Source organism: Tetrao urogallus (genome assembly GCF_951394365.1).
Source record: "Tetrao urogallus genome assembly, chromosome: 2".
NCBI lineage: Eukaryota > Metazoa > Chordata > Aves > Galliformes > Phasianidae > Tetrao > Tetrao urogallus.
The window spans coordinates 48,252,888-48,378,750 of NC_136814.1; the positions used below are offsets into that span (position 1 = coordinate 48,252,888).

Here is a 125,863-nt window from a genome sequence, read left to right on the forward strand (position 1 = left end):
GCTTGGATTAGAAGGGACTGCAAGGATCATCAGGCTCCATCCTCCCTGCCCACTGGCAGGGCCACCAACCTCCATATCTAATACTGGACCAGGCTGCCCAGGGCCCCATCCAACCTGTCCTTGAACACCTCCAGGGATAGGGCTTCCACAGCCTCTCTGGGCAGCCTGTTCCAGCACCTCGCCACTCTCATAGTAAAGAACTTTCCCCTGACATCCAACCTAAATCTTCCCTCAACTTAAAAACATTTCCCCTTTTCCTGCTATTATCTACCCTTGTAAAGAGTTGGCTCCCCTCCTGTTTATAGGCTCCCTTTTAAAGACTGGAAGGCTGCAATAACTTGTGCAAATACACTTTGAGTGTACTTTCATGGTACAGCTAAATTAATATAAGGGCTGTCTGCTTCTGGAAAAGGTGATCTCCCTTTCCCCACTCTGGCTATGTACTCCTGCAGCTTCCTCTGTGCTGGCTCAAGAGCTGTACCAGCGTGATACTCACCTTTCAGAAAACAACTAAAAGGTTTTTGCAGACATCTGTTGTCAAGCTATCAGACTGGAAAGAGACTTTTGTCAGCGGTTTCCCACTAAATCACTTGAATGTATTACAAAACTATCCTTTTTAAAGCTGTGACTAGCAAGCCAGACTGCCTTTCAGGCTGTCTTTCAGGAATTTGTATTCACTGAATACTGAACAGAGATGTGTTTCCTTTGTGCCTTGCAGATGTTCCCTGACTGCTTTGGGTCAGAAGTGCTCTGCTGGTGCTTGCTGAAATCACACACAAGCTGCTGAGAGTGAGGCATGCCCAGGCTTATAACCGTCTGCATTGCTCTTGAACTTTGGCACCTAACAAACAGGTTGCAAATCAGTATTTGTAAATCACTTAAAAGCCAGATGCTCTAGTTATAAACACAAATCAAGTTCACCCAAGTTCATTACAAGATAGACCAGTTGTACTAGAGTATCTTGCAAGATAATATATTCCACAAAGCTGTGGATAGATGCAAACTAAATAATGGGAACTGTCCCTGTAATTTTCTAATGCCTCAACCATGTTCAGGGATCTATTGGAATATTCAGAGTCTACTGCAATAGGTAAAGTATGACTGCATTCCAGTGCCATCTCCAGGTATACCGCATTTTCACTACTCGGAGAAGCCTGGAGCTTTATCCACTTCTAGTTCACAAAACAAGCACTTCCCTGTGGAAAATGCTTTCAGTATCTTCACTGATATTCTGTTTTTTCCAGCCATCACTGATGAGGGTGGCTGACACTGGCCTCTGAATACTACCCGCCTTGTAGGAAATGCAGTCTTTGAGGTGTCACATATCTCAATGTTAGATATGGATTCTAATGTGTCACCAGTCCATACAATTCCAATGATGTCAGAACTATTTGTACTCTGCAATGGAAAATCAACAGTAAAGATTCTACGCTACCAAACATGTTTGTTTCCTGTGAAGTTTTCTAAGCATACCTATCCTACTCAAAAAGTGTGGTAGGACGAACTGTTCGATATTTCCACTTGAATTGGTTCCAATTGGTTACTGTTATCCTCTACGGTGATAGTAACTTTGTTTACAAAGCAATATAACTATATTAGCATTGCAGCATCTATGAGAAATGGGTTTAATCATCTGGAGCAGGACATCGTTCTGGCAGCAGTCTTTCTTCACATTCTGGACCATGTAAAGATGGACTGGGAGTCTGTGCATGAGCTGTCTTTGCATAGTACTGATCTGCCCTTTTTCTCCGTTATGTTTTGTGAATGATTCATTAATGAGATATTGATTAGGGCAAGATTTAATTTAGGAAATACTATGAATAACCCTAAAATTTAGACACTAAGTAAGGACTGCGATTTCTTGATATTTCCCTCAGGCAAACAAACAAACAAACAAACAAACAAACAAACAAACCCAACAAAAACAAATGAAAAAAAAAACACAACAAAGTAATTTTAAATTAATTTACTTCAACTGTAAGAAGCCTTTGATAGCAGTGTGTGAAGCTTTTAAAGGTTTCTTGGCTGTCATCACTTTCATGGCAATGAGCTGCCAGTTAACACTAGCCCTGGATTTTCTGTAGTTTCAGATCAAATAAGAGTATTCTTGGATTTATCTAATGCCAATGGTTCCTTTTGATTCTGTCAGTTTTTTCTAATTCCTTGCTAATGAATAGTTGCTTCTTCTGTGGCTTTTAGGCTGTTGTACTGTTGGATTTTGTATTTCACAGACTCTTAGGAAAGGAAAACCTATTGCTTTGATGGGTTTCTGAACTTACAAGAGAGACTGTATTGCAAAAAGAAACATTGCATGAAATTATTGACTACTCTGTTTCAGGAAAACCTCCATCTTGTTGCACAAAACAATGAAAATGGTAGAAGAACAAACAAAGATAGGGGAATGCTGAAATAATAAATAACTTTGACCTTTTTTTTTTTCTTTTTTTTTTCTTTTTCCTCTTGCTGACATCCAGTTGTGTCCTTTGATCTTTCCTGCCTTAAACAAGCTAATATCTGCCAAGAGAGTGCAACTGTTACTGAATCACCAAGGTCCTATTTGTTCCGCTTGACAGATGACAATGCATTTTTGTATTTCCAAAGAAGCATAGAAGTAACTTTGAAAGCTTTCATTAACCAGAAGCCTAGTTCTTTCTCATAGATAATTTTTGAATTTTTTTTTTTGGATGAGTTTTATTTCTCATCTCCTTGAGCATACTGCAGATAACTGTGATGTCATTTTCTGCTTGATGCTGGTTAGAAAGCACTGAAGTTGTATGATTTTGTTGTTGCTCATTATCTATACTGCTTTGTCAGGAACTGAAGTCTTCATCAACAGTAACATATTTATGATTCAGTTATATGATTAAGGCTGTTAGGGACCTCTGGAGGTCATCAGGTCCAACACCCCGCTCAATCAGGAAAACCTGGAGCAGATTGCTGATCCTTTGAACAAATCTCTGTTAATGCTAATTCCTTAGTTCTATATAGATTTCTTGTGCTTAAAGTTGAATTGCTTGAATCTCAATCAAAAGATTTTATATGTTGAGTTTAAACTCAACATATAAAAAGCAGATTTCAGTTGTATTAAATAAATACAACCTTATAATGGGAGCAGGAGATAACAGATGTATTTGAATTCTCTGAAGAAATAGTGAACTCTTCTTTAAGGGTGCTACTTCCAGTCACTAGGATAAAGCTGGATGTTTAAATCAATGCTATTAAGTAACCATTCTTAGTTCCAAATGTACACAGTACTTAACAAGAACCTTCTGGCTGTGATCATAGGTTCTCCCAAGAATTACTGTAGAACTTTTGCGTTGCTTTCAGGTTCAGATTGCATTGACTATGCTTGTAGAGTTGTTAAGTCAGTTTTAAAATTGGACTAATTGGACTTTTTTTATTTTTATTTTTTTATTTTTATTTTTTATTTTATTATTTTTTTTTTTTTTCAGTAAGAAGTATACCTTATATCACAGAAACAGAAGTTTGGAAAGCTTGCAACTTATTCCCAAAGAATGACATACAGCTTCTACGGCTGTTAATTTTGGACTTCCCTGATGGTTGGAGATGATGTGTGTGAGGATCAGAGACTTAGGCCATGATCCAGCAAAGCACTTAAACTCATTTTTAACTTAGCTCATCATGATCAGTTCTACTGAAGATAGTGACTGATTCATAATAACATGGAAAATATATTGCAACCTTATTTGAGATTACATATTTAATACATTCTCTATCACATTTATTTATTTTTACTTTAAAATCTTAAAGTATCGGAAAATATCTTATAAGGACTTATTTCAAAATCTTCTTGAGCCTGCATGTCTTTAGTGTAACTGTTTTGGAAGAAGCTGTTATTTAGTTTCAAAACTAGATCTTTTTACATTGATGATATATTTCTGCTATTTAAAGGGAATCATATCAGCTGAGGGAGCATGTTACTGAGTCTTGTAATCAAGATGGGTTGATTTTTTTGTAAGAATTAAGAAATTCGGATTGATCATTTTTAAAAGTAAAAGAAAATAGAAAATACAGCTCCTGTTTACGAAGAACTGATGAATTGTTAACTCATGGCACATATACAATACTTTTTCTGTTTAGTATATTGAATTCGCTGTTTTATTTAGGATCTGCACAGAATGACTGCAGTCAGTACCTTCCCTGATGGACATGACTGTCTTTAATGAACAGTTTGCTTTTCTAGAGCATATAGATGAATGACCTGGAACATCAGTGAGTTACTCGGATATGTTGCTGAACAATAACAAGCCAGTTGACATCAGGGAGAAAATACAAAATATTTTCTAACAACGCTGATTAGATCAATGACTGGTAACTTTGTAGGCTTTTCCTTCTTGACTTAAGATTAATGAGAGTAGGCCCAGAGAAGAAATGAGACACCATCCTTATGTCATATTGGCAATAATTCAATAGTTCTGTGATAATGTGTAGTTGCATAGAGGGAAGATAAGCGGACTTAATTAATGTGCTGGTTGCAGATTATTCACAAATATGGGCAGCCTTGCTTGCAATACCGGAGAAGAAAGACTAATAATGATTATCCAAAGACAATCATTTCTCTGAAGATACCAGGCTAATGATAGCTGACCTTGAGTATTCCTGTAGTTGAGAATAGGACACTGAAGCAACAAGACTTTACGAGGTTATCTCATCAAAACTTATCTTGGCCTCACAGTCCCAGTAGGTATAATTTTTTGAGATGTTAGGACTAGCTTCACCACAAGGACTTCTGCTGGAAGGTTAGCTTCTAGCAAGCAAATGTGAATGTGTGAGATATTAATACACAGTATCATTCAGTACTGTTACTAGAAAAAAAGAGTGAAGAAACTAAGCCATAGCCATGTAGATTGATTCTACACAATCTTCTGGCTTGAAGTTAGGCTTTATCTTTTAAATACTTGGGTGCTCTGGTCACATTTACTGTATGAAACCCTTTTATAAATGGAAAATCATTGACAGAGGGAACTGCAGAAGTTGTGTCAGATTGACTTTTTTGATGTAGAAACTTACCTCCATCGAAATAGGCAGCTGGCTTTATTTTATCCAAACCACAAGAGCTGGTTAAGAGTTTACCACCTCAGTCTTGGTACATGCTTCATGTTCATATATATATGCAATTTACTTCTGGGAATAGGCAGGTCTATTAATATGAAATGATGTCACAAAGGTAGTTTGTGTCTAGACTGGAGCATTTTACTGAGATGATGAGAAGGTACTGATAGGACAATAATTATCTTTTATGTCTTAGTTCTTCTTATTAGATGGTCTCAGTTCCCTCTAATTCTTAAGACATTGATCATGCTAGTAAATAGATAAACTGAGGGGAAGAGTGTATTTGCCCATGGAACTTTCTTAGTTCTTACCTAATTTGTGAAGAATAGCAAGCCAGTTGATAAAGACAGACATCTTGAAAATCCATAAAATGGGATCTTGATATCAAGCATCTGTGGAGAACAAGAAGCGAAGTAGACTATGAAGAAAGTGATTAATATTTTCTGTTCAAAGGTTTTGTGGTGAGTCTGTTTGTTAGATTCACAGAATAATTTAAATTGGAAGGGAAGCCAAGATGTCATCTCATCCAAACTGCTCAAAGGAAGTCCATTTAGATCACTTTACTCAGGGAACTTTTCAGCTGAGTCTCAGACTCACGGGATATGAATTCCATAGCCTTTCTGAGCAACATCTTTTATTGGACCACTTTCCTGGTAAAAAAGCCTTTATTCTTAATATGTAATTGGAATTTAAAATGGTATGCCATGTCTCCTGTTGTGTCTTAGCCTGTCACTGTGCACACTGAAGAAGAATCTGGCTTTGTCTTCTCTGTATTCTCTGGTCAGATAGTTGTAAGTAGCAATAAGTTCTCCCCTCAGATTTATTTTTTTTTTCCTGCAATTTGAGCAAGCCTTACAACGTGAAGCTGTCCTCATATACCAGGTGCCCAAATGCTTGGGTTCCTTGGAATTCATTCTTGTACTGACAGACTGAAAATGGAGTAAGGTAACAGGAAGTCTAATAGTCTGAGGCTTATTGAAGTGCAGAGATAACAAAATGGTGAAGCAGATTTTTTTTGTTTTCCAATTCTGTTAGCTAACATCTTTTGAACATCTTTTGAAATAATAGAATTGGACCTGTTTTAGGTATCTATTACACTGTAACTCAAAGCCACAGCAAGACATATTAAAAAAAAAAAGTAGTCTTCAGGTGGTGATTACAGTGTAGTATTTAAGATAATAGGCCTGAGATAGTTTACATGAGAAGAAAATCATCATGTGTATTTTGCATGCCCATGGGTACAGTTCCACAGGAATATTTGCATACACGTGTTTAAACCTGAAATCTGAGAGGCTGTTGTTGATGCCTAGTATATTGTCACAAATTTGGCAGGAAAAGGAGTATTGAGAAATAATACTGTGAAGCCAATTAATTATGAAATATGACTGATTAGCAAATGGAGCTCATATGCATTAAGAAAACCTGCTGAAACAGTGGAACTGTTTTGGGGGAAAGTAAGGGGAAAAGGAGTCCGGGGGAGAAGAGTGCTTAGTTGTGGAGTTGTGGTCTACAATCTGTTCTTTCATGTCAGAAAAGGTTTTTTTTTTTTTTTTTTTTTAATTTTAGCTAAAAATTGTATAGAATTCATAGAATAGGTTGGGTTGGAATGGACCATAAAAGTCATCCAGTTCTAACTCTTCTGCAGTGGGCAGGGTTGCAAATCACTAAGTAAGGCACTAGATCAGACTTCCCCCTATCCAACATGGATTTCAACACCTCCAGAGATGTGTCATCCACAGTTTCTCTGGACAACCTGTGCCAGTACCTCATCACCTTTGGACTGAAAAATTTCTAATATCTAATTTAAATTTTCCCTCTTTTACTTTAAAACCACTCCCCCTTGTCTTATCACTATCAGACAAAGTAAAAAGTTGGTCTCTCTCCTGTTTATTAGCTCTGTTCAAGTACTGGAAACCACAATATGGTTTTCCTGGTGTATTCTCCTCTTCAAGCCAAGCTAGACCAGCTCCCTCAGCCAGTCTTCAAAGGGGAGGTGCTTCAGCTCTCTGATCGTCTTCGTGGCTTCTTCTGGACCTGTTCCAACAGTTCTACATCTTCCTTGTCCAGGCCTGAGGTCTGCAGTACATAGTTTACCTAGATGTTTTTTACTGCATTATTGCAGATTGCTCTGTATAGTTTTCTGACCTGTTTTCAACTCATTACATTTAGGCGATCAGAACAGTACTTGGTTGATATATTTTATACTAACAGTACTGTAAAAAGTAAAGGTAGTGAAAGTAAAAGTAACAAAGTAAAGTAATAGTAAAAGTATATACTAATAGTACTTTTTTAAAGAGTTATACTTCTATAGAGTGGTGTAGGGGTGTACAGTGGCATGTGCCGGTTAGCCTGAAATCACCCCAGGGTACTTGGAGGTTAAACTAAATTAAGAATTTGCAAACATGGAAGACAGATATTACAGTTACATATTTATAATGGTATCTTCTTTATGCTGTCCTCTAGTTAAGACACATACTTAACTCATACTAAAACGGTCATTTCTTGTCTGAAATCCATAGTGTCAGACTGGGGAAGCTGGCTTGCTTGTGTAACTGGTCTTTTTTTACTTATTTAAAAATCTCTCTTTCCAACTACATCATACCTACATCTCTTCTCCAAGACATCTTACTCCTAGTTTTAAGGAGTTTGTGTCCTCAAACTCTGCTCTGGCAACTATAAATAAATTATGTATAGTTGTCTTCCTCACCTAGCTGAGCAGTGCTGCAATTTTGTGCTCCATTGCGTACTTTGCATCTCATAAACAAAATTTTCAGTCACACTTTATATCACCACATAAATGAGACTAACCTTTCATGACTGTTTTTGGGAGTGCAGACATGATAATATTTGGTCATTTTGAAGGTGTCTCACTCAGTATTGTAAGCTGTCTTCTTTCTGAAGAATTACAAAGTCTTTTTTCAATCTCTTTTCAGAATGCTAGTTCATGGTAATTGATCACTCATTATCAATTTGTCTTTGAAATAAACACAATAAATTAGTATGAATATGGTATACTCTGTTCCACATTTTCTTTTCAGAGCTAATTCTTCCTTTTTTTTTTTTTTTTTTTTTTTTTTAAATGAAGGCTAGATCCATGAGGAATGACCTGTTATAGTGCTGCGTTTGTGATTAAGCAAAGTATAGTTCTTAATGTCAAATCATAGTACTGTATTATTGCTTGCCTACCAGTGAGCACCTTTGCTCACAAGTGGTTAACGTTTTCCTTCAGAAAGCAGAGATGTCTTTTTTCTTCTTTTTTCTTTTTTGTCTGCATGGAAACATCTGCTAACCCTCTGAAACCTCAGTATTTGCTAATATCTTTTGAGTTTGTCCAGAGTACTCAGGTATTTTGGCCCATTTTATATATGTAGTAAGTCATTTATCCTGTATGAGTTGGGCATAATTGTTTAGTGCTATCCTCTCCTATCTTTGTTAGGTACGAAAACACAGGAGAAATACAAAAGCAAGTTATATTACAGCATGTCTTCTCTGACTTTAAGAAAGGGCATTTCTACACATTGTTTTCTAATGCTGAATTGGAAAGGAAGATGGTGTCCCGTTCAATTTGTAGGTCTGGGGACTGAAGTTCAGCATTATAACTGGCAAAATAATCTGCACTGAAGTCCAGACTCTTACTCTTCTCCAGGTGGGTAATGAAGGGGGAAAACTTTCAGTCTGTATACTTACCTGGCTGGTAGCGTATCAGCCATTCTTATGTGAAGAATGCCCAGTCTTGTCATTACTAGCATCTGAGAGAGAAAAGAGAAGGCTCAGTCAGGAGAGCTTTAATAAATCTTAACTTTGAAAAAGCAGCAATTTTTTCAAAGGTTTAAAAATTATCCAAATGTGGATTGTGTTCTTTCCAGTTGGCTCAAATTCTTTCAAGTCATTCTCTTTGAGCTCGTCACTGACTTGTAAGATTTCCACCTGAGTCGTGAAAATCTGATTACATCATAAATACCTGTAAGCAAAGTCTTAAAATGTTATGCGTTAGAATGCTATACCAGCAACTATGATGACATCCCAACCTGGTGTTTCTTTTGACTGCACAGATAATTTCACGTGAAATATATAAGATCCTTTCACACAGAGTACTGGCAAAACTAAATATATATCTATATGTATAGTATATAGTATATCTAAATGACATAAAGTAATGAATGTGCATATGGAACAATTGTATTTCACAGCTTCCTGTTTGGAATAATAAGTATTTAGAGCAAATGCTTTCAAATTCTCTAATTACATTTGGCATGTGTGAAAACAGAAACTCCTCTTCTAACTGTAAAGTCAACCTGAAATGTTAATGTTGAATTCAGAACTTTGGGTTCACTATTTTTTGTGCCATGACTGGATTTGGTAAATTATTAGAGGGGGAGGTAGAGGGGAAAGGTATACATTCTCATACTGATTTATAACAATTTTAAATGTTATAAACTGACAGTAACAGATTGAAAAGCTTGTCTCTGCAAAGAGCCTAAAGAACTTTAAAACATACCTCATACTATGCCTAGTGGTATCAAGAGCTTTATTCTTCTTCTATGGAGATTTATAAAGCAGTAGGGTAGATGGTGCTGTTCCCCAGCTGTCTATCTTGAGGAGTTTCCTCACTGGACTAAACACAACATAATTTCTCTGTAATGCTACAGTGGAATCTTGGAAAAACATAATGTTCCTCCTGTTATGTGCAAAAGATTCTTCTTTAATTGCAGCATCTAAAAAAAGCTTCTATCTTTTTAGTTGTGGAATCGAAGCAATGAAGTTTATGGTCTCTCACTGTCAGCAGATTTATGGAAAATTTATAGTATATCTTCTCAGTTACCACTTTCTGTTGGAACACTTACTAAAGCTAGCACTGAAAAAAGCCACCAACAACCAAGGCAGGATTAGGAGTTTTGCTAACTTTAAAGATTCTCATTATTTGAATAGTTTAATTATACAGTTTTTACTTTCATCTCCTTTTCCCTCGAACAGCTGTTTTATCTTTCCAAGAATCAAGAATTTGTTCAATTTTCTGTTGTTCAGAAACAGTTGGGGCTGTTTCTTCCTCAAATTCTTTCGCTTTTTTGTTCTCCTTATAAATTGGACTTGTTCTGTTACCATAACCTGATTGACTTTCTGGACTTTTAGTTGGTACAAAATTGATGACAGCAGTGGGAATCCTCAGGCCTTCTTTTAGTTACTTAGATAAGTTAATGTAATATTTTCTATATGTTTTTTCATGCTTGCTTTTTCTGTTAATGAGTTCATTTTGCTAGTGCACCTTTCTTTGTAATCTGTGGAAGAAGGCTGCTTCACTTTTAAACTACGTTCCAAATTTGAAGTGAAAATACGTGCATGTTTTCTGCTATGTTAAGAATCCTGAATATGATTTAAGATCCTCCTGTTTCTAGCTGGCAAGGGTATTGGTCTGGTGGTCCAGTTGAGCCAAACTCTGCTAGTTTAATCTGATCAGTATAGTTGGTTGTCTGCAAAAAAGCACAGAAATGCAAAAAGTAGAAGAAAACTGTGGTCATCAATGAATTGAAATGAGCAGAATTTGCCTTCAGAAATGTATCAAAGTGTTATTCAGCTCTAAATTATGTAATTTTAACCACAGAAGTGCAATTTCCGTTTAATGTTTCTAGGTATAACATTTTATTACTGCAATTTAGAATGAAATCCTCACTACAGAATCTGAGTTGAGCACTGGAACTCTGATTTACCAGGGAAAGAAAAATGGACTGAGATGTTAAAAAGGAAAGCATAGAGTTTAGTAAGCCAGTTTCACGCAATTAGTTCATTTCTCATTTCTATGGCAAAGAGTGTTTAAATCTTCACCGATTCATAAGCATCTTTTTATTCAATCTCACTAAAAATCACTGGGTGGAAGAAGTAACTTTTGTTTTGACCTTCCAGGCCAACATCAGTAGTGCTCCTCAGTTATAGGGACTCTCCTGTTTTTCAGTATTCTATAATTGCCAATCTGTATTTCCTTCCTGCATACCTATCATCAAGACCCTGGAGTGTGTCCAGAGAGTGGCAGCAAAGGTGGTGAGGGGTTCAGAGCAGGAATCTTGTGAGGAATGGCTGGAAGAACTGGAATTGTTTAGTCTGGAGAAGAGGAGGCTCAGGGTAGACTTTGTTGCTCTTTACAGCTATCTGAAAAGTTGTTGTGAGATGGAGGTTGGCCTCTTCTCCCTCGTGATTACTGATAGGACTAGAGGGAGTGGCCTCAAGTTGTGCCAGGGGAGATTCAGTTTGGATGTCAGGAAAAATTTCTTATCAGAAAGAGTGGTGAAGTATTGGAACAGGCCAGGGAGGTGGTGGAGTCATCATCCTTGGAGGTGTTCAAGAAATGTTTATATTTCTTGTTGTAATAAGGGACATGGCTTAGCAGGAAAATGTTGATGGTAGGTGGGCAGTTGGACTGGATGATCTTGGAGGTCTTTTCCAAGCTTAGTGATTATATGACTGTATGATTCATGTACAAATAATTAAATCATTATTTCTTCAGTCATATCTGAAAAACACAACAAAAAAAACCCCAACAATCCTATATCTGGCGCAAACCTACAATGTTTTCAGAGTCTGCAGGACCAGTTTCCCTCAATATTTTATGGAGGTATGTGAAAGACTGGGATAGATGACTTTCTCCTGTGGAATGTTCTCCACAACCCCCCCCAAAATATAAGACCTTCATTTAGGTGACAGAAACATATGTGGGAGCTTTATTGCACCTGAAAACACAGTAGTGGAGAAATGCCTAAATCTATAAGATATAAGGTGGATTTCCCACTAACATGGTATTTTTTGAACACTTCTGTCTAGCACTGAAAATGAAGATATTGTAGCTTGTTCTTATTTTCATTTACTCTACAGTTACTACCTGTGATTTTAAAAAAAAAAAAAACTGTATGAGAAAAGCCCATCTCTTCGAAGTCATATATAAATCCCATGTGAAGTGGGATTTAGTGTAACCAAGTTTTTGAATAGACTGTTGGTATCCACTGGTGAAAAATACAAAATCTTATTGCTGTATCTGGTACATATTTCCATATTGTATTAAAAATGTATAAAATGTGACATGCAATAGATTAGTGAGATTGAACTGAGTGGTGGACTAAGTCCTGGTTTTAAGGCACAAAGAACAGGATTTAGAAACTAAAGTCTCTTTCCTGGCCAAGCCCACAAGCCAACACATTCAATGTCATCTATAAAGCAGGATGAAGCTCTATGTTACTTTGGAGCAAGTAGGGTAGTAATCACCATACAGGACAAGGAAGATGAACACTTTTGATAATATGTTTCATTTTACAGGCTTTTTTTTTTCTTTTTAAAATGTCTGTTTTTCTAATATGCAGGTTAAAAAAAAAATACTTTTATGCAATATGCACAAATAAAAAATTCACCTTCTTCCTAGAATTTTGCTTGATTAACCAGCTCCACATCCCTCCCCCAGTCCTTATTCTTTCTTTTACCCTTGATCTTATTCTACCCAAAAACAAACTAAAAAGAAAATAATAATAATATTTGAGGCAAACATTACAGGGTGCTATCCCAGAAATTTCTAGCTTGCTCGTGAGATTTGGTGATACTGAGATGTGTGCCAGGCTATATGTTGCATGGATACTGCAGTTATTTATTTCTGAGCCCTTGTAGGGGCAGTACTGCAACTTTTCACACTGGTCTATTGAAAATTGTTCATAGGGTCTTTGGTTAAATGCTGTGGTGCAGACATGATGCTGCTTTACTTAACACTACAGTGTGTTTCAGTGTTGTTTTTGTATGGTAGAAATTTTAAATAATTGTCTCTGTGATAATACAGAATCCTCCCAAAATAATTCATGACATTTAAAAAAAATAGCATATAAAGAGCACTGAGGTTGCACAGGAAACACTCAGAAATCAGCTCTGTGTGCACACGCTTCTATCTCCCCTCTTATGCACAGCTATTATGTTTTAATGTTTTATTACGTGTCAATGTAGTATTTCTGAAATAGCATGCACATCAGATAATGCTTAACATAAAAATTTAAAGTCTGTTTTGTAGTATACATAAGAAGTGGGCACTTCATATGGCAGACAGGTTCGCATTAATTCTCAGATTATGCAGCATAATATGAGACAACGCTTCTTCTGTGTATTACTGAAGCACGAAATGAATCTATAAGAGTGACCGACCTTAAACTCATAACTGCCATTCATTTCAGACTGTGTAGCCCAGCAGACAGGCTGTTGAGAGCTATACTTGCTTGCTGTTTTGTGAGTCTCTGCAGATGCACATTCACTCACTTTATGCAAACAGGCACACACTCTTTTTTTTTCCTCTCACACTCTCTGGCATATTTTCAGAATAACTCTTCGACGACTTTCTGAACTTCTGGGTATGATTGTCTCATTATTATTAATTTTTTTTTTTTTTAACTGGGAACATGTTTAGTTCAGTGTTATTTAAACAGGCTTATCTCTTTGATCAAAGTCTACAATCTGAAATTTGAACAGGGTAGGGAGGGTGGTGGGGAGGGTGAGGAAATCTATCAAGTACATATTTATATGGTACTGCTGTCTTAGCTGCATGTCTGTGGAGGTAGAAACATATATATTACTTCAGTGTAATCTTGAAAATATAAGTGACTGCTTTTTTAATAGAAGTTCTAAAACACCATATTATTACTACGATAAAAAAGATTATAGTAAACTTATCTAGAAGCTATTAGTGACCTGTACATTATATTCTTGCATTTTTTTGAAGGTTGAATTGAATAACTGTGGAGCTGTTTAAATATACCATAGGCTTTGCTCGTATTCAAATCATGCCAACTGGAGTCCATATATTAATGTGTTTAGGGTCAACATTAACTTATTTAACTGAGTGAACCGCAGACCACAGCAATAATGCTAGAGAACTTGGGACAGTTTTTGAAGGTTTTCATTTAGCTGGTTCAGGAGAACTGGTTTGTGAAAAGTTAAAATTATATGGCATGAGATTGCAAGATGAGGCATGCATGCCACACCTTTTCATTATGTCCTTTCTCTTTTCTTTTTTTTCCCTAAAGATAACTTTGAGAGTTAGTTCAGTTTATTTTAAAACTGATACCATTCAAGTACTTTATTTTCCAGTTGATTGAAAATCTAAGCTTGCTGAGCTTTGTTTTTGTGGGAATAGAAAAATAATAATCCTGTATTTGTTTTTTAAGCACTGAAATCATTCTTCCCAGTTTCTAAGATCTTACTGTGGCAAAGTCTGAAGGATGCTTTGCTTCATCATTTTACAAGCTAAAACAGAAACGGACAAAAATTTATGGGCTAATTAAGTCTTTTCCTCACTTTTTAATGTAAATTTTCACTTCAGCTAGTTCAGGTTGCTATTGCTGATAAAGCTTGTAATAAACCTTTTCTCCTACACAGATCTTTTATATTCTTTAATTTCTGTTAGCTAGTTTTTTGAAGGAGGCTGGTTGCACACACACAGACGCATGCGCTTGCACACGCGTTTTGCTTTGCCATATCTCAGTTACAGCAGAGTCCTACCCAGGGTCATTACAATGTACACATTACATATTTCTAGCAAACATGAAAATGAATCAAGCACGGAGAGATAAGAACAGATAGATTGGAGCCTGCTGAGGAAATAAAAGGCAATAATCTGGCTGACCACTGGGCTAGTCTTCCTGGTCTGATTTCAGCGTCCTTTCCCGTTAGCTGCTGTGGAGCGCTGGCTGCCCTGCAGTGAAAAATGACTAGCAAGAATAAAGTAACATTTAGTGGGACAATTGTTTGGTGTAACTCCAAAACTAATTGTTTCTGAAGTGATGTTTAAATCAGCGTCGGCACAAGGCAAGAGCCCCTGGCTCACAGCCAGCACCTTGTAATGCATATTAGCGCAGATGAGGAGTTCTCAAAAGTTAGAGGGAGAGGGAGAGGGAGAATGTGCCTTTCCAGTGCTCACCCTGCATTTGTTTGTATACTCCTCCTTGCCGAGATCAGAGGAATACCTGTGTAGTGCTGCTTTATTTATTATGATTTCTGCTGAGCCTCAGAATAGGTTCTGGTGTTTTTTTTAGGTGGACTGCCAGCTGCCGATCTCGCTGTTGACAGGAAAAGCAGATATGTTCCTTGCTCACTGCCATTAGCAATGACCATGACCCTTCACACCAAAGCCTCTGGAGTTACCCTGCTGCACCAGATTCAAGGCACTGAACTGGAGACTCTGAGCAGACCTCAGCTGAAGATTCCCCTGGAACGATCGCTCAGCGACATGTATGTGGAAAGCAACAAAACAGGAGTTTTTAACTACCCAGAAGGGGCCACCTACGATTTCGGTACAACCGCTCCAGTGTACGGCTCTACTACGCTCAGTTATGCCCCTACTTCTGAATCTTTTGGGTCCAGCAGCCTGGCAGGATTTCACTCTCTGAACAATGTCCCACCAAGCCCAGTGGTGTTCTTGCAAACAGCACCCCAGCTCTCACCCTTCATCCATCACCACAGCCAGCAGGTACCCTACTACCTTGAAAATGAACAGGGCAGCTTTGGGATGAGGGAAGCTGCTCCTCCAGCCTTCTATAGGTAAGTGCTACAGAGAATTTCTCTTTCTTTAAGTAGCTATGCTGAGAAATGAGAACGTTGAAATATGTCTGCCCCACACTTTCATTTTTGTGTAAAGGACTGTGTAATCTCGGGAAATCATCCATGATATGCAGACCATAAAAATAGCAGAGGATAAAACAGAACTGTAACTCACAGCTTACTGTGCCTGTGAGCTGTAAATTTTGAAAACTGTAAGTAAATGGGAAACAAATTAGATAATGAGTGTAAATGTTTCCTGGGAAAAGATGAAATCATAATTGATTAAGGAGTGGCAAACAATCTCTCTGTTGCAATATATTAAAATTACTGTCTAGAAGTATAGCGAAAATGTGCAAGTGGCTGTTTGTTCAGCTCTTAGCTGCTAGTAAGAGTATTTCCTACCTCTGGTTTCCTTTACAGGATAAGTGACTTATATAGGAAGTAGTTCAGAGGCACAGTATCCTTCCTAATCAAACTGTTAGAACTGAGTAAGTGACAGTATTTCAGTCAGCAACCACTTTAATGAGCTGCCTTAAGATCTATGTGCCTGGCATTTTTTTAAATCAAACTTTGATATATATTAAGCATAAATCAAGCATGCTGCATTTCAAAATGAATGTAGATAAATTTAAATGTAAGTTATTATTTTATTTATTTTATATTTATTCCTCAATAGAAGTGTTTTAATATGTATTGACAATTGTGAAAGCATATACTTAATTTCTGAAATATGTGGGAGAAACTGATAGAACTGTACCTTCCAAGAAAATGTAATCAAACATACCAGTACCCACACTGTTAATCTTTGTGCACTGTTAATAGCATAATTTTGTACAGACATATTATAACGGACTTCAGCAAATTAAAGTGAAGAGTTATCTATATATTGTTTTTCCTAAATGCTTTCCATATTGGTTTGTTTGGAAGGTACAGGTGAGTTTGATACAAATGGAGTGACCCTCCAAAAATAAAAGCAGGTTATTCTTTCCCTGCTAAGGCCAGACTTCTTTGTACAAAATAATATGTTGCTGAGAATAGCAATGTAGGTTATTAAATACAGCGTAACTCAACTGGAGAGAATCTTGTAGGAGAATCTAGTCCAAAAAACCAGATGGTGGTTGCACTTTTTGTAAATGATAATCAGTTTTGGGGATCAGGTGGAATAATGACAAGTGAAAAAATAACGGTTAGGCCAGGCAGTCCAACAAATATGTCTCTTAGCTGAACTGATTCAAACAAAACGCATTTTAGAGCAATTAAAGGCAATACCTCTAAGAGGAATTAACATTAAGTATCTGGATTGTTTAAGAGCGATGTGGGTGTAAAAAATGTATTTTGCACTAGATTTTAAGTTGTTTTTTATTTTTATTTTTCATTGTTTTTTAATATGAATATCCAGTGCAAATCCCTGTTAGAAAGCGTATAAGAGACATGAGGTGTGTAAACAGTGGAATAGTGAGCTGTGGAACGGTAGAATTTATGAAGCTGAAATGCACATGCAGGAAATGGGCTAAAGGGAGGGCTTTTTACTTAAGGAGGGAGAAAAAACAAGGATCAATTGGAAATGGAATCTGAACTGTGGAAATGGCATTATTTTATTTTCTAATAGTGAATGGTAGTGAGATACTTTCAAATAAAAATAGCAGACATTGTAGTAGTAACATTCAGCTACTGCAGCAAGCATTAAAGGGCAGAACTGTATTCCTTATTTCCCAATATTTCCAGGCAAGGATGGGTGTGTCCTTTCAAGATGCATTTTAGATCTGTACACAATTTATGGGGTTTAAAGCAGAGGAAATTAGGTGAATGCATGCAGGTGGTTTATCTGTATACAGAGTTGTATGACTGATTTAATGGCCTCTTCTGGCCTTGATTCTGTAAAGAACATTTGACATGGTAATATGAAATGTGCACCAAAGTCCTCCCTATGATTATCTTGTTTCCAGACATAATACTGTTAGAATTAAATTGATAAAGCTTTGCTTTTTTAAATTTCACAAAGACCATGTTTAGAAAGTTATCATCTTGACAGAATTAAATTTTAGGTCTTTATTCTTGTACTGCAATCATAAATAGTGTGCTATAAATATTCTAAATAGGTGTTCAGTGTCTGGGAGATATCTCAGTATCTAATCATACGCTACAAGAGCAAGTTCTTTCAAAAATGTTAGTGCAATACTTTCCAATTTACTTTATTCATTTGTATGTCCCAACCCAATCTGAATTCAATCTGTCAATTGGATTCTGGGACAGAAGAGAACATGAGGCATTGTAATCTGGCAATAAATACATAGATGCTGGAGATTTGAAGATGTCTAACAAAATGATGAATTTCTGATGTAACATGCTAGTAGGAGTGGTAAAGGCAGAAAACCTATAACCAAAACCATAGCAAAATTTAAAATCTGTCATGATCTGTTTATGATAGTTTGCTTGCTGTGATAATAAGTAATGTAGCCAAAGATTCAAAAAGCCCCCTTGAGAATTCTTATTTGCCCTTTTGGTGCCTACAACAATTATGCTGTTTAGATTGCAGCACTGGAAAGTTTGCATTGCATACTCCTGTTATACACTGGATTTGAGATGCAAAGTAGTGCATTCTCTGATACAAGTGACTAGGACAATAAATTATATTTTGTATATACTCGGATTAAATGCTCAAAGTATTCAGTCACAAAACTAAAAGTATTTCACATGTAATAAGGAAAATTTTTAATGTCATTTCATTATGTTAATAAGCATTGAAAATCATGCTATTAACATGTATTTATTTACACATGCGTATTAATACTGAAGTTACATTTTATTTCTTTCAAGTTGTGTTTTAATTACAAAAGACTTTATTTCTTAGTGCAAGATAATGACGGACTTCTGTGTCCAGCTGTAGAACATAACAGTACATAGAGAAAAGAACAAATGTTGTAAATAACAATAATTAAAAAGCACCAATCTCTTTCTTACTATGCTTTCTAAATCATGGGTCATCCGAAGCTGAGATAAGAGAATGGGTTTTTGTTAATTCATACTGTGCTGTCTTTCACCTGATTTTTTTTAATATCTGACCTTGTGGCTGGTTTTATAGGGAGTCAAATACCTTTCCCTTATCTCACAGTGTCTGTATCTTCCAGTCAGGGGCAGAAGGCATAGCACTAGTAATGTTTTTAACTTTCTTCAGATCTTACATATATTTTATTTTCTCCAACACCTTTTTTTAATAGTGGTTTTTATTAAAGGCAGATTACTAGTTGATTATTATTACAGGAAATACTGCACTCGTGGGTACTATAGTAAACTAATTGAAAGATTTCTTTTGTTCTTAACTATTATGTTTGTGTTCTGGTCAAATTATTTCCTTGTCCTTTTGGTTAGGCCTTTTTTCATTCATGGAAATACCATGAAGCCATTCAGTAGCTAATTTACCTCCATAAATTCCTATAAACAATATCAAAGATGGATCTTTTTTGTTCTTTCGGTGTGCGATGTTCAAGTATTATCCCACTCAGTCTGCACTTCTCAAATAAAATTTGAGCCTCTGTAGCCTTTGTTTGGTGCTGCTTCCAAATCTGACTGAAACATGCATGAAAAGAGATGGCTCTTACCAGCTACCTGATGAGGGAGTCTTTTGTTTGTAGTGAGTGACACAGCCAGGGAAAGTCAGCGTACAAGCAGAAATATTAGATGAAAAATCATCAGTTACTTCCTGTAGTACCTCAAGCTCTGGAATTAAATTAAGATAATAATTTATTTAGCTTTACTCCTCATTATCATATTGAAATTGACACTGGGCTGCTAGAAACCAATTGTTCCAAACAGTTTGATCACAAGTTTTACATCTAATGTTTTCCAAAATGAAGAAAGGTTACAAATGTAGATTATCTTTTCTGCATTTCATAAACCTGTTTGAAGAACAATGTTATTCAACCTGTTTTTTTTTACCTTACCTGATTCATTATAAGTTCTTATAGCTGCTCACACTGAATTCTAAATAATGAGGATTTTTTCAAATTTTAAAAGAATGTTAGAATGAATCAAAAAATGAAAGGCTTAGGTTTTTTGTTGTTGTTGTTGTTGTTGTTGTTTTTAATTCATAATGAAGTGTGAGTTATTCCAGAACATGAAGGAATACTATGTACTAAAAAGTTGCTTTTTGCTAAGGTATCAATCTGTTCTCAGGTCCTCTTCAAGTAGCAGTGAGGTGTGACATTTGACCAGAGTTTTCCCAACATTCAGTGTTTCTGTTTTCAGACATTGTCCTGGTATACATTTTAATTTTACAGCAATAGGTGCCTGTAAAGAAAGAAATAGGGTAACTGCATGTTTTTCTATCTCATGGAAGAGCACATTCCAATCATGAGGGATTTGTACAAACCAACTTTTTTGTACTTTCAGCTTTCCTTGAGGAATGTATTAATGCAGTTTGAGAGGCTGTAAGATCAGATAGGGCTGGTAGATATTACACAGAATCTAATGTGCACCTATAACTTCCTGGAGCAGCAGCTAGCTGTCAGTGAGGATAGTCACCTAGGATACCTCAAACAGCATAAGATGCGGACAGCAGCATCAAACCTTCACACAGACTCTTTTCTTACATGATTCTACAAGACCAGGTGTACCTGGGTCTAGAAATGTGAGTTTCTCTTTCTGTATCATAAAGATAGCCAAACAGACTCATTCAAGTATAGATACCTATTTAATGCAGATGGAGGTAGATATGTGTTGATATTCAAAATTATGTGAAATTAATTCCACCACATATCCTAGTTCTAAAGAATCAAAACAGACAACATCTGGTAATCTCCCTTCAGATAGACACTGCACTACATCCCTTGAGTGGAAGAGAGAGTATTGACTCTGTGTCATTGGCCTTGATCACTCTTGCTCTGAGACTATTGAAACAACAAACACTGCTCACCTTATCTGCTCTGATAGGGAAAGCATTAATTGCTGGCACCAGCTCCTTCAGCAACTGCAAAGTGAACATCACATTCCAGGAAACAAAAAAGGCTAATCAGAGCTAAGACATCACTCCCAACAGTGCAAAGGAGAAGAGTCCTGCAAGTGAAACTACTTCTAGAAAATTGATACAAAGTAAATTTGGTTGTTGTTTACAACTACATACTAAAACTAATCATGACCTCCCTGCTTTGTCTTTAGGGAGCTTTATGCTATTTATTCATGCAAAAGAGCTGAGATTAGGGCAGAGATGCTGTCCTTAAGCACTCTCACTGAAAGCAACGCTTTCATTGTGCGTTCTGCTTGGAAAATTTACTAGAAGTCAGACCTGAGTTTCTACATTATTCCTATTTATTTGGATTGAGCTTCAAGTGGACATTGTTTACCACAGGTTATTGGGAATTGATCAACGTGATGCTGGTCAAAGCAAGGCATTTCAGCTTTTCTGCTAAGTTCAGATTCCAGTTGCTGGAGGAGTTCTTCTCTCATCTGAATCAAGATCTTCTGGCGCAAGATTATCAGCTTGTTACAGAGATACTACTTGCCATATTTCACCCATTACATACTTACAGTGACACCTCTTTGAGACAGGAAGACCATAAAATTCAATTTGCAAGTTAGTCTTCTTCTTTGACAAGCTACAACAATATTGGAATTGGGAATGATCAGAACAATTAATGTTAATCTTTCAATAGAACAAGGAAATGTAGTCCTTAAAAAACACAGGACTCAAGTATGTATGTCTTATACATAAATTCTGTTTGATAGATGTTCAAAACAACACCAGTGATCTTCAAGCCATTACAGTGACTATCATAACTAGTGATACCACTACTAGCATATACATAAATAAGAAAAGATGCCTCTCTTTTTTTTTTTTTTTTTTTTTTTTTCTATTTCCTTTTTTTTTCCTTTTTACTATGGAAGCCATTAGTAAAAGAAAGTAACAGTAATGGTTGAAAATCAGAAGTAACTAAGAATAGATCTTAAGCAAGCTGTTAGTGGCTAAGAATGCATCTTAAGCAAGCTGTAAGTGGCTAACAGTGAAAAGACTTGTGTGTAACCACTTCAAATCCAGTGAGTAAAAAATCATTTTACAGCTTCAAGAGTATAGTCTGTCATGCAATGAGTGGAATATACTGCATTCTGTTTCCATGTGCTGCCTTCTCACAGCAGTTCCAGTTCTCAAAACTTACCTCTCCAGGACTTGAGCAGCAGTATCTGTGTAGGGTAGTTATTAAGAGCCTTCACCTTCCCTTGACAATTACACATCCATGATCAGCTAGGCAGCGCTCAGCTGAATTTGATATCCACACATTTCACTCTCCAATCATAAATTAAATGAGTATGGAGTACATTATTTTCATCCTAACCATCATATACAGATAGAGAGACTACTTTTAACTGATTTCCTAGTGAAAACTTCTGTTTATCCTTTGAATATTTTTCTATGTATCATTGATCTCTAGTGAAAATCTTGTCCAATTCAATCACAAATCAAATACCTTCAGTCCTCTCTATTTTTTTATTATTTGCTATCATGCAAACCTGTGAAACACTGCTTTGTTTAGTACAGTTTGCTTTAGGATTGGTTTGTGCTGCTATGATATAACTACAGAACACTTCCTAGGATGATGCAAAGGCAGTATCTAAGCTAGGAAGAAAGGGAAAAGGAAATTTACTCCAGCACAGGAAAAGTCTCAGCTCACAGTAAATAAAAATAGTTGGGAAGATAGGGTGCAGAAAGCAGAAGCAGCATAAGATTTAGGCCCCAAATCTTAAATAACAATACTGAGAAACTCATAATATGCTTTCCAGATAGCCTCTGCTTCTGATTTTACATATTATACAGTTTAAATTGAAACATACAACACCTGCAGCATTCTTTCTACTTCCCTTTTCTGTTATTTTTTGAACCTTAAGTGAAGGTTTATGAGATAAGATTTGCTCATTTGTAAATCTATGAAAAATGTTCTAGTTTTTAAAAGTTTACATTTTTTATCCTCTTCAGTTGGTCTGTAAACAGACAAACTTTAGAAGGTGCTAACTTTAAAAATCATTTCTAATTTTTCCCTTGAAGTACTATAAAGTATGTTCTTTGGCAGAACTAAAATATCATGTAATACCTTGTCATCTGTATTTTATTAGCTTATAAAGCTGGTAAACATTCTTAAAGCATTTGTGGTACTGAGCTATCTTGATCAAGCAATATTTCTAATTATTACTCAGTAACTTCTATCAACTAGTGTGGAAAGAAAATTAATTCAAGTGAGTGTTCCCTACTTTGCTTATTAGTTACACCTTGAACTTGAGATGGGATCCCTGCTTCAAATTACTTATCACAGAATCCTTGTACTCAGAAAACTGTAGCAGTGACAAATAATACTGAGGCTAAGAGCATATGCCGGATTTAGATATCTTTGGGGAGCTAATATGTCAAAGAACAGCTTTGTCTGTTTGCTTCCATTCTGGAGTAAAATGACACTCCTCCTTTAGCAAAACTGATGAACACAAGCAAGGAAAAATGAGAATGTTGCCAAAATATCAGCCACTGTAATACTGTTCTTACTTTGCAATAATTTTACATTATTTGAATTATTTAGAGCATATGGGTCAAAAAATATTTATAGCTTTGTCTTGCTGTGTAGTGAGAAATATCATCCTAGTTTTCATTGACAAATTTATCAATTAGAGAGAAAAGCATTCAAAACCTGGATGTGGTGCTTCTGCAAGTTCTTAATAATCTAAAAGCTGGCCAATTAGATTCATACAGAAAGATGGAGCGATTGAAACTTCTATAAAATAACTGAAAGTTTTAATGGCAACAACATAAGAAACAGTATAATTGTAAGAAGTATTAAGTGTACCTTCAAGGCACATTGGAGCTTAAGAATATCAACAATACTAAAGTAGGTTGCACTTTGGTAAGCTACTATTACTTCTTCTGGATTCAAGCAATCAAAATTGTTAACAGAAGAAAACTAATCTGATTCTGCAAAGAATATTTTAAACACTTAAGAGCAAAATTCCACTTTACTTTCAGACAGATTTAGTAATGTTCTTCTTATCAGATCCACCAAAGCTACTTTCTTTATTGATTACATATGCTGTCCAGCTTTGACTTATACTTTCAGTGTTAAATGATAGTCCCAGGGAGGAGTTTTTTTCCAGCATTTTGCCAGAAAAAAAAAAAGCCTCAGCTTCTTAAGTATCAGGTGGGAGAGAGAAAACTTTGCTATTAAAAAAAAGTCAATTATTTTTATTGTCTAGCCTAGCCACCTTTGTAGTATGGAGCTTTAATATTTGATATTGTCAAGTCTGGAATTTTTTTTTTTTTTTTTTTGGCCAGAAAATCTGCTCAAATTTAAGCTACATTCTCTTGAAGCATCATACTTTTCACAGTGGGAAATAGTTTGCATTTGTTAGCTAAATTACATGACATTTCATCTTTATTATGCATTCTTGATGCTTTCTCAACTATTATATAATGACTTGATTGCAAAAGCATCCTTCTTTGACAAAATGGATCAGGTTGCTTCTCCATAAGACTGTATGGCTTTTGAACAGCACTATCTCTGGGCTGAGGCAAGTTACTGTGAGATGCGAATCAAAGATTAATATAAGTTTGGAAGGTCTCTGGAGAATATCTGGTCAACATCCTGCTCAATATAGGGCTAACCTGAAAGGTTGATCAGTTTGTTCAGGCCTTTATTCAGTTGAGTCATGTATATACCCAGTAATGGAGATTCCACACTCATATAGGACAACCTTTTGTACCACTGAATCACTATTACTGTGAAATACAGTGTCCTAATGTGCAGTCATGATTTTCCTTACTAAAACTTGTGCTAGTTTTCTCTTTTACTTTTGTTGTGCTTCTTCCAGAAGTCTGTCTCTATCTCCATTGCACTCTTCCCTTACATAGCTGAGGATAGGAACAAAATCTTGCCTTAGACTACTGTTCTAAGTACTACCTCATCTTGGTAGTCATCTTACTGCAATTTGTCACGGACTGTCTTGAACTCAGAAGCCCAAAACTGGAAGCAGATTCACAGGTGCCAGAGAATAATCTCTCAGCCTCCTGCCTATGCTTCTGATAGTATTACTCAGGATGTATAAGGCCTTCTTGCTAGGGCATACTGCAAAATCCTGTTCAACTTGTCAACTTTTCTGCTAGGACTTCTGGGTAGCACCCTGTGGAGCTGCTTTCCAGCCTGTTCAGTACTTCCACAGGGAGTTCTGTCCCAGGTGCATGGCTCTACATTTGCCAGTGTTGAAATTCCTTTGGGACCATTTCTCCAGCCTGGTGAGGTCCTTCTGGTTGGCAGCCTTGCTTTACAGCATGAATACCATTTTGCACACCCTTCTTGCCAATATGGTATGGTTCATTAGTTTGCTAAGGATGTAATTTTTCCCTTTCTCTCTGTTGTTAATAAAATTTCTGTCTCACTATTGATTATACATGCTACTAATGGCTGGCCAACAATTGGACTTTGTACTGCTGATAACAACCTGTTGAGACTAGCAGTCCAGTCATTTTCCATCCACATTACAGTTCATCTCTCCAGTCCACATCTTGCTAATTTGGCTTCAGCACTGGACATGAGAAAAAATGATTTCTCTTCTGTTTTTAATGTCTTGTTGCTTCATGTTAGTTCTAAAGAATTTGGCAGAAGTCACATCAGTAATATGCAGTCAGAAAACTAAGCTTTTAAGATTGAAACAGGAGTAAGTAAAGGAGATCTTGCTACAGAGCAGAATGGAGACAGAAAATTAATCTGGAGGGGCTGGTAAGGTACAAACTTTAGATCCCTGTAAGGATGCTGTTGTTAACTGGCAGACAAAACATGGGCAAAGAAAAGGAAGGAATGGTCTAATAGGAGTAAGCAGGTATGAGTTTGAGAAAATCCAGGAAAGTGAACTAGGAGAAAATCCAAAAGAAAACTGAACTGGAGAAAAAGTGGAATTCAGAGGTACTCATGAACTGAAACTTGGAGTAGAGACAGTGGCTGTAAGCAAACTTGAAACAGAGTGTATGTTGCAGAGCATGGGGTGAATAAATTTGAGAGGGAGAAACGGATTGTGGTCTCAGTCTGTGTAGAACAACATCCATCCTAACAGATGCATGAAACTCTTGCATTTCATTCATTCCTGTTCACCTTGAAGATAATGGCTTAGCCTAGCTGATTGTTATTCCAGTAGCCCAAGTGGTAGAGGTCAGTGCTGTTGACTGAGCTTCCATCACTCCTGAAACACTGACTACCATTGAGGGACTTAATGAAATTTGGGTTTGGGTGTTGATGATTCATTTTCTTTAAAGCCTTGGCATTTTGCATCTTCGCAGAGAAAATATAATAATGTAACATCAGACTTGAATAAGAAGCTTGACATGAGCCTACAGCTGAGCAAGGATAAAAACATGAAGAAGATGCGTAGGTGCTCAGTCAGTGAACATAATTTTGGAAGCTAACAATGATATTACTAAACTGTTTGAAATAGAAGAACAAATGTTCCATTAGATTGTTAAGCATGCATACTTAGTGTTTTTCTTGGGAAAAAACAAAGAACAAAAACCAAAGTCAAAAATTCACCATAAATATATCTTAGTTTCCATCCTGGTTTGGAATTGTATGTTCAGTTACTTTGCATTTATTTAGAAGGGAAATAAGGGATGATTGTGCAGAAACAAGGAGTTAATGCACTAGTGTTTCATGTTCTTTAATTTGCTTCTGACATGTACTGTTTGTTATGTGACCCTCAGTTTCTTTTATCCCTTACTTAAGATGAAGGATTTTTATGGTTTCATTTCAACAAAGCACCAAGGATCTCACTCTTCATAGGAAGAAATGTGTATCAGTACAAAAGCCAGTCCAGAAAAATAATAATTTCTCTATGTCCCTTTTTTGAAAGCACTTAACAAAATTACCAAGGCCAAGACTGTTTTCACTGAACAGTTAGCATCAGCTTCTTTATTATTCACTAAATAGCAGCATTAGGTATTAATAGCTTCAAGCTGTTTTCATGTATGACCTATTTTCTGACTCATACATGGCTTGTTTTCTCTTTATCTAACTCGCTTTACTGTTAACAAATGTTGAGCTGTCTGGAAATGGCAAGTAACCCAAAAGCCTAATAGGCTGACTCTCTGTCTCTGCTCTTCCTCCAAGTTGTTCCAGAATTAAAACCTGTAAGAGTGGAGCAAAATGAATTATCTTGCTTATCGCAGGGCAGATATAGTGAAAAATAAATGGAAACAGGTCTTTAACAGCCCAGGTTCATGTCTTCTGCCAAGTGCTTTAAGTCACATAACAACTTAAAATGAGGAGTCTGGATGTGGTTGTTGTAGGGCAGAGGTGTCTCCAGATTATCTGAGGAAATTCTACTTGTCCCAGAGAAATTACTCAGATCTGTCTCTGTCTTTTATGAATACATCAGTGAGAAAATTTAGGATACAGTTTGAGTTATATGGACAATTCTGAAACCCAGACTGAGAATCAGACTTTTCTTTTAACTGTCCGAGCATGAGAGATACTCAAGACTGCTTTTGTGAGAAGTGAGTCTCCTTAAAAGGTGTAGTGCTAGAAATACATTTGTCCCATCTATTCCAAATAGAAAAAGAAAAAAAAAAAAGAAGAAATACTGATCCAATGAAAAGAAGGTCAGATATTTCATTCATTTATCAAAGTAAACAAAATCACTTTTACTCTACCCCTCTGTCATCTCAATGTAGTTGAGGTATGGAGGCTTTCTATAGTGTATATTGTGAATCATTACATGGAAATCACTAGATAAATGTTTCCAGCAGGTATTTCTACAAGAGGGAAATGTACGGAGCATGATGTCCAGACTTTTGTCTGTTCTAGGCTCTACACTAAAATTGTCATGGGGAACAGTTCAATGAAGAGCTACTTTTATTTGTTATGTTTCCCTTTTGGTACAATCAGAACTCTCAATTGCTTTTACAGAATGGATTTTTACAGATTCAGTGGTCTGCAGGAAATCGGGGTGGAATGATCTTCATCTCTCTTTCCCTATGATTCTTTCTCACTTCCTAACTCATTAGCTTGTGCAGCAGCAAGTCTTCAAGTAAGCACTCTGGTGCAGAACTACACCTCTTCTTCTGCCTGCTGCTGTATGTACAACTGCACTGTTTAACTGCTGTGGTATATGAGCTCTAGCACATGGAGTTGGAGAGGAGATGAGCTCCTGTGCAGGGATGTAAATGTGTTTCCACATATCAATAGCAAGTGAAAACAAGAATCAAGAATATGGCTTGTGGAAGTTCTCACTAAGGTTTGCAAAGCAGTGCTGGGGCTGGAAAATGAAAACATGAGCAAGATCACTTCAGTGTGAAACTCTGCACTGTTGGCTTGTCTTTCCATTTTATGCATTAAGCTTTCCAATATCACCCTATTGAAACTGGTTTGGAATTCTGGACTTGTTATCGAACAGTTATTGATTAGAATTATTTAACTTTACGATCTATAAATCTATATAGATATGTATGTGAAATGAAGTGACTCTGGTTTCAAACTTGGCTATCTAATGGTATATACTTGAATTCAGGTAATTTTTTAGAATAGTGATGTTTGGAATCTTGAATACTTTTGGGATCACTTAGGTGGCAGGCTGTTTTGAAGGCACGTGAATTGTAGTCCTTGGTTACTGCTCAGTCCCAACCCCAGAAGTGAATATGTGTCTGTGATCAGATCTAACTGCCTTACCTGAGCAGAGATGAGGAAGGGAGTGGTGCAGTCATCCTTCCCACTTAGATTCACTGTGATCTGCGGTTTTCCTGATAAGACTTATGTAGGACCATCATGGTTTGCCATGCCAGTCTTAGTGCAATGTTCACTTCCAGTATTCAGCTGTATGCAACATCTGGGTGAATATTTTGATTAGAAATGAGTAAACAGATTATGTATTTATTTATTTATTCATAGACAGCCATATGAGAATATTGTATAAGAAATAGAAGTTGAAATCTGTTTGTTATTCTTTTTCCTTTTTCATTAATAAGAAGCATGCATGTATAGGTAAAAAAAATAAGAATCAGTCAGAATTCTCTAAATCCTTCTATAATAGAATCCTTCTATTATGAGTGTCCTATATGAGCAGCTAATAATATGTATATAAATGTCACAACAAATGTGTGTTGCTGTGTCTACAATACAGAGCATTTGTAGACATTTTCCTTCCTTTGTAATTTATAGCGCAGGGAACAATTACTGTTGACCAGCAACAAAGAGTGGGAAGATTGTGGCACCTCAGAAGCATTTGAGCTTAGTATCTGCCTCTATAAGGAATAAGAAATGAATAAGAAGTACATGACATATTTACTGAAACAAAATGTAGCTTCTTAATGTCTTGCAAAGAAATGATCAGCAACATAAAAGACAAAATTATGGATTACATGCTGCTGCATAAGTTACCCAAAATATGTCAACTATCAGTTTTGTAAACAAATACTGTGTACGGTTGGCTAGATGAAGATCTATTCTACATTTCATGAACCATATGCTCTTTGCTTACAATTAATTGCTTATGCAAATTTATCTCTGGATATAATCTGAATGAATGAATTACCTATTTTGGGATAATGTAGGTAATGTAGAATTGTAAAAACTACTATGTATTATTCAGTTAGCACTAATGATTAAGACATCTGTATGTAAAGAAACGAAGATCAGTCTACAAGCTGGAAAGAGGAGGAAAGAATAAAAGAGCACACCCCAGTTTTTCAATCTGCTATTTTAGTATTTCATACTGCTGTAATGTAACTATTAGTCCAATCTAGCTGGGAGCTGCCTCTGGAAAGGACTTAACGCTGTCACATTTCCGGTCATAATTTCAGTACCTGAGTTTACAAGCCAGTATGACCACACAGTTGAGCCCTTTGTCTCTCCATCTTTCATTTTTTTGGCCTCCTCCCTCAGCTCAAGACTTACAACTCTGTGTTGAATAGAACTGATTTTCTCCTCTGGGCTGAAGTGCCTGTGGCCAGAAGTAAAGGGAAACCAAGACTGTCTAGAGTTTGCAGTTGCTGTTTCTTCAACACAGAATGACAACCTTTGAAGCCCCTTAACACCAAATTTTTCTAAAGTGAAGTTTAGGGGTTAGAGGAATACTAACGTAGACAAATACTAACAACTCTTTTGAAGGGAAGATAATAAAATTTTAAACCAGTTTGGAAAACAGTTTAATGGGGGTGTCTCAAATTGTGTCCTTTGTGAGACAATCTACCCAAATTCTATTTCTTACTAATTTTATTTTGTTTCTTACACTTTCAACTATATTTTTAGCATATGTAATTTTCTAGAAATCCTCTATGACAAATCTAGTGATAGAACAAGGGGGAATGGTTTTAAACTAAGATGGGAGATTTAGGTTAGGTATTAGGAGGAAGTTTTTCACTCACAGGGTGGTGACACACTGGAGCAGGTTGCCCAAGGAGGTTGTGGATGCCCCATTTAAGGCCAGGCTGGATGTGTCTCTCGGCATAGCATAGGGATTGAAACTAGATGGTCTTTGAGGTCCTTTTCAACCCAGGCCATCCTATGATTTATGATAGTTATGTTTTATTTCATAATGCGAATACAGGGCTTAGCCATAAGTTCCTCTTGTACACGTGTAATGACTACACCCTGTTAGCACACACAGAACAAGTAGGCTGCCAGATTTCATTTCATTACATCCCAGAGAACAAGTATGAGTCAAGTACCTCAGCAAGAGCAATGTTTCCTCACAAACTACACAGATTATGAGGCATCAACATCTCCCCTGAATCACAGAATCACAGAATCACAGAATCACCCGGGTTGGAAGGGACCTCAAGGATCATGTAGTTCCAACCCCCCTGCCTAGCAGGGCCACCAAACATACACATTTAGATCAGGTTGCCCAGGACCCCGTCCAACCTGGCCTTGAACACGTCCAAGGACGGGACATCCACAACCTCCCTGGGCAGCCCGTTCCAGGGCCTAACCACTCTCCTCGTAAAGAACTTCCCCCTAACATCCAACCTAAATCTTCCCTCCTTCAACTTGGATCCATTTCCCCTAGTCCTGCTATTGTCAGCCCTTTTGAAGAGTTTACTCCCCTCCTGGGTGTAGGTTCCCTTCAGGTACTGATAGGCTGCAATGAGGTCACCCCGCAGCCTTCTCTTCTCCAGGCTGAACAAGCCCAACTCCCTCAGCCTGTCCCCATAGAGGAGGTGCTCCAGCCCCCTGATGAAATGGGATGAAATGGCATGAAATGAAAGAACAAACTAAAATATGCTCCGTTGAGACTTGCTTATTTGCCTACTAAGGTTCAGAATCTCTTGACAAAATTTGTCACTCCTTTTCTTAACTGAGGAAGAAAGGTATACAAGTAGCTACAAAGCATGAATATTCTGTTGTTTTGACAGAAGCTCAGCTCTTTTGGTGAGTTTCTGGAACATGTATTCCTTGTGTGAGAGAATCAACTAGGACTGGTGCCTCTGCCTTTATGGCTATCCATCCAGTGTTGCCCCATGACATGCAGCGTGTTCTAGTCTTGCACTGACTTTTATCTGCTGGCGTGTTGCAGGCCAGTCATAGCCTGCAAGTTGCTTAATTTGTTCATATGACTAGGCCTGTGCAGGTCCCATATACTAATAATTGTTTTTGATTAACCTGTCTGAAGTGCAGTTAAGTCTGTACAATTAAAAACTTGTCTTTCACTGGGCCCCTCAATTGTGCACCATTAGCCCAAGTTGTGCAGAGACTGTGTTTATTGTGTTACGCATGAGATGTGGGTAAACCACATCATATGATTTTTACATGTAGGTGTCAACTGTGCCTTTTGCATAGATTTTCCCAAAAGGAACAGCTCCTTTCCAGCTGTCCATATGATGTCATCAAGCATCTCACCTCAGTCTTTCTCCTATACTCTTGAAGTTGGCATAGGGTGTTGTAGATGGCCTGATTGGTAAGCTTATTGGAAAAAGACTTTTGTCTCTTCCTCTATTCCTTAATTCATTCAGGAGGCCCACATGCACTTCAGTGTATTTAAAAGTATGACTTCAGAAAGTCCTTTATTTTGTCAAGGTTTTTTTTCCTGTGGCCCAGAGACCACTGATTTCATTGTGGGCCTGCATGTGGCTGTACCAGTGTTTTTATTTCAAAAATTCATTTTAAAATGGAGGGTACCATTTAAAGTTACTCTGTGAGTTCAAAATGTTATTTTAAGAAAAATAGCCATTTGAAATAATTTATCAGTTTAGTTTGGATTTTTTGGAACAGTGTCTTCTGAATTGTAATATGTTATACAATCTGCATTCTTATTTTATGTATCATGGTGTGAGAGAGCCAACATTTATGTCCTTCAATCATTTTGCTCTAAAAACGTAGCATTTAGTGCTCATCGTTGAAAGATTACTATGGGAATTCAAAGAAGCTCTGGGTAATTGGCTAAACTGCAGTCTAATCATGTGCATCTGAAATATTTGGACAGAGGGCTTGCCTAAGAGTAAAAGGAACACTTGAACCCATGAAAACCCCATAAGGGCAATGTGAAGGAAGATTTATGACTAATTTTTCTGTTTTTACTGGCATTTACCTTTGAAATAGTCTGGAGGTAAGTGTAGTAATCTGACAGCATTTCCTGAAACACTCTTTTCAAGTCTACTGAGTCTACTGAGCATTTAACCTTCTCCCTTCGGATGGTAAGACTGTGCTAGTTTATTTGGAAATTGAAAAGAAAATGAGAAATAAGTGTAGTTACTGAGTAATTCTGAAGAAAGCTCACAAGGAGCAGTGAAACTCAGTGAAAAAAATTGTTCTCGATGTTGTACTACATTCTTATATGAAAGACTGAACTTCAGCTTTTTCATAAATGCCATATTTTAATTCTAAGAATGATGTAAGAAATGCAGTAGTACAAGTTTTCAGCTTAGTCTTTAATAGAGATAAGGGTAACCAGATATTTCTGTAAGAATGAAGGCTGCAGAGGGTATACACCAGACATACTCAGCTGGAGCTGGCTTTTTTTTTTTTTCATGCTTCCAGCTTTTCAAACATATTTCATTCTTCAGATTGTTTACACTACAGTGATTTGTCCTTTTCCTCTCAGACCTTTTGCCCATCTGGCTCTCATCTTTGACATACTTCTGGTCATAGCTGATTTCCACATTCAGTCTCCTGTCCCTTCTGTCCCCAGAGCTACTCTGCCACACACCAGCTCAGTATTGCTTCCAGAAAATCAGATCTATGCAGTGCCCACAGGCACTCTGTCTGTCAGCAGCTTCTCTGTCAAGTTTGGCATACTTTTAGGCACTGAATAAAGATGTTTTCTCAGACTATATGGCTCCTCATACACCAGAGTCTGTGAGGTTGCCTGACTGAATGTGAGACAGTGTCAGAGACAGCTCCCAGACCAACTGCCAGGAGGTATGAATGGGCAAAGAAACCCTGAGCAAGTTGGCTGGTTATTAATTTGGATCCTGGGGAAGTGGGTCAAAATGGTCATTTCACAGGTACTTCTTATTTCTCCTAAGAAAGCAGAAGGACATCCAGTGATCACAAATTAAAAACGTACAGCAAAATAGTACTGTTAATTTTTAAATAAGCAAATGGTATCTGAGAATGCTAGAAGTAGCAGAAATCTGTAAATGGACCACTTGAAATTTAAGTATGTAAGAAAGAGAACCCTTCTAGAGCCGTTTGCTGGAATAGAAGTTGAAACATTAAACACTTCTGAAATCATTCAGGGTCAGTGCAGTCCCCAGCCTTTTTAGGAAGGAGAAATCTGTTGTAAAAATGTAACAACTGAGGAATTACTGATTAGGGAAAAGGATTCTGAGAAAAAATCTAAAGGGTAGAGAGAATCATAAACTAAATCCAATGGAGTAGTAACATACAGGAAAGGCAAATTTTATTCTTTGAAGACTGAAACAGGTGAAGAGATAAGTACGCTGTTTTAGGAGAAGCTAGCAAAGCCTCATTCAAAGTTTCATTCCCTGAATGAGAGCAATGAGAAGATGGGAGAACTAGGAGAATTTGTGGTGAGCAGACTGTAGGTTGAGATGTGGAAGGGAAGGGAAGATTTGTACTGAGGGGACTGTGACTGTGTTGCTCTCCAGAATAAGTGGAAATAGCTGAGGATCTCAGAGCAGAGAATGATGTAGGCTGGATATTAGGTGGTAAAAGCACCAAACAGACATGGAAACAGCCTTCTTCATCAGAAGTGTAGTCAGGGAAAGTTAAAATGAGGAGACCTGTGAGGCAGGTCTATATATAGTCTGTTAAGGGATATTCTGTCCCCTGTTCACTAAAGCTGAACTTTGTATTTTAGCATACAAGTATACAGCAATTGCAAGATATGCAATTTCTGTAGATCTATTTATGTTGTTTTCACATCGAGACCACAGTGTAATTTGACTAGTGGTAGAGTTTGTAGTAACTTTGGCATGTGGTTAAAGTAGAAGTATCTCTCTGAACACATCTGTAGAGGTTTTTTTCATTTGTTTGTTTGGCTGTTTTTGCATATTATCTATGTGCTTATTTGTGAATGTGTATTTCATAAGAAAGAATGCTTTGATATTTAAATATTTTTTCATCAAAACTTTGAAAAAATTATACGTTATGATGATTATCACATACTGTGGCTATTATGACATCTCTCTTGGTTGTTCAGAGGTATGGTTCTAGTACTCATTTTACCCCATGGGCAGTGTTCTGGTGCCCAGACCCTTAGGTCTCCAGTGGCATGCAGACTTGCACTGTAACAGATGCAGCCTCAGTCCAGAGAAGAAAATATGGAAGTGCAAGTCACACAACACAAGGCTCTTTATGTAAGTGAAATTTCTTAGTTTTAAAGCTATCATAGAGATTTAAAAATAAATAAATAAATAAAATAAAACTTCAAATGTTTAAATTCTGTTTGGACTGATGAAACATTTTAGTTTTACTTGTAGGTAGTTCCTAGCATTTGTAACGAACAGCTCATTATGCAATTTCAGAACTTTTAAGTTCAGCTTTGGTGAAAATTCATATAATTTTGTTTCCTTTATGATTAATGAGATATGTATGTGATTATAATGATTCTAAGGTCCCTCAATCCTTTTTAAATTGCAAATCTCAGCTTGTGCTTGTGGAACATGAGAAGTGGACCAAAGGGAAATAGGACTGAATGTTAAGATTAATAGGAACTAAGTAGCCACGGCAGATTGGGTTGAGAGGATAGATGCAGAAGAATAGAACCTTCTAGTCTGAGACAGAAAGAAAATAAGCAGGAGGAAAGAGAGCTTTTCATGAGGAGTCTTTGGGGAGAGGAGAAGTAGCTTTGAAGTGTCACTCCAGGCACCAGAATTTGTTTTTTCTGGACAAGGAAGTTGAGACTGGAAGGAAAAGGTGAAGTTAAATGTAAGAATGGGAAAGAGGGGCTGAGTAGATCAAGTGAGAATATTTGAAAAAGAACAACTGCAGGAGGGCAAGGCAGGCATGGCCATTGGCAATATTTACTATGCTTTATTTCTTCTATTCTGGAGTAGTGACTTGGAGTGTCACTATTTACAGTTGTTAACAAGTATCACCAATATTCTTCTTCCACAATGCTCGGGTAGGGACTAAGAGTCCTCTCTTGCTGTTGCCTCCTGCATTAAGGGAATTGCACCAGTATGTTCTGGGCCTGCTCTCCGTGACTATATTTATAGCCTCATTTATATGAGGCTAAAGGATAAAAATTTTGTTTAGCTAAGCATTCTTTTCAGAAGGTAAGAAGCTGCACACAGGCAAAACAGTTTGCAACATGTGTTCTGCATAAGCCTAAAATTTGGTGACCTGTGCAAAACATTTTGCTTCCACTTTTGGATGTAGTTATTATTATAATGATAATTATTTAACTTATGGGATCATCATAGGACAACGTCCGCCTCAATATATGAAAAGGAACAAATCTGAATGTGTTTTATTCATATAGTGAAATATAACACTATAAATTCTCTACAACCATAAATTCTTACAACTATTGGTAAATAAATGGAATGAGGCAAATTCAAAGAAATATTACATGAAGGCAGTTGATTGCTGAACTTAAGAACTGAGTTCTCTGTCTAACTGTCACAAATACTTCTGTGCAGTTCAGAAATCTTTTAAATCAAAGTCTTTACAATTAGTCTTGTGTTGTACTGTAATTTTCTTTGTGCTGAATGGAAGTCCTGCAGTCTGACTTACCTAAGTGTTGAACATTTACCCTTGCAATTGCAGACAAGAGAAGTAGCACTCTGAACATATAAAATGCTATTTAATGGTAGGTACTTAAAAACTCACGTTTGAACATGACTCTGTATATACTTTTGACCTTAATCTCTCAGCCTCATTTTTCATCCTTTTGACTCAATTAGAAAAAAATACATTCATTAGCTACTCAAATGTTATAGTCACATGGCAATACTGAAATAAAATTAATTCTGATGATAAAGTTGTATTTGGCTAGTGTGTTGTGAGCAATGATCCAGATGCTGAGCAGTTAGGGACAAAAAGCAATGCAAAACAAAGGCAGAATAACTGCTCATTTAATAAATTTTCTGTCTTCTGTGCACTGATGAGCTGTTGCCTTGTGGAAAGTATTTTCCTACAATTAAAGTTAATATGCATGTGTACAGGAGGAAACAACAGAACTTTAGGTTGTGTTTGCAAGGTGCAGTTCAACCATATAATATATTTAAAATCATAATCTTCCTTTAATATATGTTGGCATATATATATATATATATGTTGAAAGGACATTGAGGTGCTGGAGCAGGTCCAAAGAAGGGCAATGAGGCTTGTGAAGGGCTTGGAGAATATGCCCTACGAGGAGCCACTGAAGGAACTGGGGCTATTTAGTCTGGGGAAAAGGAGGCTGAGGGGAGACCTTATTGCTTTCTTCAAATTCCTGAAAGGTGATCGCAGCGAGAGCAGGGCTGGTCTCTTCTCACTGGTGACAGATGACAGGACGAGGGGAAATGGCATCAAGTTGTGCCAGGGTAAGTTTAGGTTGGATATCAGGAAACACTTCTTTACAGAAAGGATTGTTAAGCACTGGAATAGGCTCCCCAGGGAGGTGATCACATCATCATACCTGGATGTGTTTAAAAACTGTTTGGATGTGGTGTTTAGGGGCATGATTTAGCAGAGGGTTGTTAGAGTTAGGGGAGTATGGTTAGACTTGGTTAGAGGTTGGACTTGATGATCTTTAAGGTTTTTTTTCAACCTTTTTCTACATAAGTAAAAGACTAATGAAAATTACTCTGTTATAATTATTCTGACCAAACTGAGAAATAGAGTAAACAGAATAAATTTCTCTGAATTCAGTAGATCAAGTTCCATTTTGTCTTATTCCAAAAGGGTGAGTATTTATTTATTTATTTATTTATTTCAGGAATTTAAATTACAGGTCTGCTGAACCATTATCCATGTTGAATGTTTTACCTTTTAAAGAACCACCTTACTACCACCCCAACAGAATATTCAGTATTTTCCAGAAATTTGGTTTGTCAAATCCAAACACACTACTTCGATCACTCATTTTAAAACTAACCTGACTAAAAGATGAAGAAAAAGGATTAAACCAACGCCAAAGGAAAAGTTTAATTTCTTTGAAATTTTTTTGAAATCAAGAAATTTTGATGATCTATGAAGATATGCTTTTGTTTTCATGTTGACAGAACCCTTCCTCATGTTGACCCTTCCTCAATGCTATCATTGGCTGGTCAACATTGGGCTATTTTTCTGAAGTCATTTTACTTTAGTTATCAAATCAAATTGTGTTTTATTCTAGTTCCAAAGAAAACGTGCCAGTGTCTTCAGACTGTAAAACACATTTTCTGATACACAGTGCTGTAAATATTTTAAGAATACTTTATTATTTAGCTTTCAGATAATTTCATTTCATTGCATTTTTCCTTAATTTCTCAGCTTTCAATTGTATTTCATTTTTTAAAATTATTTTCTTCCCCTGTGCTGACTTTTGTCCTATTTTCAATTGGTTTCATTGCCATTTTTTTTTTTTAATTTATTGGCTTTAGCCTATAACTTCTATTATTTTTAATACTCTTCCCATTTTCTTTCCTCATTGTTTGTGTCAATTATTTCTTTAAGTCAATCATTCACTACACTAGCTCAGGAATATCTGCTCCTGTAGTACTGTTTAGGTTTCCCTGCATTCACCTTTTGAAGAAGAGATGAGCAAGTTTTCTGAAATAAGTCAAATTGTCCAAATAAGTAAGATTAAAGGAATTAACATTACATTTAGTGGAGTAGACAGTAAACTGTAAGGGAATAAGGGAAACAGCTGAGGATAATGGAGAAAAAAAAGCTTGCACCTATATTAGTTGATTAAACTAGGCCAAGGCACAGACACGAGCATCAGCACAGTGGCTCTCACTGCTTAATAAGTTGACATCCCCAGGCGGGGTTTTGCCTGTCTGAGTAACCTTCTCCCAGTCTGGGGTTCAGGCCAGAGGTATGCAAAGATCATTCCCCCTTGGCTGCATAGATGAAATCTTGCTCTTCTGGGGAGGCTGTAGTCCTGGAATCAGTCCCTTTGATGAGCACCAGCTAAACTTAATCAACAGTGGAGGTTCAGCCAAAGATTGCTGCTGTTTCCTGTTTCTATTGCTAGAACCCATCTTCACTGTAGTAACCCATTTAATGGCAACTGTTGTCTAATTTAGGACCACCTCCTGGGATCCTGTCTAACCTAAAATGTAGTGTCAATTTAGCTGCTTGGTATACAACTACATGTAACACTGCTCTCTCTCTATCAGGTTACATCAATACATCAAGTTGTATTTAGCTAAATTACAATCATCGACATTTAGGGGTATTTGTTTTAATTTTTCATTTGAGTAGCATATGATCTTTTTTTCCACATTCATTCGATCTACTGTCTGAGAGCACAGTTTTGAGGCACTTAATGTGCTTAGCATTTTTCTGTTTGTACACTTGGTTGTTCCTACTGCACTACTTCTTGTGATATCTTTTAAGTATTTTCAATTAACTCTGGATAAATAATATTTTATAAATATTTTACACCATGTGGTGTAAAATAAACAGCAAATTAATTAGTTTCATATTGAATAGTATAATAGCTCATAGACTAAGTCTATTGCATGGAAAGCTTTATCCTTGCTAGACCTTGGTTTCACTTGAAAAGAACATTGTTTCTGAGGATCTTTACACTGAAAAGTTCCAACCAATCTGGTAAGAAAAATATTTGTCTGCACAATCCTGTATTAAAATGAATACATAGTCTTTCTCAAGGTGTCTCCTTTAACTGCTCAAAAATGTTTCCCCTCAACCTTTCCTTCCTATGAAATCTATTTTAGATAAAATGAGTTATGAATAAATTGGGCCTTACCTCACTTTTGGCCCGATTGTGCACTGTGGGTTCATTAAATTCATCCTTCCCGCCAATCAGTTATGACATAAAAATATAGTTTACATTACAAAACTGTAATTCCCTCATATATAGATTACTTTTGTCTTATAGTCAACATGAGGTTAAAGATCTCTGGTCTGCTTTAGAGTTTCAGATGACCTGTGAATGTCTAAAATGTTTGGGGATCTTCAACTGGAGAAAGAAAGGCTCAGAGGAGTCCTTATAGTGGCCTTCCAGAACCTGAAGGGGCCCTACAGGAAAGATGGGGAGGGACTATTTATAAGGGCATGCTGTGACAGGACAAGGGGAAATGATTTTAAACTGGAAGAGGATAGATTTAGACTAGATATTAGGAACAAATTCTGTACTGTGAGGGTGGTGAGACACTGCAACAGGTTGCCCAGAGAGGTTGTGAATGCCCCCTCCTGGAAACATCTAAGGCCATGCTGGATGGGGCTCTGAGCAACCTGGTCTTATGGGAGGTGTCCCTGCCTATAGCAAGAGGACTGGAACTAGATGGTCTTAAAGGCTGCTTCTGACCCAAACCATTCTATTCTATAATTCTATGAAAACAGAGGTGTTTTGTTTGCTAACAAATTTACTGAAGAACAGATTCAGTGTGGCATAAGTGGTAAACGTGAAAGTGAATATAAAAAACTGCTTGTCCTGCTTTTTAAGCTCCAAAGCATTTCAATTTTATATGTCTGCTGTATTGTTATATTTGGAAAAAAAACAGTAAATCATGTGTTCCCTGAGGTTTTTTGCTCTCTAATCTATTCTATTTCACTGGGGGACTTGTAGGAAGGTCTTTATCTGGGGTTTTCTTTTTTTTTTAATATGTGTTTCTCTTTGGTAAAAATAGTTGACAAGAACTTTTGGTCTTTCTTTTGTTATTGTTTGCGTAGATTACAAAGGAAAGTGTTGAAAAGTTTGCTGTTGTATTTTGGGTAGGATAGTCTTGCCAACATTATTAAAATTGGTTTAGGTTGTTGCATGATGTTCTCCGGAAGGCTAACAGTTGAAACCTAACTGAAAACTGGATGAAGAGCAGAATGTTATTTTGTGTCAGAAACAGCATCAGTGGTCTGTGATGTGCATAAGCTAGTAGATGATTTATGGATGAAATATGAGATGTTACTTTGATTTTGCAAACTCTGCATTAGTGAGATGCTCTTTTTCCAAAGAGGATCTTCCTCGTATCTTCTAAAAAGTACTTTGGTTGTGATAATGGAAAGTTTATTTATTACTCGATTTCATTGCCATGGTATAAATGGAAAGGGTTTGCAGACTGTTAGTCCATTTGAGGATCGGACTGGAGACTTTCTATTTTTTCATCCCACTGTGGTTCACAAGGCCTTAATGTGATGGTTCTGTAAGGCCAATGTTCAAAACTTTGCCTGAAGTGGTGCTTAAGTGACTGATTTTACTGTGTGTTGGGAGTGGAAGCTGGCAAGGTCCTTTGGACTCATTTTGTTTGGTGAAGGTCTGTACAAAAGATTTATGGTGGACTTTCAATATAATTTTGTTAGCAGAAAGACAAATGTTAGCTAAGTAAAATATAAAATGCAGATGCATTATTGGCAGGCATGAGTAATTGTGTTAGTCTCTTGCCTTACTGTGATCCCTTTCACCACTGATCCTCTGTGTATTTGTAGGAAGCAAAACTTTCAGATTTTGCTTTTTGTGTGTGTGTGTGTGTTTGTGTGTGAAATCTCTTAACTATTCTAGATAGGAGAAGCTTTTCTCTCTATTTGTTTCAGGCAATTTTTCAGTTATTTCTTATTTTCTTATTTTGAGTAAAAATATACATGTGAGTCTAATCTTGATCTAAGTGGAAATAAATATTGTGAAAAGGTGAAAAATTGATTAAATGATCTAGCTGCAAGCTAGAAGGAACAGGGTAGGGAAGATAAGAAACCGTAACTGATCAGTTCTCAGATAAAAATGAAGTTAATTAAATGAGACACTGAGACAAAGCAAAATCAAAGAAAAATTCAAGACTAGAGGAAGAATAGGAAAATTATCTGGTTTGGCAGATTTGGATAGGTACTTATAAGTATCATGCATGTATTGCATAGAGATTCATAAAATATTCTGGTTTTGCTTTTTCATGCTCTGACATCTGAAATAGGAAATGATTTCTTTTTCTTCCTACTTTTGCAAATTCATATTTTCAGAATTCTGACACATTCTGTTTTTCACACATTGCTTAAAAAACAGTTGTGCCATGTCAGAGCTTCACCATTTGCAGTTTTTTCTGTCTTGCACAGATCCTAGGGAAAATAAAAGGACATTACAAATAAGTTTTTGAAATTAGCTGGTATATAAGGCTTGGTAAAGAATTCTGAGTTTAAAAAATGCAGCTTTCCTGAATGATGCCAGTAACAGTTGTAAGGTCTCACAGGGCAAGTCAGTCTGTTTCTCCAGTAACTGTTATTCATTCAATGTTCTTCAATGAAAATATGTAATATTTTGGAACAGAAAGTATATACACAGTGGGACAGAAAGCATATATTTGGGGGATGGTTGGCAGCACATGTAAGAGTGTATGGGTGATTTTGGCTGATATAAAGCTTTTGGGAGTACAGGTTGGACTGCAGCAGGAGGTGTTGGGTAGTTTTGCCTAGATGAAAGAGAACAGTTGAGAATAATGTTCATCAGAAAGCCACAGAAGAGTAATGATTTGGAGCAGGAGGGACTGTTGGTGCCAGATGTCTCAATTCATCAAAATCCGGGATATTTTTTTGCCCTGAAGAAGGAAATGTGACAAATTTGGGTATATAAGAAGAAATCTGAATAAGACCCCCAGGTTTCCTAGGATACTTTGAAAAAAGGTTAGGACTCAGGAGTCAAGAGCCACCTGTTAACTAAACAGTAATTAAAACATGAATGGTAAGTGTGTAGTTACTGTAAACAGTAGCATACTTCATGCTTTAACTTGTATGATGTTGACACACCAAATTGGACTTTTCTTCCAAGCGATTTGTAGTTCAGATTCTTACTGCAAAGTGTGTGACTGCTTACCTTCTAAGGAGCAAACTCAGAGATTACTGCTGTTCCACTTGTTATTTTCACATCCTCTCATCTCTGAATCTTGTTTATCGAGCCTATGGCAATGAGCTGTAATAACCTCTTACAAAATGTGAATTAATTGCCATTTATGCTATAGATTTGTTCTGTTTTCATTTTCAAACTATTTATTGATACTTCAGTCATGCTGTACCCTTTGGACAGGAGAAGGTACACTAAAAATTGCTTTTTTTTTTTATTAAAATTTTTCAAGGTACAGTGCTTAGTAACATCAGATTAATAGATTAATTTGTGAAAAATTTCTCAGTATTTAATGATTTCTACACTGCTCCAATTAGAACCAATTAGAAAGCAAGATACAAAGTCAATTTTTTTTTCCCTATCTGTTCAAAATCTAGATCTTCAAAAACAGATTTGCTCTTCTTTCTTAGTCCTTAGGAGTGGATGAGACTTAACAATGCTGAAACATTTGTTTTTCTTTTGTTTTTCTACTGCTAACAGGCCAAGCTCTGATAACAGGCGCCACAGCATTCGAGAGAGGATGTCTAGTACCAATGAGAAAGGGAGTCTGTCCATGGAGTCCACCAAGGAGACCCGGTACTGTGCTGTGTGCAACGACTATGCTTCAGGCTACCATTATGGGGTCTGGTCTTGTGAGGGCTGCAAAGCTTTTTTCAAAAGAAGTATTCAAGGTAATAAGCTGCTAAAGTGAATCGCCATAACTTTTTACTCCCAAGGAAGCTACTTGAAATTCCAGCCTGAGCCCAGGACAATAACATTTATTGAGATTTTGCTAGCAGTAACTGCTTTCTCCTATGTATGCTTAGCTCTGTATTTGGTGAATGCTTCTCACAGATATGTAATGTATTGCTATTTAGACCAAGATTAATGATGAAAAAGAAAAACTTCTCAACATTCTTCTTGGTTTCTGTATGTCTGATTATGGAGGCAGTAAGAAATTTAATTCAAAAATCAATATTGGATCAGAATGACCACTTTTTCAGGTTATGCATTCTCTTTTTTGTGATTAAGTTCCTATCCAATATTTATTTTTGCAAATTCACTGTCAGATGAAGATTAATTCATATTTATTGATTCCTTAATCTTAATTCAGTGCTCACTTAGCAGAATGGTTCAATCCAAATCTCAGCTACTTGAAGATGTGAGCTTTTTTGAGAGCCAATGTTTGACAGGAATGTTTCCTTGATGAAATAATATTTATATTTGCCTGCAAAACAGGGCTTTGAACTGTATGGAATGGTATATTTCCCAGCTGTCTCATGACTAGAAGTATACTGAAGTATACTGTGCAAAATGTCTGTTAGACTAGAGGGCATCTAATAGAAACAATGTAATTACTATGACCAATATAATTTTTTATTAAAATGCCTGTCATTCGGTGGGATGACTAAATTTTTTCCTCTGTTTAGCACAGAAAAGTAGTGTAGGGACTAACTATGGTTCTACCAAAAATTCTATTAGGTATCTCTGGAAATAAAAATGAAACATATAGAAAGAGAAAACTAGCAAAATGCCCTGATTTAGGTAGGTTTCTATAGTTTTTTATCATCTCCGGGTGATATACGCATACAGAAATTCCTGTTGCTCTTTTTATGAAGTAAACACAGCAAGAAACAGTTTTTCTCATATCGATCACTAGGTCTGAATATTGCCTGTTTTGTCACGAGACTGCCACTGAGTTAAGTAAGAAATCTTGCATTCTTCTCAAGAACTTTTCCCAGCTTAAAGATGAAAGTGAAAGACTGGCTTTGGAGTAAACACTGATAAATTGTTTGAATGCCAGTGATTAGTTAACAGTTACTAGTATTTCTGCTTTTGAAACTTCTCTAAATGATTTGTAGAAAAGAGAATGGTTACAACGGAGTTTGATAATAAACAAGACTGAGTGGAGAAAGAGTGAAATGCTTTTCTCTTAACATCAGAAAGACATATTTAAATTGTAAGGTAAGAAGAACAGCTCCTTAATTTGGATCTTTTTCATTATGTGTTCCCTGACTGAATTAGAATTATGTGGAATTTTGAAATTCTGTCCCATCTTACCCATAACATTATTTTTAAATGTCTGCCTTGTTTCTTATTTTATTATTATCATTTGTATCAATACTAAATAGGCAGCATAAATTGTTGCATCTCTTACCTGTGTTACTTGGTCTTCGGTGATCCAGCAACAAAATGAAAATTGAAAGATTATTGTGTAAAAGTGAGGGTTAGTTGTGAAGTAAACATTCAGAACAGATATTCAGCTTTTGGGCATTATGGATAAAGAAATTAATCTGAGTCTTTCATTGAGTTGCATTTTTCTATATCAACACTTGGGTGATTCTACCCCAGTCTCTTTGTCTTAAAGTGCTCAACAACAGATCTATTTTTTGTTTGTGCAATAATACACTCTTTTTAGTAAATTTAGATCTTCTTTACATACACTTGATATAATTTTTAAGTAGACAGTCTTTAAGAATGTAAAGCTTAAGTTTTCGGTGTCCCATGAAATAGTTCTCTTAATCATTAACTCCTGTTTGCTCTAATTTAAGCCCACTCCTTGCCTTATCCCTTGTTGGTATGAAGCAGAATTATTGCAATGACCTTTTACACAGTTGAACTGTTATCATATCTTTCCTCAGTCTTCTATTTCTATAGACTAAACAAAGTCATTTCTTTCAGTAGAACATGTCTTCTAGATGTCTGATCCTATTTGTTACACTCCTCTATACTTCCTTCAGTTGATCCACACCTTCTTGGATGACAGTTAATAAATGACATCCACTAATATCAAGAAAATACTTTATTTTCTGTTTATAATGTGTCTTTAAAAGCAAGAGGAACACAGTACTTCTGTACTTTACTATCCTGTATTTCCCAGTACGTATATTGATGTAGACATAACTGGTCATTTTTATGATTTTCATCAGAGATTTCATAGCAGAATTGCTATAGCGAGGATTGATGTTTTTAATGCAATATAGTAAAAATATTCCATATAGTTCTTAATAGCACCACAGGAAAAAATTACTGAGTACAGGCAGAAAGCACTGTATGGGGTAATCTGTATTCCTCACTATGTAATATTATCCTCAGTGGTATCTATCTTTAGATTATTTGTTTGTGTAAGTTAACCTCCAGAATTTTGAGAAAACTCACATATACATTGGACTACATTGGACTTTAGATGGGTAGCTTCATTTTTATCCAGATAGTTTGGAATGGCTCTACAGATATTTTGTGAAATTTATTTACTAAATTACCTTTCTTTTCTGGCAAACAGTTAATGCTTAAAAGCTAGCCTGAATTAGTAATGTCTTTCAATACCTGTAACTGCTCAATTATGTTTCAACAGCAGAGGGTTGGTGAAAATCTCAGTTTCCTCTTGAAATTGCCAATGCCATTTTGCTTCTTTATGTCATAAAATAGGCCTGGGGACTTTGTTTTCAGAAAGCACTGCGCAAACTGCTGTTAACGTATGAACTCTAATGGGAGGAAAAAAATCATACTGCATCAAGATCGCTGTGTTGCTTGGTGATGGATGTAAGGATACTTTATTCTTTGAACAGCACAGGTTTCTGTTGGATATGTAGATGGTCAACTGACTTGAATCCAGAGGTATAACAAGCCATCACATCATAGCCCACTGTACTCCTCTATTAAAATATTTATTAATTTTCAGATCACAGTAGATCATTAAGTCTCAATATAAACTTTATATGCTATTTGTTTACGGGGCCTAGTAGCTTAATAGAAGTAAATTGTTTATAACATTCCTAGCTTTGATCTGTGGACTCAAGAGCTTTCTTACAATGATTGCTAGTTCTAGTGAATTGTCTTCCCATCTGCTAAAAAATTCTTTCTAATTTATATTATTTTGGCTTTTACGGCACATCCACAAATCAGTCCAAAAGTACCTAGTATCTCTTCCCAGCAGGAAATTCTTATAACTTAGGTTGTTACAATCAAATAATCATGATATCATAAGTGAGATTCAGTTCTTGAGTTGCTCACTTTCTTTCTGTTTGCTTAGTTGTAACTTCCTTTGTCCTTTGGCCTTTTCTGATTCCCCCATAATAACTTCTTCAAAATCAAGAAAGCAGAATTGGATGAATTATTTCAGTGTTAGCCTTACAAATGCCATTTACAAATGAAAAATCCCCTGGTGACTCACACATTCTTTTCCCCTCCTTCTAACTCTCTTGTTATTTATATACCCACCAAAGGGTATGGAACAGGAAGGAATTACTCTTAGTATCTCTGAACAGAGTCCAACAAATGCCTGTGTTTATTGGTCTGAGGACCTGCAGAGGGAGAACAAGTGATTCAGAAACTTGAGAGGTAACTCATTAAATTGAAGGGTATCTTGATCTCAGAACTGTCAAAGTACTTCAGAAATCCTAATTTCCATTTCCCTGTCTCTTTCACAAGCCTTTCTAATTGTATTCAGTGCACCTTCTCTGCATTTCAGGTGCGCCTCTTTACAGCTGTATGCTCAGACAAAACTCTGGGAAATTTCACAAATATTCAGTTAAGAATTACTTTGTAATGCAAGGCAGTACCAGCTCAGCAAGTGCAGGTTGGCATATCAGGATGAATAACCGAGATGAGAGGTTCCAGAGTATTGTCTTGAATCACAGACTTGAATCACAGAGATAGAGTGGTCTTTGAAGTATAGAATTCTTGAAGCTAGGAAATATTTTAGTTGTGTGGCTTATGGTTTGATTGCAGTTAACAATTTTGTCTTCTGAACATAAAGGCGGAGTTTTGGCAGTGAACATGGAGTGTTATCAACTGTTTTAATTTCACAGTGATAGCTTGACAGAGCTGTACACTTTTGAAAGTATGCAGTTCAAATTTTAGTGCTAGGAGTGGTGGCAAGACACATATTTTCTTCTGGGATGGCTAGACTTGCATTGGTAAAACATGCTTAATAAGTGGACAGTTAGGTAATGCTGCAGTGCAGCATTTGAAAGACTGCCTGTTTGAAAGGTTTCTGAAATATTCCTTTTAATTTTCTGGTATTTCTTTGTGGTTTTTTTTTGGTTTTTTTTTTTTTTAAATGGTATTTTTGTAATCTATTTGATAACAGCTACAAATACTGTACTGTATGCCAAGAAGACAGAAGCCCCCCAATAAAACTGCTTGCATGTTGATTCTATGAGCTGCCAAGTAGAAAGAGCAAAACTGCAGTACATGAGTCTAAGTGAGACTTGCAGAGACAGATACAGTAAATAAACAGAGGATTGCACACTAGTATCTAATCTCAGGGTGGAAAACAGTTCCAGCTTGAGAGGTAGGTGACGGTTAGAAGTCTAGAAAATGTGTGCTTGAAAAGAGCAGAAGGATTGACAGTTCTAATAACCTCTGATCAGCCAGCTTTATCTGAAACTTCTTTTGCTTTATTTTTGTGTCTGTAGTCTCAAGTTAAATACATGCTCTGATTGTTGCTCTCTAATGTGTATTTTGAATATCAGAATTCTAATTTATGTTGATTCTTTGTTTCAGGAATGTGTATGTTGAAAGTCAAGTGTCAATACTTCTTTTTTCCTAGTCAATCTATTTTGAAGTGGTACTGTTTCAGTGAATTCCAAATTCATTGCATTCCTGCAGTTAGCATGGATATGGCAGTGATTTAAGATGGTTGCATCCAAGATATTTCCTTATTTTATATGGTCTAAGCAAACCATTGTGCTGCAGTGGACCTTGAACCCTAGTCCGTTTTTCTGTCTTGCGGTAGGATTAGCTGATGCTGATTATTTAAATGTTTATTTAGCTGCTTCTTTAAAACCTGTACACTGATCCAGTATCTATCTCTCCTTATCTTTGAAGGCTACTATGAAATCCGAATCTTCCTTCCCGCAGGTTAAGTTCATCTCTTATTTTTATGGCTATCAAGCCACAGGAAAAAAAGTTGTATTTTCCTCTGCAACAGCCTATAAAACACCAAAGACTGTTACTACACTTCTAAAAAACACGTAATTATCATAGAATCTTAGAATGGCCTGGGTTGAAAGGGGCCACAATGATCATCTAGTTTCAACCCCCTCGCTATATGCAGGGTTGCCAACCACTATAACAGGCTGCCCACAGCCACATCACGCCTGGCCTTGAATGCCTCCAGGGCTTCCACAACCTCTTTGGGCAACCTTTCCAGTGCTTCGCCACCCTCTGGGTGAAAAACTTCCTCCTAATATCTAACCTAAATCTCCCATCTTAGTTTAAAACCATTCCCCCTTGTCCTATCACAATCCACCCTCATAAACAGCTATTCCCCCTCCAGTTTATATGTTCCTTTCAAGTAGTGGAAGGCCACAATGTGGTCTCCCTTGAGCCTTCTCTTCTCCAAGCTAAACAAACCCAGTTCCCTCAACTCTTTCCTCATAAGAGAGGTGCTACAGCCCTCTAATCATCTTAGTGGCCCTCCTGTGGATCCGCTCCAAGAGCTCCACATGCTTCTTGTACTAGGGGATCCAGGTCTGGACGCAGTAGTCCAGTTGGGGCCTCACAAGAGCCAAGTAGAGGGGGACAATCACCTCCCTCTCCCTGCTGGCCACCCCATTTTTATTGCAGCCAAGAGAATAGTTGGCCTTCTGGACTGCAAGTTCAAACTGTTGGCTCATGTCCAGCTTCTCATACCCCAGACCCACAAGTCCTTCTCCGCAGGGCTGCTCTCAAGGAGATCTTTCCCCAGTTTGTATAAATACCTGAGATTGCCCTGACCAAGTGCAGCAGCCTGCACTTGGCCCTATTGAACTTCCTAACTCAAAGAAACTCAGTTTATTCAACCTTTTTTACAAGTTTCATTTTCTAGCATTGTAATCTCACTGCTGTACTGCCCAGTTCTAGGCTCCTCAGTACAAGAGAGACATGAGCATATTGTTGATAGTTCAACAAAAGGCATGAAGATGGAAGGACATGCAGCATCTTTCCTATTAGAAAAGGCTGAGAGAGCTGGGACTTTGTAGCCTAGAGAAGAGGGGAGTTCTCAGGGGAGGATCTCATCAATATACAGAAATATCTGAAGGGATAGTGCAAAGAGGTTAGAGCTATTCTTTATTCACTGGTGCCCAGTGCCAGGAAAAAGGGCAGTGGGCACAAACTGAAGCACAGGAACTTCCCTCTGAAAATCAGGAAAAGAAAAAATGTGTGAAGGAAAATGTAGTTGCTTTTATTAGCCCAATATGAACAAATGTTGAATGTAAAATAAGAAGGTATAACAATTTTAAATTAAAGTGCCCCAATAAAAATGAACAATAATTTTTAGATCTCACTCTTTCCTAATGGATTTCAGAAAAGAACAGAAGGTTGTTCCTAATTCCTTTCTTAAGCATAGACACTCACATTCACAGCTTAATTATCCTTGGACATGGCCTTTGGATTTAGAGCTTGGGTTCTCTTAGAAACTACCCAGACCTGCTGAGAAGATGAATGATTTTCTGTTTTTAAACTAGCTTGGCAATTCTATATATGACAATAAGGAAAAGGGTCCGGATTGTAAAACATATTTCCTTTGTGGCCTGTAGGGAGATCCTTCCTCTACACACACCTCTGAAGGAAAGATCATAGAGCCACTGAGGAATCAGAAAAGAGGAAAGGTCAAAATCTGTATATTCTGTATTAAGTCATGTAGTTCCCACACAGTATTCATTTTCTAGTGAAATCTTCACATATGTACAGAATTGTAAACATGAGTAGTTAATTCAAGCCAAATTATCATGATACTGATCTTTCCTTTACTCTTTCCATACACTATTCAGCTAACAGGAAAAATGAAAAAAAAAAAAAAAGGAATGAGAACAGACATTGCTTCAGGATTCCAAACCAGCTGCCATCTAACCAATTCAGTAACTCATGGACGTATACATTGTAAAATATAAAAAGTAAAGCACTAATCTTACTTTATATAAATGTAAAATTATATTTTCTACTCCAGCAGATGAAAATGAAACTGGAGTTTCCACTATGTCAGCATTATCACCCTAAATGCAAAATATAATTCTACCTCAAATACATTATTATTATTATTTTTTTAATTTTAGAGAAGATAATAAAATAGGACACATGTTTTTTCCTCATGACATAAGAAAAATACACCAATCTAGATTCCAATCTCTAAAACGTCTGTTAAGGAATGTGACATCTAGTTTCTGTTTCCTTATCTGAAAAATCACAATTGTCTTAAATCCTTGGCACATGATTAAACCAACTGCTATGTTAAAGGAAAATTACTCACAGCCTCAGGGTATTATTACTCACAGCCTTTTCAATAGGATCTCTTCAGAGACAGAATACATTTTCTGAGAGAGTCATAGACAAGCAATGGCTATCTTATTCCCGTAGTTTTTTAATGATATCTCTTGTATTTTTAGCATCAGCTTATTTGAGCTAAAATGGGAAGAGAAGAAATTTCTCTAGAGAAAACTCCCACAGACAATATGGAGAGGCCAAGAAATAAAAACAACTGTGAATTACTCTTGTGCACTTAAAATCTAACAGTTGTTGGCCACAAGAAAATTAACATATCTCTGTTTTTATTCCAGGCATAACTTCAGATTATGTTTTCTCATGGGCCTACTGAAGAAGTTTAGGTAGTCTTACTTTATATTTGGTCCTTGATAATTAAATATACAGTCTGCAAGGAGATATAGTATACTTGCAGTACCACCTGTAAATGAAAATATTCATTTTATTAAAATATTATAACAGTCTTTAACATCAGTGCTCTGAGAAAATCTCTTCACTGACTTTAAACCAATTTCTCCTGCAAAATCAAACCTATTTATGGTTCTCTTTCATTCAGTGATACATGAAGACAGCTCTGAAAGTAATGCCTCCTATTTTATTATATTAGCCTACAATGTAAAGACAAATGTTGATGGCATAGCACTAGAGGTTGAACCTTCCTGCCAGTATTCCATTACATTTTGTTACCTTATGACAGATGACAGCAGAAGGGCAATCTGACAAAATGGTGTCTGATATGGAAGTGTGTATGAACCAAAGGTGTGTCAGTGAATTCCCCTACATGGAAAAATGGCACCCATTGGCATCATTGACACTTGCTGAATGTTTATGGAGTCCGAACAGTGGATGTGGGCACAGTGAAGTGGTAGGTAGTGTGTTTCAGCAGTGGTGGCAGTGACAGTGGGTACCTCCACAGGTGTAGATATTTACAAGCATGGCATGCAGCCTCTTGCTTATTGCTGGCAAAAATGCATAGATAATGGTGCTGAATATGTTGAAGAGTAGTGTGTTTTAGTTGAGAATTTCCTGCACCAAATAGTGTTATAGTGCTCTTTGTATCTGTTATAGTTTCCGTGGAAAAAATAGGAAGCATTACTTTCAGAGCTTTACCCAACACACTTTGCTGGAACTACTAGATACAAGTACACTGATACTTAAATGTTCTGCTGAATGTAGTAACATTTAACTTTAAAGAAATATGAAATGTTTTGTTGACTGAAACCCTCACAGATAAATCATCTTCCCACTCTGATTCAAGCATGCTTGTCTGTTGCATACACTGCGTGTATCATGAGAACGCTTAGACTGATAGTGATGTGAGTCTCTGAATATAAATATTACATGTTTGACTCATAGTGACAAGAAAGACTCAGACTGCATATCCAACAAGAAACAGCCATGATTATGACAGGCCAAGTGAGGATAAGCTGAAATTTCCTAATTTCAACCATTATTTTCTCGTTAACATTTTACTTCCTCAACCTTGCTCCCTATTATATTGGTTGTTATCATATGGACCTAGATCTTTTGACCTGTTCAGAAAGACCTTAGCATATAATAAATGCTGTAAAAATACTTAATTTTGCTATTATTTTAGAATGTGGAATATGCAAAATTTAAAAAAAAAAACAATACCTCCAACCAGAAAAAAGCTCAATTCCTCCAACCTCTCCCTTAAAGTCTTCCTTTGTGACTGATGACAGTGCAAGTCATACAAATGTGGGGATTAAGATGAGTAATATATGTAACTGAATGTAATTGAATTGCATAAGTTATGTTATTCAATATGTAAGACAATAAACTCACTGTCTTTAATCTTGTGCAGGGTATCTGATAATGTATTTTCAGAAAAGCAGCAAACCAATAAGAGCAGGGGTCCAAGTGCTTCCCTTTATAAGAATCAGTGATCACTAAAGACATTTCTTCATTTCAGTATTCCTATGATACCAATGATTTTAATGGTCTAATTAGTATCTCCCGTAGCGTGCATTATTCTTTTAGTACTGTTAAAAGAAAGTGTAGGGCAGCTGGACACCTGTTGTGTCTCACTGTCCTAATAATGACTCCAATCAGCAAGGAATCAGTTCTAATAAGCTGAATTGTTCAGAATCTGCATTGCAAAGAGATGAGCTTTAAGGATAAAGGAGAAAATAGAAAAACTATAAAGACAGTACGCCTCAGATTTATTACATTACTTTACTTAGAACTATAAGTAATCTTTGGGTTTTGCCTGTTCCACAGTTACATTCTTCTATCTTTTCCCATTCATGCCATCCCATGTTGCACCATCCCAGTCTTGTCTGTTCCTTGCAGAGGAAACTTTCTTCTCTGATTCCAATGACTGAGCACTTGAAATCAGATGGTAACGCAAGGAAGCTGGAATTGTTCCTCCCTTCCTCCCTGCCTGCCTTCCTTATCTTCCTCTTCTTCCCTGATCCATTTGATGATCATTTTTACTGTATGCTCTACTTATCTAATATTTCTTTCAAGTTGCTTTTTGTTTTCCTCCCACATTGTTCAAACTAATGAAAGACCCATTGGTTAAATGAAATTTAAAAATGTGAAACAGTATTAAATACAGTATCGTCTTCCTTGATGTACAGTTAGACGTCTAAGCAATGACATTAGCTATGGTATTGTACTGATTTCAATAAGGACTGTAGCTTGATTACAGTTAGGATTGCTTTAGGTGCTATTCTACAAACAAAATACCATTTTTGAAAATTTGAAGTTGGAAAAAGGAAATGTAGGTTCAAATCAAATTAGAACATTATCACCTGCATAAGAACTGTGAAAAAGGATGAGTTGAACCTTACAAAGATCAGCTGGTCCAGCAGAAATGTTACAGAACATTTTTGTTTTGACCGAAGTGGGAACATATATCTACTTTTCTTATAGAGGGTTGTAAGATGATTTCAGTGCCTGGAGATATTCCATTTCTGAATTTACATTTTAGCTTTACTAGAAAGCAAATCAGATGACCAGTCAAAGCTTTTATTTCTTTGTAAAACATTAATTAATGATTTCAGCCTTTCTCTCACCTTGTTTAGAGCTCAGCTTATAAAACCAGGCAATTGGTTGAGGACAGGTACCACAGCTTTTTTTGCTGCTGTTAAGTGTGACCTAATAAGCATGCATTTCCAAAAAAGACTTTTTTTTTTCCTCCTTTTTCCCCTGTATATATTGTATTTTTATGTGGTTGAGACTTTTCCTTCTTTATTGATTTTTTTTTTTTCCTTCTTGTGAAATGTCTTGTAGTAGACATAGAACAGCCTGTATCATACTCAAGGAAATGAAAATTAAATGCTCTTTCATGCTGAGATTGAGTTGCATTTCTGTTCTCCCTCTTTACCTCAGTCCAGGAGAATATATATAAATATATACAGTTACTAAATAATAATTTTGTCTATTTGAGACAGTATATAGTCAGCTGTCTATAATAACAAGTTCACCTTCAGCTGCTTATTTTGATTGGATCCTATTTTTGTAGCATTAGAGAACAGATGTTCCTGGTGTAATCTGATAGTCATTTTTACCCTATTTTCTAATTTGTAGTCAAGGATAGATGATTTGATGAGACCAAGGCTGCTGTCAAACCTCTACCATACTCTACCTCAAGCAAATCGCTTGACCTGAAAGAAAGAACAAACAGTTCTGCAGTAAAATTGTTTCGTTTTGTGCTGTACCTTAGTTGCATTTAGATGAACACCAAGCACCAGTCTCCTTATCCTTGCTGAACTTTGCCTATGGCTGGAAAATAATTTGATGGCAGGCTTGAGAATATACTTGATACTTATTTTTAAAGGAAAAATGAAGGGAAGAGTTGGCATTAACAAATTATGATAAGCTAAAAACTTGTGTAGAAAGAATTGAGCCACAGAGCATAATAAAGGAGGAAATGGAGCTCTGAAAGACAAAGTGCTGGTGTCAAACTTAGTTGCACCAGATTGGTAATAGAAGAATTTGTCATGAAAAAAATGTGTTTTTTTTGCATGTATTAATTAGGGATTGGAGTTAGGGATTGATTTATCCCTGATGTACAATTACATTAATATTTTTTGCTTCTATTTTATTTGGTTTTTCTTTTCTAAACTGTCCCAACTTGTGGTAAATGTCTGAAAAAGCTCTGCGGAGAGGTCCTTTTCATTCTATAAACCTATAACCATTTGATGCTTCAGCAGCACAACGAACACACAGATCACATGAATTTCTCTTACTAAGAACAAGAAATTCAAGTTACTTATTCATGTCTGTTCCCTTTTGTGGCTGTTTTGATTGTTAATTTTTAAAAATTATTCTATGGATGTTTTCATTTTTATGATAATATTCTTAATATTTTGAAATACCTGTATAAATGTGTGCTGTGAATTTTTAGCGTTATTAACATCTTTTTATAGGTAATGACAGCATTGTTCCTGTGATGTTAGGTGCTGTATTAAATGCTCAGTGAAACATATGATAAAATATTATAGGCAATTTGTAATGCCTGTTGTTTAAGATCATGTGTAACTTTGTCCTTATTTTCCCTCTGGTTTTACAGGGCACAATGACTATATGTGTCCTGCCACTAACCAGTGTACTATTGACAAGAACAGAAGAAAGAGTTGCCAGGCCTGCCGACTAAGAAAATGCTATGAAGTGGGAATGATGAAAGGTGGTATGTACACTGCAGTCAACAAATCCTCAGCATTGGTGTCTGTCTTCCTGTCTTTTAACTTCATTGGACAGATGATACAGTTCCTAAGCAGGAATATTTTTTTTTCCTGAGCTGAAGTATATTAAATCAAAGAACATTTAAATAAAAAATAAAAGCAGCTCAAATCCTATGTTTTTATTCTCAGCCAAATTTACATCAAAATTTGGACTTTGATGGACCTATTATTCTTCTCTTAATATTTTTAATGCATGATTTTTTGGGTCTCTGTTTGTAGAAGCCAGATTGTGATGAAAGAAACTTAACTCAAGATTTTGTAGCATTTTGCAGTTCAATGTGAGAAGCACTGGTAATCTCAGATCAGTCCATATTTGTTAAAAAATAGCAGCAATAACAAAGCAGAAACCTGTGAATATCCAATACTTATTCATTTAGTTCTTGAAAGGAAAGTTAGTTCCTTTATTCCAGTACTGTCCACATACTGTTGATGTGAACTAATTTTAACAAAACTGAAAAGCTTGCTTATTTAATGTAAACTGGACTAGGTGCCAATTCATTGGAAGATAGGTAAGTAGGAAATGATGTCAGAGAAGAAGAATTAGTCACTGAATGCCTCAGCTGAAGTGGCATACCAGTGAATTATTTTATACATATACTCAGTCATAAAGTTTTGGAGGCAAAATTAGAAATAACTAACAGTGCAGAATAATTGCCGTAGTGTGTTCCTAGATGGAAGAGTTCTTTTTGTAACATATTTTTGGATCCATCGTGATACCTGCTTTTCTCCTCTATGTTACAGTATTGCGTATTTCATAGAATCATTAAGGTTGGAAAAGACCTCTGAGATCATCTAGTTCAACTGTCCACCTACTTCCAATATTGCTTACCGTGTCCCCAAGTATTACATCTACCCTTTCCTCAAATACCTCCAGGGATGGTGACTCCACCACCTACCTGAGCAGCCTTTTCCATTGCCTCACCACTCTTTTGGAGATAGTCCTAATATCCAATCTGAATCTCCCCTGGTGCAACTTGAGGCTGCTCCCTCTTGTTCTATCATTAATTATCTGGGAGAAGAGGCTGACCCCCAACTTCCCACAGTTTCCCTTGAGGAAGTTGTACAGGACAATAAGGTCTCCATTGAACCTCATTTTCCCCAGCCTAAACAATCCCAGTTCCTTCAGCTGCAATATTTGACAATTTGACAACTGACAATATTTGTCAAAAGCAGAGAGAAGTCAAGTCTTAAGAATCTATATTTCAGATGAATAGAAAATCATGGAAAACATTTGCTCCGAATCAGAAGAAAACTTTATAATAGACCACTAAAAATTCAGATTGCTTTTATTAATGAGGAATTCACTGGCTTTATTGAAACCTATTTTAATGCAAAAAGTTTGCAAAGCAGTAAGCATTCAGAAGAGAAAGGAATAGAACACATTTTACGCGAGGAAGAAACTAATTGTTAAATTAGAGATTAGAGATTGATCCTTCTATTTTTTTTTCTGGCATACCTAACGTTTACTTATTCCATGATGAGCAGACCATATGGGAACAAGAGAAAGGAGTACCTCTTCACATCTATAGTTCACAGATCACATAGCAGTTTCTAAATCCAGCGGTGCAGTTGGCTAAGACAGGTTTGGGAATCCTGGGAGAAAGATTAAAGGGGAAAAGGTAAAGGTGCTGCTGTCCTTTGATGTTGTATATGCATTTTTCTCAAATCAAGAATTAGAAGGGAGCTGAGACTGATTTTATTACTCTCTGTGTTGTGATGTAGGCATTTGGAAGATGTTTAATCCTTTTTTAAATTTTAATCCTTGATTGTAGCAATTTTTTTCCATAAAGTTGTGTATCTCTAGCTTTTTGTTTCTTTCTTAATATCTTGCTGATTACTTTTAATAATCAAATTTATGCAATCAGTATGACAGCTACAGTTTGGAGAAATTAAGATTTCGGACGAGGCAAACTAATATAAGAAAATGTAATGTATAAATTTACCACATAGCCTATTCCAGATAAATCATTAAAGTATGTTAAGATACATCATTGTTTTATGATGATTCTATTATGTCTTTCATTTGGCATGTCTCCATCCATTTATGCTTGTATGTATTTAATTAATGACCCACTCTACCAGTCTAATGTTTTTCCTGTCCTGTGAGATACGGATTGTAACATTTTTGACTGTTCTGTATATATTTGTTTTCAATCTCATAAAAAAGATTGCTGTTTTTTCAGAGTTTTCTTTCTGAAATAGCTGTTCTGAAGTTTATGTTTTTTACAGTGGTCAATTTAGTGAGGTATTATAGACTTCATTCTTTCCTTTTACAGTAATATTTCTTATCCAACAACAACAACAACAAAAAAAACAACAAAACAAGCAAAGAGGTGAGATAAACATAAAAGTGAACAACTAAACTTGCATGTTGCAAACAAGGAGAGTAGATATATAATTTTTTTCTGCTCCTGTAGGACCACTGATAATTCACTGAAGTTCACCACTGGTTCATAAGTGAGAGTTTAAGAATATGCATCTTACAAAGCCTGCAAAAAAAAATTCTTGAAATCCTTGTTGCAGGTTACAAATTTGGCATACCTGCAGATGAAATATTCAAGACAGGTAAAGTTTTGCAGGATAAAGTAAAGCATTCAGAATTCTGCTGCAGGAGACAGAAATTCTTACCTCCAGATAGTTCTTGGTAATTGTCATATTCCTCTCACATGAAGATAAAAGTTAAGTGCTTATTTTTGGTATGCCATCTGGTTAACTTCTAAACTGTTAACTTTTAAATGTTTTTGTTGTTGTTTTGATTTGTTTTCCCAGGGGAGTTGTCTCAAGCTTTTATGTTGTGAAATATCTCTTGCAATTCTTTCTTTAAACATTTCTGAATTACAGAGTATTCCTTAAAAAAAAATTAGTTATCTTGATAGAATTTTTAAATTGAAATAATCTTGTTTTGATTGTATGAAAGAATTTGTCGTGTTGGAAAGAATCAGTTGGATCATGCATTTGAAAAAAAGAAATTGTAATATCTCAATTTATATTTTCATCTACCATTGTTAGTTACATGATTTTTGCTATGGTTTACAGCTTTTAGACACAGTTGAATACTTCTGTAGCTTTTTTTTTTCTTTGAATGAATCTCAGTTTTCCTTCTCAGATTTCTTCTTAGCTGAGATTTCTTAGTAGGTTGTGTGTTCATCTATTGTTTAACTTCTGAGCAATAGCCAATATTATTGAATAACAATAACTACAAGGAGAACTAGGCAAATTATTGTTTATTTTTTCCTGGTTAAATGTAAGTTATTTAACTGTGGTTTCTGAGTTATTACTTCAAGAAAGTTACTTAATTAAATACAGTATTTAAGAAGTTAATGTATTCTCTTTTTATCAGACTAGACACCATTGAAATATCTTTAGGCATTCTTTCAAAAAGTGGAGGCTTCAAGTGGCTCTTGAAGTCAACTGTAGGAACATTTATTTATGAGTTTGTGTGGAAAAATAATTTTTTCACCCGGCTTTTCTTTAGTCTTTCAAAAACTTCTTCCAGTACTGCAGAGCTTTTTTCCTTTCTATCCTCTATGTTTGTTTCTTTATGCATCAATTACTGTGTTGTTTGGAGACACAATTAGACTGATAGATTCTCTGTTGCAGTTAGCATCTGAGACAGGGATTATAGCTGCTAGATTTTATCCAAGCTTTTTCTGAACAAGGCTTTAAAATCACATGCTACGACTTAGACCATGCATTTTCATGTTTGTATGTGAGGATAAAGTGTTCTCACAGAATTATCTCCTTATCATGTGCTTCTTCTGGTTGACAGCAAGAAGGAATAACGTTGTTTTTTTCTTATGATATTTATGAAGACTGCTTTTGTTCTGTTTTGTAGAGCTGTATGCTAGCTTAATATTTCACAGTGTGTGGGGTCCTGCAACATACTCCCAGACTCCAAATGGAGTTCTTACAGTTGTTGCAGTCCTGAAGCTTCAACTGTGTATATGGTCCAGGTGATCTCTGCTCCAATATACATCTCCACTTCTCTGTTTAATAACTTGTCTTCAAATAGTTCCATTCTTGGAAATCAAAACCACTTTATTTTAATTTCTTTTTATTTTTATTTTTTAATAAAATAAGAAAAAATATTTCAATTAATCAATTAAATATTTTGTATACATTTTGATAAATGGATCTGAATTTCTGGCTATAAGAATGCTACGTTGTTCTGTTCATATTATATATGACCACAGACTTAACATCAAGTATCCTGTTGAATCAGAGCAACTTGGTGCTAATGAAATCAAAATTAACCACCACTTTAAATACTGTATCCACAATGACAAATCAGTTATTTCCTTGGTAAGATATTCTTAGCCACTCTGAGACCCACATAATTTATCAGTTGTCTGATGTCTTTCCAATCTTGAGTCATATGAAATGTGGTGATTGAGGATTTTAGAGCTCATGTGCTAGATCCATCCGGTGATCATATGATCTGGGGTGTTTATTATCTTTGAATAGCCTGAATCCAATGTTGTAGAGAGAAGATTCTGAGTTTGGGAGTGTCATTTCTGAGAACTATGAAATTACTGTGTAGTTGAAACCTATGTACTGTACTACTCCTCCCAGACGTTATCTAGGAAGCTTTCAGAGATTGGTGTAGTGCAGCAGAGGGAAGAAAAGTTGGTTTGATGTACCAGTCTGCCATAACTACAAGCCAGATACTTGTAAAAAACATTTACTTCTAGTCTCTGGAAAGAATAAACACATTCCTATTTTCAAGTTTTCTCTTACGTTCTCTTGAACTTGTTACCTACCTGTAATGATATGGGAATTCTGTAACCTGTAATGATATGAGAAATTCAGAGTCACAGTAGTACGTAAGATCAAAACAAATTTTTACAGAGAAATTAAAAAGCACTCAGCAAATTTACCTTCTGCTCAGAGAAGAACCTTACTCTTTTTTTTTTGTCTTTAAATGGAGAAAGCTAAGCTTTCTTACTGAATACTATATTTGCTCATGTTAAAAGCCTTCCTCTCCCCCCAGTAGATAAATAAAACATATAGAAAAAGCTAGAAAGTTAATAAAATCATTCTCAAGAGCAGAGGTAATCTATGTCTGATGCAACAACTGGAACGTTTCCAGGCTTTCTGGTTTTCTGTATAATTATCTTCTAATGAAATATTGTATCAAAAATAGAAATTAGTGAATGAAGGCAAATGGCTTAACAATGTGAAACTATTTTCGTTTGTCCAAAGAGAACCTTTTTGATTTTATTGGACATGCTGTTCTGTACTCAACCAAATAACTGCGTAGGTGGGGTCTGATAAATATATGAGAAAATGTACATTTTTAATATATAGTTGATGGACTGCAAGCATGTACTCAAGCAGCATTTGAGGAAAAGTTTTGTGAGTTTAGAATGGTCTCTTGGAAAAAAAGATGAAGTTAAAACCTGGCTTTTTAGTGAAACATGAACACTTTTGCAAATATGCTTTATCTTCTCATTCCAAGCTAGAAGGAATACCAGGAGGGATCTTTGTCTGCTCAAAGCTGGCTAAACACTGCATTCAGACTAAATTGATTAAGATTTTTTCCAGCTAGGCCATGAAAATCTCCAAAGGCTGAGATTTTATGGCCCCATCTGACAACCTGTTTCATGCTTGTTTATACTCCATAGCTATCCACCAGCTACCCATTCACCAGTACCTGAGGTATTTTTCAGCCGAGCTGCGCTTAATCCTTTTGTCCTCCAGCTTATATTGGTAATGGGGATTGCTTTAACCCGTGTACCAGATCTTGCATTTGGATTTGTTGAACCTCATGATATTCACCTGGGCTCACTGCTCAAGCCTGTCAAGATCCCTCTGAATGGCATCCTGTCCCTCTGGTGTGCTGACCTCACCCCACAGCTTGGTGTCATCAGCAAACTTGCTGAGGGTGCACTCGACCCCATTGTCTGTGTCACTGATGAAGATATTAAACAGTTTTGGACCTGATATTGACCCTTTGGGGGTGCTACTCATCAACCATGACTAATGTCTGGTTCTTCTAAAGGATTCACTGTGAACCCTGGAATGCTTATAGATTCACTATAAAGACTACATAGCAATGAGGTTGCAGCCATTCTTATTCTAGCCAAAACTTACTATGATTTGTGCAGGAATGTCAGCACTGGAGGTGATTCAGTTGAATGATGGATTAGTTGAACTTCTGTTGCTTCTCTTGTGCATCTCCTCTAGCACTCTTTAAAATGTGCTATGAAGAAAAAATGCCAAAATACATGTTAGGAAGTAGCATGTCTTGCACCTTTGTCTCTAATTAGCAGATCATTAGATCTCAAGCTGTGAATTATGAATAGTCATTAGAGATCATAAATTACATTTATTTGATTGCTATCAGCATTTCTGGTCACCAGGTCTCCAAAAGCTTTACATGAAGACCAGTTTTATGATCTTATGATTGTATGACCACTTCTATGATTATAGCTGATGGGACACTGGGGCAATGTGACCCTTAAAGTGACTTGATCACTGAGCAAGGTCAAGCTGGAACAGTCTCTGAGCAACCTGATCTAGCTATAGATGTCTCTGTTCAATGAAGGGGAGTTGGACCTTTAAGGGTTCCTGAACTGAAATGATTCTGTGAGCAAACTGGTGGAGCACTGGGCTCTGTTACTCCCCACTGCTGCCTCTCTGTCCCTATCTCTCTATTTTAACAGTGGCAGAATTGATTGTAGAGAAAAAGTTATTTTCTGTAAATGATTGAGAACCATTTTTGAAACAAACAAACAAAAAACCAAACAAACAAACAAAAAAACAAAATTCTGTGATAGAATCATAAAATATCCTGAGTTGGAAGGTACCCATAAGGATCACCAAGTCCCTTGATTTTTATTTTTGATTATCTAACCTAAGCCATTAAAGCTTGATTTGATATTTTGGTAACCAGTCATTATGCCTGTTTTCTTTTTTTTTTTTTTTTTTCATGTACTAGATGATGTGCTATCATCTGATATTACCCTTGTCCAACAGAATTTAATGACAAAACAGAGGAGCTACATTCAGGTCCAATACTTTGTGAAGTAATCAAACAAGGAAGTGTCCTGAATTGGTGAAGGCCCTTTAAAATCTTGGTGTCAGTGAACTGTCATGACAGTAGGAGGAAAAACAAATATTGAGGTACACCAGATTCTGCTTAGCTCACAAAAATTAAAGAGCCTGTCCAAGCCTATTCTCAGAGCAATATTTGCCTACCAATGTAGATTGGCAAAAAACTATTGCTTTGGAAGAATACAATGTTCAGTGACTAGGTCCAATTACAGCTTGATGATGGAGTTGCAATAGTTCAGTTTCTTTAAATGAATGAAATCATCACACTCAAAAACTATATATTAAACAAATAAATGAATGGCTTAATTATAAACATGATATCCAAAATAATTTGTATTGTTTCCAGTGTTAGCAACTGGAAAGACATGTCATTTGCCAATTTTCTGCTAATTTAATCAGACACTGCCATTCTCCTCCTCTTACTATTTTTGTGTCTGTCAGCCTGTTGATCAGGCCCTGTAAAAATTTGCCTGATGAGAAATATTAATACTCCATGGCATTTATCAACAATGATTTTAACTTCCATACCACCATCTTGTGGTACTTTACAGAAAAATTTTGCATAATCTAAATTCTAATTGAATTTAGGATCAGTTATATTCAGTAACACTTTAGAGATATCTCAGATTCTGCAATAAAACCTGTGCAGTTTTATGGAAAAAAATTCCATGTCAATGCTTTCAGTTATTAAATAGCAAGCATATAACCAATTATCAATAATGTCAGTAGAGTTTTTAACTGTTTTGCTTCTGGCCCCTTCCCTCACTGTACTGGAAAAGCCAAGGATATATGCCTGCCAAAGCTGACAGGCTCAGGAGATAGGATGGATGACACAGGGACAAAAACTAGGGGCAAAACTACTACTGCAGAACCTTAAAGTCTGCTATAGTTTATACAAACACGTATATGTTGAATTGCTACAATATGATAGCACTAAAGTATCACCACTAGGCATTTTCTTGTGGATATTATTCTCTTACGGATATGGTAATATCTAATTAGAGGCTTTTAGGAAATTATCAAAGTCCTCAGCACATACACCACTGCCACTGTTGTAAATGGTACATGGAGTACAGTGATTAGAGACCAAGAGCTTCAGAGTTCCTAAAAAGATCTGATGGCATTTTACTAAAGGCAGACTATTAAATGTTGGTTTGTTTCAGTTAAGAAAAAAAAAGAAAAAAAAATTCTTAAGGATCAAAAAGAAAAATAAAAAAAATACATTAGTTCTTCTCTTACCATATTTTGTTATTGTAAGAGGCAGAGGCAGTTCTACCAGGGGAGCATGTACTTAAGAATCTTCAGCAAAGTTAAATAATCTTTCAAAATATGTAGTTCTTGTCTCATGTCAAATTTGCAGAATTTGAAAATGCTATCAGGGCTTGTGGTTACAAATTTCACACAGGGAACTATAGTTCATACCACATTGGAACTGTTCAAAGCACTTGATGGATGGACTACTTACTGAGTGGATAAGGAATTGACTCAATGGTCTCATTTGAAGAGTTGTGGTCAACAATCTGCATCCACCAGTGACAAGTCGTGACACTTTGTTAATAGCAGTACCAGCACTATTTATCATCTTTATTCTCAACATGAACAGTGGGGTGCTGGACACGCTCAGCAAGTTTGTAAATGACAAATCTTGGGAAGTCCAGGAAGGTCAAGCCTGTTTTTGTGCTTAGGACTGCCCTGACTGATGTACTGCACATCACATCATCATGCTGTACACATCATGTACAGCAAAAACACATCATCAGTAGGGTAAAACTAACCTGTCTCACGACGGTCTAGCACATCAGTCAGGGCAGTCCTAAGCACAAAAACAGGCTGAGCAATGAGTAAATAGAGCAGTCCTGGGGAGAAAGACTTGGGGGTGTTGATGAATGAAAAACTAAACATGAGCTGTCAGTGTGCACTTGCAGCCCAGAAAGCCAACTCTGACCTTGGCTGCATTAAAGAAGTGTGGCCAGTGAGTCAAAGAAAGTAATTCTCTTTAACTCCGCTCTTGTGAGATCCCACCTAGGTTCCTGCATTTGGCTCTGAGGCCCCCAGTGTAAGAACATGGATCTGTTGAAGTGAATCTAGAGAATGAGGAAGATGATCAGAGGGCTGGGGCACCTCTTTTATGAAGGAAGGTTAGAGAGCTGGGGTTGTTCAGCGTGGAGAGGGTTCTGAAAGAACTCATGAGAGGCTTTGCATTATCTAGCGGGGGCCTTCAAGAAGGCTGTAGAATGACTCTTTATTGGGGAGTATAGCCATAGAACAAAGTGTACTGGTTTTAAACTAAAAGAGAGTAGATTTAGATTAGACATAACTATGAAAGTCTTCACTGTGAGCATAAAAAGGCACAAGAGCAGATTACTCAGAGAAGGTATGAATGTCCCATTGCCAGAAGTGTTCAAGGCCAGGCTTTAGGGGGCTTTCAGCTGTGCGATCTAGCAGGAGATGTTTCTGCTCATTGCAGCCGTGGTCAGAACTAGGTGATCTTTAAGGTCCCTTCTAAATTAAACCATTCTATGATTGTATGAATTCTGTGATTTGAAGCAATTGCAAACCCACCTGTATTTTCAGCACAATTTACATTTCTGTTTGATATCCTAAAATAAATGGTTAGGAAATAAGCAATAGGATAATTATACAAATCAAATTCAAAAGAAGAAATTTTTCAAACCTGTAAAATTTGAATTTGGAAAATGATGTTACTTTCCTGTGACTAAACAATGTTTCTGCCAAGAGAACCAAGTGGAAAAACAAAACAAAAGTAAACCCCCTAAATATCAAAGCTTTAAAAAATCTCTTTGGAAAGACCGTAATTCTGAGATATGTTACATCATTAGGACCTAGACTGCAATCATAGCTAAAGCAAGTCTCCATCCTTTATAAATGTATCGAGACTGTAACTATATTCCTGACATCTGCTTATGTACAGCAGCTTTAGAGGAGCTTCTTTAAGGTTTAGAAACATTAAAAAAATAATGACTTCATCATATGTAATGAGGTCTGTCTAAAAAGAAAAATAACTGTAAGAGGTCCTGAGGAGACAGCTACCTTGCATGCATGCACCTAAGACAATTTTTAGATGACTGTAAAGCCAGTCACACTCTGGTGATACTCAGGTTTGCATTCATAAAGGCACTTCTGGCTTGTTCACACTGTTATTCTTTGCCAGACTGTTACTTTTGTGCCTTTCTATCAATGACAACAATGATATTAGTGTAAGCCTGGGCACAGTTCCAGAGCTGCTCTGCAGCATTTTAGAAAATAAGTCCTGTATGAAGATACCTGAGACTGGACTTTTGATTTCTAGTCTCTTCAACTGTCAGTTTCAGTTTCAGATCCCCCCATTCTCCATATAAACCCTTTCTGGCATAGAAAAATCTAGAATTTCTTCCTTTGTGAATACTGATGTGATCATGTAGCTTCTCTGCTTTGGCTGCGCTTTTCTGCATGTTCCTTGAATGCTCTACTCATCAACTGGACACGGACCCTGTATCAGTTTTAGACTGAGATTGTATCAAAGACACTTCTACATACCACCCTGAGATGTCTAAGGATTACCAATTATGGTCTAAGTGTTACTTTTAATTTCCTCACTTACTCAAAGTATGATTTTAAATCTTTTTACTCTGTTTTTAGTCAGTAAAATTCTTCTTTTATAAGAGGGAAAACAGAAACTCCTGTTCCTCATAGACTTAATATAGAGGTTTATAGGATAAAATACTGTCTCATCCACTGTGTGGACCTGGAACTCTGGAGAAAAATCTGCTATCTCCTCCTACTGATCAGAGTATGTTTTACTTTTGCACAATTATGAGAGAGTGTTAAGAAAAGAAATTGCTTTGGAAGTGAATGTATTTTTATGGCCAGACTAGACAGTGATAATGCAGTAGAAAGAAGGCGGTGACTTAAAAATTTTAGTTTTTAAGTTTTTTTCATTACATGTTGTGTGTTCTAAGATGTTTATGGTTAGTTTATGACTAACCGAGCTTTACTGAATGGGGAAAAAAAGAAAAAAGAAAGAGGAAAAAAAAGCCTGAGAAAAATGCTGCAGATGGAACATTGTTGTGACATCACAAGACAGGATACGTTGTTAACTGGTTAGATTCAAAATTTCTGTAACTACGTTTTGCCCTCTTTAATTTTTCTATAAAATAAAATAGTTATATCCTGCTCCAAATTAGAACATTAAAACGTCCCCAGGTGATGTGTCATGCAATGAGAACTGCAATGAAATAGATAGAAAATAATTTTCTGTGAATGATGCATATGGTCATGATGTAGATGAATAAAATGTACTAATAGATAGTTAAAATTGCAAAGTGAAATTCTCAAATGTTAGAAAATAGAGCAACTATATATTCTATGATTCTATGATTCTATGGCACAAAAATATCTTGGCTTAGTTTTATCAAGTGAGCTGGTTTTTCAGTCTTAGTGTCAAAAAAAGGTTTACTGAGTTTTATGAAATCCCTTCCCATTTATCGCAAATAATCAAGTCTTTAATTATTTATTAATTTATTTTAAATTTATTCCTGAAATAAAAGCATAAAAATAAATTTGGGCAGAGCATATCTTCCAAATTCAGAATGTTATGCTCAGCTTCACTCAGTGCATCACTCTTTGCAGGGTGACAAGAAGCCAGTGCAGATGAATTAAAACTATTGCTGTCCTTTAGATTCTGATTTATTTGTAAGCATCTAAGCATGCTTACATTTGTTAAATGTCCTCTATTAGGTTAAACATTCATCATATCCTTGTTTTACATAACAAGGCAGGTCTGGAATAACTTTAATGTGAAAAACAAACAAACCAAAAATAATCCTAGAGAGAGATTCTATGGCATAGACAATTAAAGCCAAAGGTGCTATATTTGTTTATATTGACCTTTGATGGATTCTTCTCTCCCACATGTTTGATCTGTACTTCTCAAAGACATACCAATGTCTAATGTATTCACAAGTTCAGCTTTGTTTCAGCATGACGTTAAAAAGAACTTCTTGTTGACTGTCCTGAACCTTCTGCGGGGTGTTTTCTTTTGATACTGTCTTGAATTAAAGAAGAGTGAGCGTTGGTTTTTTATTCATCTTGCTATTCCCAATCTGTAAATCTGTAATCTTGTACCTGACTTGCAAGACAAGCAGACCTAGTCAATTTAGCAGTTTCTCACACCAAGTTTATTTCACTGTTCAGATCATCTTACACGTCTCTCACTTATTAGATCTTTTTCATTGTTTTATATTTTAGAGAATTTTCAAAATGGGAAGAACAGAACTGCATGTAGCATTCATTACGGTGTGCCTCGTGGTTTAATATAATCTGATTTATTAAGATGCTTTGTTCTCTCTTCCTCTCTTGGTAACTTCTAGCATTCTGTTTACTTTCTAAACTAACTTATCTGATGTTTTTATAGTATTATTATAACCCCAAGATAATATTTTTGAATTATGTCTACTCTAAGACCATCTAATTTTTTTTACATTGCACAGTAGAGGATCCAACTTTTAACTCTTCAAAGGAAAACTGCTGCATGAGCAGCTGTAGAATTTGGAATGTGGGAAAGTTAGCAAATGTTTAGTGTATATGAACCATGTGGTTTTCATTGCATGATTATTTATTTGTGTTTTGAAGTGTAATTTTAATTCAATAACATTACAGTGAAATAAAGCATACTACCAAATATATTTGTTGCAGAAAGTATGCATATTACTGAGTAGTCCATGCATACTGACAGAGTAGTCTGATGAAGCAAGCTATCAATGAGACTAACTCCAGGATGGCATTGTTCCAAAATAAGTCATTTTTTTCTTAATAGCAAGAATCTCCCCCTCATCTTCTAAACAGAAATAGTTTAGTGGTAGTAGGTATTACTGAATGAAAAATGGGAACAGCGGTGCACTTCAGACTTTTGGCTTACAACTAGTTTAACTAATGGGAAAACGTAGAGAGGTTAAGTAGTAAGGGTGATGAAAGATCTATGGAACTTGCTGTATATGGAAAGATTTCTAGAATAGAATCAGGAGGCCTGCTAGGTATTAAAAGAATTAGACTTAGAGAGATTAATCTTCAAGTACAAATTCATTGAACATATTACTGTTTTCAAAGAAAGAGGCATACTGATCTATAGATGCTCTCTTTATCATTGAGAGAGCACACCTGCTGATAGGATCTAAAAGCCATTTATCTGAGGAAGAAATTAAATAAAGAAATACTGGATTTGAGAAAAAAAAACAACAATAACAACAACAAAAACTGGAAACCTAATTGATTATATTTTTTGTGGTGTGAAAAAAAGGTGATCAAAGGTTGTCCTTTCTCTCCCCCACCCACCAGGAAGATCTGTATTCATTATTTTAAGGGCCAACAGATTTCAAAGTTTTTGTTTGTTTGTTTGTTTGTTTTGTTTGTTTGTTTAATTTTTCCTTCCCCTCAGTTTCTTGAATAGTTTGCCCCATCCTTCTTATTCTTTTTGTTTTAAAGTGGGCCTAGAGCTGCATATTGTGCAGGAACTCCAGAATAACCCTTGTGGCTATCCAGCATTAGTAAATTAGAAATTGAAGTTAGGGGACTGCTACCTCCAAGGCTCTTTCTAGTCCTCCTGCCATTCTGAGAGACATTTGGAGAGGCTTAGTAGCTGAAGTTCTTTTTTCCATATGGAAGAAGCTGATACTGCAGATTATTTATTTTTCTTTCAATTTCAGAGATGTAAGTTGGTTTTTTTGGAGGGAAATACTGTGGCAAGTGTCTAATCTGGTGGGCCAGCTTCTTCACTTCTTTTCTCTACAAGAAAGTGAAGGAGAGAAAGTAAGGGTGTTCTACCTTCTATGCTTATAAAGTATGATTTTGTCTTCTACTGACCTTCTGCTAGGACTAATGAACTGTGGAAATGGTGGGAGCAGAGTGGTCCCTATATGGACTACCCACACAAATGGTCTGGTAGGCTCTATCCACCCAACAGCCATGAAATCCTTGTTGTGATTGCAAGCTTGGTATGCACATCATTGTCTGCCTCTTCTTCATGGCTCAGTTCCTTGTGTGCCTTCATTTTATACTCATCTTGCTTTTAACCAATTTTAAGTATTTAACTCAGCCTCAAAATGCCTGTTCCTCCTCCACTCAAAGCCAGCATTTACTCTTTCTTTATGATTGGAGTACACATGGGCTTTATTTGCTTGTAACCTTTCCACAAAAGAGATTCTACTCTACTGTAAAGGCTTAGGTGGTGTTGTTCTAATTAGTATGGCTGAAAGAAAGTAATGACAAATACAATTTCTGTTCCAGTTGTTACTGACTTTTGACAGTAGGTCTCCCACACTAGATTTGAGGTGGAAATTATCTTCCCTTTTCTTTTTTTCTTTTTATCTGGTTGTGCAGCAATCTTTATTGCTGTATAAGGCCATCTTATGATGGTAACTTTTCTGGGTGTTTCTTACCTAACTAGGAAGATCACGTGCTCCACAGTAATAGGTTGGTGTTTAGTTAGAATTGGTAAACTTGAGGAAAGCTTTCTTTTGAGAGCTATTTCTATGATACGTGTAGGCCAGCTCAGGTCATGAAGTTGCTATTAATGAATTGTTGAACAGTTACATACTAGAGGTTAGGACATGACATTAAGGTTTGTGCTGTAAAAAATATTTACTTATTTCCAGTTACTGCCTATTTCTGATACTATACTTTTTAAAATACTTTTTCTCTCCAGCTACTCATGTCAGATTCCACATATAGGAAGAAGCCTTGACAAAGTAAACCAGGAGTTAATACTCCACTGGCCTATCAACAGCAGCTCCTAATTGGCTGAGGTCAAATTTATGTAATGCCTGTGTTCAAAGAAAGGAGTTCATTATATTCTTGTGTGTCTCTAGGAATCCGGAAAGACCGCAGAGGTGGTGGGCGAATGATGAAACAGAAACGTCAAAGAGAGGAACAGGATTCCAGGAACGGGGAGGCTTCTTCTACAGAGCTGCGAGCTCCCACCCTTTGGACAAGTCCACTAGTGGTTAAACATAACAAGAAGAACAGTCCAGCCCTGTCTCTGACAGCAGAACAGATGGTCAGTGCCTTGCTGGAAGCTGAGCCACCCATAGTTTATTCTGAATATGACCCCAATAGACCATTCAACGAAGCATCTATGATGACCCTGTTGACCAACCTTGCAGACAGAGAATTAGTGCACATGATCAACTGGGCAAAGAGAGTTCCAGGTAAGGAAAGAAAGCCCCAATGAACTATAAAAAGCTCAATGTGAAAAAAAAAAAAAAAAAAAAAAAAAAAAAAGAGTTCAACATATACAACAAGTACATTAACTCTATTTTCCCTGCACTATTAAGTATTGTACAGTTTTGGGAATATTTTCCAATTTAAAAAAAAAGCAACACAAAACAAACAGAAAAACTTAAAGCTGAAGTAGAATAATAAAAGTAGAATCTAGTCTATTTGATCTAATTATTATCTAGTCTCCTTTTGATATTAAGGTTGCTCAGCTTTTTGAAATATCTGCCATTAAATCAGCATTTCCAACAAGAGCAGTAATATTAGTATTATTTATTTGTAAATTTACCTTTTTGTCTGTAAGTTAGAGACCTTCCCTAAATTTTTTGTCTGAAAAATCATACAGAAACACAATTTTTTTTTTCCTGAATACTTTTTTTTTTTTCCATTTGAACTGAAAGTTTTTATCACTTTGTCACATCTTGGTTGCTTAGCTTTTACCTCTCAGTTCTAGAAGAGAATTTTAGAATTGTGAGACCATTTTGGTTGAATATACATTGCACATTCCATCGTATGGTTTAATTAATTATGAATGAAATGACAGTTTTGTAATTAAGGTACATCATCTTTTAAAATGTCAGTCTACAAGGTTTAAGTTCAGAAATTAATGCTTTAATGCTTATTAAAAATGTATTGCACATATTATAATTTTACTTTACATAAGCAGCATACACAGTAATATATACTTTAAAGTTCACTGGAATTTTGATCTCTTAAATTTTTACTGTAGCTGTTTATCTCATTAAAACTGTGTAGCTGCCTTACAAAGGAATATTAGGGAACACTTCTGCATCTCTCACTCACTATTACGGAGTGCATTACCTCAACAGCATTGCTTGAGTTATGCCATTTTTCTAGTTTTCTTCATTTAAACTTGGCAAGACTCTTTCTGGCAAATCATTAACCCATAAAATCCGAGTCTTTTCCAGTCCTCATGGGTTCCTTCTTAGCACTTTTCACATGTCACTCTGTGGACTCCAGCCATGATCAACAAGAACCTGTGAGTTTTCCATTTCTCATCATACATTATAAGAAATCACCTGAGAATTTCTTTTTTTTTTTTTTTTTCTTTTTTTATAAAGCTGCAGTGGTTAAGGCCTGAATCACAGCCTGTTCAATTCAAGAACAAGTTATCCTGTTAATTTGGTGTGCTTTGGATCATGTCTTAATAGTTTTGAAAGATAAACATATGTCCTTAGTGTTAAAGCTATACAATACAAAACCAGATAAATTCAAATGACATTTCTCCTGATTTTAGAGACATAATTAATCTAACTCTGTTACAAACTATCAATTTAAATGGAACGTGAATATGCTACATTCTAAATTCATTATGTTTTCCATCTGGAAACAATTATCTTCTATGATATTTTATTTGGATAGTTAATGTAATTAATCAAATTATAGCAACAGTGTTAGGAACTTCGATATATTTTTTGTCCAGAGATCTTCATAAAACTAGTCGTCACAAAACAATTACATTCACTAAAGATAAAAAATCAGCTTACTTTATCAAATACGTTTGTTTCCTAAGAAAACTTCGGAATGTATCAACTATTTATGTACATCCAAAGTATTTTATTTGCCTGTTAAGTGCTAGAATAGCTCCTACAGAGGAACTAATACTGTGTATATATACAAGAATAAGCACTCTAACAGGTAAATTTTGATATAAAATAGGAGAACTCAATTAAAAAAGAGTAAAAAAAGAAATAAAGGTATTAGTTACAGATAATAGATCACAGAAGTAACAATCACCTTTCAAAGATAGGACTCTTGCTTGGACTATTTGCTGAAGTTTCCTTCTGCTGTAATGTGCTTGTATTAACTTTCAGAGAAACATTGCTGCCAATGTAAGTTATATTTTCATCTCTGCAGCATGTTGCTTTTGAATACTATTTTATTACTAGAAAATATATAATACTGCTTAGAGAGGATTTTCATATACATTATACGTAAACAGAAATGAAGTAACTATTTTTTCTGTTAAGTATTTTATACAACTGCATTGTGGGATTCTGCTCAGTTATTTCCTCAGCTGATTTACTAAGGCTCCAAGCTTCAGAAGCCAGGGTAAAAGCATCTTTTTTTTCTGAAGAGCAAATGTTTTTTACCAGCAGCAAGAAGTGGTTGCAGGAAACATCTCCTATGTACACCTCTCAAGCCTTGGAAACATTATACAAGTTCATTTACTTAAATGCAGGCTCTTAGTTGATAGAAAAGCAGGAGCAAAGGAGTTTGAGGTTTGAGAGCATATTTGTTGAGAACAGAAGAAACTGATATTAAAAGTGCAGAAATTCAGTGAAGATGCAGCATAAAAATAAGTGTAAAGACTTTTGGGATCATGTTTAGAGTTTATATTTCCATGCAGTCTTTAAGAAGAGCAAGTGTGTCAAGGCAACTAGTGAAGTCCTTATTTTGGTCAGGCAGTCTTTCTGGTAGTACAGAAGAAGAAACAGCTCTTCAAAAAAAATTGACTGGGTAGAAGTACATCTATTCTACAAAAAGTAATAATGAAGATGAAATTGTAATGGGCTGCCTAGTATAACACAGGCAAAGATCTGTTGCAGATCCATGCTGAGGAGAGTCTCCAAAACAAAGAGAGTATCTTAGCAGACATGTCCTGATTTGGAAGATGACAACTGATACAAATTTTTACTTTATCTATCTTGTTCACTATTAGTTCAAACTTTTGACTTACTGTTGACATATTGACTTAAATTGACTCTGCAATCTTGATGAAGTTAACAAATTGCTGTGGAAAAGAGAACTTGTAGCAGGTTGTCGTACATAAACTTACAGAACAGTCTTCAGTATTGAAGTATAAAACAATTGTTAATTGAAGTCATAACAAATTTCTCCCATGACAATGCACTTCATAATATGCCAAGCTGTTTTAATTTTCCTTTGAAACCTTGGCCACTGATACGAATCAGTTTGCCAGATGACATGCAAAAAACTTGTACAGTGTCCTATGACATACACAGAAAATTCAAATGCCTCGCAGGACTTTTCTTTACATGGCCTAATGGGTATTTTGGCTTAAATCCTCCCAGATGGACTCTTTAAGACAGTAGTGGTGCCTTCTGATTAACCCAGCCAGATGGAATAATGAGCAGCTGCACACCGGGCAGGTGCAAACAGATTGCAATAGGTTAGACTTTCTATACATACGTAAATTGAGCCTGTTACCAGTTAATAGGGACAAATTGCTAAAAATCACATGTAAACAGGAATCAGAGTAGTTAAGTAACCATGTTGCTTATTTTGCAATACTTTATCATGTATTGCCTGTAAACATGATTTTCTATTTTCTTCTTGGCTTGCATAATATCTTGGGATATGCTACCACCTTCAATTTTATAGATGGAGGGTTTTTTCTTTTTTAGCTTAGCAAATTTTTCTTGCAGTTTCCTATGCAATGAGCAAGCCCATTGATTTCCTTTTCTATGGAAATGCTGATATGCAAAAGGAATTTACTCGCTATGTTTCATTATTCACTTACTGTGTATACTGTAATATCTCTATCTGCCGTTCTGTATTCTCGAAAGGTAGCTGGTATTGTCGGTGTAATGGTCAAGAGTTTTACCGTGGAGAGGCTCTTGAGGTGATAAAAGACAGTGAGTTCACACAGTGAGCTTATGGTAAAGAGTGTAGCTTTAAGGAGATTTTACTGTAAGGGTGAAATCTTTGGCACTGCTGCTACAGTCTTGTATAACTATTTACTACAAGTACAGTAACTGTACAACATAATAGGCCGAAAATGGTACACTGGGCGTACAAGCTTTGAAGTTCTGAGGTGATTCACAGTGCTGTACTTATTTTATGGCTTCATGAACCGAGGAGATAAACATTTTGGCACTGATTTTTTTTTCATTTCAAAGCCACAGAAGTTGCTATTTTCTTAAGATATTGTTTTCTTATTTGACCTTCTAAACTGCTCTGTTTGTTAAGTTAGGAACAGTGTGTAAAAAGGCCAACAATAGCCACAATTTTACAGTGTACTTCAGTGACACCAAACCTTGTGGGGAAAAAAAAAAGTGAGCTCATAGTGGAAAGAAAGCAGTCTTTAACAGGAATGATGTGTCTTAATAACTCTAGATGTGTTTAGGTGTGGGGCAGTTTTCAGAGTTTATAAGTTTAGTGGTCCTCCTGGTAGTGATTTACACTTGGCTTAAAAAAGGAACTGCTTGATATAGCTGTAATATTGTTTTAAAATAAACCTCCCATAGTATCTGCCTTATAGTGTATTCTTCTTTGACTAGTGGGTTTACTGTCAAGATTTGTAACAACATTATCAGAAATAAAACCTTCTGCTTATCAGCTACTTTAATCTGTTGAAGTGATAGTCTGGCTGCTCCCCTGACTTTATAGGGTGAAAATAAAGGAGGCAAATACACCTGTAAGTGAAAGAGAAATGATAGTCCAGCGCCTGGATCTTACTTTATGGATGCTTCTTGTTAAATTAATTTCTGTGAAGTTTCAATTAACTGCCATGAGTGTAAGAGATAAGAATCAATCCTTATAATGAAACAAAGTAGTCACTTATTGTTTGAATTCAATTCATGATCGTCTTAGACAGCAGAGTAAGTTAAAACTATTGAATATAAAATGAAAACTTTCTATCTCTATTTTCTCAATCTGGGAGGAATCGTTAGTCTTTCATGTTTATACTTTGTTAAAAAACAAACAAGCTCCCTTTCTGTCCACTTCCTCCAGCTTCTGGCTGCTGTATGAGGCACTTTAGCTTTTACTGTGACTATTTATAGATTTGTCTTTTTCTGTTAGTGCTTTTGAAATGCAGGAAGGTGTATTTTGTCTTGCAGAGAAATTGAAGTAGAGACTGTGTGGTGCAGTGGTTTGTTGTCAGAAGCCCAAGGAGAAGACACTGATACTAAAAGACAGGGAGAATTGGAGGGAGTTATATGCATTGAGAGCTTGTGTCATACTGCAAAAAGCCAAAGTGGAGAAGAAACAGTTCAGCAGAAATGTTCTGAAAAGTACTTAGGCTTTGGCTGCAGGGATATGTGGGATCAAAAATATAAACAGACAGTACTTTCAATAGCTGATATAATAAGATAGAAGACAGTAATTGCAAGAGAAAAATGGGCCAGAGTTTGAGTAACAACTGTGATATTAGAAATATAAGAGGTATCCTAATGCAATGATTTTCAAACTCTGGGGAGTCCCTAGGAGTGTAGAGAAGTGCATCAGGGCTAAGGTTAGCAATCTGACCATCATCAAAGATTCTCCAGCAGAGAGAAAAAGTAGACAGTAAATGGAACAGGATCAGAGGAAAAAGATAGGTTCATCTGTCTGGTTCTCAGCTATATTAACTTCCCGGGACTCTTATTCATTCTTGGGCTCCTGATGGAGGACAGAAATTTGCTCAGCTGCACTTTGAAGATGAACTGTTTGGTTGTTTCCTTTCCCCCCCCCGCTACTAGAAGAGCCTTGAGATATTGTCTACTTGCTATCCCAGTCCAAGTCTTCTAAGCTATGGTCGTCAAGCTTCATGCCACACTCTTCCCCCAGGAGCTTCATGGCAGTGTGGAGTAGAAGTATGAGAATATGTTCAAGCTGGGTAACTCACTTTCCAAACATGGGAAACAGAGTGAGGAGGGAAAAAGTAATTAATTAGAAATCCACTGCCCCAGGTTGACTTTTCATCATGAAGGTTTCTATATTTAGATTAAGTCTTTTAGGAGTATGAATAGTTGGCTGTTAATAACATTAAATATCTGTTCTTTCTATCACATTTTTTCATCCCTAAATTTTTAACATGAAGTTACATCTTGACTGAATTTCTGAAATGACATTTAAAATTAAAATTTTCTGATGTTACTCTTCAGGGTTAGAGTGGTATACTGTGTGCACTACTAATCACTACCCAGCCTGGACCTGAGCACTTCTGAGGTGCAGCCCAAGACTTATCTGTGTGACTTGTGAGAGGCTTTTGAGATAAGAGAGATGTGTGTTGGTATGGGAGAAGTTTTGGTAGGGATATTTTGCTGAAAGCAATATGCCTAAGAAATGTAGAGAAAGATGAACTGAGGCAGTTAACTAGATCACAGGCATCAATACAAGAGGATGAGTCAAAAGTGAAATATTTTTATGTACACAAATTAATGAAAATTACTATTTGTTTCCTTCCTCTGTCTGAGGCATAGGTAGTGTTCTTCAAGCCCATCAACATCCTCAGCTTGCCATATGGATGACTATAAGGAACATGGTACAGAGATAAATACATATAGATAGAAATGCTGTATTGCTTTGGCATGATTAGAGGTAAATCACTGGTCTTCTTTGACCAGGTAGTGACTGATTCTCCAGTGTCCTTGTTGCACAAAGACCTTTATCTAAATGCTTCCCTTGCTATGTCTGAAGATGTATTCCGCTTGTTGGTTTACATGGTAGGAATATTTATAGATTTCATTAGGTGATGCTCCTAATCAGAAATAAATGAAGTCTTTGAATAAGCTTAGAAGTATATCCTGGAGGGTTTTCTAATGCATAGCTTGCAACATTTAATAATTTTTTAGTTTTTAGTAAATTTTCTCATAAAGTCCTAAAGATAATTGTGCAGCTTTCCAGATTACATTTCTTTGTCCAGAAGAATGAGATTCTAAAATATAAGTCATGAATTGATGCTGTTATGAGTGCATTTACTTGTATTCATTTTTAGCAAAGTTCTGTGACTAGTTAAGATCTCTACTTCTTGTAGAGAAGGGAGGTTATATTTTTTTCAATAGCATTATAAATGCCAGTTATTCATTCTTGCATTGTAACTCCTAGAAAGTGTTATATTGTCCTTTCTTTCACAGAGGTGACTGCATAGAGAGGTGACTGTCAAAAACTGTTAAATGAAGCATGTTATACAGCCTTCTAGGCATCTCAGATTTACAAAAGCTATAATAAGATAAAAATGTATAAATTGATAAAAATCACAGAAACTGTCTTTTTCTTGTTCTTCACAGCTGTAGTTATAACTGTCTGTGCATAAAATGAAAAAATGGCTGTGGTTCTTCTAATTAAATTTGTTTTTGTTAAGATGGAGGTGAATACATGTGTTTCAGATGTATGTGTTTCTGATATTTAGAAAAATGGAAACTAGATAACAACATTTTTTCATGATATTTATGCAATAAATCAGTAAAAGTAGAAAAAAATACCAGTATGTCATTTTAAATGCTATAATGTTTGATCTCCCAGAGAAGTTTTACTTCCCTTTGTTTCTGGAAGCAAATAGTTTGAAAAACAATTAGTAAAGGCTTCCAAAGTCACCCACTTATTAGTTCAGCACAATAAGTGTCTTCTATTTTTGGTAATTTTTCAATTTTAAATAGCCTCATTTAGAGCTCAAATATATATTTTCATCTAAATATCTCTGAAATGTATATATATTTAAATAGAAATTTAAATCTGAATATGAACTTATCTGTAAATCTCTGTTTCTACAAGTATGCATGTATCTAAATACATTTCATAAGATTATATGAAGTTCTTTTTGTACATAGTGGTTTGGATACCAGTACCCAAAATGCTATTACAAGGCTGACTCTGCCCAGCCCTTTTGTATTTGATTTCCAAGGTATAATATACGTTTAAGTAATCTTATTTACCTTTTTTGTCATATAGTGATAGATAGAAAACAACACCCAACAGGTAAGAAAGATCTAACATTCTTTTAACAAAAAAAATCCTTGCATAATGGAGTTAATTGTACACTCAGTAACATGTATGCTCATTTCATAATAAAAATTAGAAGCTGGAATTCTATTGATTTTTGGCAAGACACAAATGTAAACATCTGCAGCAATATTTTTGATATTTTTAGCCAAAACTTAACAACATGAAATGCTTAAATTGTAATATTTTATTTCTAAATCTAGTGAACCTTTTATAAAAACATTTTCTGGTATGTTCCATTACTTGATAAGTACTTTACACTCTTGGATGAATGTATCTGTCTTTGAGGTTTCAGCTATGCTGAGCCCTGGTGCTTTCCAAGAAACAATCATTAATTTCCACTCTAAGTAAACAGTAAGTAATAATCCTTCCTGATTTATTTATTTCTTAACATAATTTACAAAAAGAATATGCAATTGTTGGAAAGCACTGATGCGATATGTATGCGCATGCACACATACTCATTGTTCCCTGTTCACATAATTCACATAAATTGCCCCTTTTTACTTGATACTTAATAACTTCAGTCTAATTCTTTTAATTGCTCTCTAGTATTACATCTCTGAACATAATCAGCTGTAATTCCATCTTAGAGGTTATATGTATATTATCTGTATTAGTTTTCTGTTCAAGTGAGTCATTCACTAAGTACTCATATTGGATATATAAGGGTTTTTTAAGAAATAATTAGGAAAGATTTATTGTAGGCTTTTTCTGGATAGGCTCTTGCCCTGCCTGTATCATTACAGTGGTGAATTATATGACACATCTGTTACACAGTTCATTTATTTTCTCTGAACATCTCCCCAGGAAATGAACTATGTGTGTAAAGAGTGTGTTGTTTTGTCTGTCTGTTAGTTTTGAACTGCTGAGAATTCAAGCTAGTGAAAGCATATCCCACAGTGAAATGGTGAATGAGAAATCTCCAGAATTTTCCTCTTGTCTGAGTGGCTGTAAGAAAATGTCTTCTTTCTTCCTTATGGAAAGTGCTGTTCCTCCTAATAAACGTAGCTTGTCCACCACAGTCCTCAGCAAGGAGATGGAAAATAATCATTTATTACTATAACTAGAGCTTGGTTCTAGACCTGTAGATTTGTAAGCTTCTTGAAGAGTTTTACAACCAGGAGCGAGGAATGAAGATCTTGAATGTGACTTGTTCTCTTTCCCCACTTTAGCACTGCTGGGTATGTTGGTGATACTCTGCAGTTCTTTTGGTTACCTAGTTAATCCAGTAGGATGCTATTAGGTGCAGAAATAAAACTAATATAATAAGGTTATAGTTCAAAATCTCACTTTGACTCTAGGCAAACTGATGCATTCCCCGCAGATTATATTCTGAAGCATTTGAGATGATTAAAAAAATTAATATTAAAGATATCTTAATTTTCTTGATTAATAAAATAGGGAATGTGTCATCCTAGGCTAATTAGAACTTTCCAAAGAATATTATATCTCACCAATATTTTATCAATTATGTTAAGTATTAAGATAAGGACACTAGAAAGGGAAGTGCTCACAGTGTTATCCATACTGTCAATGGTGAATTATAGTTCAAACTCAAGTCTTTTTCTAGTTTAATGTCTATTTCAACTTCAATAGATAAATAGATCTTTTCCAGTCTTGCCCATACAAATGGCAAAAATGTAGTTACTGACAGTATTTGCAGTCTTTACGCTGCATCATCAAGTAGCTGTATAATTTTCTACTTTATTTTTGCTCAATCTAAACATTCTGAAATATGTTCTGAAATAGAATGTCAGAACTGTGAGGGGCTGGAAAATCAAAACGAGGAGGAAGTATGGAAATTTCCCATTACTCCTTGATATGAAAGGATAAAGAAGACCACAAATGGATTTATCAGGATGTATTATAGTTCATAAAAGATCGGAGTTCTTAGGATTACTTCTAACCCTGGGGTACAGGAGACTCCCCAAGTAGTAAATACTGACCACTCATTTAACTTCGCTATTCTGACAGTAGTAGAAATTTCTGCCTTTGCTTTCTGTTGGTTTACTCTGTGGTTGTCTATTCTCATGCATATATTTGAGAAGTTGTTCCTCTGTACTTGTATTCCAGGAAGGCACCAAAACCTTATGGAAGTTCTTTGGGCTGAGCTTGGACTACATGGGTAGCAAATAGTGACCTGAAGTGACAAAGGCATGTAGAAAACTTTTTGGAAAGGGCAAATAAGTTTTAATTTTCTGCTGGCCAGAATCTTGCAAGCAGAAAAGGAAGTCTCTTATATTTCAATAAATGACAGTGCAATAAACCACCAGTATTAATTGGGTAACATATTTCATGTTTTAAAAGCTCTTTAGATGAGCAGGTTTTCAGCTGATGTAAAAGAAGCGCCAGTGAAACCTAACATAATTATGGATGCCTCTTTTGGCTCCATTTTGGTACCCCCTTGGTATTCATATAAACACAAAGGCACAGAAACATTGCCTGATAGGAATACCAAACGCGCATTTATTTATTTTTTTCCAAGCACACATGCACAGTTGTGTTATTTTACTCTGGGCCTTTTGGAAAGAATGTTGCCTTGCTGCTGGGATCACTACTATTGTTCCTGGCTTAGCCAAAGCTTCTCTGTGTATAACAGTTGTGTATAATTCCCTTGTAATGTGCCACAGTGTATTGATGCCTAAACTGTGATTAGAGGATTTTGTCTGCTGCATGGGAATGCTATGAAGCATGCTAAATTTCCCCACTGGCATACAAAAAACAGGAGATTCTTAGCCTACAGGTATAAATAGGAATTAAATCTGCTATGTTCTTAGTACAGTGCTCCACGTTTTCCTGCTTTGTGCCTCATCAGTATGCCTCTCTTTGCCACACTGCCTCTTACATCACACAGGAGTTTTACTTCCTGCTTTATCCAAGTGTTATGCAAAGCTATCTTGAGAATTGATTTTTGATATCATTAAGTATCTCTAAGAAAAAATGAATTACAGATAAGTCTGAAATACTGTAGTATATTAAAATATGTAACTCAATTGAAATCTGCTATGTTTCTCAGCCTTGTTTCCACGCTATACATTTTTATTGTTGATTTTGAAGGGACCACTTGTACTCAAGTGTTCGAGAAAGATCCTGATGTTAGAATGAGACATTGCCAGGCAACATAAGTACATTTCCCTACTATCTCCCTCCAGCAGACGGTTCAGTCAAAGTGGTCTTTTTTTTTTTTTTTTTTAAACTCAGCTGAAGCTTTTGTACCTTGTTTACCAGTGGTAGGTCTTTGGAGAGATTTTGGTAAAACTCTGTTTTCACTGTCTGATGAACTGAGATCTGCTTTTCTTCAGCTGACAGTGAGTAATTTTTACCAGCTTTCCTAGGAGATATTTCATTTACGAGTAATGTTGTGGAGTGTTTTTAAATGTTGATGCTAAATAGGTGGGAGACAGTAGTATTAGCTGGTCAGTAAGTCTGACAACTCTGAAATCACTCAGTACTGGGATGTCAGAATTATTGTGCTTTGCTCAATATTTCAGTATAATTCTGATGAGATTTTTATTTTATTACTTCTATGACACTGTGTCCCTCAGCTTCAGATTAAGAGTAATTGATGTTTATAGGAATAGAAGAACATTTAAGCATGAATGTTTACAACATCACGTAGGTAACAGTCAGATTACATTTGCTGCTTCATTGCTCCTACACCAACTACAGTTTTTTCTACCTCTGAGGACAGGAGTCTTTAGCCTGCAAAGATCTATGTTGCATTCAAAGTCTGTTTCCAGGGTTTAATATGGTAATACTTGTCATAAAACAATCTCCAAGACTGTATCCAAAATGTGGCTCCATTTCTTCACCCTAGCTTAAGGTTTTATTCTCATCTGTCAAATTCCCATTCCATATCAGGTGAAAGCAAAAATAAAACTGAAGGAAATATTTTCTCTGTAAATGAGATATAAGGTACCATTTTTTAATAGCTGGAAAAAAACATAAAATTATAATTTCAGAAGAAACTTGCTGAATTGCACATTTTTCTTCTAATCTTTAATTTCTACAATTGTAGTTATTAGAAGATAATAGTGCGATATTTTTAAGTAGTGAAATTCCATGCAACTTTCCAGTCCTGACAAAGGATGACAGACAGGGTTTACAGGTTCAGTAAGCTTGGATGATCTCAAACACTTCCAAAACTTTTCCAGATGTCTCTATCAGAGTCGTGTAAATAGTTAATAACTTTGTTTCATGACAATTTCTAACAATAAAAAAGAACCATTTCCATTCAACACAAAAGGGCATTTAAAAAATCTTTTTGCTAAATAAGAACTGCTTTAGGTAAAATGAAGTATTTCAGGTAAAAGGAATACATTTAATTGAAATTTTGAATATTTTTGTTTCTGACTTAAAATGAAAAGAAGAGAATATGGAAAAAAAGGTCCTAGTTTTCATTGAAGTTTAGGTAACTTTCACAATGTTGAGGAGGAGTAGGTGGAGTGATAAAAACTAAGATAGCTAAGAGAGATGCATATTTCCTGCTGGAATTCAACCTGTATTTATTTGTTTATTTTTATTTAATGAAATTTGACAAGTTCTCCAGAGCCCTTTAGGCTTGTCCACCTGCTGCTTACTAATATAAATATTCTACCAGATTGCTTCCAAACAGGTCCAATTTCACTGCAATGTCTCAGCAAGAGTATAGGAACTTCAGGATGATGTGGCTGTTCTGAGAGCAGTGCACATGTTTTGTGTTCAGATACAAGTCTGGTCTGTTCAGCAAGTTTATTTTGGTTGCCTGAGGCTTAGCAGGCACTGAAAGATTCCTTGCATTTGTTATCTGTTGAAGAAGAGTGTGCAAAAAAGGAGCTTTAAGTGAATGATGTGTTTTCTGGGAACATGCTGCTTGCTAACTTATTAGGTTTCCCTGGACAAGAAAATGAATATAAATGGCCAGCTGCATTCCAGTGTCTTGATTTCCTTGTAATGTATTCCTTTGCTCTGTCATATGGTGACACTCCCACACAGCTGCTAAAATGCTTTTGTTGTTGTAGTGGTTAAAGGAAATTGCTGCAATTAATTTTGCTGTCTTTCTTCTCTTTGATGTGTCATTACAATTTCTTGGATAATTTTTTTCAGAGATTGGGTTCTGTTCAAAACCAGTCATGGAGGGACAAAAAAGTATAGGAGGGGAAAACTTTTGAGCCCTATTTAGGTATGCTTATGTTTCTGTTTTGGTGTAGGTATAACAGCACAAGGAATGCAAAGCGATACATATACATATGTTGTTTCTGTTACATACAAGTGCAATAGGCAAAAAAATCGACTTCTCTAAAACTGGACAATCTGAAGAAATAAAATGGACGCAGGTGCCTCAGTTGAGCTAGTTTTATTTCTTAATGACTATAAAGAATGACCAGACCATGAACTCTGAGGCTATGCTTCATTTCTTGGGTACAGCACATTATGTTCTGAGCAGTTTCTATTTGTAGCCTTGAAGCAGTTCTAATCTTCAAGTTCTGTATAGACTTGACAGGTTTTCCTTCTTTTCCTTGGGTTGCCAAATAATCCATTTTTCTGCTAGTCCCAGATGTTTCTGAAATGAATGTAATCGGTTCAGTAGTAAGTACTGTATGTAGATTCTGGGATGAAATAGACTGTGGAGCAGAAAATCTGGTGGAGTTTTTTGTTAATGAAGGAGAGCAGAAGGGAGGCCTCCCAATTTAATCACCTGAAAATTGTAGTCGAAATAGATGTTAAGTGCACAACTGGTATTTATCAAACTTCCAGCTATGGAATAAAGATTGAAATTGAAACAGTGAAAATTTAATTTGCAAAGAGTTTTAAAAAAAAGTAAATTGAATATAGCTTAGAAGATAGAAACAAAATTCTGGACGTATTCAGAATCAAACAATCAACAAAGTTAACAGCCATTACTTTCTGCTTCTAGTTGCTTCAAAAATAAATAATACTAGTATAGAAGAATAGCTGATGGTGGTCACCGTGTTACCTTGAAAGGATAATTTTACCTCTATCCAAAATGCTCTATGAAGAGTAATAACAGCCTTCAGGTCCTTCATGTGGATCTTCTAATCAGTGGAACAGAAAGAATCAAAAACAGAACAAAGGACATATTTTTATTCCCTAGTATTTGAGGAGAAACTGAGGTGCAGAGAATTTAAAGCAAGCTGCCTTATTTAAACTGAGTCTCTAGACTCACTTTAACCAAGTCTTGTTCACTTAGCACTCCTACCCTGACACCCATCAGCCACCAGCACCTGTAGCATACCTGCACTGCCTTTGTCTGCCCTGAGGGTTTTCATAAACTTTTTCATGAGCCAGGGCCACAGCAAATCCCATTAGCAAACTAGGAAGTCTTACCATCTGATCTTTGTTTTTAAATACCTCTTCTGATAACTGTGTATTGAAGCATGCTAAGGTCATTTAGAGTGCTGAGAAAGAATCTACTCGTCTGCTTCATTTGGTCCCCCCCCCCAGAGATTATATGTTTTCTTAAAAACTTGATGAGTAATTGCTTAAGGAGAGCTTTTGTCCAAATGATTGTTCTTTATAGACACAAAACCACTTCTTATTTACAATTGATTGCGGTTGGACCACAGATGTACTTTAGTAAGGAGGTCTCCTGGATGCAGCTGGGCATGCAAAAAAATCTGAGTCATTCTGGACATGACCTCAAATCTTGGAGCAGGTTTACACCAAGTGTTCATCCAAGGTAGCTGGTGTTCCTTGGCTGCCTGTTGCTTGCCTTCCATTGCTTCTCCTTGCTGGGTTATTTCATCCATTGGATGAGAACAGTTAAACCAATAGCATACACCAGGAGAGTGGCAGCCTAGTGGGGAGAGATAGGGAGCAGAATGAGGTGAAGAGGACAGCTTGTATTTATGAGTGTGTCTTTTGTGTTCATAAAAGTCAGGCAGGAATGCATAGCCAGCCTCAAGGATTATTTTAGCTGGATCTGTTTTTGATGGGAAACATTTTGCATAGTAGTGACCTCTCAAAAAGCATTATAAATTAAAACAACAACAACAACAACAACAACAAAACAACAAAAAAAAAACCCACAAAAAGTCATCAAAACTTCTTGTGATTGGTTTGTGTATTGACAAAAATTTAGGATAATGAAATTAACTGTTGCAGAGGGAAAAAAAAAAAGATATATTATTTAATTCTGCATAATTTAGTCAGCAACTAATAAATTTTGTGTAGCATCTTCTCTCACTTTTGTGGGGAAAGATTCAGAGGACATGATGCAAGCCTTCCCATGTAGCTGATGGTCTATCCTTGCACTTAATATCACTGGGACCAGGTTTCATTCTCCTATTTTCAGTATGCAATGTCCTCTAGTTTTTAATCTGCAAGCTTGGACTTCCTGAGAGAAAGCACAGCTCTCAGTGATAAAGGAACCCATCTTACTGTTAAAGTGTAGCCTGAGTCTTAGACATTCAGGTTACAGTCCAGGCATGAATGATAGTTAACATGCTTTAAATAATGAGTTTTGTAGAGCTATAAGAAAGTGTTGTGTATTAATGAACATATTTGTTGCTCTTTTGAAGTGCTGTTTTTGGTATAGAAAATATATGCACATACCTCTCCTTGCTTTATAAAGACAGCATAATAAACTTTTGGTAGTAAAGTGGCAGGCAGCCTTCACTAATAATAATCTTGTATTGCTATTACTGTTGTTGTTATTATTATTATTAATAATAATAACTTTACAACTGATGTATAAATGGGGAAGGATTCTTAGGTCTAGGTGGTTCAAATACAGGCGGTTACCCTTCCTAGACTACAGAGCATTTTAAAACCAAGAAAGTTTTCGTGCTTTCATGCATTTCACTGCAGACAGGTTTTCTACTCATAACCTAAACAATTTTCCCTTAACTCTGATTTGGTATCACTATTTCCTGTACCTCTTTGAGGAAAGTTCAGTTGTTTCTGATTTTCTGCTTTTTGCTGTTGTGCAAGAAATAGATCTTGCACTTGAGTTCAAGGAGACTTCTCCATCACAAGGATTTTGTGGCTGAAAAGATTAGAGTGTGCACTAAGAGCCTGCCACCCCTCCATCCTAATCCTGCTGCCTCCTGGATGAGGCACTTAACCTCTTTGTGTTCTGTCTATAAAATACATTTAATAATGCTTAATGGCTTTACTGTCCTTTGAAAATGCAAAGTGCTATGTGAGTGCTGATTACTTTTATTGTGTTCCCTGATGGAAGGCCTCAAAATATTTGTGTTAACTGGTGGTGCTAATGCGTTTTCTGGAATAATCTTAGTTAACAGAGTGAAACAGTTGCAAAATAAAAGCACACAAAGAAAGTTGGGACGTTAAAACAATTAGCATTGCTGGCTACAGCGGTGCTCCCTTTCAGCCATGGCTGGAGGTACATTTTCAACCCAGGCTCTCTCCAGGCTGTGTCCATGCAAGGGAGAGCCCAGAGAGGGAAGAACATCAAGTTTTAGAGACATGGCCTGACCACCAGCTTGGGGCAGGTTTTCCAAGGCAATCAAACCCTACACATTCCCACAAAATGTTTGAAATTGTTCTCATTCATCTGAGAAACGCATTTTTGAATTGTCATAGTGCGGCATTTAAGTGGAAGCAAATTGACCAGATTGACAAGCTTCTAGGAATGGGATCCTAAATAATTACAAATGTAATGCCTGTAACTCAGGCTTTGTTTATGGTTGTAAATTGTGATTGTTATTGTGTGGGAATTAGTTAGAGCTATTCAAGTTTTAAGAGGGAAATGTATATTTATATAAAAGTATATTTTTAAAAGGAACTGCAGTAATTAACAGCAGATGTTCTTTTCTCTGATCTCTTCATTTCTGACAGATTTTTTGGGTTTGGAAGAGACAACTTACAAATTTGTATTGATATTTTGATATATTATAATCACACAGGCAACGGAAATAGAGAATTATGAAAGAGACAACAAAGTGTGCCGCTTGCTTGGTGTTTGCCTTTCAGACTTTTCTCTCAGGAACACAGCAAAATTTAATTATTTTTTTGTCTGTCTCTATCAACAGAAACAAAAGTAATTTTCTTTCAGAAAAATGAATACATGAGACTATTTTTTAACAGAATATTTGAATCCATAATGTTGAATTTTAGAGCTTTTTGATCTTCAGACATCAAAATCCATCTTGATTTAAAATATTTCAGTAATATAAAGCGTTAAGGCAGTATGCCCATTCCATTCTTTAAGTACTCTGAGGAAGGAGAACTTAACAAAAGTTCATTATAATTTTGGCCTTAACATCTATGGAATAAAGTAGGAATAAGCTGCATTACAAAAATGGCCTTGTGAATGCTGGATTGGTGGAAAATAGTGTTTACGATTCTCTGTCTCGCTTCTTCTTGAGCTATTATTTGCCCTGCTGTTGTTGTGTATGGGCAAGGCTGTTGTATATGGTCACAGTGCAAATTTCAGCCACATTTCAACCACAGTAAGTGGTTTCATGGTGTGGTCTTAAGAGTTGAGGATTCTAAGCAGCCCATGAAAGTTCAGACCAAAATGTCATATGCTGGATAAATGCATGGACATGGGCTCACTTCTCTTGTTGGAGAGACTGAGGACTGGCACGGTGGCACTACAGCAAGCACAGATTTCTCATTTTGATTGAAGAGTGATGGCTGAGCTATTGATTTTTCAATGTCTTTTAGGTTGAGAGAAATAGATGCTGTTTTGCCATTTTCTGGGAGTTTCTTGAGAACTTGCTGTAGGAATTATTTTTGTTTGTCTGTTTCATCTGTGCAGATATTTTTGCCAGTATAAGCCTGTCCTATTCTGATTGTTTTATTGAATGGTTGCTAGCTCTCTGGTAGCAGTGCTTGTCACTACTTTGCCAACCTAATTAGAGCTTTGTTTCAAATGTGCCCTATTATACGATCATTGCGTAGCTGGAATTCTGTACTGAGCTGTGTATAACAGCCTTTTTCTGTAGCTACTACTTTTCAAAGCACTGCAATAAGATAAAGGTTCATGTATGCAAGAATAAGATGTGCTGTAAGAATGTTCTGCGTTTTCAGGATGTTTTTGTAAAATATACTTTGCTATATTTATTTTATTATAGAAGAGACTACAAAAAATCCTGTTGCTACCAAGTCAAAAACTATCCAGGCAAGCAAACTGGAGGTTTAGAAAAGAAACATGACCTTATGTTTGTCCTGCTGTTTGTTCTGCCATAAGCATCTGGTATCAATTGCTGTTGAAAATTGGATACTTTGCTAGATGGACCTTTGATATTGCTTTAAAAGGTTTTTACTGCTTTTGATTTACTTTCTCTCAAAGCACTTGGAGTCAGAGTCATTCCTTATAGAAAAATGTTGTTTATTGTCTTGCAAAAATTGCTTGAAATTTATATTTCGGGTACTCATGGTAATTAAGACATATGGTATAAACTCATAGGTAGAATCACATGAATAAAATAAAATTATTGTTGTGGAAATAGAAATAGTCTAGACACTGTATAATTATGTCTTAAGAGTCTTTGCAGCCAGAAGCTGCAAAGTACTGATAACTAAAAGATCTCCATATGTTAGTAGATACCCAGTGGAGGATTTATTGTTGTAGGGTTAAATGTGCAGTCATCAAGTCTTAGAGAATATTAATTATTAGGAAAATTATTTCTAACAATATCAAGTGCTACTTATGAAGTCAAAAGTCATTAAGATAAAATGTGAATTTATTAATTTTGAGATATCTGATTGTTATTTTGTGTATTATAGAATCATAGAGTGATTTGGGTTGGAAGGGACCTTTAAGATCATTGAGTTCCAATCCCCTGCTATAGGGAGAGACACCTCCCACTAGGCCAGATTGCTCAGGGTCCCCATCCAGCATGGTTCACAGTACAGAATTTCTTCCTACAATCTAGTATAAATTTACCCTCTTCCAGTTTTAAATCATTTCTCCTTGTCTTGTCACGACGTGCCCTTATAAAGAGTCCCTCCCCAGGTTTTCTGTATGTACTGGAAGGCCACCATAAGATCTCCTTGGAGCCTCTCTTCTCCAAGCTGAAGAGACCCATCTCCCTCAGCCTGTCGTTGTAGGGGAGGTGCTCTGCTCATCTTCATGGCTTTCCTCTGGACCTACTTCAATAATTCAATGTCCTTCTTGTGTTGTGGGCTCCTGAATTGAATGCAGTACTCCAGGTAGTGCCTCATGAGAGCAGAGTAGAGGGGCAGAATCATCTCCCTCAACCTCCTGGTCGCCCTTTCTTTATATTGTATATATTGCTATATGTATGTTACAGTAACAATAGATGAAAACCATCTGAGCTTTGCTTGCTCCTTACTAAAAAAAAAAAAAAAAAAAAAAAAAAAAGAAGTCTTGTGCATTAAACTCTGTTGTTGTCAGACTTGTATGTTTAATGATGGTGATAGTGGTGGTGGTGTTTTTCCTAACACTCCTTCCAGCAGTTCTTGTGCTTCTTCATGGTGATCTGTGCTTTTCAGCAATGACTAAAATTCCCAATTTACAAAGAGATTTGCTTTTGTATGTGTTTATTTACTTTTTTGATTTCTTTCCTTTTTTAAAATTTTTTATTTTTAGGATGGTGAAGCAATATAGTTTTAGATTCCCAACTCTAATTTCACCTCCAGAGACTCATGCTTACCAAAGAACTTTTTATAGATTTTCTTCCATAAACCTAATCTGTTTAGTTTCAGTTTCAGGTGGTTGTGTGGTTTGTCTTTTTTTTTTTTTTTTTTTTTTTTTGCTTTTGTTTTTTGCATATAACCTATATAATTGCCACCTCTTAGCTGAATGCTCAGAACATCTTTCTGGCTTTTCGGAAGTTTGGATTTCCACATATGTACAAGAGCGCATGGAACAATTATAGTGCTCTGTGTTGGCAGTCACTCAAAAGTACTGCTAATTTGTCTGTGAATTAAATAGGGATGGTCTAGACAAGGCTTTTAATCCATAGCTGTTTTGCTCCTGGTAAGCATAAGATGTGTGAATGGCTCTGTGGTTTTTGGCCACACAAGGGTTTTCATATGTATAAAAATGTTGTGTAATTGGTCAGTCTGGCAGATTGAATCAGATGTAGGTTATATAGATAAACTGCAATTAATTTATCACCAGGGAACATCAACACATAATTTTGGTAGCATTAAAGTGCAGGATGCTCTGAATGATGAAGTGAGTAATGATTTATTCATCATTTAATTTAACCTCTTGTAATATTATTATGAATTATCTTGCTTGAACAAGAGTATATCTTAAAAATAATAATTAAATTTTGATTAGCATTTTGAATGGCAGCAAATTCATGGGACCTTATTATGTTGCTTAGATGATAACTGTTGCTTTTGTCAACAACGGTCCCCTCATTTTTAGTCTTGCTTGGAGCACATCTAAGTATGAGCTTCTGTATGTTATGTCATTATCTTTTGTAATGCCTTTTTCTTTATATTTACACAATGCAATCCTTTAACCTCTTTAACCTATTTGGCTTAAAGTGTAACAGAATTCCTGGTATTTCTCACTAGAGGGCATGTTTTTCAATGCTTTATCATTTTGACCCTTTTTTTTTTTAATCTTTTTGATTAACTTCTCATCTTCCAAGAATGGTTACCAGAATCAGGTAGCACAGAAGTAAACTGACTAACTTCATTACCCTCTTGGAGTTCCCATGGAGTTTTATAAAATTCCTTGTCTCTGTAGATGCAAATTCATATTGGAAAAATTCTCCCTTATTTCCAAATTCTCTTCAGAGTTGTTACTGTTAAATTTTATATGTAAGTCTAATGTTCTTGGTTTAAAATTTCTCTCTTTGCATTGGTGGATTTTTTTATCCTTTTTTTTTTTTTTTTTTATTTTAATGATGTTGGTGAGTGATCTATGTTGCTGACATTACTAACCTGTTTATTATATTATTTCCCACATGCCATCATGCCAACTTAACTGCAATTTTTGCCTTTTCCTATGTCATCATGGAAAAAAAAAAAAAAGGCAAGGTTAAAGAAGTAAGCTGTATGGGGTTCTAGAAATACTTCACTGCTCTTCTTCATAAGTAATTTAAAATATTTGAATTCAGTTAATACTTTTAGGGTTTTTATGAAAAGAAATAAAAGTTAAAGCCTGTTTCATAAAACTGTTATTTTTATTAAACTAAAAATGAGAAGCCACTTAAAATGAAAGCTATCAAGTCGATTTGATAAGATTTCTGTGAATTAAAGTTCATGTGCGTTATTATATTACAGATTTATACCTTCAGCGATCAAGGCTTTTGTGTCAACTGTATTATTATAGAGCCCAAAGACGTCAGACTGATGGATCATTTAATCCTTTTAAATACAGACACATCATCAGTTTCTTTTTTCATCCTAATTTTTTGAAACTTCACTAAAATAACAGTCAATATTCTGGATATCATGAATGTTGTTGGTTGATTCTTTTAGGACTTTTTAATGCAATGTATTCATATTTAGCTACTTTAGACAATTTTATCTTCTCTATGAAATATTTTTCTATTTTCAGAGCAGGCTAACAAAATATCCCTCCTCTACTAAACAAGAAAGGTGATTTCTTTTTTACTCTTTTCTCTTTAGTTTTTGTCCAAATCACTTAACCATTGCAATCTGAAATTTTGTTTGCAGGCCCAGGGAAAAACAGAGCTAATGAAAACATATGACTTAGAAAGGATTTGAGACAAGGCACAGTAAAAGCAAGATAGTCTTAAGAACTAATTAAAGGGAGGAAGGAGAATTACACTGAAAAAAGAACGTCTATGTATAAAGATCTTTCCTATTCTTTACCATTCAGTAGCTCTGTAACATACAGCTTCTTTTCAGCTCAAAAGATATATATTTTGTGTTCAGTTTCTTTCTCTGATTCTATTAAGTGTAACTACAAGATAAAAGGGCTACTGTTTTGTGTACTAAAGACATGGCTAAACAAATGTTTGAAGTTCTAAGAGATTTGTTAAGTTCTGCTTGTTTTCTGCTATAGCACACAGCTGCCATCTTTCCCCAAAGATGCAGCTACATTCGAATGTATGTTGATATACTTTTTTTCACACTCTTTGAAGAAAAAACTAGTTAAAGCTGTTTGTTCTTGCATATGGATTGAAACTAGACTTAAGGTGTGACTCTAACTTTACTGACAAACATTTTGGCATCCAGCATGTTGTACAATGAGCAGAGTTCTATGATAAAGTAAGTTAGCGCAGCAGCAACAAAACTCAGTCTTTCTGAAACAGTAAAAAAAATCAGTTGCAGAAGGATGCATAACCATGTGAAACGATGGCAGTATTGCTGACTGGTATCTATTGACCATTAACTTCAAATACTACACTGGTGTGCATGTCTCTGCATTGCTGTGGTTCTCTTCAGTCTTACATAAAAGCCTCATATTACACGCTGCGATACTGAAATAATACTTAGGAGGGAAAATAGTGTTGTTTGTTCTCCATGTATAAACAACCATTTCTTTCTGCTAGTCTCATTCCTGAGTGCTGTTATCAATGCTTTGTAGTTAATAAAGTTACTATTTTAAGTTTCAGTTTTACTGATTCAGGCTGTTTGGTGACTCAGGCAAAAATGCCATTCCACCACTGCAACATCTGAAGCTCATCTTTCAGTATTATATGGAAAAATACAAGAAAAAAAGAAACCTCCCCCCCACTATTTAAAGAGAGTTACTGCCTTCATAAAAATAGCAGGTAATGCAGTTGTCGAAATCCATTCCCAGTGATTCATAGGTGAGTTTTATTTAGGAAACATCAGAGCTGTTCACATTTTTTTTTTTTTAAATGATTATGTACAAATGGACTGATTAGCTCTTAGATGTTTTCATAAAAAATAATTGTACCATCAACTGTTCTGAAAAAACATATTTTCTAAGATTTTGTGAGCTCTTTCTTTTTATTCCTTCTCTTCTTTTGTTATTTTGAAATCAGTATCTCATAGCACAAAATTTGACTTTGGAAATATATCTTCTTTTTTATTTATTCAAGATTATACTTGAGAGCATGTCAGGTAAAATTACTTTGCAATTGAGTCAGTATATACCTCCAGTGAGAACAAAACACTAAAGAAGAAACATTGCCATTTAATGGGATGATAAGATAGCTTACTCTGTAACGTATTCTGAAGACTAATATGCATCAATTGCACCTGTAAAACAAAGATCAAAAATACATTTCACACATGACACTAAAGGATATAGTAAAGGATAAATAATATCAGTTTTGATGGAATTTCTACACATTTCAATATTAGCAAGCTCACATAACTAAAGCAAGTTGTGCAGTTTCCACTTCATATATATTTGGAATAAAAGTAATCTTGAAGAGTGGTATTCTCAAAGAAGGAATATCATCTGTTCAATGAAACAGGCACATGAATGATTATTATTCTTGAGTATTTGTATTTTGCATTGCTACAAGCCACCTCATTTTGTATTTCTTGTTTCTAGCACTGTTTAAATACAGATTAAGAGAGGTAATCTTCTTCCTCTAGGTGATATAACCCAATGTATAAAGAAAATGCCTCATTGGAAAGTTCGAATTGTGCTGCGATAAGCGCCTGTTTACTGATTAATTTGAAATGCTGTGTTAGGCCTTCTTCCTCACTGCACTTGCACTATGATGAATGGTTCACAAGTCAAACAGTATTTTGCTGGTATAAATGTTCTGGTATTAGTTGGTCAGAGCTATCCTTTCATTTTTTAAGAAGCATTTTCCCATTTTCCCACCATCATGACCTAGGCAGTATGAAACTGATGGGGATGGCTGCTCCTTTTTAGCAGTGTGTGCCCGGCTTTCCAGACTGTTAGGAACAGATGTAGAGATGGCAGTGCTCAACTGGCTCTTGCCCAGCTCTTGGAATAGGGAGCAGTCAAGGCACAACCATGGGCTAGAAAATGTTAAACGTTTTGTAGACTGGAGACACAGTGGACCTCACAATACACAAAACTCAAGGAGAATGTTTGAAGAAGACAAAATCTGTTATATTGTTTTTCTTCTTTTCTAGCTCCAAGGTACTTTTTAATCTGGTTCTCTGGATGATGTTGTTCCACTTACAAAAGTGGAATATTTTTACTGTCTCCTATTTATTCTTTCAGGATTTGTGGATTTAACACTCCATGATCAGGTCCATCTACTGGAATGTGCCTGGTTAGAGATACTGATGATCGGCTTAGTCTGGCGCTCCATGGAACACCCAGGAAAGCTTTTATTTGCACCTAATCTATTACTGGACAGGTCAGTTTGTGTATTGCTGTTAATTTTTTAAGTAAATTAATTTGTTTCCACTGCAATCAGATTATTTTTTAGTTTTTAGTCATCTCATTGATGCTACAATTTGATGGTATGTCATAAATTAAGCAGTATGGGACTGGAGAGGAACACTGGAAGAAAAAGTCTAAAAATGATCTGATAACTTATCAGACAAGGAAAACATCTGAAAGTCACCTGTAGCTGGAATTACTTAATTTCAAAGGCAACTAAAAATTCCTCTTATAATCTGTAGTTTGTTGCCAAAATAAATTCAATTCAATATAAATCTGAAACACTAATCACTTTAATCCATATAATTACTTCTCCTTATCTAAAATCCTCATAGTCAGTATTAATTAGAACTGGTTTATTAAAGCAACCAGCCATAATTATGGAAGAAAATCTTGATGGATCTATGTTATTATCTGATGTATTTGAATTTGGTTTTTTTCTCCTGTCCACTGGAATTAAATTTGTGACTTGCTGTCCTAAGTCAGTCTTTTTTTAGCCAGTCTTACTGAGATGCCTAAGGTATTTCTAAGTGAGAGATAAAAATATATATCCCTGCCATACAATATCCTGGAATTTAGCTGGCAGTCTTCACAAAATCAAAGCAGGAATTCTAGTTGTCTCCATTCAAATTCAAGTCATAAAAAATTTCAGCCTTGAGAAAGAGTGTTGAACAACAAGCAAGGGATTTGGCAGAAGACTGTGGCAAGGCTAGGAACAGTTCGTTAGGATGGAAGAGTGATCCTAGCTATTGTTAGTGTTCTTCTGTTGAAGACTGAGGTAGCGGAGTTGACAGGACAGAGCTTGTGTGCAGGCATTGGTGAGTCCAGTGCAGACCAAAGGCATGTAGTGAGGCAGCTTAGATCTAGCCATGCTTTTGGTATTACCACATAACTGCAGGGGCAGTGAGGTGCAAGTATGTGCAAGTATCACCTACTGCATATGCAGTATGGATGGCAGCCAAGCATCAAGGGCAGAGCCTTCAGTGTCTGCACCCATTAGTTAGGTGAATGAACCAACGTTGTTGCTAGCAGAAAAACTATTTTTTCTTCTTTTTATTTAGAGAATTAAGATAAAATTGTACCATAGGAAAGTAAATGTACTATGCTATGGAAAACTACTAAGATTGCAATTTAGCTTCAATAACTAACTAATATGTTCCAAATTTCATGATGTGTGCCATGAGGAAAACTGTAGAACAGAGCCGCAGTGTCATTTTTAGCTAAGAAAAAGAGCTAGGGAAACTTTTGAAACTTTGGTCTTCCTCAGCTAAAAATTCCATGCTCTGGATAAAATGGAATCTGAGCAGTTGATTCGAACATCTTAATCTGCTGGGTTAGAGGAAAGAATTTCATCCAACTGGAGCTACATATTACTTTAGAGGAGAACATGAATTCATTTTCAAATAATAAGAAATGTGTTTCTAAGGCATAATATACTTGTTTCACCCTACCTGGTAGGGATATTTGCTGATTCTGGGGTGTACTGATATGATAAGTAGTTTAATGTTTGTGTCATGTTAGTGCTAACAATAATTTTATATGCCAGATTGATTTAGGCATATTTTTCCTTCTGAGAATGTTACAGGGTAGCTGTATGTTATTTGCTAGGTTTGAAAGGGAAGGACAGAGATGATTCAAAGCCTGAGTCAGTGGAGTTCTTCCTCTACAACAAGTGTTTGGGAGAATATTACAGGAAGAGTGCAAAAGTTGTTTGATCCATTTCTGCTGTTATCTAAGTAATGAAACAATCTGACTGAGTGGCTAAAATAATGGAAAAGATGGATTCAGTACAGAAATTTTCTTTCATCTGTGCTTGCTTCCATAACCTTTAGCATATTCTTTACAGAATTTGTAGTCTTTGTCAATATTTTCATCCACTGACTTCTGTTCTCAATCCCCACCACTCTTACCCTGTTATCTGATCTATGTAGTTAAAAACATGTGCAAATGCAAATTTAAATCGGCTATAATCCAGAGTCACCAACTACAGGTATTAAAACCTTGGTCTGTCTCTAACCTATGTTTTTGTGAACTCAGTGCAAGTTCAATATAATTAATATGGAGCTTCACAACACAACATTTGGCCTCTGCCTCTCTGATCTTTAGGTGTCAGGCATCCTCTCTGATTTGTCATCTCTCTCATTTTTCCCATTTGGGACTATCTTGTATCTGACAGGTTCTTTCTGTCTGATAGATTGTCATTTGTATACATTTGTATGTAAAGCTCAGGTCACTTCAAGTTTTATTACAGCAACGTTTTCCATCTTGGCTAGATGAATACAGTCTTGCCTGGCTCATATCTGTCTGAAACTCTATAAAAATACCATTCCTTCCTTGCCTTTTTTTAAGCAAATCTAATTTTTGTTCTTCCAGTTTACTCCTCCTTCTTGGATTATATGAAACATCCGCTCGTCATTTCTCTGAAGATATCTTAGAGAGGAGGTTTTCTTTTCCCATTCTGTGACATTCTACTTGTTACATTTTTCATATAAGTGTATCTATAGTTTTCTTATGTAACTATTGACAAGTGGAAGATTCCTTGAAAATATCTGTAAAGTAGCTCTGTTACTCACTTTAAGTCTATTCTTGAAACTTTGCTTTGCCTAGTTAAAAAAAAAAGCGTAACAATTAAGCTGTCAGTATGTTTATACTACTGCTTTCTGTATGGTTGAGTATCATCACATTATCCCTTTCTGTTCCCACTCTGCCTTATAATTAGATAGGACATTCTGTGAGGTAATGCACTCTTTCTTATTCAGTTAATGCATTGCCTAAACACTTGAGTTGGTTCAAGATCAGGACTTTCAACAGTCTGCTAGTCACTTATAGTTAGCACATTTTGACAGTGTACAACTGATGCTATTAAATTGGCTCAAATGACAATAATTACAGATTAGAAAATTAACCCCGATTGGGAACTAAAATAGCGTATTCACAGAGCTTACATTTAATGTACAGTATTATGCAACAAACTGTAAGGAACGCGGGATACATGCAAATGTTTTTATATGTGGTTTGTGAAAATTAGTGTCATGTATGAGGCAAATCTAGGAGTGAAGACAAGTTTGCAGTGGGATGAACCAGATGTTTCCTGTCTGGAGGGTTCCCAAGAAGCTAGACCTTAAAAATGTCATCAGATCAGGGCTGAAATTTTTCAGGACTGACAATAGGCTGTTTGTAACTTTGAGGAAAATGTAATGTTTCTTCAGGAATAAGGAGGAGTCATATATTATTATATTTTTAAAGCATTTGCTACATGGAAATATCACACAGATCAGAGATTGTTTTGAAACATAATTCTAAAGAAACTCATGGTAGAAATAGCTCAATTGCTAACTGAAGTGGATGACTTCTCACCTGAATCATCATTGGTACCAGTAAAATGGGAAATACAGTGATGCTTTTTAAAAGTTGATGGAATTTCAGCCCAGTAAGCCTGCCAACCATTACAGGGAACTGATAGCTTGCAGTCTAAAGAAGAGAACTGGCTGAGGATTGAATAAACATGGCATAGTGGTAAAAAGTCACTGAAAGTTTTACAAGGAGAAGCTATGTATTATAGCTATAAGGGAGCTCTTTCCAGAAATTACCAAGGACATAGACAAGGAAGATATTCCAAAAGGTATTAAACAAGATTCAAATTTATTATAGACAAATGTAAACTGATATATACAGAAAGAGAATAATCCTAAACTTCACACACTGCACCCTGAGTTCATCTTTCCATCTTGCTGTTGCAATAGTCAGTTTTACAGAACAGCAATTCTTTGCTCACTAGCAGCTGAAAAGTAAGTATGCTGCAGCTTCCCTCATGGAAATTGTTGCAACAGGAAAACAAACAAAAAAACACGGCAAATTACCAGAACCTTGGTGCTTTTCTGACTTTCCTTATCTTAAGATGGAATATTGTAAAAAAAGACAAGGTACAGACAAGGTACCAATGAGACTGCATGGGTAATCAGACACAGATAAGCTCTGAAACAAAGGATAGCTAAGTAAACTGACTTATCTGTATATGAAGCTCAGTTGAAGAAGGAAAATGAAGTAGAGATTATAAGATTTATATGAAGCCATGAGCAAGTTGAGAAAAAGGATGGTAATCCACGTTACCTTTTCCAATCTAGCACTGGAGGTAATCACTTGAAATTAGCCAATCTACATGCCTGTATACTTAGCTCAGGAGTAAATACACATTTGATAAGAACCAAGCCTGCTGTTCGCATTTTATGTTCTGATGTAATTTTTTATAATTATGGCAAAAATTTCTAGCAAAAATTATTCTAAAGTGCTAAAAAACAACTCAGCTAAATGTATTCAATATTTTCAGTTTCTAACAGGTTATTTGTGTCTTTCTACGGACAAATCGAGTTGTCAGTTTTTTTATTTGGAAACTCTTCACATCCTCTTCCAGAATTTGATGATTTTTTGTTCTCTTTATCATCTGAAAGAAATTGAAGTATTTTCACTTTACTGATCATCATGTTGATCAATAGCCAGGCAACCATGGATCTCTTCAAACTGCAGATAGCATGAATATCATAAAAACTTGGATCATTCTCTATGTGAATCTACAGCAGATTTAATGTTACTTTCATAGGTTTCATGGAATATTTCATGTGCTGAGAAATTTCTCACAAAATCTGAGAACAGTGTCAAGTTTTCTGTGCAAGTAGCACATTCAGAAAGTTGAATAACTGAATACAGTAGAATAGAGTCAGGACGAATTTGTAATGTGTTTTGCCACTCCCTTATCTTCTCAAATATTCCTGCGGCCTCAGAAAATCATAGTTTTTAGACAGTCTGCCACTTAAGTAAATGGACAATTGTATCTATCTATCTATTTATTTATTTTGCATTGTGTGGCTACAAATGCATTAGTTTGACTTACTACTAGAAAAATGGAAGCAAAGTGGACACAGATGCTTGATTCAGAACACTTCATTAGTGACCTGCTACTGTTATTGTTTCATAGAAAAAGACCCATATGCAGAAAAGATATCAAAATTTGCACTTCAAAAAGCATTTTAAAAAAATAGTTGTGTTTTATTTTAATTACATCTTTTATATCAATAAATCCTGTGCTGGAAACCCAACTCAATCATCCCGTCATCAGGCTGCTTACCAGGCTGCTCATTTTATCAACTCGTAGGCAGCTATGGAATCTCTGGAAATAATTTAATTTCTCCCTCACCTTTTACCTTATGGTTGGATTTTGAGATGTATTACTGTATTGTAGATGCAAAAAATGTAAGTACATATATATTCCAAGAGACATAATTAAACACAAAAAATGCAATAGGAATCAGTTGTGGTTACTATAAATGTGAGTCTCTTCTGGATCTTGGAAAAAAATCTGAAGACTACTTTTTTGTAGATTTTGAAATTTAGAAAACCTAGGCTTATTTTAGGAAGAACCCTTCCAGAGTTCAAGGAAGTGCAGGATAATTGTCAAAATGATAAACTCTTTAAAAAAATAAACACAACACTCAACAACAACAGCAACAAAAGTTTTCACAATATCATGGTCTTCACAGTTTTAAGAAGTCATCAGAAAAAGAGATTCCCTCTTTGGTTTTGTAGACTCAGAAGTTTTCAGAAAGAACAAAATCATTTCGATATTTAAGATAGCTCCTATTTCCTACATAATTTCTAATACTGCTTTTTCATCTAGTCACTCTGACCTTGGAAGTTCAGTCTCTAGCTTTAGGTCTAGGTCATGCTGAATCTTTCTAAAATGAAACTTTCTTACCAATTTTGATATAGAGAGAATTTTGAAGTATTTTTGGCTTTAAGGTATTTCAGAGTGAGATCTTCCAGAGTGAGAATTCCAGAGTGAGATCAATCAATATAACATTTTTTAGACAATTATTGTAATTTTACTAATTTAAATGTTATAAACTGTTAAAAATATAATAAGCATTAATGTTCTTATAATTACTGTAAGAGTGGTTTTGAGATTTTTCCTGTCTTATTTGTGGATCCATTTAACATCACCCTTTACATGCAATAATAATGAGAAGATGCCTTGGTGTTTAATTGTCTATATGTTTCAGACCTGATTCACCACTGTTTACATGTAAGTGTACTCTTTTTCTGCCAGTGCAGAAGACCCTCTGTCGATTTAGCAAGTAAAGACAGTTACAACTGCATGCATGGTTCTGAGGGCAAGAGTCAAGAGTACGGGGGCCCCATGGTCAGTTCACTGTAATGGATATGGGCTTGAGGAAGAGTGAACAGATTTCCTATTGGTCAACAATTGGTTTTACAGCTGATGTCAAAAGCAAGAATTCATTTTTTGTGATCACTGAACGAGATAGCTGGGAAGAGATGGGGCCCACCTGATCAAGTGTGGGCAAAGACATCTTTGTCCAAAAGGAGCTTTAAACTAGGAATGGTGGAGATGATAATCAACAATCAAATGAAGAAGATGGTAGACTAGGCTGTCAAGAAATGGGTTGTAGGATGTATGGGTGAGAGAGACCTTGGAAGTAGAACAGGGTTCATCCTAAGTGTCTGAACACAAATAAGAAAGTGTTTACAGGACAGCATGATAAGGGAAGCCGTCATACATTTTCAGTAAAACCTGTGCAACTGAGTGCCTCTGAAGTGCTGTGTACTAATGCATGTGATATGGAGGACAAGCAGGAAATATCAGAGGTTGGTGTGCTGTTGAAGGTCTGGGAACACAGGGACAAGATAGAAGAGCTCACCCATCTGGAAAGCTGGAGTTAATGGATACAGGCTCATTAGTAAGGACAGCAAGGGAGGAAAGTTACCCTGTGTGTGAGTGAGCAGTGGAAATGCATGAAGTTCTTGCTAGGGATGGATGAAAAGCTAGCTGTGAAGTTATAGGTAAAGATACATGTGCTTCTGGAGGGACAATCCCAGCAGAGCACAAAAAATCCAGGGGCTTTCTTGATTGCTTTGCCAATAACTTCATAGCAAAGGTGTCCTGAGAGCTGATATGAGGAGATGCTTCACTGGATCTCTTAGCTGCAAACAAGAACTGGTCAGAAGTGTGAACAGGGGCAGACTTGGCTAGATGAGATATTGGAGATCAGGAACCTGTGAGCAGGATCACAAGCCTGTTTTGAGTTTGGATTTTTCAGGGTCTTGCTTGGAAGAATTTTGTGGGATACAATCCTAGAGAGAAAAGGGATTCAGGAGAGCTGGTTGATTTTCAAGGATCATCTCTGCACTTAAGAATGGTTCTTCCTGACATGCAGGAAGTCAAGCAAAAGAGGCAACAAGCCTGAATGAATGCCGAAGAAGCTGATGAAACAATTCAGGCATAAATAGAAAGCATAAAAGAGATGGAAGCATGGTCAATTCACCCTGGAGATAAGGTGCTCTTTTCTTCTATGTATCTAGTAGCAGGGTGTGGCAATGGCTCAGAGCTGCCTCACAGGAGGTTCAGGCTAGACATTAGGAAAAACTTCTTTACTGAGATGGTAGTTAGACAGTAGAACACGTTTCCTAGAGGGATGATTGATGCCTTGTTCCTTCCTGTGTTCAAGAACCATTTGGATAAATAAACACATTGCTTTAACTTTATGTTAGTCCTAGAATAGTTTAACAAAGCCATTCAGCAGTATTTTAGGCATCCAGATGGATGTGTTTGATTTTGTCTTAAAACCTCTACAGATGGAGCTTTCCTGACAGAATATTTCCTCAAGCTGTTTCAGTACTTCGCATAGGATTATGAAATATCAATGGCTATCAATGGTATAGAACACATTAATATATGAAACAATTATTTATTGTGCCGAAGGCAGTCACCACCTATGTAAAAAGCCTGTAGTAACATTTTAAATGTTGAAATGAAAGAACAGGTTTTCTGTACTTGGAAAATAGCACCAGATATTCTGGTTAATCTCTTTCCTTTAACTATTCTCAGTCTTCTTGAATTTCCTTTTCTTCTTTTTTTTCTTCTATTTTAAAATCTCCCATTTGGTCTTTGAATGAACCACTGTCTCAGAGGATGATGAGTTGATAATTTCATTACTACTGGAAAAAGTAGAAATTGCCTGTCTGAGCTTTAGACTCTATCCTAATTGTTGCTGTGGTGCTATAGAAGAAATATAACTATGACAGGTGAAAACTGCTGCTGTGCATGAAGAACCACTTTTTTTGAATTTATTTTGCTGAAGTGATAACACCAACAGCAGTAACTCAAAGGACGGGTCACTTGCTTGCTATAAGAAAAAATAGGAACGTAACTGCACTGCTCAATGGTAGAAAAAAACAACCTTGCTTTTAGTGATCCCTTCTGATCATGTCTGTTTTCTTCCCTCAGAATTATGTTTGCGACTGATATTTCAGTTTTATTTCTTAGTTGGAAAATGTCTGATTCAAGCAACTCTTAGAGGAAAAAAACTTGATTCCACATTGAACTGTACTAGTTCCAGTTTAGTATTTCTCCAAATGCCAAGCTGGGAGTGATTCTCAGACTGTGATCTATGCACTGACAGTAATGGCACATATTTTTGAATAAGTAGCCAAAAATATTCTATTTGTTTAAACAGCAAGAAATAATTACCGTAACAGTGTTGTAAATCAACTGAAAAACATTTTAGTTAACTCCCACACACCCAAAATAATAGGAAAAGAAAGCAAAATTAATATTTGGTGGTATGTTTCTGAAAAACATGTACTCTCATTTTAACGTTTCTTCCTCTGAATTTTTATCCTTGCCTCTGGATGGATAAATACTTCTGCTCTGCTTATTCCAGGACTAAATAATTCATTGAAGTAATAATAAATACTAATGCATACAAAAGAAGTATGGGAATAAGATGTAAGTAGGATTAAATGCTTAGAAACCATATGAGAATGAGTAAATTATTATGAGTAGAAAGGAGCATAGTGCTTCCAAGCATTTCTCTAAAATACAGTTCAAAATTAAGCTAATAAAAGAACTGTCAGTGAGGAGAAAGTTGAGTTAACCTTATACTTTTTCTTCTCTGTTTTGGATTCTATGCTAGATTTATTCATTAACTGAAGGAAAAGGGCCTTAGTTTTATTTTTTTTTTAAACCACTGCACTAGTACAGGAAACCTTATTTGTATGACTTCAAGATTGCTTTTATTCTTTATGCAGGTGTTGGCTGCACATATGGATTCTTGGTTAAAAGTCTCAAATCTAGTAATAAATTCTTGCTTCTAGTCACACCCTCAGAAACCAAACTCTTTCAGGTTCTTCTCCAGCAATTCACTTAGAAACAAAAATATTGATTGCAGATCATTTTGTCCAATCTGCTCCTTGTTGCAAGAGTACTGCCAACACCAGCTTAGGCCAGCTGTGACTATCTAGAAGAGTCTTGAAAGGCTCTAAGGGTGGAGAATAGGCAGCCTTCATAGATATCTGTTTCAGGGTTGCAACACCATCCTACAGTCCAGACTGAACCTTGCATGCTGTAGCTTGTACCCTATTGCTTTAACATCTACTGCTTCTGAAAGCGCTTGGTTCCACCCAGTTTTCAATGCCCCTGCTAGCAGTTTTGGACTGCAATTTTGGCTGTCTCCTCCAGCAGGTACTCTGCCTCATCACTAGACTGAACAGATCCAAATCACCCAACTCATTCTTACAGGCCATGCTGCATGCCTCTGACTACCTCCAGTCCGAGGAGACAGCCAACAAACTTCCTGACCTGAGAGACCTGAGACAGGACACAGGTAGAGCACGGATGAGGGCAGGGCTACTTCTCTTTTTCCAGCCACATTCATCCTTAAATAATTTGTTACACAATGAGAGTGTGCTGTTTTTTTTTTTTTTAATATAGTTTAATTTGGAGCCATTTTCCAACAAGACTGCAACTCAGTCCAGAATTTTTCCAACCTGCTTATTTGTCCTTGGGTGCAGGATTTTGTACTTCTCCTGGTTGAACTTTCTGAGTTTTCTGTGGGCTCACAGTCTCTATGGTACTGAGGCTGTGCTGTGTAGCTCACTTCACTCTCAATGTAGTATCATCCACAAATGAGAAAGCCTGCTTTTTGTCATCATCCTTGTAATTGATAAAGCAGCACTGGGTTCGGAGTCAACCACTAAAGGAGATTTTACTCATTACCTGCCACAAAGTAAATGGTAAATCCATTACTGCTACCTTTTGTGTAATACTCCCTGTAATCCACCTATGTCTTTCTGCTCAGCCTGTACCTTCCTGGCTTACAGAATGCTGTAACCTAAAAGCCTTACAAATTTGAGGCATTTATGCATGACACTCTCCCTTCAATCATTTAGTGAATTATTTTGTCATAGAAGTCAATCAGAGTCGTCAATCATGATTCAGTTTCATGGATTCTCCTTTTTTTTTTGTCAGAGATTAATCAATCTTCTGCTATTTGTCAGGGCCTGTTTCAATCTCCAAATGTAAAAAAATACATTGGTCAGCTCTTTCAGCACCCTGGAATGAACCTCATTTGGCTCCAAAGAAATTCTCTAACCTGTCAACATTCTTCTGTTGGATGCCATGTTGAGTTGGTGCATATAGACCGCTGTCAGCAGGCTTTGCCAATGATATCTGGACAAAAAAAACAGTTTCAGTTGTTTCTGTGAATTCCATGTAGTCAGTCAGTGTTTTTTTTCCCCCCCTAATTCATCAACTCATCTGTTCTTTCTGAACTTCCACTTACTGTAGTGTAATTCAATTCTTGTTGCCCTCTTTGTCCCTCATTAGTTATAGCTTCAAATTAGTTTTAGTGTAAATTTTCAAACAATGCTTTGATACCCTTTCCTGCCTATTTTTATTTCTATTATGTGACCTTTTGCCTTATAATTTAAGAAGGAGTTTCTTGCTTAGCTAAGAGGATCTTCTTATGAAATACCTAGTCTTCTGCTGTTGTAGGATAAGTCTGTTCCTGAGCACTTCATTAATTTTCCTTGAAATATTTTCTAGCTCCTCTGGAAGCTTTACCCCATCATGGCTCTAATAATATTCTATCTAGTAATTCCCTATGTAAATTGTAATATGATCTTCTGAAACCCCAAATCTGATCTGTTCTTCTGAAACCTTTGGTCACTGTTTTGTTGTTTGCCTTCCCAGCATACTTCTGGATCCTGAGCTCAATAACATCTTGTGGTTGCTGAAGACAGATGTCCTATCTGTGGCCACATTCACTAGCAGTTTATTTTATTTTGGTGAGCAGTAGGTTGATACAGTCTATGCCTTTGGCGGTCTGCAATTTTTTTGGTGAACACTACAGTTCATTGTTCATACTCTACCTTCATGATAGTTACAGATGGAGTTGCTCAAGATTCTACTGTGGGATGTCCTATTAATTGTCTTTGTTGATGATCTAAAGGAGGAAATGGTGTGTACACACTTTAAGTTTCCAGATGACACAAAACTAGGGGGTGCAATTGATACACTGAGTTGCCATACAGAGGAAGCTAGATGAAACAGAGAAATGGGCTGACAGGAACCTCATGAACTTCAGTAGGGAAAAATGCAGAATCCTGCACTTGTGATAGACTTAATTCACTGCCACTGTCCAAGCTCAGTAACACCTTTGCTGAAAAAGGCCAGGAGAACAGAAATCTGAGGCATGAATGCAGTACTGTAGCATGACAGCAATGAAGGACAACAGTATCCTGGTCTGTATCAGTAGTAGCCAGCAGAGCAAGGGAAATTATTATTTCACCTTTATATGGAACCCTTTAATCCATATCTGAAATGGTACGGCCTGTTTTGCACCCCTCATTACAGGAAAGGTGTTAAAAATTTCAGCAAATGTAAGGAAGAATCACCAAAGTGGTTAGGGCTTGAGCCCTGAGTGGAGAAACTAAGAGAACAAAATTTGCTCATCTTGGACAAGAGATGGCTTTTGATCATATTTGGCAACCTTCTGAATTCTGCATAGAGGTTAGCAAGACTCTTTATTGAGATGACTGATGAGACTGAGGAACAGGAGTTAAAACAGGAATTCTGGCTAGATATAAGAGTGACTATGGACATAACTAAACTGAAAGAGTTTTTTGCATTCATCCTTGAATGTTTTCAAGACCAGACCGGGTAAAGACTAGAATGATGAGCTAGTCTGAGATAACAGCTGACCCTGCTTTGAACAGGTGGTTGGACAAGAGATATACAGAAATGTCCAGTTTGAGTGATGCTATGATTCTGTGAACTTACTAAACTTAAAGCACACAGCACTCATATGCAGCAGCTTAAGACCATTAATTCACTTACTTTAACTTAGTATTTCCTGATAGCCAAGTCTAAACAATTATTGTAAGAATACACTCTACCATTTTGCAGTTAGCAAACCTTTATTATTTTGTTTTCAATAAGCTGAGAGTACACAAAGACAGCAGCATGGTGTTGATATAAGGGCAGTTTTTATATCTGTTACTTAATTTGTCCTTCAGGAATGTTATCTAGGCCATCCTAGATAGGCCTTCCTATCAATGGGACACGGAGCTGTAAAGATGTGATAATACTATCAGCTTATGTTAGAAAGTTAGAAGGCAATTCAGGAGAACTAGAGATTTCTATTTCAGATAGTGTTTGTTAGTTAGCAAAGAATGCAAATGTTGTGGCCTAGATAATAAAAACCATCCAATTAGAAGCCTGCATATCAAAGATGCTGAGCTCCTGCAGTTCCCTGGAATTGGAGCTGCTGCCTAGCTCTGAAAATGAAACAAATTTCTAAATTGTGTTAGCACACATGAAATATCAATGCGATATTAAACTTTATCTAAATTATATAACTCTACCTACATCACTGCTTACTTTTTTTTGTGGAGTTCTTTGGTATTTTACACTCAGTAGATACTAAAGCAAATGTGATTAGAAAGTATTTAGAATCTCTTGAATTTACATAGTTTTTATTTATCATCTATCATATGAATCCAGCTGGTAGGAAATAGGCACACACAAAGGCATATAGACTAAAAGTTGCAGGAATAAAAATTTTTGACCATAAGTTATATATGTTGGCAAATATTCTTCATTGGAATATTGTATTTGTCAGCTACAGCCCACTGAAATATTTCTGTAAAAATACCCAGCAATAATTCCTTTTTTGGTATTAAAATGTCTTTTCCATTTCATGAGATTCCGTGAGGTATTTTATAAGGTCTTATTTTTGGGTTTTTGTTTTATTTTATTTTTAAATTCCCTTGGCTCTCCAAATTGCTCAGGTTGTGTAACATTTTTTTAATTGTTACGAACACTGGCTGGCAGAAGTTTGAAAGGTTGTAGGAAGCAAGTATATGTCTTAGGTAAGCATAAAGGTTATAATTATTAGTTTTTTTAATATGGGTCATTTGCTGTATGATCTTCTGAAACTTTCTGCATAAACCTGAAATTCAAAATTATTAAGCTAATCTCAGTAACAGGTATGATTTAAATTAACACAAAATCATTAAATGCTTTTTGTCCTCTGACTGCTTAATTATGTATGAACAAAGTTAATATTTCACTAGTCACAGGAAAAATAGTAATTGTTCCAGAAGCAGTGGAAAATTTCCCACTGTTTTTTTTTTTTTTTTTTCTTTAGTAGAATTTAAGTTTTAGCAGCAAAGCAGATTTTTGAGGCGGTGATAACTGTTCATGTTTTTACATCTTCCTTTGAGTGCCTAATTTTCTTTGTTTTTGATTTGCCAGGGGCACTACTAAATCTTACTTTGCATTTGTTCATTTTATTACTGTCCAAACAGATGAGGAATATAACTGAAGCCAACCAGTTCAGGTTTTCAACAATGTGGTCTTCACCGAAGAGTTCTTCCCCCCCCCCCCCCGCAAGCAGTGAACACTGTAACTGATAAGTCATCAAATCAGTGAAAGCCTTCAAGCAAGAGGCATAACTGTGAATTTCAGGAAAGATGAGTTGAGATGCAACAGACTGAGATCAGTCCTGTAGTTCAGCTCATCTTTGGGAGCATTGTAAATGAGGTGCCAAAGGCATCACAAGTTCTGTGTGGAACATTGCACTGAGTCTGCATATCTGCCAATCCTATGATGTAAACCTCAGTACTTTCAGACTTTCTATGCTACACTTGCTAACATAACCTGGGGGATCTTAATACATGAAAGTATCAGAGTTACTGGTCATATCTCAAAAGCTGCAACAGTTTAAACCACTATTTGTTCAGTGAAATTATTTAGAGACAGAATAGGCCATATAAATGGCATTGTGACAAGGTGCCTGCCATGCAATGAAAATCACAGTTCTGAGCCGAGCACAAGTGAAATGTGTGTGAAGTAGAGTGCTTGGTGTGCTTCCTGGTAGGGATATAAGGACATGAAGCAAGAAGGAGCAACCATCCTCCTTTATTAAAGTTCTTTTTCCTTCCTACTCTGGATTCCCAAAACTGAATCATTCCTTTCTCACAGAAAAATTAACAAGCATGTGCTGTTGTAAGAGTGACTAGGAAACTTGTTTCATACTCCATGCTTACACATCTTAGTGCCTGATCCAGAGCTAGAACTCAAACCCCTGAAACTGGGGCAGGTATGTCTGCACTGTTATTGTCACAATGAAATTAAGCAATGATTAGTTTGTGTGATGCAAGCTATAATGTGACAGACATCTAAATTTTCCTTTGCATTTTCCTGTAGCAGTGAGCTGAAAATTTCTGTCTCCTATCTAAAAAATAGTATATTTTTAATCAGAAAGTCATATCGCTTGTTGATTTATATGTTAAACTTTCATTCAGAAAGTCCTAATAAAATTTAGTGTATGTAATTTTTAGTACAAGGTTATGCTGTAAATCATCTAAAATTTCACAACCAGAAAATTTGCAGACAAAATTTTCATAAAAAACATGTATAGTCTGCATTAATTCTTGAAGTATGTGTTGAGTATGCAAAATGAAAATGAGTGAGTGAGCATACCTGATGTGAGCAGAGAGAAATGGTTATTTTAGCTTTATTTAATGTTGCAGTGTAAACACGGAGCTATATTTTGAAGTGAAGTTGTAGGTTTAATCATACAGAGCCTCATGAATGCTTCCTGAGCTCATAAATACACTTATTCCGTAGGGACATGTGATGCTAACATAAAATGAATGGGAGAAGCATGGTGAAACATTTTAGATTGTAAAACCAACTAGAAACAAGAACAAAATGTAGGGATAAAGTTTATGCAAGGAATTGGGGCTATGTACATTAAAGGAAGAAAAGGAAGATAAAACGTAAGACAAGCAGAACAAGAAAACAAAATCAAAATGTAGTTTTAAACAAGTTTTTGCCATCAATATAAGATTTGACTGTATTGGTCTCTCATGTTTCACCATGATAATGCCTCTTGCTGGTAAGTTTATGATTCTGGGATTTTTTTTTTTTAAATACAGAATTTATTTATTTATTCATTCCATACACCAAATGAACATAGACTAGGAAATCACGTGCTAGCTTGTGCTCCGAGGTTTGAGAAATCTAATTTGAGGGAAATAATCCAGGGCAATCAAAATCTCATGCTGCCAGGTTAAAGCTGTGAATATCTCCTCCTTGATGGTGTTCACACAGGAATCAAGGGAAATGTGTAGAAGGCATGGTGGAAATCTTTGACATGCTACTGGCTACTGCTGCTCGGTTTCGGATGATGAACCTTCAAGGGGAAGAATTTGTATGCCTTAAGTCCATCATCCTGCTCAATTCTGGTAAGTGGTGTGCTTTGCTGTCACTTGGGTAATTGTAATTGTTCTGCATGTGGTTTGAGTGCTGCCTGCTTCTTGTCTCTGGTGGTTTTTCCATTTTGAGGCAGCAGCAACTGAAAGGGTTGTCAAGACAGAGAAGGAACAGCGATATGCATGGAACCCAGCTAATCAACACCTTCAGAGGTTGGTTCACTGAGTGCAGCTGGTGTGGAGGATGACTGGGGCCGATGGGTGTTGAACTAGACATGGAGATCTTGTTAAAGTCCTCATCACAATGAACTGAGGTAGCTGGATCCATGCTTCGGGCATCCAGAGACAATACATGGTTATAAATCAGGGCCTATTTTTTTCTTTTTCTTTTTCTTTTTCTTTTTCTTTTTCTTTTTCTTTTTCTTTTTCTCTTTCTTTTTCTTTTTCTTTTTCTTTTTCTTTTTCTTTTTCTTTTTCTTTTTCTTTTTCTTTATCTTTATCTTTATCTTTTTCTTTTTCTTTTTCTTTTTCTTTATCTTTATCTTTATCTTTATCTTTTTCTTTTTCTTTTTCTTTTTCTTTTTCTTTTTCTTTTTCTTTTTCTTTTTCTTTTTCTTTTTCTTTTTCTTTTTCTTTTTCTTCTTCTTTTTCTTTATCTTTTTCTTTTCCTTTTTCTTCTTCTTTATCTTTTTCTTTTTCTTTTTCTTCTTCTTTTTCTTTTTCTTCTTCTTTTTCTTTTTTCTTCTTTTTCTTTTTCTTTTTCTTTTTCTTTTTCTTTTTCTTTTTCTTTTTCTTTTTCTTTTTCTTTTTCTTTTTCTTTTTCTTTTTCTTTTTCTTTTTCTTTTTCTTTTTCTTTTTCTTTTTCTTTTTCTTTTTCTTTTTCTTTTTCTTTTTCTTTTTCTTTTTCTTCTTCTTCTTCTTTTTCTTTTTTTCTTTTTCTTTATCTTTTTCTTCTTTTTCTTTTTCTTCTTTTTCTTTTTCTTCTTCTTTTTCTTTTTCTTTTTCTTCTTGCAAAATAAAGGAAAATAGTGGCAAAGATGCGGCTGTTTATCATTATATAGTTTATATTAATAAACTGTCATCTAAAACCTATGCTATCACCTTACCCTCCATATTTGATGAAACGTATTTTTAGACTGTAGACCTCAAGTAGATAAAGTAGAAAACATGTTTAGCTATAGATATAAATATCTAATATCTGGATTGAATTCTTTGTTACCTTGTAGAAATAAATATCCACAAGTTGAGGCAGGAAGTTTCTGTTGCATAACAGAGGTTTTATTTTTTTTAATTTTTTTCATTTGTCAAATCCTTGGACATCCGTTAGTTTCATCACATGAGGCAGTGCTGCTTATTGTTTTTGTTAGACAATTATTTTCTCATTTTTTTGCAATGTCTGTCAAGGCTGTTTAATATCTTTCTGCTGCTTTTCTATGTGGTCTTAGCAGTATTTTTTTTTTCAGTCTCAGTTTGTGTAGAAAAGATGGAGAGTTTTGTTTATAAAGCAAAATATACATTTATGCTACTGATAAATTTTTCCTAAGATATCAAGGAGACAGCATGTCTGTAACAACAAGGACAGCACTGTCTTCAGCTAAATAACAAAACAGAATGTGCCTCTCTAAAGCTACAGCAATAAGTTGTTCAACTAAAAAGCAAAGCACAGTCAGTTCACTGAATACATAGAATACTGTTTCTTAAGATTGGAAAATAAGCACCAGAAACATAAAAGGGAAACACGATGCCAGATGTTTTATGTTTGAGTGGATCTGAAAAGAGCAGTGGTGCTAGGTGGGGCAAAGCAGAGGTTTTCATTTTGCAGGCAAGGATGTAGCTCACATCTTCCTTAGCAGATGATTTACCTAGCTGATACTTTTGCAGAGATGAAAAGACTTAGCTGATTTCAGTCATCCTGTAGGCCTCCTTGATGCATCACTCCATCTGACTTGGTCTTTTGATTTTTCTTTCTCTTGTTGAATTGTGCTTTTAATCAATTTCTTTATTTTGAGGACTGGAGAATTGCATAAGTGCATGGCACGGAGCTGAATTTGCTCTTAGCTCAGACTGTCTTGCTTCAGATAAAAACCAATGGGGCTTGGTGGAAGAGGAAGAAGATCCTTGTTTTGTTTTGTGATAGTGAACACTAAATGTAAAAAAAGTTTAAACTGAGGTTTATTGTGACAGAAAAGATGTTGAAGACATTCCGTTCTGCACATCCAATAATATGTCAGGGTATATAGCAATATTTATATACCTATACCTTGATACGTATGCTGACAGCTGTCACAGTAACCTTGCTGTCCCTGGGAGAAACCATGGTGTGGATATCTTTGTATTTGGGCACAACCTGTTAGGCTTAGCTTGTTTGCAGGGCCCTGCTAGCTCTATTCTGTCTCCTGTAATGTTTTACAATACTGATATATAGCTGGAAAACCACCCGGTGGATATTCAATCCTGCTTTTGGCTTTCTTTCTGCTTCAGAGCTTGGAAAGACCATTGAGATTGTTAAATTTCACTTTGTGAAGACAATTTTTCTGCACTCTTGTTCCAAAGCTCTGCTTCTGTGTGTGTCTCTGTGTGTGATGGATAGCTGGTACTTCTTTTGGGGAAATTTCTCGTCACTGGCCTGAGGCAGGAGAAATCACCTGGGGCAGAAAAGAAAACTGATCTTCATTTTTCTTTGCTGTTATTGAATGGCATTTGCCTGAGGTCTCTACATTTTTTTGGGAGAGGGTTGTTGTTTTTTTTTTTTTTTCCTTGATTTATATTTTTTAATAGCTTCTGGGCCAGACCTAGGTGTGAAAAGTTTATGCCTGACAGATTTTTTGCTTTTGCTGATTTTAAACCTGTGAAAGTAAAGGGTGTTGCTACAAATACAAAATAGCATCCACTGGCTGAAGAAAACTGCTTTGGAAGCACGGGGGATTTATGAGGATAATGTTTCCTTTATCAGTCATTATAAGTATCTTGCCCCTACAGGAAATCTCTGATCTATAAACCTCATATCATCAGTAAACACTGATGTGAGGGTGGCTAATTGTCATCCAGGTGAGAAAAGCCCCAAGAACTCTTCCTTTCTGGGGAATTTGTTTCAGTACAAATAATATTCATTAAAAGGTTTGTGAGAAAATAGGCCGTTGCACTGTCTGTATCAAATTCAAAGCAACAATCACTGCAAAACTAAAGAAGTCTTACTACTGGTTTCCAGAAGCTGTGCTGCATTTCAGTTATCCTCTTGTTTTGTTTTTGTTTTTGAAGTCTTAATCTCTCTCTCTCTCTCTCTCTCTCACACACACACATACACACACACACATACACTAGCACTCACAAGTTTTTGTTTCTTTTTAGAACATAAAGTCCAGCATCATAAAACCCACTTGCAGCTTACAGTAGTTCTAAGTACTAGGTCCTTGGTGTAGTGACATGATATGAGAAGGTGAGGTACATCAAGAAAATAGTAAAGAAATTGTACTTTGACTGCTCTGATGCATGGATGGGTATGCTTATCTTCAATTCTGACAGTACAACCTCCAGCTACAAACAATACAAATAAATTAGTGTACATATATGTTTGTATATGTATGAATCTTACTGCTTTTCTTCTTAATATCTCTAACTGCATTGTGTGTTTTTCTATATATGATGCTTTAAAGAAAAGCTAAATGAAAGACTATTCCATGAACCATTTTTTTCCAAAGACAATACAAAGTTTCTACTTGGCTCTGTAAGGTGATGCATACAATATGAAGCACAGGATTTGTCAAGTACTTTACAGATAAATGAAGTCACCAGGACCATGTTTATTGGTATCAATATATGTACTTAAGCCTTTGATAATTCGAGGCTGTATGATAGTAATGTGATCTATCTGGAGTTATTAGGTCAATCCAGAAGATTTAAGAAACTGGTGCTGAGGGCAACAGCTGTCCTTTGACATGCTTTGCATTGTCTGTCCATTGTCACCCAGAACAAAATTAAGGTAAAAAAATGTGTGGATTAGTAGAGAACTTTCTACTTTGAAATCTGATATGCTACATGCACTGAAGAGGTGGAAGCTCAAGTGTTTTCTAGATGTTCCAGGGGCTGTTGGAGAACTAGTCTCAGTCAGTTTGATCTCCATTTTAGATTTCCTTCTGGTCCAGATCTTCAGGTTGCTTACTTTCAGACAGAAAAGAAAGACAGCTGTATTGAAAAAGGTTGCCTTTCAAAGCTCTTGTTTGCTTTGGAAGATCTTATTGAGGCGAGTGCTTGTAAACAAAGCCTTTTGTTTGCATGTGTTGCAGTAACATATTGTTCAGTCCTAGATTGCCTTGCAAGCCACTAGAATTCAAGCATTAAACAGCAGAGAAATTAGCAAACACTGCTGTCAGCCTGGGCTAGGTCAGTAAGTTCTGCAGAGCTCTCAAGTGGCAGCAGCATCTCCTCAAGGTTTTGGGGCTGAATGACCGAGAGAAGAGAGCAGTTCAAGGTCAGGTCTGGCTGCAGAGTAGAAGTGAACCATGCCACCTCCACCAGCTAGCCCTGACCTTGGGGAGCACAGGGTGAGAAAGAGGCATCATCTTTGTCTTCCTGCTCTAACTGCAGTGGCTGGGTGGGATGAAGTTGTTCTTCCCATGTCTGTGAAGTGATTATTTTCCTTATTCACCTCTTTAATCAAAATGACTAATTTTGTGGATGGGCTCCTAGACAATGCTGCCATTTCCCAGCAGTCCTTTCTAGAAGGACTTTCTAGAAGGATTGCTTTATTGTTTTTTTCCCCATGCTTTTCCGAGCCACTCCTTCCTCTGTCCTGACTGTCCCCACATCCTTCCCAGCTGTCGGGAGATTAGAACATGATATCCAGTGCGGCCTTAAAAAGCGGGGTGCTCACAGGAAGCTCCTGTGGCTTCACACAGCCAAAGAGGCCACCATTAATCATATGGTATATCATCATATATAATGGTGTATATGGTATATATCATATATAATCATATATCAAAGTAATTTTTTCTCTGTTTTTCTTTCTCCTTCCTACTCCAGGTGTGTACACTTTTCTTTCCAGCACCTTGAAATCTCTAGAAGAGAGAGACTATATCCACCGTGTTCTGGACAAAATCACAGATACTCTGATACACTTAATGGCAAAGTCAGGTCTTTCTCTGCAGCAGCAGCACCGGCGACTGGCTCAGCTCCTCCTCATCCTCTCTCACATCAGGCATATGAGGTAGGAGCAAGCATATGGTCAGGTGCAAGCAGGAAGTTTCGCAAATGTATACATGTGCTTGGACTTCACTCAGTGTGTGTGGTAAATCACTTTCCTCTTTCCATAAAAATAGATGGATCTGCAAAACAGTACTATGAATTATTGTGTGAAAGGAGTAAACATTTTCTCCATTTCTCTTTTTTCTTTTCCTTCTAGTTTTGATAATGCCATAAGCACTGTCTGCTTTTAATACTACATGTCTTGCTATTCTTTTTGGGAGATAGGCAGTACATGAAAAATAATGTAATAGCAGTCTAGTTCTACAAACTCTAGTCTCCTGTAAGATAAGATTTAATAAAAATCTCGCTTTTAAATAGACACCTCTCACAAGTGGCTTGATTGCAAATCATTTTAGAATAGAGATTATTGTCATTATATGTATATTATGGAGGAAGATTAAAGCAGATCTCCTGAGTCCCAATCTAGAGCACTTTGCTCTTTGTTAATTAGTGGTGAAGGTCCTTAGGCATGCGGTTTGTTGCTAGTTTCAGCAGTGATTCTCCCTTACATAATTACCTCTGAAGTTAGCTGCTCACTAGCTGGGGTGTCTGCAGCATGAAAAGCCTAGGCAAAGATGCATCAGAGATTTTGTTTTTTAACGAAATATAGAGGCATTGCTGTTATCTAGATTTTAATTTTCAAGATCACATTTAATAAAATTAAAATCAAAATAAGCATCACACAGTACTAAAGATCCCAGAGCTGAAAAATGCAGATTTAACATCAAGGTATGTTTTTTCATGTGTGTATTTTAAGGAGTTTCACTGCCTTTGTATTAGTAACCATGCTGATGTTTATTTTCTTAATGGTTTGGTAGACCAAGAAAGTTTCAGATGCACAGAGATTTACTATTTCTGTAGCTTTGCAAATGGATACTATTACAAGAGGGCGTTTGCTAACAAATTGTCTAAAAGTTTATTTTCTAAGGAAAAAATCTGATATTTTAGGTTTAACTATAGGAAAGCCAAGATTCATCCCATCCACTTAATCAAAATGCAGAAAATAGGGGTCTATTTGCTCTAAGTCACCATTTAGGCAAAGGAGAGAAAAATGTCTTCTGCAAACTGTAGTAGCGTGCAACAACTGTGCTGTTAAGTTTGTTGCTTTGTACAGGGTGGAATTTGAGTGAACTGAACAAAGATCAGCTGATAGCTTTTTTTCATAGTACATTTGGAAAATAACTGCTGTTTTGTTAAAACCCACAGCAATAAAGGAATGGAGCACCTGTACAATATGAAGTGTAAAAATGTAGTTCCACTCTATGACCTCTTACTGGAGATGCTGGACGCTCACCGCCTACACGCACCAGCAGCCAGGAGTGCTGCACCAGTGGAAGAGGAGAACCAAAGCCTGCTGACAACTGCACCAGCTTCATCTCATTCCCTGCAGTCCTTTTACATTAACAGCAAAGAAGAGGAGAGTATGCAGAATACAATATAAACAAAAGTCAGCGTATGTAATGGTATGAGAAACCCAGCAGCGTACTACATAGCTCATGCTTCATGTCATCTAAGGAGCCACATATGTCAACACTCCAGTGACATCAGCCACCTGTATTTTCCATTTGAGTGTTTGTCAAGCACTTGCCTAAATTGATTCTTATTCTTATTCTAAATGAAAGACATTTCATTACTATGGACAGCTAGCAAGGACTGTCAGGCTAACTTAATTTGAAATTTGCAGTGTTTTAGTCTACTTTTGAATGCGGGTTGGCTAAGTCCTAATATAAGCTGTAACATTTGTTTTGCCATAAATTAATAGGCCATAACACCCATGCATATTTGTATCTTCCTGAGTGGGAGCCTTTCTTGGTGTCCACCCCAAATTCTGTGCCCTTTTAGTCCTTGAGTTGCCTGAAACTTTGAAGCGGTTTGGTTGATTCTGCATGAGTTTTTGTGAGGGATAACAGGAAGCTGATTGGCACCTTAGTTGCCACAGTGAAACTACACTGCTAGTGAATTGCTTTGATAGTTTGGTTAGATTTCTGCCTCCTTTCTTCCTCAATTGGAAGAAGACTCTTCGTATCGAAAAAATACTGTTTTGCAGACAGCTTCTTTTCAAGATCATACTGACCAAACTTTCAGATCCTCTTATCTTTGCCCTTAGCTAAATTACATTGTGTGCATCCTGTCTTGTCTGATCCTAGGAAATACAGTTCTGTTGGTTGGCTGTATATAAACCATGGGCAATATGGCAAGCAGAGATAACATGGATAATTGCTCTCAAATCAGACCAGGTGATTACAGAAATCATCATGCCTGGAAAACAAAACCAAAAATCCATGCCTTCTAATACATACACAAACCAAAGCTATTTTATGAAATATCTTTCCCTCTCCTTTGCTTTCTTGTGCTACAAACCAAGAGATGAGGATACCTGCGCAAGACTGGCATAGCAAGGTGGGATGATCGCATTCATGGCAGTCTTGCCTAACAAGACTGGGGAGGGTTGCGATCAGAGCCAGTGCAACAGGTTTTGCACTATCTATCTTGCTTTTCTTCAGCTCTCACTGGGGCAACCTCAAAGGTCACTGTTAATATCCACCTCGTTTGTGGCACCAGAACTGGGCAGTGTGTCTCAGACATGGTGAAGACTTCAAAACTGCACATCCAGGGTGCATCTGGCTTTCTCCATACATGTATGTAATCATTTTTCATGCAGGTTAGTTGGATTCTGCAGATCAACCATAAATATACAGAAGGTCCACTGACAGTAAGAATTTCAGCAGCTTATGAAGGAGAGACACTGAAGAAAAAGACCAACTTATCCATTGTATAAACAAATGACCAAAATGGTCATTTGTGCTGCTGTTGAACTGCCTTTAATGCTAGAAAATCAAAGATCACAGAATGTTGCTGGGTACTGGAATCTTATTATTATATTTTGCAGGGATGCTTTATCTGTTTAAAGACAACCTTTGTCTGTGCTACCTGCACACTTGTTTTTCATGTGCAATTTGGGAGTTAGCCCAGACCAGGGACTATTTCAGTAGCTGGTTGGAAATGACCACCTGTAAGTAAGGAAGTTCAATAGAACATGTATAGGCTGCTTCTTAGCAGCTGGCCACAGTGCCATAGGAGGGTTTGGGGATGCTTCTTTTAGCTTTTATGTTAGATCATGCTGATTGTAATATCCTATGACTAAATATAGGAAATAATGCAACCAATGCGGTACAGGAGTTCCTATGTCTAACCATGCTCACTGTTAGACAAGCAATGTCTTTGTTCAGTGAGTTCCAGTTACAAAGCAATTGTGAAGAAAGCAAGGCATAGGATGAGTTTGTGCTCTGCATCAAGGATCCAATTCTTTAGTGGGTGTACATAATATTGTCCATAACAGTCTCATGTACATACCTGAGGATACACACAGTTTAGAAATCTAGTGATATATGCTACTTACGTGTTGGAGAAGATTCCTTGAAAACTGTGCAAACCTGAATGTGTGAAGCAGTCACTGTAAGTATATAGGCCTTTTATCGATGAGTATTATAGTGTCTTTTTTTTTTCCCTAACATGCTAAAGGAGTTGTATTTTTGTGTATTCATTAAGAGTATGTATGTGTGCATATGTGCAAATTTGGTACCTAAGGGCATTTGGAAGGTTTTAAAATGCTTTGAAAGAAAATGCACATTTTGTCACAATTAGTAGATGGTTTTTGAACATGCTGGAAACATTATGAATGCCCTCATATGAGTGCAGGTTAAGATTTGAGTGGAACACAGGAATTCTTGTAGACACACTTCTGTGCTTACACATCATTATTTACTTGCAGCCTTGTGCTACAAGATTTCAGTGCTCTATGTGCAGCTTGTGTGTTCTATATGACAAGCCACAAAGATCAAGCTTGTGGCTCAGCAGCTGCTAAGCAAGTTGTTTTAAATAAATGTCTCCCCTCCTACATCCCCAAAAATGCATTGCATCAAAATCAAATATAAATCTGGCCTAGAAGAAGAAAATAGTTGATGGAAAACAATTCACAAGATAGCGCCAGATTCTGGTGATTCTCCATAGGTTAAGTACCGTTGATCTCTACAGATTGTCCCAGCAAAACTGGGCAAGTGTGATTTGAAGTGGTATGCAGCAGATTGAAGGGTATCAAATTGTGGCCCATAACATGGGAAATAATCTGTCAGTTCACAGTCATAATTACAAATGCTCTCCTAGGCTCAGCCCTGGCAGTGAAATCATTTAGAGTCAATTCGCCCTCCCATACCTGTGGTGACAACTGTTAAGAGCACCCAAAAAAGAAAAACAGTGATTTCCAGTGATGCTTTTACTTAGCTTGGGGCAGTCTCAGGACCCATGTCTTTAACTGTTGATGATCTTTTATTTGAAGCAGCACCTTAATGAATATAGTAAACCTTTGATGGTAATGAGTAACCAGTATAGTAAACCTTCAGACAGTTATTTGAAAAGACAATTGTTCTCATATCAGACTGTTGAATGTAGCTAGTCAATAAATTAAAGTCTATTATATAAAAGTGGTAGCTTTTTCATATGGAATTCCAAATTATGCTCTTATGTAAGCAGACAATTGTGCCTGACATTCAATAATTTCACAGGATGGTATTTTACATGTGTATATATACATATCTCTATATATACATATATGCTTTGTATTTGCAGCTGACAAGCCAGTACTACCTTGAATACCTGGTGCTGGATATTAAAGATATGTATAGCATGTTTAAAAAAAAAAAGAAAAAGAATTTAAAGAAAGCTACTCAAGGCAGCTAATAATGCTTTTACCAAAATGTTCATAGAGATGTCTCTTGACAGCTAATGAAATAATTATTTTATAATGTTTATATGTGGATTAAAAAAAAAAAAAAAACAAAAAAAAACAAAACAGACAGAAAACAAACAAACAAAAAAGCAGCCAAACACCTAGAATCATAGGCAATGTAATACCAGCATAAGCCAGAAATAGACCCAATGAACCAGTTTTGCTTGAGAATATGGTTGTTGTTCCTGAAATATTACCAAAAACTATGGAGGCAGGAGAGGACATAGAGTAATGTGTAGCACCCAGTGGAGACTGATTTTCCAACAATATGTAAAAGCTACTCTGGTTTGTAATGGTTCGAGCCATGTCTCGATCTTGCAGACTTTGTCTCAGGTAAAACTGTCAGTTGGGGCAGTAGAACTTGTACTGGGGTAAATTATTTTAATGAGGGTTTCTTGGTGCGTGTTCGTGATAAATTTACTATTGTGTTTCAGTGATATTTTGAATATTTTTTTCTCCTGTACACTAAGGTGTTTAATAGTTTAACATTATATTAACTAAAGTAAAAAAGAACTGAGCTCCCAAGGATATTGCAAGGACTGTTCAGCAAGTTGCTGCAATTTAAACTGAAAAAAAAATAAAATAAAATGAAGAAATAAAACCTTGACCCTTTCAGATCATCCCAAAAACCAGGTTTTTAGTGGAGCTTTTCTCTTTCCCAGCTGAGGCTGACTGATTCTTAGGAGCTGAGCCAAATATTTTAAATTAAACAAACTACCAGCAGTGTAAAAATTCTGCCTCACTATGGTCTGAGTCTTACTACAGGCTTTGGTAGGAATACGACAAGCCTGTCTTTTATATATATCCTGCTTTAAAACTAGAATGCAACACAACCTAATGGGGTTTTGTATATAAGGCATTCTCAGCTGAACTTATGCAAAATGAGTTTCTTTCTCTGAATGAAGGGATGGCCTTTTACAATGCTACCTACAGCTGCAGTATAGCTTTACAGATGATATAAATTCGGCATATGTGAAGGAAAAGTTATGTAAACAATCGTATCGTAATATGAACCAGACTTTGCTGCCACCTGCAACTATAGCATAATCTCAAATTGATCTGAGAATTGACATTAATATCCTGCTTTTTCTACTTGCAATATCTTTCATCTTTCAAATGTTAATAGCCTTACTTTATTTTGCACTGTGTTTAAAAAATAAAAAGCTAAAAAAAATAAAAAACTTCTGCATTCAAATGTGCCTAAAAAAAATTAAAATAATAATTAAAAAAAGTATATGCTGCCATCTTGCAAATTAGTTGCTCTGTACTCCTGTGTGCCTATAATTAGAAGTCTGTTTCTTTAGAAAGTGCCCACTGGAAAATGAAGAGATAGACTGCTACTCTTGAGACTTTCATTAACAAGCCACTTTATGTATCACCTTATTGTATATACTATAAAACTGATGCTTTTGTGTGCACTATGTAGTCTTTCAATGGAAAGTCCTTTATTTGGTATAGACTCAGCTGCCATAATGTATTTGTTGAAGTATTCTGTTCTTTCACTGATGCATATAAAATTATTCATGTCTTTGTTTTGGTGAGTTTTATTTCTTTGTTTTGCACCTAAATGTTCTAAACAGTCTAAATGAAAAATCTGATAGGCTACCCAGTTGGTGCAAGATTTTTATCAATGTATTTGATGTTGAAATAAATAATTAACCAGAGCAATTTATTTCATTTGTTATCTTTTGCATGGTTAAAAAAAAAAAAAAAGCTTTTTTTTTTCCTAATTTTATTTTTTCTCTCCAGAATCACAGGGTTGAGAGCTTATGGGTCAGAATAAAAGCGAAGGCCAATAAGACTGATATTACCATGGGAGTCTGCTACAGGCCACCCAACCAGGATGAAGAGGTGGACAAGATGTTTTATAGACAGTTGAGTGAGGTCTCAAGGTCTCTCCCCCTTGGTCTTGTGGGGAATTTCTCAGACATCTGCTGGATTTATAATCAGTCTTGAAGGTTCCTAGAGTGTGTGGGAGATAACTTCCTGACATAGCTGGTAAAGGAGCCAACAAGGAGAAACAAAATCCTGGACCTGCTGTTTGTTAACAGAGAAGGTCTTGTGGGGGATGTAAAGGTTGGAGGCTGTCTGGGGCATAATGATCATGAGGTGCTAGATTTCTTGGTCCTTGTTGAACCACAGAGGGGAGTCAGCAGAACTGTCACCTTGGACTTCCAGAGGGCAAACTTTAACCTCTTTAGGACCATGGTTGAGACGGTCCCATGGGAGGTAGTTTTGGAGACTGTGGGAGCCCAGGGAGGCTTGGAATGCTTTAAGGAAGTTAATTTAAAGGTGCAGAAGCTGACCATCCCCAAGTCACGGGCCGATGGGCAAGGAGTTCGGACTGGCTGATGGGAGATCTTTGTCTGGAACTCAAGAACAAAAGGAAAGTTTATGGTCTCTGGAAGAGTGGGCAAGCTACTTATGATGATTATAGGTACATAGTGAAGCTGTGCAGGGAGAAAATTAGAAAAGCCAAAGCCCAGCTAGAACTGAACTTGGCCACTACGGTAAAGGACAACAATAAGTATTTCTATAAATGCATCAACAGCAAGAGAAGGGCTATGGAGAATCTCCATCCCTTGTTGGACAGCGAAGGCAACTTGGTGACCAAGGATCAGGATAAGGCTGAGGTACTTTATGCTTTCTTTGCCTCAGTCTTTAATAGTAAGTCTTGTTACTCCCTGTGAACACAGGCCCCTGTGCTAGTAGGTAGGGATGGGGAACAGAGTAGGCCCCATGTGATCCATGATGAGATGGTTTTGGACCTGCTCTGAAGTCTATAGGGCTGGATGGATTGCACCCTAAAGTGCTGAGGGAATTGGCGGGTGCGGTTGCCAAGCCTCTCTCTATCATTCTTCAGCAGTTCTGGCTAATGGAGGATGTCCCCGTGGACTGGAGACTTACAAATATGATGCCCATCATCAAAATGGACTGGAAAGATGATCCTGGTAGCTACAGACCTATCAGTCTCACCTTGGTGTAGGGAAGGTTATGGAACGGATAACCTTGGGAGCCATCATGGACCAGTTAAAAGTCAACCAGGGGATCAGGCTCAGTCAGCAAATGGGTTTACAAATGGTAGATCCTGTCTGATAAACCTGATTTCAATCTATGACAAGGTGACCCACTTATTGCATTAAAGTAAGGCTGTCAATGTGATCTACCTGGACTTCAGTATAGCCTTTCGCACTGTTCCCCACAACATTCTGATGGTGAAGCTGGCTACCCATGTTTTGGATGGGTGTATGCTCTGATAGGTGAAATACTGGCTGGATGGCTGGGCCTAAAGGGTTTTGGTCAATTAAATCCAGTTGGTGACTGGTCATTAGTGGCATCCCCCAGGGCTTGGTACTGGGTCTGCTTCTATTTAGCATCCTTATTAACATTCTTGATGAGGGGATTGAGTGCACCCTCAGTCAGTTTGCAGACAATAAGCTGGGAGGTATTCTTGATCTGCCTGAGGGGAGGAAGGCACTACAGAGGGATCTGGATTAATTGGACTGATGGGCCAAGGTTAACTGTATGAATTTCAGTAGGGCCAAGTGTTGGGTCCTGCATTTTGGTCACAACTCCAGGCAACCCTACAGGCTTGTGGAAAGATGCCTGATGGAAAGAGATCTTGGTGTACTGATGGACAGTCAGCTGAATATGAGACAGCAGTGTGCCGGGTAGCCAAGAAGGCCAATGGATCCTTGCTAGTATCAGGGATGGTGTGGAGAGCAGGGCTAGGGAAGTAATCTTGCCCCTGTACTCAGCATTGGTAAGGCCTCTGTACAGAAAGGACACTGAGGTGCTGGAGCAGGTCCGAAGAAAGGCAACAAGGCTTGTGAAGGGCTTGGAGAATACGCCCTACGAAGAGAGACTGAAGGAACGGGGGCTGTTCAGTATGGGGAAAAGGAGACTGAGGGGAGACTTTATTGCTCTCTTTCAAGGGTTGTTAGGGTATGGTTATGTCATGGTTGGACTTGATGATTTTTAAGATCTTTAAGATCTTTTCCAATCTGAACAGTTCTATGATTAGAGTCTGGCCATAACTAGAGTTAGTCCTGTTCTCTACTACTTTATTGATAACAGTAGTTACAAAAGAACAAAACAAAAGAAGTCACTGTCACAGTACTGCACATACTTTAATATGGACCTGTTAAGACAACAAAAGTGATTACTGGATTAGAACACCTTTGCAACGAGGAAAGGCTGATAAGAGTTGAGGTTGGTCAGAGAAGGCTCAAGGGATGTCTTATAATGGCCTTTCAGCACATAAAGAGGCCCAAAAGAAAGCTGGAGACAAACTTTATCAGTGAGTGTAGTGATATAGCAAGGGGTAATGGTTTTAAAGTAAAAGAGGGGAAATTCAGATTAGATATTAGAAGGAAGTTCTTTACCCAGAGGGCAGTGGGGCACTGGAGCAGTTTTCCCAGAGAAGCTGTGTATGCTTCATCTCCAGAATTATTTAAGGCCAGGTTGGTTGGGGCACATGGCAGTCTGATCTAGCAGGTGACAATGCTGCCGGTAGAAAGAGAGCTGGAACTGGATAGTTTTTAAAGTTCTTTCCAACCCAGTCCATTCTAAAATTCTATGATTTTATGTTTTACATTCCTTATTTTGTCTTGTGAAATAGATTATGGTAGACTATGGCAAGAGTAAACAAGTTATGGGAATGTAGCCAACTGCCACTTAGCGTCATTTAGCTAATGTGAAATAAGATAGCATGTCTTTCCCAAGTGAAGTCTACTCCTCAGGATAAAAGGTGTCTTATCTAAGATGTGAGAAAGAAAGTTGTCCTGTTTTTTATCAGTATTCCATTGCATGACATCATGCAGCAAGCTGTTTTATTGATGGAACACAGTGCCAGTAAGCTGCATTTCCTTGGTCAGCCCCTGGCAGTGTCAGTTTACACAGGTTCCCGCTTTCTGAGAATATATACTGCGAAGAGACAAACTATCTCCAGAAAACACCAGCACTCCCTATGTGATTTCTGATTCCAGGTGAAAGAGGTAGAATACCATAGAGACAAAGGAGAAGACTTCTCTTCTGTTTCCAGTAGTGCAGTGAGCACCACCGTCAGAACCTCTCTCTCACATTTGTTCAGTTTATTACCTTTTTATCATTTGTAGTAAATTAGTTACATCTCCTTATCTTGGTTGCATCCCTCATACTTCTTTCCCTCCCTACCAGAAGAGGGAAAGGTGGATAAGGGGAGGTCCTTCTGCAGGTAATAGAATCAACTAAACTATAACAGAAGTGAATATAAATGAAAGACATCTTTAATGACTCAAAAACTCTCTGAAATTAACCTTACCCTGTAAATTAATCTCAGAATTATATTGGGTCTTTGGAAAGAACCAAGCCACTAATTGACAGCATTTACATACTTATTGAGGCATATCAATACTTATATATATATCTAATAATATTATAGAGGGTATACAGCTTCTATATTGACTTTTTTTTCCATCTGTTTTCTGTTCTGTGCTGGTTCTGAGTGGGATTATCACTCAGTGAATTCAGAGATCCAGTTCCAAAGCAATTGTGAAAAAAGCGAGGCATAGGATGAGTTTGTGCTCTGCACCAAGGATCCAAGTCTTTAGTAAGTGTACACAATAACGTCCATAACAGTCTCATGTACATACCTGAGGACATGCACAGTTTAGAGGTCTAATGATAGATGCTACCTACATGTTGGAGAAGATTCCTTGGGAACTGTGCAAACCTGAATGTGTGAAGCAGTCATAAGTCTAAGCTACAAAAGCAACTGGACAAAAGAATACTTACAGTATCGAAGACTTGTCATTCCTAAATAAAAAACAACCAGCTACAGTCTGAGCATACTTACAGCTGCCAAAATGATAACAGTTTAAAGAACCAAGGTAGTGTATAACAAATGAGATTAGGAAGTCCTCTACTCCTCTTATTCCAGAGAACAGTGTGACCATACAGAGTCACAGAACTGTCTGGTCCGCTCCTAACCCAGACCTGGCTCACCAACTGAGATGTCAACATGCTCAGATCCACCAGAGGAAGAGCTCAACAGGAGAAGGGCCTCTGCTCACAGGAGCTGGGCACATTTCCCCAGCTAGGAGCCAGTGATGT

The 125,863-nt window shown here is 36.4% G+C and overlaps 1 protein-coding gene across 1 annotated transcript; it reads left to right on the plus strand.

Annotated features, from left to right (window-relative positions):
* Positions 1–15,124: 15,124 nt before the first annotated feature.
* ESR1 (estrogen receptor 1) lies at positions 15,125–116,425 on the plus strand (the record flags this gene model as incomplete). Its single annotated transcript, XM_079549922.1, has 8 exons — positions 15,125–15,624; positions 42,493–42,683; positions 54,779–54,895; positions 69,869–70,207; positions 94,009–94,147; positions 109,643–109,776; positions 114,763–114,946; positions 116,191–116,425. Exons 1-8 carry the CDS (start codon positions 15,191–15,193, stop codon positions 116,423–116,425), a joined length of 1,773 nt encoding a protein of 590 aa, XP_079406048.1. The 5' UTR covers positions 15,125–15,190.
* Between the last annotated feature and the right edge of the window lie 9,438 nt (positions 116,426–125,863).